The sequence below is a fragment of the Schistocerca nitens genome, chromosome 4, assembly GCF_023898315.1.
Source record: "Schistocerca nitens isolate TAMUIC-IGC-003100 chromosome 4, iqSchNite1.1, whole genome shotgun sequence".
In the NCBI taxonomy this organism is placed as follows: domain Eukaryota; kingdom Metazoa; phylum Arthropoda; class Insecta; order Orthoptera; family Acrididae; genus Schistocerca; species Schistocerca nitens.
The window spans coordinates 552,178,361-552,320,703 of NC_064617.1; the positions used below are offsets into that span (position 1 = coordinate 552,178,361).

Genomic DNA, 142,343 nt, shown 5'->3' on the forward strand with positions numbered 1-142,343 from the left:
TCTGTTACCCAAGGGTTTCTATTAGCCCTCTTCTTTTTACCTACTTGATCCTCTGCTGCCTTCACTACTTCATCCCTCAAATCTACCCATTCTTCTTCTACTGTATTTCTTTCCCCCATTCCTGTCAATTGCTCCCTTATGCTCTACCTGAAACTCTGTACAACCTCTGGTTCTTTCAGTTTATCTAGGTCCCATCTCCTTAAGTTCCCACCTTTTTGCAGTTTCTTCAGTTTTAATCTACAGGTCATAACCAATAGATTGTGGTCAGAGTCCACATCTGCCCCTGGAAATGTCTTACAATTTAAAACCTGGTTCCTAAATCACTGTCTTACCGTTATATAATCTGATACCTTTTAGTATCTCCAGGGTTCTTCCATGTATACAGCCTTCTTTCATGATTCTTAAACCAAGTGTTAGCTATGATTAAGTTATGCTCTGTGGAAAATTCTACAAGGCGGCTTCCTCTTTCATTTCTCTCCCCCAATCCATATTCACCCACTACGTTTCCTTCTCTCCCTTTTCCTACTCTCGAATTCCAGTCACCCATGACTATTAAATTTTCGTCACCCTTCACTATCTGAATAATTTCTTTTATCTCATCATAGATTTCTTCAATTCCTTTGTCATCTGCAGAGCTAGTTGGCACATAAACTTGTACTACTGTAGTAGGTGTGGGCTTCGTATCTATCGTGGCCACAATAATGCGTTCGCTATGCTGTTTGTAGTAGCTTACCCGCATTCGTATTTTCCTATTCATTATTAAACCTACTCCTGCATTACCCCTATTTGATGTTGTGTTTATAACCCTGTAGTCACCTAACCAGAAGTCTAATTCCTCCTGCCACCGAACTTCACTAATTCCCACTATATCTACCTTTAACCCATCCATTTCACTTTTTACATTTTCTAACTTACCTGCCCGATTAAGTGATCTGACATTCCACGCTCCGATCCGTAGAACGCCAGTTTTCTTTCTCCTGATAACGACATCCACTTGAGTAGTCCCCGCCCGGAGATCCGAATGGGGGACTATTTTACCTCCGGAATATTTTGCCCAGGAGGACGCCATCATCATTTAATCATACAGTAAAGCTGCATGCCCTCAGGAAAAATTACGGCTGTAGTTTCCCCTTGCTTTCAGCCGTTCGCAGTACCAGCACAGCAAGGCTGTTTTGGTTATTGTTACAAGGCCAGATCAGTCAATCATCCAGACTGTTGCCCTTGCAACTACAGAAAACGCTGCTGCCCCTCTTCAGGAACCACACGTTTGTCTGGCCTCTCAACAGATACCCCTCCGTTGTGGTTGCACCTACGGTACGGCTATCTGTATCGCTGAGGCACGCAAGCCTCCCCACCAACGGCAAGGTCCATGGTTCATGGGGGGAGGCAAGTATCAATGAACCTATAATATTGATGGGTGTCAGTGCAAGCCGCAACAAACAAATAAAATAATATTTAGGAGGTAGGTCGGCACCAATTATTTGGGATTAGGAAAGAAAAACACACAAAACAGACTCCCTCATCTTTCTAATTGAGTAGTGGTAACTGTGTAAATGCAATTCTGTCAAAATTTTATGTTCAACATATGTATCAAGTAGTAGTAGCAGCAGTGTATAGCATTCAATAGTAGTTAGTCAACGTCATAGTCATCATCTGAAGACCAATGTTTGCCAAGCCAAATCAAATGTACGGTTGCTGAACAACTGTCAGTGTGCCAAGATATGCAAATACATCCTTTCTCCAAAAAAAAAGTATATACTGCTTATTTATTTAACAAAGTGTGTGTGTAGACAATCTTCCTTCCACTTCAGTGTTCTACTCTGCCATCTTCATCCTCCTTGTTCCATATAAACTAACAAAAAAAATATGCTCCTCACTTACTTTACCTCTTATCCACCAAAACTCCAATAATTCAGCATCTTAATAATTCAATAATACCTCTTACATCAATACATGTAAACCTTATCATCAATATCATTTACCTTACCTCTTGTCCACCAAAACTCCAATAATCATCAACTTCACACAATCTCAATACCTCAATAATACCTCTTCAATACGTCGATACATGTAAACCTTATCGCCAATATAATTTCACTTCCATAACAACTCTTTCCTCTAGTCAGTCTCCTCGAACTAGTACAGATAAAATCCTAGTGCAAACTTCAATTCATCATCCCATACAATCCGAAGACACAATGTCCACACACAACCTCTTTGTAATCCATCCGACCCAAATCTTCTACTCATTATGAATTATAAAATACATTTTGGTTACCTTGTCCATCATTAAATAAAAGAAATGCATATATGACCTCTAACAGCCTTTAGTTTGAATAACTTTCAGTAAGTAAGTACGAGTACAGAGTGTGAATGATCGTAATATTTCACAGTGTGTACACCACTTCAAGAATCATGGCAAAACAGAAGCAAACCTGTGGAGTATTTCTTGTGTCAAGTGTCACTTGCTATTTCAATTGCTCACGAAGAATGCAGTGTAATAACTGTCAATGGTCTAAACCTAGTGTTGGTATGTCATGTCGCTAGCTTCCTTCCTATTAGCATAAATTTATACAGCTTCCATAAAACCTCCAGCTCATGTGACTTCAATGGAGTTTCTTGTACCAATGTCGTTCGTAGAATTATAGCAGTTCATTTTCTTATCTTAAAATATAAGGCACTGAGCGTAAGGAAACATGCAATAGCGAATAAATGTACCAGTAGAGAACAGAATGTTAACAAGTGGATGTAGCACAATCCCTATAACGAGGCTCTGCCAAGCGAACAATCTATAATTAATACCATAGTGTGACCTAAACTCCATGTTCGTACACTGTATATCAGCACTTCTATATACCAAATTAAAGAGTAGTTATGACAACAAAAGAGAAATGTGTAAATATCCAATCCATAATCAAAGCAGCAAATATATATCCTACATAATAAAAAGGACATTAGCATCATATCAGCATAAGCAAATAAATGTTCATATGTAATCTTAATAAGTAAACATGAAGGCGTAAGCAGATAAATCACAAAGTATAACTTACATACATAACCACATGAGCACAACTAATCAGGTGACAATTATAATTTAATTAAATAAGCACAGCAGGCACATAATTTAAAAAAAATGTGACATCAGTGAAAAAGCAGTGCAGTCAAGCGATGCATAATATACATAAGTAACAACCCTGTTCATTAATCAATCATTGTCAAAATCAGTTAACACAAAGTATAAATCACGTAATCGCGAGCAGCAATTTACGTCCAAAGTACGTACCTAAGTGGAAATATGTTACCTGAAAAATAAACTCAATTAATAGTTAACTTTCTAGTTTATTACTTTCTTCTTCGAAATTACATTCTTCCTGAAATTTTCTCGATAGAAAGTCCTCTTAACGTCGGACACACACAGAATTTACCTGAAGTTCTTAAATATTTTATACAACTGTCTCCTGAAAAAAAAACTGAACGTTAATAACATAATTTATGAAGTCACTATAGCTTTATACTGAATTTAATCAGAGAAATTAGACTGTGTATTTGTTTACGGCTGTCAGTGCATTTGCACTGAGCACTAGATCAGCAGTAGGTACGCGTGACGTAGGAAATAATTGTTTGCGGTCAACAACTGCTTTGTGCGGCGCGCATACTTGACTGTTGCTTTGAGTATGTGCCGCCGCCACAACACGGCGCGGTATCCTTGTATTCTCTGCGTGTTTACGTATAACTGTTAGTTTCTTGAAAGTATGTCATTCCCCAAAAATTTTAACGTTCGATATATGATGTATTCCCTTAGAGCGCCGAGATTTAAGAGTTTATACTTCGACAGTGTTATCATGAACAATTTTACGAACTCTATATGGACCGTTATAGAGCAGAAAAATTGCGACACAAGCCTTTTGCTTTGTGAGACAAACGGTGAGACTTCATTAACACCTTTTGACCAACTGACAGGGTTTTTAAACGACATGGACGTTTAGCTGATTTCTCTATTCTAGCAGCCGCAGATGCAATATTTTGTAGAGCCAGGTTGACAACTTCAGAATGCCACAGTTTCCGTGAAGGCGGAAAAGGAACAATTTCAGAAATGCCATTTGTCCGTGCTTTATTTTTTAATATCAATATAGGCGGTAAAGAAGTTGAATCATTAGGGAGTTCATTCAGAATGGTTTGGAAAATATGAAGATACTGATCCCACGTTCTGTGATTCTGATGACAATAAAGTTGACACAATTTATTGATTTCCTTCATCCATCTCTCTGAAACGTTAGATTGAGGGTGAAAAAGTGAAATGAAAATTGGTTTAATCTTACGACGCCGTAGAGTATGAAGCCAAATTTTAGAGTGAAACTGTGATCCATTATCTGATATAACCTTATCAACATGACCCACTTCTTTAAGAAAATGTTTGATGAAAGCATTAGATACTGAACGAGCTGTTGCTTTGCGTAAAGGTGTAAAACACACATATTTTGGTGTCAATTCCATTGCTACCAAAATTTACGCAAAGCCGTTCGTAGAACGAACCACTGGACCGAAGAAATCGACTGCAGCCACCTCCTTAAATTCGCTGGAGTGATAGGAAACAACGGTGCTCTGTGAGAAATAGTTGGCGGCTTAGCCTTTTGACATAATTTTTATTTGGCAAGAACAGATCGAATACGTTTTTCCATATTACTCAAGTAGCAATTTTCAATCAATTTATTAACCCACTCATCAGGAATGAAAACTAACCAAACAGAGTTGTCGACCGATTTTCGTTTAAAAAGAATATCATTGCGAACTAAATAATACTGTCTAATCGCTACGCTTTCCTTTCTCCACCACTTCTCCTTAATGTCCTTCCAGATTGGATCCTTGTTTTGCTCCTTAGCGATGTCCTTGAGCGAAGACGAAATAAAATTTTCAAACGCAACACCTTGAATATACATCAAACAATAACTGTTTTCTTTGCAGTCCTCGTCATCACTTTGTTTCAAACCCTTAGGTGCACGTGATAAAGCATCAGCAATAATGTTTGAAGAACCCTGTATGTAAACAATACTAAAATCACTTTCCTGTAGATACAGCGCCCATCGTGACAACCTTCCATGTGTTTATTTTGTTGACATAAGAAATTCCAGAGCTCGGTAATCGGTATAAACCTTAGTAAGTCTGCCATACAAAATTATGCGAAATTTTGTGAAAGCCCAAACAACAGCCAAGGCTTCATGTTCCGTAACCGAATAATTCATTTCTGATTTAGAGAGAACACGACTTCCAAATGCAACAGTTTTCTGTACTACAACGCCGTTTTCTTCTATCTCTAGAAATAAGTGTGCACCTAGGCCTTTGTATGATGAGTCCATCGCCAAACAAAAATCTTTAGATAAATCCGGATGTGAAAGAAGTGGAGCAGCAACTAAAGCATCACGAAGTTGTTCAAATTGTGACTGAGCTTCCTCATCCCAACACCAATTAGAATTCTTTCCAGATAGTTCACATAAACGAGGTGTGTGCAAATTGTCCAATCCAACAAAGCGTCTAAGAAAATTACAGACACCAAGGAAACTACGAACATCACGCTTTGTAGTAGGAACAGCATAATTACGAATAGCGTCTAGTTTCTCTGGATCAGGAAGAATACCTTCTGTAAAAATAATATGACCTAGAAATTTCACCTGAGAACGACCACATTCAGATTTTTCCAAGTTCACTGTAATGCCAACTCTTGCAAAAATACGTAATAATGAATCCAAAATTTTGTTATGCTCAATCCAAGAACGTTTAACAATAAGAATATCGTCAACACATGAAGTAATATTGTCACGAACATAAACAGGTAAAATTTCGTTTAAGCTACGAATAAATGCTGCAGAAGATATAGTAAGTCCAAACGGTAATTTCCGAAATTGATAACAGTTACCAAAGGATAAAAAGGCAGCGTATTTTCTACAATCAGAGTGGAGTTCTATTTGCCAAAAACTTGCGCGCATATCAATCGTGGATAAAACTTTGATTCCATGGAAATGTTGACGAAGTTCATCTAGATTTGTGGACGGTCAGTTTCAGGAATGATGATATTATTTATCTGTCTGGAATCCAGAACCAAACGAATTGACCCATCCTTTTTAAGAACGCCATGTAATGGGCTGGTATAAGGACTGACTGCTGGCTCAATAATGCCTTGATCTAACATGCATTGAAGTTCACTCTTAACCTTGTCTCTATAAGCCAAAGGAATAGCGTACGGTTTTCCTCGAAATGTTGTGTGTTCTTTTACTTTAAATAAATATTGTAAGCCATGTATAGTTCCTGTGTGATGACTAAATACTGAAGCATGTGAAGTCAAAATTTGGTGCAATTCTTCTCTTGCAACGTCACCTGGCAGTTCACCTTTGTTAACCTTTTCATTAATTAATTGTTCACTATTAATTATATCATCCATCGCGTCTCTGTATCTATTGTCGTTGTCATGAATGAACACATTGTCGTCATAATGCTCAGCGAAAACATCAGAAGTAAGAAACCTTAAACATTTTGCGTCTGATTCAGATTCCGTTAAACACTCGAAAAATTTCAAACATCTCGGCATTCCTGCAACAGTCAAGTTCACACTTCCTCCCTTAAAGTTTAAAATTGCCTTATGTGTGTTAATAAACTCCATACCTAATGTAATTTGTGTACTGAGTAATGGAACAATAATAAAATTAGCAGAAAATTCATATCCTTGACAAGTGAAAGTTAAGTTGGTCTGTTGTTTGACTTCCACAATTTTTCCAGAAATAGGTCCTCGAATTGTAGTTTTAGAAACAGGTAACACAGGACAAGCAATAGTTCTTACACATATACGAAAAACTGATTCACTAATAAGTTTCAATGGGCTCCCAGAATCTAAAACAGCAGTGAACTTATTCTTACTGACACATACTTCAATAACAGGATGTAAAAATGCGTCTACATTATTTTCCTTTTCGTTTAGCAAAATGTCTCTCATGTCTTCCAGGCGTACGTTGTGTAAAGTCGTAGTGTCATTACTTTCTGAACCGTCTACATTGCTGCCAGAAGCCGAAGCTACAAGTCATTGTCGATTCTTTGCGTCACGTCTTTGATTATTCGCGTCATTTCGAGGATCAATTTCTACGATTTGCACTTGTCTCTCTGAATTTCTGTCACGTGGAGGATGCCAATTAGGTCCCTCCTGTCTGTTACATGTAAATTCTTGGTTGTGTTTGTTATTAAATTTCTATTTTCCTTGCTATCTGCATGACTACTTCTTGTGTAATTTCGACTGTCACTTCCGAAATTATTGTTATATCTACTACCCTGGTTATTTCTGTAGTAAGAATTCCTATTATTCTATGAATAATTTTTGTCTTGATGATACCGATTACCGTTTCTGTATGATTGATCATTCCGGTAGGAGTTTCCGTTATTGTAATTGTTTACGTAATTTCTGTTAGACCGTCTGTTATTGTCATAAGGCTGGTATCTATTGTCCTGTCTGTTTCGTCTGTCATTCTCAAAATTACCGCTATAACGTCCGTTCCGATCATTATCCCTTTTATCTGAAAATCTATTGTGATGACCGTCTTCAAAATATTCTGCTGGCGTGCGGAACTCAGACTGTTTAAAATTACGCTGCATAATAAGACTATATTTGACTCTGTCTTGCGTGTTTTCGGGCCAATATGCCGATAGAAATGCATGATAAAAATCATTTAAATTATTACAATCTCTAATAAGTGCGCGCATCCGCGTCGCCGGTTCGTTTTCTAAATATCCACACATAAATTCCAGTTTGTGACTTAGTGGCCAATTTGGTGGAAGTGCGTACATAAATTGATGTAACCATGAACATGGATGTATGTCATTCTTAGAATTGCGAAAGACCTTACATTTCCGAACAGTTAAAAAGTGTAAAGTCAAAGTTTTCGCCTCGTGGCGACAAAGACCTACCGCGTCTGTCCCAGTCCGAATGTCGATTATTGTCAAGTTCGCGCGCCTGGCGCTCTCTTGTTGCATCTCGTAAATGAAATAAATTATTTTCTTCAAAACCCGCTGCTATCTGTGATTCTAAATTTCTTCTAATATATTCTCCTGCGATTTCGCTTTCAATTTGTTTGACTTGCTTTCGTAACGCCTCAAATTCTCTTTTAACGCGTTCATTAAATTTTTCCTGATTTTCAACATGTTTGTTTATGTTCTGGTACTTTTCGGTTTCTGCAAATGGAAATGGAGCTGTATCATCTGAATCTCTGTCCCCATTTAAACTAAGACTTGTCAGTTTATGTGAAATCTCCTCAACTCTTTCCGATAAGTCACCAATTTGTTCTTTCTGTTTATTTACGTCTTCCGTAAGTGTCGCGACTCCGGTTTCAGTATTGACACATTTAGTAGTTAACTGTTCATATTGTTGTGTTAGGTTACTTATTCTTTCATTTGGTACGGATTCCTCGATTCTTTCAAATATTTCTTCCTTATCGTGTGCACGTTGTAAATTTAACTCTGAAAATTTTTGTACCATCACGCGATCTCTTTCTTCCTGTTCTCTAACCTGTTCCTTTTGTCTGAGTTCTATTGAAATTAATCTATTATTGTGAACATTCAAAACCGGTTGTACTTCTTCTCTAATTTCTTTCTTTAATTCATCTTTCATGTTTTTAAAACATGCCCCTATTCGTGAGTCTAACCCTGTTTCCATTGTTTCCATCTCAGTTTTAATTGTTCCTATCTGTCAGTCTAACCGTGTTGCCAATGTTCCCATCTCAGTTTCAAATTCAGACCTTAACTGTGATCGCAGTGAGTCTAACCGTGTTTCCATTGTTCCCATATCAGTTTCTAAGCGTGTTGCCGGAGTTCCCATCTGTGATCCCAAATTTAATGTAGCCCCCATCAAGTGCTCCATATTAACTGGTTCAAAATTCCTTTCGCCACTAACATTTCCCGTAAAACTAACTTCCTTCGTCATAGCCGTAAAGCTATCTGTGTTCGATACTATTTCAGAATCTTCTATCGTTAATCTCGTATTCTGAAAATTTTTTGATTCTGAAAACTATTTTCCTGGCTTATGATATTGTTTTCTACTTCATTATTCATCATACTGTTCCCCTATGTTGGCGAGTTCGCGTAATAATTTACAAAACATACAAAACTCGTCACTATACGAAAATTACACACAATATAACACTTTATCACCAACAATACCATTCACACGAAATGCTTCCCGACAAACACGCCTAACGAACAATTAAAACCTTCACAATTGCACAAAATTGTCAAACCCGTATGCGACTCATCAAAAATTAAATTCTGCAAAAACACCATTAGAAGAATAACAAGACAACTACAAATGTTCAGTTACCACATCTACACATGCAATATAGACTACAATTACTAAACTACAAATTACTACAACAATCCTACCGTCTGCTATTTTTACTATCAAAAGAATTCCAAGGGACGATCCGAAGCAGTGGTCGCCACGTGCATGGGGGCTTCATTATATAAATGAAAATATTTTTAGTAACTGTATGTCCGGTTACGAAGTCTCGTAACCGGTTGGCCTTGGGTAGTATTAGTACGCAATCTTACTGCATAGAATAACAATAAAGAATGAAAGGAAATTTCCGTTAACACAATTGATTAATTAAGTCCCCAGCAACTATAAAAGCTACGAAACAACAAAGCACAAGTGTAACTGTTCTGTGTGTGGAAGTGTGATTCAACGTACACATCTGGCACGGTTCTTCCTCAATACGACAAGATATTTTAAACACCATTACAATGACGTAATAAAAAAACCAGAAATACTATAATTGCACATAGAAACCAGAATTACAGACTAATACATGAACACAAACCAGATGCTTTGTTGACTGAACCTGTGAACAAGAGGCATTGTTATTTAGGAAATTAGAAATAGAAAAATTTTTTGTTACCTTCATATATATTGACGACAAATACACTGTGATCATTACAACATCCCCAATCGAACAGCATCTGCTGTCTCGCCCAACAGAACAATTGCACATGACATATCCTCAACTAGTACTGCTATCGACATCTCAACAACCACTACCCACGGCAACCTCTGAACTACTACTGCCCACGGAAACTTCTGAACTACAACTGCCCCAGTGGGGGCGGCGGAATAGTACTCTTTGGCGCAATCTCTGGCGCTGTGAGACAGTGTAGCCACCTTTGAACGTATGCTTCATCCTACCACCCAAAAATATCAAAATTAGCAGCTCTACGACAAATGTTACACAGACTACATAATATCCCACTCAGCAGTGAAAAGAATTACAAACAATACATCTCATAGCCAGAAACGTACAGTGCCCATTTAATACAAAAACTCAACCAAAAAATCAAAACACTACTAAATAAAAATGAAAACAAACATAGAAAACAAGCACCAAAGATCACCACAGACCCTACAGCACACAAAGAGGCACAAAACAATAACACTCCTGACATCACAAACAAGAAAAAAGGTACGGTTTAGCATAGAAACAAAAATCAACACACAGGACAGTAAATATATTAAAGACACAGGGATTACACATTGCTTATGGAACATGAAACATACGCCAGTGATAACTACAAACAACAACAGACAAGCCAGATAAATACCAAGGAGCAGGTATATACTGGTTAGAATAAAAATAATGTGAATCAGTATATCTGGGGTGACAGCCATGAATTTCAAAACAAGGTATGAAGAACATATGAAAGCTGGAAGCATGAGAAGAGCCATTCCACCTTTGCCAAACAACTTCTAAAACACACCATGACTCATCAAAAATGGAACAAGACACGAAAATTATTAGAGTGAACTGTGACAGCAAAAACTCCTGCCACTACGCGAAAACTTTCACATAAAAAGAGTCCTTGCAATGAAAAAGAAAATAATTAATGAGCAAATCAAAGTACGTAATAATTCCCTGATCATGTTAGCCACAGAAACAATAACGAACAGAACTCTGAGAAATAAGCAGAGTATATAGTTAGTGAATGAATCTTCCTCGCCCTGTTCTCCCACTCTCTCTCTCTCTCTCTCTCTCTCTCACACACACACACACACACACACACACACACACACACACATATATATATATATATATATATATATATATATATATATATATATATATATATATATATATATATATACACACAAATGGAAATATCGAACCACACATCCAACACAAACAAAAGACAGAAGGTAAACACAGTCACAGTTAGCAACACTACACTCTGTAAACAGGTCCAAACACTTGGACTAATGTGTAATAACAACAATGGAAATCATATGTAACACCAAACGAAAATTTAACGTCACGATATTGATGCTAAAAAAGTTGTTACCAATCGGAAAAACAAGAGAAAAACATAACAAAATGTAACATAGTAACGTATTGTTTTACTACATAACACATTATTATATGTATATACAGATATATGTATTAACGGCCACTACAGACGCTTCACAAATAAATGAAGCGACACGCATAAGGGAGATAACAAACTGACTTTCTTATAGTTCCATAGACAGAACACACATCCATGAATTTTGAAGCAACTCAGGACAACAGGAAATAAAAAAATTACGAATGTGTCTGCTTCAAGAAAAATTATTTATTGAAAGTCTGTCTTAGGCGGTAACGTTAGAAGGGAACTGAGGCCCATTATGTCTCATTTAATTCACAACTGCTTTTGTAAAAAGTCAAGAATGGTAATAATAGTGTTAACTGCTAATTACTTCAAAATTGAAAAAGAAGATCGGCCCACAGTTAACACGGAGGCATCCTTTTGGTATTTTAGACGATCGTGAAAAGAAATGAAAATTTCTTTCAGAATAATTGCACTCAGAATTGTGATCGGACTTTGTGACAAACACAGGTCAGATTGTTCTATTGAATGTAATAAGCAAATAGCAGTTACATACTAACTGGAGTTTAAAATGATCATGAACGAAACGAAATGTTACCGTATTTAACCATTTCACGTTCACTGGACGAAACTAACTTTTGTTTCGATTTGTAATGAAAAGATTCTTTTGGAAGTATCCTCGTCACTGGAGATCAGTTTCATTAGAATTATCTGACATTTGTTCTGCAAACACTCAAAGATCCCGAGGTTGTTAGCCATGTGGCATCACTCTGTACCAGGCCGCAGCAGTCGTAAAAATGTTATGCAGGCTAAACACTTGCATAATTTTGCAACTGGTCACTACAACAAATCTGGCGTAGTGTTCCGCAGTGCAGTGGTCTACTGTGGCCTGGGTGAGGTTTGCTGCTTGCTGCAGCATAAAGCAAATTTTCGCAGCAGCTGTCTGGGGGGAACTGAGCTCTGTCACATCAAACCCATCCAAGGCAAGTATCTGTACCCCCAGTTCAGCCAGTAGTTTCATTCCGTTGGTGCCGTGCAATCGACCGGCGCTGTCTCCACATCGGCCATCAATCGCGTGTGCTGACCAGCAGCTACAGCATCATCCTGTAATACGTCAACTAGGAGAATCAGGTTGTCTACGAGCCCTTTGCTGGTTTTGATGATTTCGGGCCACGTTGATGTCTCTCATTGGGTGACATCGGCCGACACTCCAGCCAGGCTTCTGAAACCATGGATTAGATGCGGAATGTCTGAATGTCGCTGCCAGCCATAGAAACCGAACACAGTGCTCCAGATGTTTCAGTCTGATGAATGGTTTGAATCATCACCCTTCACCACTCACGTATTCCTTGGGTATGATGTAAGGTCTTTCGGATATGTATATGAACAAAATCTTCTCCGGTTTTCAGCTGCGTCAAGTTGTTATACATCTGTGAGATTTTGGCGGAATGCTCTTCGGATATTTTCGAGTGGGAACTGAGACTGGGTCGGGCACACAGTTTTAATCGTCCAGGAAGTTTCATATCAGCGCACACTCCGCTGCAGAGTGAAAATCTCATTCTGGAAACATCTCCCAGGCTGTGGCTAAGCCATGTCTCCGCAATATCCTTTCTTTCAGAAGTGTTAGTTCTGCAAGTTTCGCAGGAGAGCTTGTGTAAAGTTTGGAAAGTAGGAGACGAGATACTGGCAGAAGTAAAGCTGTGAGGACCGGGCGTGAGTCGTGCTTCGGTAGCACAGATGGTAGAGCACTTGCCCGCGAAAGGCAAAGGTCCCGAATTCGAGTCTCGGTCGGGCACACAGTTTTAATCTGCCAGGAAGTTTCAGACTCCTGTTTCTTCCTCTATCACATCAGATAAATCTTAATGTTAACACCCTTGCTTTCAATTTCACAGGAGGTTATTCTGACTTTCCTATCTACTGAGTCAGTCCATCCAACAATAATTTATTTTTCGATTTCTTCGCATTTTTCATCCAGTCATTTCATCTTAGCTCCCCTGCAGTTTCTATTTATTTCATTCCTTAGGAACTTGTATTTCTGTATTCCTGAATATCCCTGAACGATTTTGTACTTCCTGCTTCCATCGATCAACTGTGTTTCTCCTCCTATCCATGGTTTCTTCGAATTACCTTCTTGTACCTATGTGTTTCTTTCCCATGTCTGTGATTGCCCTTCTTAGAGATGTCCATTACTCTTCAACTGTACGGCCTACTGAGCTATTCCTTTTTGCTATATCTAAAGCGTTGGAGAACTTCAGGCGCATCACGTCTTTCCTTACTACTTCCGTATTCCACTTCATTCCGTATTGATTCTTCCGAACTAATCTCTTGAATTTCGGGCTACTCTTCATAGCTACTATATTGTGATCTAAGTCTATATCTGCTCCTGTGTATGCTTTAATATCCAGTGTCTTATTTCGGAATCTCTGTGTGACCATGATGTAATCTAACTGAAATCTTCCCGTACCTGTCGGCCTTTTTTGAGTATACCTGCTGCTCTTGTGATTCTTGAACAGAGCATTCCCTATTACAGGCTGAAATATATACAGACCTCCTCCATTAGTCTTTCTCCTCTCGCATTCCTTGTGCCAAGCCTATACTCTCCTGTAACCTTTTGCTCCACAGATTCCCCTACAGCTGCATTTCTGTCCCCTGTGACTATTAGGTTTTGATCTCCCTTTTCGTATTGTAATAGCCTTTCAATATCCTCAAAATCTTTATCTCTTCATCTCCATAGCTTATTTAATAACGGATTCCACACTTCGCTGATAACACTGACGTTAGGGAATGAAATTGATATCCACGTTCTGTTACTTGATCAACAGCGGTTTTCTCTGGATATCAATGTAGGAGGCAGCACTCACCTTCAGTGCAGCTTTGTCCTGCCAGTCACACTTTCTATCCGTCATAATTCTGTCCGCAGCCACGTGGTATTTTGTTAATACTGGCACGTTGGGGTCTACATTATCTCTCACAGGCCACATGAGCTGCCCTATTCTTACTGAAGGCCTGAAGATTAACGTGTTGTAATACTCCTTCCGAAGTCGATTAGCTTCGGTCACAGAGAACCATACAGTGGATAGTTCAAAGTTTTTACAATCCGCCACCGAAGCAATGTGCTTGGGGATAACCTATGAATACTCCCACTATGCTCTAAACAAAACTATGCAAATACAGTTAGATAGTTGTATTACCACAAACAGAAGAATATCCTACAGAACGTCGTACACTCGAAAAAAAGTCACGTACTTTGCTTGTTTATTCCGGTATTACACACTGCTTGATAAAATAAATGAAATACCCAGCAGTGGACGAGGAATCGAAATTAAATATCACTGGCTGAGAGAGCGTGTGATTTAATGCAGTGATTACAGAATCGACTGAAACTTACGAGGATTCATGCGCTGATTAAACCTATCCTGAGGAAAGCTGGTCTGCAACTGTTGTATCTGGGCCTTGATATCGTAGAAACTCTTACCGGGATGGAATCGACGTCCAAACTGGCCCCACACATGTTGCGTTGGATACAGATCTGGGGATCTTGCTGGCTACCTCAGCATCACACAGACAGTTCATGGAGAGAGGTAACACGTGAGGATGAGTACTGTGCTACTGAATAATGAGGACGCAGGATGTCCGTAACGTAACGCTGAGCCATCAGATTTAATCACTGGTGCGGAAGATTTTTCTGGAATTGAAAACTTTCCACGTGAACAGAAACCACCTACGAAATGGTTTCAGTAAGAATGGCTGCAACTAACAAAGACATATCCCAAAGTACGTAAGCATACTTCATATAATCAATGAAAGAAATCGAAAAGTGGCAAATGAAGGGAGTTATTACAAAGGGCAAGTAAAACTACTGTGACACTCTCCTAAGTACTCTATAAAGTTCTGACATCATTTCTGTTCATCCGAACAAAAAGTACCGGACTCAAATTACTTTACAAGACAGATACAGTGAATTACTTGAATATGTCTCGTATTATTGTGCCTTTCATTATCACGGTCAGTGAGGCATTCTATCCTTAGCATGTAGTTAAGTACGTCGAAAAAATTCGTCTTTCATTTAATGATACATTGGTTCACGCGGAAAAAGTTCTCCTCGGTGCTGACAGAAGATGAGGCGAACAGTCTGAGCGAAACGACTATGACGTGCAGAAACATCTGTCTCGAGAAAACACAATTGCGTTCCAGCAACAGCTGAACGTCTACGCAGCACAATAGCCATTCAGACGGTGACGCCGGCTGGTATCAAAATATCTCATCAACGTGAATAGAGGGGCACGAACGGCGGAAACACACACACCCACACGCACACAAAATGTGTTCTACTTGAAACATATACGCGGATGTTCATTTCTGGAGAGCAGAGGAGGTGTTGAAGAGTTTGCAACATGAGGCCTGTGCTGTTAATTTTAATAACCAGTCTGTTGCTCTGTGCAGCGACCTTCATCAAGGTTGGTTTTCTCACGTCTATTCCACGCTCGCATTTACGTTTATGAATAGTTGTAAGAGTTATAACATCCCTGTATCCTAAACATTTGGGTCCATCCTAAAGACAATTCTTGTGATTACCAACGTAGGCTAGCAATGCTACACAGTTAATGGCATGTGTGAATCTGTAGCAAGTACACTTACATTTAGCCAAACAATGTCTACTTTACGCAGTCACATTATGTCTTTCTTGCAGTGGGCTTAGTAGTTAGGTATGTGACTGGAGATAAGTTTTATTTTGGAGCCCTTGAATCACATTAGGTCCAAGATAACTTGAAGTATTTACCTTCAGTATCGAAAGATTACATCCTCGTCGAAAGTCGAAAGGGAGAATGTTTATAGCCACACCATCACGTTTGAGATATTTGATGGAGGAGTTTATTTGTAGTGTAAATTGACTTTGTGAAGTTACCGACTCCGACACACAAAAATATCCGCTTGAAGCTGTTGGCAGTGTTTGCTTACTGGCATCATGGTGCAGAATCCAGCTAGTGAAGGAAAGTGAAAGCTCTCTGCTGTGCTTCACGTGCTGTTGGTTTTCTGGTTTTCCCTTATTAGCAATTACTAAAACTGAAACACTTGCCGTTAGCAGTGAATGACAGTAGCGTTCCATGTTCATGACCCAGTAACAGGAACGTGAACAATGCCATACTGCGAGGGTCATATAAACTGATGACGCAAAGTCAGGAGATGAGTTGTCCAGCTTAAATATTTGCCATATGCGACGTCGGAATGCTGCGGCCAGATACGGCTTATAGTGGTAGTGAGACATTATATGTGAGCAGTGTGTTACGGAGAGATGGAAAGAGAATACGACAACAAATCCCAATTAAAAGGTATCGTAACCGGAGTAAAACGCGTAGGTCATAGCATATCGGAGTTACGCACAGAAACGGATTTCAGAGGATAGCATTGTCTAGGGTGAATCTTCAGTATCGTAGCGACAATGTTTTCACACGCCGCTCGCAACTATTTGACGAACCGACGCCAGACCGTCTCTGCAGTGCCATAAGGGGGCGATCGATAGTCTATTGCGAGTCAGATCGAAGCCGATTTGAATGTGAGACGACAGGAACCCGTGTAGTAGCACTACATGGACACAAATGCACTGCACAGGCTTCAACAGCCGATGATCGTAGGTATTGCCCTCCCACGGATTCTGACCACAGATTTTGACAAAACACAGAAAATTTTCCTTTATAGAAGACACACAGTTAATATTACAGCGTAATGGCTCATATAATTAATGGAAGGAACCGTTGGCCTACGAGAGCAATTAGTATCACACTTCAGGTAATAACTTTTAATTTGCCCAGGAGTACCATGGAAACTAGATAGTAATTAGCATGTTAACATGACATGATTTACAAATTCTCGGGATCTGCATATATTAGCTAAATCACAGTAGATCTAGCCTTTTAAATGGCACTAATTTTTCATTTATGGGCCCAATAATTTACATGGTATTACATCGTAAAAAAAAGGAAGATAGTTTTACTGAATGAAATGTTATACCCAAAAAGATCACTCGGTATCGAGATTAGTGTTTGTCCCATCTGGCTCCACTTCTTTCGATCGTGGGCTATACGACGACGGAGATTTACAGCCTTCAGATCGTAGAGCAAAGTGTCGGCCCATCGCTGTTTTGACCGTTCATTGAGTCTGTTTTCTATGGCTTCCGCTGTGTATGCTGCCTTTGCTATTCTAACTGCATCACTCTGCCTGCATCACATGTCCCAAACATCACAGGTGGCTTTTTCGCAGTTTCTTCTGGATAGGTGCCCTCCAAAACGTTTCCTGATAGTGTCGTTTGAAACGTGGTACAATCAAGTGATTCCACCTGTCCACCTACGCATTTTATTCTCCATGACGTCCCCCCCCCCCCCCCCTTCGTATCTATCGTAGCTGGCGCACACTCAGTGCCGTAGAGAGGAAGAAGACGGATGATTGTGGGGTAAATCATTGACTTCCGGTAGTCCTTAATTCGAAGATCGTGTGTGACTTCTGCTGTTGTTCACTACCTCATCCAGACTGTCTGCGTCCTTGACCTCACCTGTAAGTTGGCCACCGCTGGTGATTGTAGAGCCGACGTACTTAAACAGTTACTGATGTTGCTGAGCAACAGTCACACACACTATTTTAAAGGAACACACCACCATTTGACTGTTTCATTGTTTATTGAAATACAACCCAGGTTTCGGTCTTTTATGCCATTATCAAGCATTTGATATTATGCCTTTAACATATGTTGTAGGACACTTTATGATTTTCTTCTGCGTCAGTACTGATGGTAACAACTTGTCGTTGTCATGTACTTGGTTTTCATTGAGCCGCAGACCATATTGTACAAGTCGGTCGTTCCATTCTTGTGCTTTTCACTGTAGGTCAAACTTGTTCCACGCAGGTAACATGACATCCCCAGCATAGAGAAGTGGGCATGGTAGTGGGAATGATGTTGCAGTGTCCACCACAAAAATGAACATCAATGGTGATGAGGCCGACCCTTGGTGGTCTCCTATTATCATGCGAATGCTTCCGCAGCTACTTGGATATAGCTTGATTCAACATACAGAGGCCGTACCCAGTTAACAAGGTACTCTGGAAAGCTCTCTTCTCTAAGCGGTAACCACGTAAGGTCATGCGGTACCCGCTCGAAGCTCTTCCCAAGTTCTAGAAAAGCGAGATACAATAGCTGGTTCTTTTCGCATTATTTTTCCATCAGCAGCCATGCAACACGGACTGCGTCAATTGTGCTAATGTTTTTTTCACTAATCTGGAGTGGTTTCTCGTGACTTGAGCTGTCTCGAGAATGCGTTCAAATATCTTCCTCACGTGGCTCAGTAGTCTGGTCGGGCGGTAACTATAACACAGAGCAGGGCGTTCTTTTATTTTTAAGATTGCTAGAATGATGTTCACTGCCAATCTGTTGGACTCTGCCTTCTCCAATGATCTAGCTGAAAGGATCTGTTAGCCAACATGCGGCATTCATTTCTCCGAATAAGACAAATGTTATCAAATAAAAGTACAACAACCATGATTACAGCGTACGTGGCAATGTAGCGCCAAAGGTGGTCATCAACAGAATGTAGAGAAAAACTGGAATAAAGTCGCTCTCAGACGTACTACACTCACACTAATAATGAAAATACTATGCTCAAGAGGAACACACTATTAATTTGAATTAATCGTGGAGAACTTCAGGGATGTTATAAGATTTCGGCTGGACAGGATCCATGTTCAGAACATTATCACGAAGTGTTCGTGCAATACTGAAGATTGAATGTTAGTTATAAGAAAGACATTGATTATTACTTGCAATTTTGAAACAACGTTTTAATTCACTGATGTGACGAAAGTCGTGCGACACCTCTTAATATCGTGTCGCACCTTCCTTTGCCTAATGTAGTGTATTAACTCGACGTGGCACGGGATCGCCAAGTCGTTGGATCGTGTCAACCCCTTCATCATCAACTACAGCGTGAAGATGCTGCACTGAAGCGCCGAAACTGGTAGCCACAAAATAAGTAAAATCATAAGGTTGGTTGAGGGCGTTTCATTTTCTCACAAGTCGTTGAAAGTCTTCTGCTGCAGAAATAGAGCCATGCTGTCTCCTGAGCCACCCATAATAGAGAAAATGTTGTCCGTACAGGATTTTTCCACGTACTGACCTCTCTATTATGACCTATGCATCTTCGATGGGATTCATGTCGGGGGAGCTGGAATGCCAAATCGTTCTCTCGAATTGTCCAGAACGTTCTTCAAACCAATCGCGAACAATTGTGGCCCAGTGACAAGGCGCATTGCTATACATAAAAATTCCATTGTTGTTTGAGATCATGAAGTCCATGGGTCGGCCGCTTTGACCGAGCGGTTCTACGCGCTTCAGTCCGAAAGCACGAGGCTGCTACGGTCGCAGGTTCGAATCCTGCCTCGGGCCTGGATGTGTGTGATGTCCTTAGGTTAGTTAGGTTTACGTAGTTCTAAGTCTAGGGAACTGATGACCTCACATGTTAAGTCTCATAGTGCTTAGAGCCGTTTGAACCATTGTGAAGTCCATGAATGGCTGAAAATTGTTTACAAGTACCTGAACATAACCTTTTCCAGTCAATGATCAACTGGATCAGGGGATCCAGTGTATTACATGTAAACACAGCGTACACTATTGCGGAGCCATCACCATTGCCTTGTTGATAACTTGGGACCAATGCTTAGTGGGGGTCCGCCAATACCCTCGAACCCTACCATCAGCGCTTACCTACTGAAATCGGGACTCATCTGACCAGGCCACGGATTCCCAGCAATCTCGGGTCCAACCGATATGGTCACGAGCCGAGGAGATTCGCTGCAGGCAATCTCGTGCTGAGAGGCACTCGCATCGGTCGTCAGCTGTCATAGCCCATTAACGTAAAATGTCCCCGCACTGCCCTATCAGTACGTTCATCATACGTTCCATATTCATTTCTGCGATTATTTCAGAGGTATTGCTTGTCTGTTAGCACTGACAACTCTACGCAAACTCCAGTGTTTTCGGTCATTAAGTGAATGTCGTCGGCCACTGCGTTGCCCGTGGTGAGAGATAATGCCTGAAATTTGGTATTGTCGGCGATTTATCAACACTGTGGACTCGGAATATTGTATTACCTAACGATATCTGATATGGAAAGGCCCTTGCAACTTGCTACAACGACCTTCAAAGTCCATTATTTCCCGTCATGTAGCCAGAATTACGTGGAAAACCTTTTCACATGAATCACTTGGGTACAAATAAGAGCTCCGATAATGCAATGCCCTGTTATACCTTGTGTACGCAATACTGCCGGCATCTATGTTCATATCTGTATCCCATGACTTTCATCACCTCAGTGTAAATTCGAAGCATGAATATTCTGTCCAAAAAATTAAATGTGATTGGGACAGTTGCTGTAATCTTTGCACTTTTATGAAATAAAATATTACCGCTTGATAGCATTCAGATCCCAGTTGAAATATTCCGAGTGCTGTAACTCTATTGGATCTTCCTGTCACGCAGTCTACAAAGAGCTCAACCCGTTACTGGTCAGGCTTGTTCCACCGTCACATGAGAGCGCTCCTCACGGTATCCAATGTGTGAGGAAAGTTCGTATGTCGACGCACTGCTGGTGTCCGTTGATCCTCCCACATCGGCTCTGATGCGAGCATGTACTGCTGGCGTTCCACTCGGTTTATTCCTGCCTCCAGTAGGATGGTCTTTACAATTTTGCCAGTTCGGACGCCAAGTGCAAGCCTTATTTCAGTCGACGAGACATTGGACGAAACGTTGATGAGGGCAACACAAAAGTCAATCCACGAGCGGAGAAAATTTCCAACCTGGTCGGGAATCGAACCAAAGTCCGCTGCTCGGGAGGCAAGCACGTTACCACTCAGCCAAGCAGGCGGACACTGAAATAAATATATCATCTGATAGATTAATGAAGATGTAGCACGTTGTTAACTCAACGTAAGTTCTTATATTAAGAGTCATTTACAACTACAGCCCCCGATGCGTACATTAGAATATCTGGAAGCAGGAGAGCAAGTACGAACAGCCAGGCTTCTCCTAGCAGCTCCTTAAAAAAACGTGAAGGGTTCGCAAGTACAGTGCCGGAAATAAATTGTACTCCTGGAAGGACGACGTCAATTTGGATCCTATGATAGCATATGTCACCTGTGGGATAGTAGATGTGCTGATAATAGTTTCAGCTTCGTCCTCCAACAGATAGCGTAGTGGCATAGCTACCAGAGAGTCATCTGTCTACCCTTGAATAGGGAATGCTCACAGCCTGAGGGCTCGGTGTAGCGCAGACGTGTGAAGTAAACAGGCAACATGCAGCAGAGACGTACTCGTGCTTCCTACAGCCGACTGAGTGGGTTTAAAAGAACTGTGGCCTTCTGAGTGGCGGGGTGGTACTTTCAGAGAATTGCTTCACAAGAGGGACGTGCTGCGTTAGTTATGCAACGGTGCTGGTATCAGCGGTCACATTGAATTTCTCACACTCGTAGACGAGGTTCCGGACTTCCAGACAGCACAAACGACTGCAAGGACGATTTTATTGTAAGGGCAGGAGTGGCAGATCGTATAGCTGCCACAGGACAGATAAGAGAGATTGGGAGCCCAGACGTAACAACGTAAATTGTTGGGAACCATTTATTAGTAATGAGACTACGAACACACACATCCCTAGTACCTCTTGCACTCATGCCAGGGCGTCGACGTGCACGGTACGACTGGTGCCATCAGAGGATCACTTGAAAGATGGAATGACGCGCTGTGGTCTTCAACGCTGTGGTCGTATGCACGGATGAACGTAGATCTGTTAAGCGCTGTCTCGTAGAGCGCACTTGTCGAGGCACACTGCCCCCACCTCAGACCTTATGGTCTGGTGCGCGATAAGCTACAACTCTCGTTCACTTTTGATGTTTTTGGAAGGGACACTAATTAGCACTCGGTACGCGGAATGTTGTTAGATACCTTGTTTTGTCATTCTTCCAGCAGGAAGGTGACGTGTTGTTGCAGCAGGATAATGCTCGCCCACACACTGCCCGCGAAACTAAACGTGATCTGCAGGACGAGCAACAGCTACGTTGTCCAGCACAATCTTCTGACTTTTTTCCAGTCGAGCATGGGTTGGATATGCTGGGAAGAGAAGTGACTCGTGCGACTTGTCTATCAATAACTCTTACAGGATTACTTGAACAGATCGAGCAGGTGTCGCATAACGTATCCCATACAGTATTCACCGTCTGTTCGTTCGAGTGAATGCCAGAGTCCCAGGACTGCCACCCTTGGAGTCTACACCACGTACATGTATGGATGTTGCAGCATGGGCCAATGCCTGTCACCTCAGAACCGCTTGTGCTGTTAACCTGTAAACGTAATCATTTTGTGGCAACAATAAATCTTGAACGAACTGGAGACCTCTAAAAGGATGTGCTAATTTTTTTCCGGAAGTGTATGAACATCGATTCTCTGGTTGCAAGTCTTTACACAAAATTTTATACAAAAATATCTCCTTTGGACAGGTGTGTTACATATTGAGGTTTAGGAAAATTTAGTCTTTTGCAGCTGAATGTGTTACTTGTTTCTCGTCAACAGGATTCCCCTATTCATCCAAAGGATCATAAGTGTTCTATAACATAAATAAAATAATTATACACGTCATTGCAGCTATTTTAAATTATCTCGCTACTTCCATCTCTATGGTTCTGATTTATCACTTACTTTTTCTATCCCTTCTATGTATGCGTGTGTTCTTCCGTAGGTACTAGTTGCACACAGTGCAGGTTTCCAATTGCCTACTGCATACTGAACGTGGACTTGCTCAGATATTGTAAGGCTGACTGAAGTATCAAGGGAACACTTATGATCCTGGAGTGACCCACAACTCCTCCGTCCCCCTCCCACAGCTCCGTTCCTTATACCGTGTACGGAAAAACGACGCTATCCAAAACAGTCCCCTAGGCAACTATGGCGCGCTACGGGCCACAGATGACTGGCGTCAACGTCAACTGCGAGGATGTGTACGGACGTATAGCTGTGTAACTGTTGCCCAGCGATCCGCCAAGATCAACGAAGGGCCACCGACAGTGTTCCCTCAAAGACCGTTCAGCGAACGTTCGGCGACGAAGGCTGGAGTTTGCACGCCAGTGCCGAACTGGCGTCCACAGAATGGCGACACGTGGCTTTTTCGGATGACTCACGTTTTGTGCTCTGTCGGACGGATGGCCATAGATGTGAATGGTGTGAACCTCTGAAAGCAAACACGCTGCAAAAATTCTCGCAAGGGTCCAGGGTGGTGGAGGGAGCGTTATGGTCTGGGGAATATTTTCGTGGCATTTCCTGAGTGATCCTGTCATTGTGAAAGGCACAGGTATCAACACAATTATGCATCGATCCTTAAGGGTCCACCCTTATATACAGTTTATTTTTCTTCGGCACAAAGACATCTACCATCAAGACAATGCAAGTCACACAGCTATCATTGTATGTACAAGATTCGAAGGGCACGAGGATGAGTGTACTGTACTGCCCTGGTCAGCAAACTCCTCGGATTTAAAAGCAATCGAGAATCTGTGGAACCACCTAGAACGGGCTGTTCGCGCCATGGCTCCCCATCCGACAAACCTAACGGATCTGACCACGTCATTGGGGCTGGCATGGCTCCCTATGCCTGTCGGTACCTTCCACCACCTCACCGACTCTTACTGCGCATAAATTATTCGCATTAATATTACTGGGCAGGGTATATTAAGTTACGTGTCGTGGTCTTCCACCGAACTTACGTAACAATATGACCAAACGCTTGTGAGAAGTAGCTAGTCCCGAGTCATTTACAGATGCCGTACTTGCACGGCATCTGTTCAAAAATTTCCTGTTTCTGCCATATTTGTTCTCTGATACAAAAGTTAATTAATGAAGGCCATAATATATAATCTAAATTAATTCGAAAGCAATATTCTCTTTCAGAAGACACTACTAGACTTCTGAAAGTAAAAAATAAAAATTACTATCCTCATCCTATTTCATTTCATTAAGTGTGTCCCTGCCACATATATGCTCACATTAATTTCTGCACATGTTTAACCGGTACCATGTAGTTGCTTTTTAGTTTATTCAAATCAGAATTTGGTAGTTTTACGTCTCAGCTTGTAGATTATGTTATTTAATTCTCTAATCGACAAGGTCCCATAATTCTGACGGTCATATAAGCTCAGTGCACCGTTACCAGACCTTTTCTGAAAGATACCTCGTTTCTATTTGTGTAATTATATATCCAAAATACATTATTACATACGTATACTGATATGTCATGAATGATAATGAGCTGCTAGTCGAGCCACAAAGTATTAATTAAATCTACTAATAAAGTGCACGTAAATTTACTCTACATTAATAACTGATAATAACACTGTTGTGTCGATTCCCTAAGGTCTCGACACAATGAGTGGCTAGGTGCACGCGAAACTAACGCAGACGGGCGTAAATTCTGAAACAGGAGACTGGATGAAAAACTATAAAGAAAAGAAGAGAGATTGTCATCTACTTAACTTTTAATGATGTTCTTCTTGTTGAAATACATCTCTTGCATAGTAGTAAGCAATTAGCAATGATACACATGGCGCCTTGCTAGGTAGTAGCGATGGACTAGCTGAAGGCTATTTAATCTGTCTCTCGGCAAATGAGAGGAAGACGTGATACGTCTTGTCGCAAGCTATGTCGTCCGTACAACTGGGGCGAGGTCAAGTCCGTGTCTTGTGACCTGCCCTGTGGTGGCGCTACGTTTGCGAATACACAGTGGCGACACGCGGGTCCGACATGTACTACAGGACCGCGGCCGATTTAAGTTACCACCTAGCAAGTGTGGTGTCTAGCGGTGACACCACAAACACTGTAAGAATAACAGTGAGTTAGATGAGTATACATTATTGTAACTATTTCAACTCAGAATTCCCTCACTTGATTGTTTTATGGAAGGAACATTAGAAATTTTTTAATACTGAAGAGCATATGACATGCTGCGATGAATAATTAGTACCAATCTACACTATATTACCACACATCTCTCATTAGTTACCTCTGAACTGAACTGTACAACATGCCCAGAGCGGCCGAATTTATTATGTAGCACTGTATTATTTAAAGTAGCACTGTATTATTTAAAGTAACACTGATGTCAGTTATTTGGAAGAAACATTCTCAACTATTGTTGTCAGTGTAAACACATACAAATTCGTTGCGTATGAACTCGTCATTCATATTTCTTGCAGGGAGAGGACGTGCTGGTGACCATAGAGCAGGGTACTCTCCAAGGAACTGTTCTTACCAGCGTCTATAACACGTCTTACACAGCCTTCCTGGGCATCCCGTACGCTGAGCCGCCAGTTGGAGATCTCCGCTTCCAGGTAAGGGTCTCCGTTGAGTGAAAATACATAAAACACTGAAGAACCGAAAACGGGACTGAAAATTTGACTGTAGTGTGAAGGTGGGAAAAACAGAACGGAAGCAGAAACGAAGGTTTAATATCGAATTACACAGTCTGTGCATAATTACTATCTGACTACTAAATACACACGGATGCTGTAAACAAGAGATGTGTAACTTTTACTCTAATTTCGTACAGTTCTATGTATGAAATAGGGTCTAAATGTGAGCATCACCAGTGCTAAATATGTGGTAACTGGTTGAATAACTATAGTGGCAGTGTTCGATGAAAGGCTGAAACACGTAGTAGCCACTGACAAATGTAAATAAGTGGGAAAATTAGAATGGGTGTGAAACGGTACAGGTAAATTAAATAAAGAATAAATTAGGGAAAGATGACCATAATAAATGAAATTTTCTAGATAGAGCACACACTGATATTAAAACATGAACATATGAAACAAAACTTAGAAACATTATTAGACACGACACGTGATTTAGAAGCTTCTGCAAAGAACTGAAAACTAAATCGAAAATCGCCACATCCATATCCAGATTTCTGGATACATTCGGCAATGACATCAAGAGAAATGAAAAAAAATTAAGTAATTAACGTTTAAAAATCATTTCTCTGGTTAACTGTATTGTTCAACCATGTGTAACATCCTGCTGTCCTAATTGTTTCATTTACAGTAATTTTGTCTTTGATTACTTTCCAAGGATGTCTCTCATAGCGTAAATGATAGGCAATTGGAGTTCTTTCAAGTCCTTGGATCGCTCTTCTACATGTGGTTCCAAAAGTTCAAGGCCTAATTCAGTGCAATAGAGGCAGTTACAATGATACGGAGGTATGAAAAAGACGCTATAAGAAACGTTACAATGGTGTGTAATGGAATACAAGTCAAATGGAAGAAGAGAGAAAGAGGTGATCACCTACTACTTTCAGTCAGAGGATTCGGTTGTTAACCTTAGGAACAACAAGGTATATTAGGTTACGTGGAACACCAACCATGGTCAAAATTTGCCCGTGTTACAGTAGCCAATATGTCTTGTAATAACTGTTTAAAATTCTTATGTTTGCAACGTCAGGACATTTTAAAAGTGCTGAGTGACATTACACTAAAAAAAAATTTGGGAACTTATAGCGTGCCCAAAATGAATAAATTGATATACTATTTTCCCCCGGTGCAATATATCAAGTGAATAGATAATGAATATTTGTATAAACTAGAAACATAAGGCCAATACTTGAATATACAGGCTGTTCTAAATCTGTATACATTATTTCATTTAATAACTGAATAACATATTTTTATCCTTGAGGGAATATTTAAAATACAGAAATAAAAATGATTACTTAAATATAGGATAGATGTATTGAAAACTTTCAAGAAACACTTTTCATTCGGAGAGAATACTGTTGTGTACAGATAACATTCTCCAGCTGTACACAAAATAGTTAATATTGAATGAGATTGAAACAGATGACGACCACAGCTTCCACACATTAACTTGGCTTCTATTATGTGATTTCCGCTTCTCTGGTGAATTTTATTCCTCAAGCATATGTAACATCCTGCTTTCCTAATTGTTTCATTTAGAGTAATTTTATCTTTGCTTGCTTTGTAAGGATGTCTCTCATAGCGTAAATGAGTTTTGTGAAGTACTTGGACCACTCTTCTACACATCTCTTTAAAAGTTCAAGGACTAATTCATGCAGATACAGTTTTTTGTCATTTGGTTTTCCTTCATTCCACTTAGGCACAGTGTGCAAGCGTTTGTTATAGCTATATCAAGCAGCCTATAGAAAACTGATCGTGGCCATATCCTCGTAGCATTTTTGTAGAGTATGTCCTAGCTATTTGTTTTATGGCTACCACACCTCCTTTAGTGGAAGTGTAACCTACGTTTATGTGCGTTTTGCCCGCATCTCGTGGTCGTGCGGTAGCGTTCTCGCTTCCCACGCCCGGGTTCCCGGGTTCGATTCCCGGCGGGGTCAGGAATTTTCTCTGCCTCGTGATGGCTGGGTGTTGTGTGCTGTCCTTAGGTTAGTTAGGTTTAAGCAGTTCTAAGTTCTAGGGGACTGATGACCATAGATGTTAAGTCCCATAGTGCTCAGGGCCATTTGAACCATTTTTGTGCGTTTTCATTTTTGGCTCATCAGCTTCTACGACTGCAGCACGTTGTGTAAACAACATCAACAGAATTTTCTTCAGTGTTTCCTTTACGGTGTGAGAGGCTACTGTTACTGGAGGCTTCTTAGTCAGTGGATCTGTGAATGCAAACTGGAGGGTCATTGCTCTCTGAATGCTGTCGCCTTACGCTCTCGCGGTGTGTGTCTCCTGTTGGATTCGAGTGCCCCGACCATGGTAAGTTAGTAATCCACAGAAGTGTAGAAACCGTCAGTTGTGATGTAGCCTCTATTCTTTATCGGATGCACCAGTCGCCACACAGTCTGAAATGGACGTCATCCAAAAGCAGGTCTACGGTTTTTTCGAGCATAAATTTACGTTTCTATTGTGTAAGCGTTCAATTGTACTATCAACAATTTAAACAAGTATGCCGTATTTCCCAGGTTTGTGTTTCAGGAACACTTTAAATGGACAACGACTTCTGAAAAAACGCAGAATTTTATCAGCTGCATTGTGAGGTCCGCTTCTGAAGTATTCTGGGAATTTTCAGTTCGGTTCCTCAAACACTTCACGCGGAGGTAGGAGTGTGTCACAAGTCTTTCTGCCTTGGTGTTCTTATCATCAAAACGAAGAATTTTCGAATGTTGGTAAGCTCGCCATACACAGAGTTAGTCAATATACGGCTCTTCTCAATACTTATTCCTTAAATCGGGTAATAAAATATTGGTGTCATCGTAGACTCCTATGAAAATTAAAATTACCGTCAAAGCATATATTTCAGAATCGGTAGTAGGTGATAATTTTTTTTCGTTTAGCTTCTTCATTTATTTGGTCAAAAACTTTCCTAACAATTTGCGATGTGAATAACGTCATCAATGATTCGCAAGTATTGATTACTTTCTCAGGAATAGTTAGTCCCTGACGTTCACGGACTATGTTGGCAGAATCCCTTTTATATTGCCTTGGAGCTTCTGCAAGACAAACTCTACCAGAATTTGCATCTAATTTATTTCGAACATGTCCTACGTGGTTTGGTTCGTCATTGTCCTCTGTTCCTTCTTCATTTGAAACACCTTCAACTTGTCTGAGATCCGATTCCAAGTCATTGAACTCTGATAACTCATCCTTCATTAAAAGGTCAATAAGAATTTCTGCCTCGTTGGAGCCTCTCTAACTCATTACAGAAAATCTACCTTACAAGAAACGCGTTCGCTCTACTGTGACAAACTCCTAATAATAATGCTTTCTTTGTAAACGAAAATTAATCTCAACGATTAGATTCTCAACAATGCATCGTACAACCCATAGTAAAGGCTGCCACATGAAGTTTGGACTCAGTTAGGATATTACGGTCACAGGTAGTAGGAACAATGCCAAAATATGCTTGTAAGCATAAAAATTCTGTTTATTGTTTACAATTTTTAAAATTTCAACCAGATAAATGTATAGTACAGTACTTTATAAGGCGAAAGACCAACAGGAATATGGCCACTAACATGGCAGCATAACTGTTCCAATTTTTCTAATAAAAGGAAAATGTACGAGCTGTTCTCGAGCAATAGAGGGGAACGGAAAAAGTGAATCAGAAACATCAGTAAACATAGATTCTGGTAAAAACAGTAAAATTTGTTCTACCAGGAAGAAATATAAATGGGGCGTTTGTGTGATAGATCCACGTAGCTCTTCCGCTTAAGGAAGCGCTCGGTTCGAAACATTAAGACCCGTTTGGTGACCAAGCAGTGTGAGGGAGGTGGGAGCTGCACCTTCTGCACTGCTCCACTACCAGCGGCTGTCAGGAGCAGCAGGACTTCCTTACTTGTATTCATCAACAACTTTTAAAATAGAGCAAATCGAAGTGCGCGCACAATACCTATGACTGGAGAGTCCACGGCGCTCGGTCTGCCACACCCGGGTATTATGTCGACGACTAGGACACCTGTAGCTGATTGTCTTCAGTACAAAAAAATGAATACTTTACTTGGTAACAAAGACGGTCGATACAAAAACCATTGAAAATTTTCCGTGGCAAGAGAAACGAGAAGCTATCACTCACGTCTTGTGACGTTAGTATCGTTCGTTTACTTTATCATTCAGCTTTAGGCCGTAGCGTGTCCACACATACTACAACACTTTCTAACTTCGTGAACTTTCCATACGAAATAACTTGTTAGGCCGGCTTACACGTGACGTTGACATGTTTTGTTACGATAGTAAATTTCCCTTTCATTAGAATTAATAAGTAATACTCTTTTTATTACCGGAATACGTGCGCTTCAACACATTCCCGGAAATTCTCACAGTCTGATACTTAATTTCCGAGTGATACAGGTAAAAAATACGACGACATGTGAGAACAGCATGGTCTACACCTCACAATCTATTCACTGTAATTCTGAGCCGGCCGGGGTGGCCGAGAAGTTCTATGCGCTTCAGTCTGAAACCGCGCGACCACTACGGTCGCAGGTTCGAATCCTGCCTCGGGCATGGATGTTGTGATGTCCTCAGGTTAGGTTTAAGTAGTTTTAAGTTCTAGGGAACAGATGACATCAGATGTTAAGTCCCATAGTGCTCAGGGCCATTTGAACCATTTTTTATAATTCTGAAAAGAGAATGAAAGGTCGTAGTCTAATTTAGGCATACACTAACGTTAATGGATGTATTACTTTGCTTTACGTATGTAAAGCAAAAATCAAACATTGATCTAATTAATCACAATTTTCACTGAACGTGAGTAGACAGAAGTAACTGTAAGTAACTCCACTAAAACACTACAAATTCTATAAGGCAGTTGTGAACAAACATTTGAAACTCTAACTACGCCTCCATGGAAACTTGCACTTATAGAAAAACATTACTTTTGCCGGAAATACTGTTCCTAACGGCATTTTCTACTTAAATTTGCAACATAATCACAACAACGCTGATATAAAATGTGTGCTAATAGACTTGAGAAACAGCATAAACAAGAATAAATTTATGACACTAATTTAAACACAGCTATGAAAATATTAACTCCTGAAAAAGACAACTTCCGTCATTCACTGAAAATTGTATTAACGAATCTTTTGATTACTAAGCAGTTCATGGTATTAATTTAAACTACTGATTGCCTCTCTGAGTATATGATTTTAATCTTTGTTGCCTTTATGACACTGATGCACTAACAGGATATGATAAAGAAGCTTGTCGCAGGTGAAATGAAAGAATCATACAGTAGAAAAAGCCTATAATATTTTGTGCATTCTGTTCAACCAAAGCATCTACTGATCCAGATCCATACTTGTACAAATTCTGCTAATTCGATCCCTGGAGGTGGTGCGAACCGGTGTCTTAGTTTAGTTCTTCGTCCCCTCAGCAGATTTACGCTCTCCTGTCGATTCACCTTGCAGGAAAATGATATGGAGCTTAGCCTGTCACTTTTCCAGGATACTAACACGTAAATTAAAACCACAGTTTCACACTGTTCTTTCGTAGTCCTTACGGCAGGCTAACAAGTGTCCATTAAACTAACGCTTCATGCTGCCACTCTAGCATTTACCTCACTGGAACTGTTGGTAATTGGTTGGCACAAACCTCGCCCAGTCCACGTTTTGCGTTAGAATTGCAGTAACTGTCCATCTCAGAGTTTTCCCCTTGCTTTTCCAATCTAAGTTTGCGTATGTTTTTTATTATCGATCATCGCTATACATCGACCAACCAATCGAATTCCCAAAAAATCATTTACAGCTTTGCCAAAAGAGGTCTGTTAAAACGGTTGCTGTGAAATGAAAATGCGAGTTACAAAAGTTAGCAACAAAGTCGAAAAATTACACCCTATGTGTGTAACTTATGCTTGACAATGAACAGCAGTACGATACCCATCACGTACTTATATTGCGTGTAGACTGAAAAATATGGGTGCAATGTGCAGATAAACTGCAGTTGAACGCAACGTACTTTTACTTATTGCCAAACACCACTCATTTATCTGTGTTGTGGTGCCTACAGCCGCCGCTTGCAGCAAGTGGGTGGGATGGAGTTCGAGATGCCACCCAGTACGGCAGCGACTGCGTGCAGGCGACTGGCAGCGGCTCGGAGGACTGCCTTTACCTGAACGTGTACGTGCCTGGAGTGCCAGAGGAGGATGCAGGGCTGCCCGTGATCGTGTGGGTGCACGGCGGAGCTTTTGTCAACGGCAGCGGATCCAACGTCACCAGCGGTCCAGATTTCCTCGTCTCTTATGGCGTCATCCTCGTAACCATCAATTATCGGCTGGGCCCACTTGGTAAGGACGCGTCCTCGGTCATTTGATATTACAGGAGGGTCAACTTACGTTGTCTTGCAGAAGTGGTACAAAGAGAAAGCTTAGTGAAAATGAGAGCAAGTCATTTTGCTTCGTTTGTCGAGCTTAAGTGAGTCTGGTGACTAATCCACGGGAATATGGGAATTCATCCCTAATCATCCTTTGCCTGCTGCCAATATTTCGGCTGAAAACCGTCCAGATATCTTCGGAACGAGTCAGACAGACTGATGGTAGAGAGCTTCCTCCCACCTGATACAACGTTAGAGCAGGATAAGATAACGGAGGAAGTACGACAGAGATATGTAACACGTTGAAGCTTTCCTGAAACAGGATAAACTACCTCTCTCTGTTAAATACTGCCAGTATCAAATTCTGCATTCTCTCAAGATTAAAACAATCGTCACGATTAGCTGCATCATTCGTAGCTAGCGTAGGATTTCAATCGGTAATTCGTCTAGAGTTACACGTACGAATACGAATTGCTATTCATAAACCAGTGAACCAATATTATAGAGATATGCATAGTTCGACGAAAGCTTTTACGCTGTTCAAATTCGTACTTTCGAGTTAATTCACATTTTAACAGGTTATTGGCTAGTGATTATGAAAGGTAGTTTCAATCAGTCCGCCTCTAATATTATCAAGTATCTTTCTCTGCCTATATTTGCTCCTACGTTCCACGCCAGGCTGGGAACCTAAATTGTGTGTATTTATTCTCATCTTAATTAGAATGGATAATCAGCCCAAAATGTACCCCAGCAGCAGCCTGGGAAGACAGTTCAATGTAATCTTTGATTCCAGCTCTTGTGGTGACAGTCTGCACGACTGGCGTTTTTAAATCCAAGCGTTGGGTCGCCGACTTTAAAAATTTCAGCCAAAGAGCAGAGCGGAAAATTTTAGGCCTAAATCACAGGATGTTACCTCTCCCCTCTTCTCACTGGGGAAGATACCTGCTCTTACACGCAAACTGATCTTGGTGACTGGTGACTGCGCTCCTAAAATGTCCGTCCGCTCTCTGTACACAGGGCTGAGGCATTTTAGATTTTTGATAGAATTTACCAGGTGGCGGACGAGACGACTCACAACAGTCGGTCGCTTCTCTGTGAACGAAGAAAGTATGACGGGCTGTGCATGTACACATGTGAACAGTGATTTATGATTGGGAGTTTTTTCGATTTTGGGTTAGGATTCACTATAACGATTAAACTCCATCTTTAGGAACTGGGTGGAATTCTCGTGAATGATGATCTCAGTGAATTTTTAAGTAAATTCAGATAGAACTGAACTGGGTCCTTAATCGGGGACGATTCACTTTATGTATCATATGGCCAGTTAACATCGCTGATTGTGTTCACTGTGAGTCACCAGTTGGCTTTGATGATTATTTTATCAATGGAAAGTGATGAACATTGCTTTCCATTACTCGAAGAGTTCGAATCTTTGTGTGTGAGCACCTGTGCGTCCATGTTGCGTTTCCTTAATGCAACCAATTATCGCTGACTAATAAAATTGATATATCATTATAGTTTGATCGTATGAAACCGTAGGATTAGTCTTTCTATATGTGCTCCATGTAAATGCAGTTTCATCAGTACGTTCCAACTCCTAAATAAATGTTCATTATGCAGCTACTTAGTTCGTTAAATTTCTCTAGAACGTGCACATGCGCATGGTTACTCTCATACTGTAATCTGTAACGTCATGTGCGCCAAGGGATGTTAAGTTCTTTTTCCTTAAGAAATTTCTTCCATTTGACTATTGGTCATTTATTTTACATTTTTCACAATCATGATTTCGGCTTTACGGCCTTTCTCAAGTGCATGTTCAACTGGAAATTAATAAAGCATATATATAAGTACCTTACAGTGCAGGGCATAGGGACAAGAAGTTATTGAATACATTACTTACGTGTTGAAATATGTCTCACCTGTCTGTGACATGTCATCGTCTAAAAACCATATTTCTGGTTTTATGGACCAGTCATATTACAGGATAACATAAGACTAAACAGTGGTAGAGACCGTATCAAAGCGGTAATACTATATGACCCACACATTGTAATTCTCCATACTCAACAGTTTAAATATGACCATTTTAGATGCAGAATAAAGTTTTGATCTCAAAAGAATCGCGTGGTTACAGTATAAAATCGTAATTGACTCATTCGTGAAGACTTATATAAAAGATGTCACATCTGTATGACAACTTACATAACCCACGTTAAAAGGCGGGAAAGCCACAAAACCAAAAACTAGAAGATCTGGGGTCAGAGCTGCCCAATAGCATTCTGTCCACATTGCTGAAATACGAAGCCCCCACAATACAATACGACTTTAGGGCGAGTGAGAGGTGTTGAGGTGGCTGAGGGATGGAACAGATTGTGCATTTAAAACGATTCCATTTGTAGTGTGTGTATGGGATATTACAGTATACCCGTGTAAGAGGCTGTTATCAGCGTGTATTACAAGGACATGTAAAGCGTTTAGCTAAATAAATAATCACCTTCCTTTCCCTGGTAATACCTCTGGTAACGCAAAGGTCATGTGGCTCACGTCACTTCGGGTGTGGCGCTCGCGTAACACTCAGACACTGTTTTAACTTACGTTGACGCCAGTTGATGAACAGAAGTGACGAATGCACGTCACAGGAATATATTGGCTCTTAGAAACGCCATAATTCATGTTATTGGCTTTTCACTGTGCACAATGCAAGCCATATTATGTCTCTTCCATATGTACTCAGAACCCAGCGCAGTTGGCGTCAGGACAGAAACATATTGGTTTGAAGATGATGTTTCACTGACAGGTCGGACATATTTCAGCGTATGATTAATATTTTCAAATGTATAATAAATTATTGTTCTTGTGTCCTGTATGATATGTATGCTTTATTAGTTTTCAGTTCAGCACGCGCTTTAGAATGGCTATAAATTTGAAATCATAATTGCGTAAAATAAATGATCAGTTAACAGTCAAATGAGGGAAACGTCTTTCACAAAATCCTACGAAGGAAAGCTTATTAAAGTGTAAACCCTGATCGTTTTTGGCACTTACTAATTAAATTTCCTTTGTGCAGTTTCCCATTTGGGATGGAAACTAAGCTGGTAGTCGATTAACATTCATAGAACTTCAGACGATGGGGCACTCAGGGCTGGTATATATTATTAAGTACGGTATTTCAGCAACACACAGCTGTCAGCTGCCCAGAGTATTTGGTATACGGAGAAAGGCAGTCCCACCACAAATCACAAAACAGTGGCGTATGATGCTCTAGTTAGAACTCCGACTTCTATACTTACAAACAAAATTGGTTCAAAGTGGTTCAAATGGCTCTGAGCACTATGGGACTTAACAGCTGTGATCATCAGTCCCCTAGAACTTAGAACTACTTAAACTTACCTAACCTAAGGACATCACACACATCCATGCCCGAGGCAGGATTCGAACCTGCGACCGTAGCGGTCACGCGGTTCCAGACTGAAGCGCCTAGAACCGCACGGCCACACCGGCCGGCGTACAGGCAAAATTGTTCAGCTCAAACTACTTTTAATTAATCAAAATTTAGTCCTAAAGTGGCGATCTTTAAATCAAATTAAAATTCATTTATTTTTTATAGCTACTACATATGTTGTAAATCAAGTTTGGCTGTTTTCATACCGATTTTTAAGAGAAGTTTTATTTCCGATGGTTTCCGTGGTTTGGTTAACAACTTGCATTTCATTGGTTCATTATCAAAAAAAGTTACTAATTCCTAATTAATTAATGTTATACACCAAAAGCTCTATTTACTTAGTGTTGTTTTATCCTAATCTTAATAACGTATTGCATCGAATTTTGATTTTCAATATACATGGAAGTCATGGATAGCTAATTAGTGAGTAAACTTCAATTTGAGGTGTATTTTCTGGCTACGAGTTGCTCTCGGCTTCTGCAGTCGAATGCCTAATTGCATGAAGAGCTCAACGTCTCTCACATAGTGTGACGACACCCCGCTGTGCTGTTCATTGTTCACAAGCTTTCTAAACTCCAAGTATGATTGAGTTGAGTCATAACTGATTTATCGAGTAGCTCTGGTACAGCAGTGACGTCACGTCTTATAACCCTCGCACAGGAAATCACACTTGCGCTGCCGAAGGCCTGCTTGTGGTAGCTATCGTTCCACGTCCTGGTCCAGTTAGGCAGCGAGTTAGGACTCCTAATGTCAAACCGTACACTGTTTCGGAAATGTGTTCCTACAATTACATCCCTTTGAGTGGTTCGGAATCTTGTCCAGTTATATTTTTCTATGCAGCAGAATTATTTCACTAGCTCTACAAGTGTTCCTTTTACGTTCAGTAGATAAGAATTATTTTTTTCCACTATTGATCGTAGTTTTTTGCCAGCTTTTATTCTTGGTAATCAAGCCAAGTTACGTAGCTCGTCAACGTCCCGCAACGGCTATCCATCATTCTTCTGCACTTTCTGCTATTTACTATGTCATAATCGAATTTTTGTAATGGTCTCTTTGGAATTTATTTTTATGAATTTTTGTTAATTTTTATAATAGCATTTTCGAAATACTAGTAGTAAACACTGTCGAGCAACTACAATATTGTGCAGCTCCATTCTTGGTATAAACAGTTCTCCTTAATCTTCTAGGTTCGTTTATTCACTGTCTTGTTCACAACTGTCTTGTTCACAACTGTAACAGGCGAACGATGTGGTACGAAGGGAAGAACATACGATAGCAATACAGAAGGATTTGACTCAAATTTTCTAGACCAAGACAACTGTTGACATGGATATGAAGTATTATGAGTCAATCTGTCCTACTGAAATATTTTATTATAATGTGTATTTTTACGTCGACAATGCTACTTCATATCGAAACTAGTCCTGAATGAAGGGTCGCGCGGTGTAGTCACGCGGTCTCAGGCGCCTTGTCACGGTCCGGGCGGCTGCCCCCGTCGGAGGTTCGAGTCCTCCCTCTGGCGTGGGTGTCCTTAGCGTAAGTTAGTTTAAGATAAATTAAATAGTGTGTAAGCTTAGGGACCGATGACCCCAGTAGAGTGTTCCCGTAAGTCCTTACCACAGCTCTCCAATTTCCTGAATGACGCACGAGCACTAAAAGCAGGTCATGGTAAAAACATGAATTTATTCGGTTCTTTCTGACAAGGCTTGATCCTTGTTTCCGACCCCTGTCTGTTAGAATCTTTCTACGACTACTACACATGCGTGATGTATATGGTTGTGAATAGAACAACGCTATATATAGATACGTTGGGTACTCCGCGGTGGTATGTCAACTAAACAAGCAACTCCATTCACGGTATGTTCATGGGCATGTCCACACAAAATAGTTCATCCCTGCCATTTTGTCTCTGCGTCAAACCATCTTCCTGCCCGATTCCATACACACCATTCCACTAGTATGATTTACTTCAGCGGTGGAGGGGAACATGAATCTCCTGTTACCAGTTTTACACCAACTACAACGCTACAAAATGAGTGCATGCTCTTTTTCGGGAGTTGGCCAACTTTTTGACCGGTGAGGTTATATACTAACTATTTCTTTAGAAATAAGATCAAAGTTTTCCTCGACTCTCTTGCTGTCCCCTGTTTTCCATATTTAGGACGCTATATGGGAAAACGGTACCACTACTGTTTGTCTAAATAGTATTTTGGGTGGATGCGGGGGTTTATAAATCGGACGCTCCAGGTTAATGAGCTGCATGCAAACAGGCATCGCGAAAAATATGCATTTCAGGTCCATAGGATTGGTTATCTACGACTTCTGCAAACTCCTCCTCCTCTTTACTATAGATTGCATTTCTAGGCTATTTACAGCCCTGTCAGCAGCCCTAAGACGTTCCTTGTCCAAAGCAAGCATCATTCGTACCATGTTGAAACCTTTCTTCATTCCGATATTTCTAAATGTTTTGCGCCTTACAATGCTGTCACCACTGAAAGTAGTAACAGCAGCATAAACACCAACGTGAAGTGTTTCTATTCCAACAAACCCAGTCTTGGGTATTCTCCACCATGTACCACTATTGGGGTTTCGAATCTTTACATGAACACACTTTTTCAACAGTTCAGGTGCTGCTAAGTCTCCGAAAATTGGTTTCATCACCTCCATTACCGCATCAGGCAGACTATGTTTATGAGTGGATACTTCACCAGCTGGCAAACCCTTGTTGTACTTACAACCAACTGTTTTCTCCTTTTGGACACAACTATTGATAGAGACCTTCATCGGTTGAAAAAGTACGAAAAAAAGAGCGTTAACGGGCTTCTACATTCCGTCGACACTGTGTGTGTTTTTCCTAATAGTTGTTCTGTAATAGTTCTGTATTTTATCAGTAACACTGACAGTTAACCTTTCCTTCCCATCCAACCCTTTACCATCACTGAGTGTCTTTATTTATTTTTTTTTTTTGTACAAAGCTTTCTGTGACGAAAGTCTTGATGCCATTCGTTTCTGTACGTGTCCAATGCACTCAAATTTCTGCACTGCAACATCATCACCATAGGGCTTCCGATCTTGAATATGTCTGAAACTTCTAGAATCACCGTCACCAAGGTAATTCACACATCACACTTTATCACACGCAACAGAACGTTGAAGTATACTAGCAACACCAGCCATTTCCGTTCCTCCATTACTGCCATTGCAGTTAGCTATGCAATTATTTTCATGTTTACCTTTATGTTTCTGTGGACACCTACAATATTTAGATATTACTGCTGCATCTAAACTTTCCCTTTATATATACTGGTGGCAGATACTACACCGTGAAGAGATGTGTGTCCCAGTTTATGCCAGGTAGCATCGAATGCTGCCGTCAAGTCTCTATTACAGCCGTTTTCTATTACTGCCTCTTCCACAGCTTCCTTCATAGATTTTATACAGACATCTTCTACATTAGACCCTATCAATCTATTATACACTCCTGGAAATTGAAATAAGAACACCGTGAAATCATTGTCCCAGGAAGGGGAAACTTTATTGACACATTCCTGGGGTCAGATACATCACATGATCACACTGACAGAACCACAGGCACATAGACACAGGCAACAGAGCATGCACAATGTCGGCACTAGTACAGTGTATATCCACCTTTCGCAGCTATGCAGGCTGCTATTCTCCCATGGAGACGATCGTAGAGATGCTGGATGTAGTCCTGTGGAACGGCTTGCCATGCCATTTCCACCTGGCGCCTCAGTTGGACCAGCGTTCGTGCTGGACGTGCAGACCGCGTGAGACGACGCTTCATCCAGTCCCAAACATGCTCAATGGGGGACAGATCCGGAGATCTTGCTGGCCAGGGTAGTTGACTTACACCTTCTAGAGCACGTTGGGTGGCACGGGATACATGCGGACGTGCATTGTCCTGTTGGAACAGCAAGTTCCCTTGCCGGTCTAGGAATGGTAGAATGATGGGTTCGATGACGGTTTGGAAGTACCGTGCACTATTCAGTGTCCCCTCGACGATCACCAGTGGTGTACGGCCAGTGTAGGAGATCGCTCCCCACACCATGATGCCGGGTGTTGGCCCTGTGTGCCTCGGTCGTATGCAGTCCTGTTTGTGGCGCTCACCTGCACAGCACCAAAGACGCATACGACCATCATTGGCACCAAGGCAGAAGCGACTCTCATCGCTGAAGACGACACGTCTCCATTCGTCCCTCCATTCACGCCTGTCGCGACACCACTGGAGGCGGGCTGCACGATGTTGGGGCGTGAGCGGAAGACGGCCTAACGGTGTGCGGGACCGTAGCCCAGCTTCATGGAGACGGTTGCGAATGGTCCTCGCCGATACCCCAGGAGCAACAGTGTCCCTAATTTGCTGGGAAGTGGCGGTGCGGTCCCCTACGGCACTGCGTAGGATCCTACGGTCTTGGCGTGCATCCGTGCGTCGCTGCGGTCCGGTCCCAGGTCGACGGGCACGTGCACCTTCCGCCGACCACTGGCGACAACATCGATGTACTGTGGAGACCTCACGCCCCACGTGTTGAGCAATTCGGCGGTACGTCCACCCGGCCTCCCGCATGCCCACTATACGCCCTCGCTCAAAGTCCGTCAACTGCACATACGGTTCACGTCCACGCTGTAGCGGCATGCTACCAGTGTTAAAGACTGCGATGGAGCTCCGTATGCCACGGCAAACTGGCTGACACTGACGGCGGCGGTGCAAAAATGCTGCGCAGCTAGCGCCATTCGATGGCCAACACCGCGGTTCCTGGTGTGTCCGCTGTGCCGTGCGTGTGATCATTGCTTGTACAGCCCTCTCGCAGTGTCCGGAGCAAGTATGGTGGGTCTGACACACCGGTGTCAATGTGTTCTTTTTTCCATTTCCAGGAGTGTAGTTCCCAAACAATGTTCGGGGATTTGCAAGATTCATCATGGCACAGAAAACCGCATCTACGGTAGCAACCTTACTAATTGTATGCAAGGCATAAAAAATCTAATATTGTGTTCATAGATTTGCTACCATTTTCTTCAGTTGGAGATACTGCAACACTATCCCAAAAGCTGTCATGTATGAACATTTCTCCCACTTCAGTTCCATTTCACTGGCTGGTCCTACGTATTTGTTATAGACTATTCCAGATCGACTTCACTACACTAAATACATCTCACACAATTAGTAAACATTCCTTTAAGAACTGATACATCAGATATTTCATTCACATCCGATTGCCCCATAAGACATTCATACTTTTCACTAACTGAACCAAGCCTCCTCTGCGAAGCACTTTTTTTTTTCACTTTCATTACAATGGGCAGGAGTACCAGCAAATTTAGGTTCACACACTTAGTTATCGTCTTTATTGTTGACGCTAATAATGCCTACCTTTGACTTTCCAACATTTCTCCTTTTCTTAAAAGTCTTCACAAGATTTCTAGTCGCTTTACGTTAACGCATGATTATCCTTCAATAAAACAGAGATTTCAATGAACACAATTCACTACGAATATTTTCAGGATTACACATGAGTAAATAAACATAAAACACACGACAATCGAACGAGCGAGGTGTATCAATCTATCACAGGTTAGCCACAATACTTATTTTGTAACACTTATTTTCTCCCACATAGCTAAAATGTACATAAGGACCATATAGATTCATGACTGCAACGTTTGACAGCAGTTTAACGGTGCGACAGTGGGTCACGTACATGCAGAATATTTTTCGAAAACACTTTTAAAATAGGTGTAGTTTGCTGAACCGAATAAATGATATATAAACTGAAAGGAGAAAGTCTGTAGATTTTTAAAATGCAAAAATGTAAAAATTGGACATTTCATGATTTGGAACCTTTCCGCAGCCCCTTAACATTCAGTCTACTCTTCATCAGTACTAAATTCTGATCTGAGTCTATACCTGCTCCTGGGTACGCCTTACAATTCAGTATCTGATTTCGGAATCTCTGGCCGGCCATGATGCAGTCTGACTGAAAGCTTATAGTAACTCCCGGTCCTTATAGTAACTCCCGGTCTTTTCAAAGTATAACCTTCCGTCTTGTGATTCTTGTACCGAATATTCTCTATTGGTCTTTCTCCTCTCTCGTTACTACTACCAAATCCATTTTGTCCCGTAACCCTTTCTTCTACTCTTTCCCATACAACCGCATTCCAACCCTCCATGGCTATGAGATTTTCCTCTCCTTTTATGTACTGAATTACCCTTTCGATATCCTCCTAGATTTTGTCTATCCCTTAATACTGTGCTGCTTGCGATGTAGCATTTTTACCTGAAGTATTGTTGTAGCTGTTGGTTTCCTATATATTAAGAACAATATCATTACTGAACTTCTAGTAGTAACTCATACTCTGCACTACCTTCTAATTCATAAGGAATCCTATCTTCTCGTTGTACCATTTCCTGCAGCTGTTGATATTACGCTTTACTGTTTGATCACAAATCCTTTTCTTCTTGAGATTTTAGTTGTGCCTATTAAATGAAACAAGCATTACAATGGGTTCAATTTTTTTTCAGTAAAAAAGAATTGTTAAACAAGTGTTGCCTGCAGCAACATTATATCACAGAAACATAGATAAATAAATGGCCACCTGTGGCAACATTAAATCATTGGAATATCTGACATGCTTACAATCAGGCATGAAGAAGTGGATGTTGTAGGGCTAATAGAAACAGATAGTACTAGAGGAGGAAATACGGGCCAAGTATGGACGAAGTTAAAATCAAACTGTTGAATACCATAGAAATGCAAGCCTTCCAAATCAAGCTTGAAGTAATCAGATTACGAAACCTTACACCTCATCTCGCACCTGCGGCGTGATCTCACCATAATATTGCAAGTGGTCGCGGAAGTGGCTGCAGCATCTATCATTGGTGGAACCAACGACCCTTGCCAGTTTCTAAGAACCCAGTGCATCACCTCAGGTGACTCCACGGTGGCTACCAGCATTTATGTCGGTGGTGGAGACTCGGCACCTTGAGCTTCATCTGAATTCCAAACTAATGACAATTAAAAGAAAACCTCGCTTTGTCATATATTTCGTTTCTCACTGAATTGTAATTTGCTTACCTGCGGATCTTCTACGTGTCTATGAATCGAAGTGCTCCTTACAAAACACTTGTTTTCATCACCTGCTGATTAACCAATGACTTGTATCCTACCACACTCTACCGTACAAGCCGCAACACTCTGTTTCTGCGGCAAATGCGGTTTCCTGGTATTTTTTTCTGATCTATAATTTATTTATGTCAGCTAATACTGGCATGTTTCACATCGAACGAACATTGATTTTTGCAAAGTAAATGCGTCCATTGTTCTCTCACGCTTTTGATAGCCCAGAGCTGAGCACCTGCAGCCATCTTTGACTTACTTATCGCTAGTTTTTTGTGATTTTCTGGGGAAACGCCGAGCTTTCTTCATTTTCAGCGCAAAGGTGATTGTCCACTAAAATGGCGAGTCTCCTCATTCTCTTTCCTGGCCGTAAAATGTTACTGCCAAGCGTTTTCTCTATGGGACATAGTATTTGTGGCTTGATTTCACACTGTGGTTATGTTCAGTAAAAATTGTTCATTCCCCCTCATGGGCTTCCGAGAATCTGTCGCTGTCTGTGCTACTCTATTACAGCTTGTAATGGGTTCACGTTCCTTCTGATCACTCAGACTGCTCCCGACACTATCCCACAGCTTCAATGCATACAGATACGCGTATATTAAGAGTCGGAGAATCAAAAGACTACATTAGCCATTTACTGAAAATCGTTGCTACTGTGGCCTATTTTTTGTCGACGTAAATGAAGTGTTTCGCTACTGATTGGCATAAATTGTGAGACTGCTTCCGAAAGAACTGTCCACAGTGTCACTGAAGATACCTCATCGACTTCTCCTGGCGTCGTCTTTGTCTTCCACACTACGCTCCTCGCAGCTCGTCGCTGAAATATTACTTGCTATAATAACTAAATTTCATTGGATTTCCGTTATTACTCTTTGGCATTGTTGAGCGATTGCAGTCTGAGTAGATGTCGAAAAACTTAAAATTTGATATGTCTTACTCGGAGGCATGAAGAATTAAGATCCAATGTTTATTTCGCTTTCCGGAACATCTCACAATAAACTATTCACAGAAAACATCTGTATGTCCCCTCATAATGCCTTTATTTTGTTGAGGTGTTTGAAATGGTTTTCGGATATCGTAGCAGAGACGGTTGTCTACGACCTGCAGGATTCCTGAGCACGGGGGACTCTGCGGCCCTGGGGAACGCCGGCCTGAAGGACCAGCGGCTGGCCCTGGTGTGGGTGCAGAGCAACATCGCCAGCTTCGGGGGAGACCCGCAGCGCGTGACGCTGCAGGGGCAGAGCGCGGGCGCCGGCGCCGCCTCCCTGCACCTCGTCGCGTCGCCGGGTCAGTGGCGCCGCGCTGCAGTCGCTCACATCAGACCTCACGCGCCCTTTACGTCTCCACAGGCGCTGCTTCTAATAATGGGTCTATTACGTATTTTATAGGGACACTGCTTTGTGATAGGAATCACTTTACGAAAATACATCTTTTGGCAGAGTGCTCATGCAATGATTCATTCACTAACTCAAATATTTACTGGCAGCTTATTCAGCAGAAAGACATTGTCTGAAATTTTAGTCGAATGCAAAGGTCTTTCATTTTCTCTTCCATGGCCTTGAAATATCTTGTTCACCACAGATTAGTTGTCTAATATTACCACTCTCGCTGACCAGCTTTTAAATGCTTCTATCAAGTACAGGGTAGTTACAATTAAACTTTCGGTACTTAAGAGGGCTCCCACGATAAAAGAATGATCGTAGGACAACGTAAATACGTGGGAACCATTGTAAGAACGTAGGGAAGACGTATAACTAGTAAATCTTTGAAAGGAAAGGTAATATTTGTCAATTCTGTACCACTTTTACCTTAGAGATTACAAACGTTCCTCATTTTGACGACTATATGCATCCACGACAGCCTGGAACCACGCTAGAAATACCATTTCACAATTGTTCGTAGCGCTCTTAGGTCTTTTGATGATAATCAGGCTTCAACAGCATGTAGTATTACTAAGCAGACTTACAACATCGGAACGGGCAAATTCGTATTCACTGGCATTTGTCATTTTGGTGTAGGTCTGTTTTCGCAAGCGATCATCGAGAGCGGCACCTTCGCCTCCTCCATGACTATAGAACGGAACCCTCGCTACCACGCCTTCAGGCTGGGCGCCTTCCTCGGCTTCGAGACGGAGGACTCCCAGCAGCTGGTGGACTTCCTGCGGTCCGTCAACGCCACCGACCTGCTGGTGGACAAGTCGCTACTTAGCACAGACGAGGTCAGCTACCAGATTGTCAACTTCTTCTGCTCTGGAAACTATTTCCAAATAGTTCAGCACATTTTAATGCTTGCTTTATCAATTAGGAGGACCGATGGAAACGACAATATATACATTATTGATGATATCTGTTTTATATTCGCAGCAACATGGCATAACGCTAATAAAACAGGATTTACAAAGAAACTTTATCACGGCCATGAAAAATTGCAGTGGTAATATTGTACTAAATCATCAGTATGACTACTTATTAGCGTAAAAGTTGTAAAACCATAACCTAGTACATATAAAAACAGGTACGTAGTTTCGGGCAACGCTGTTTAATGCACATATAAACCTTATGCCAAAAACAGGACGTATAAGGCAATTCATATGATTCGTTAACCACGTACGATATAATTATCCTTTATTATAAAATTTTTGGGAAATGGGGTAATACGTACTATTGGCAGATATCATGCATGTAAACTAGATATGGTACACAGTTAAGCGCAATAATTACAGTCTTCCAGAGTAGCGTCAGGTTACATAGAATAGGTAAAATCACCAGTGTGGCTGTGGCCGAGCGGTTCTAGGCGCTTCAGTCCGCAACCGCGCTGGTGCTATGGTCGCAGGTTCCAATCCTGCCTCGGGCATGGATGTGTGTAATGTCCTTAAGTTAGTTAGGTTCAAGTTGTTCTAAGTTTAGGGGACTGATGAACTCAGATGTTAAGTCCTATAGTGCTCAGAGCCATTTGAACCAGCACTAGTGTGTAACAACAGCATTACATGAGAGGTGCTGGTACATAATTTCAGAAATGAGCACAAGATCATCGAAATTAAGTTTTGAACCTCATCCAAACAGTATTTTATTTTTATTTTCATTTATTTATTTAGCCTGTTCTATTAAGCCACTTTAACATTGGACCAGGGTTTCACACATAACAGCACTTTTTTCACATGAAAGTTACTTAAGAAATAACCCTTTTAATATGACAAATAGCATAATAAAGTGAGTAAATAATTTTGACTATGGACTATTAAAGTTAATGCTGACAGTACTTGTGCTACTGCTGCTGATACTCCTAATAGTGATAACAGTAATATTAATAAATGTGCTGAAATGACATTAATGACAATAATGATAGTGGCAGAGAACGTCTTCCTCGAAAGTTTGAGAGCGATCTGTGACAGAGTGTTACGTTCCAGGCTTAAAGTGAATGTCACAGTACAGTGAGCTACAGTTTTTGGCCGAAGGCTCTGGAACCCGTAGGTATGGGTGAAGGGGGAGGGCAAGATAGACTACATTTTTATTTATCTAGTGAGATACTACCACACAGGAGTGGGAGAAGAATACGGAAAATCGAGAGAAATGCATGTTTAAATATAAATGCGGATCCTAGACAAGCCTGCAGGTTGCGCTGTTGTATTTGAACACGAGCGGTACCTGTTGAATGTCTTCAGCATGCTGCTAACGTCAGTCGGGGTCAGAACACTGTTCTGTATAGTTGTGAGTGCGTTATGACGGAGCTAAATGAGGTGGTATATGGGCAAATTGTTCCTGCTCGAATGGTGAGTGCTTCCGTAAGCAAGAGAGGTGAAGTGTTTGGCAGAGACATTGAGAGCTGGTATCTCAGGATGGGGCAGGATAAGGTTACGATTGTGGACGGGGCCGTAATCAGTTACTCTTGGTTGCACAACAAATATGTGAACTTCATTTAAAGAAATTAAAATTTTAAAACAATCTCTTAAAAAAACACAATTGACTCTATGATGGCTGAAGGCCCTATCACAAAAAAATTCCACAATTTAGTGCCGAAGGCCACCAACAATAACCTCAAACAACAAACGGCTCAAGGCCTGAATTAGAAGTCAGAAGAACAATTACAAATAGCACATATGAAGATAAACACTTCGTTTGTAGAACAAACTGTAACACGGTTGAAGGCCTTATTATAAAAGAAGTGGAATTATTACTCGGCTGAAGGCCACAAACAATTTCAAATAACAAATGGCTGAAGGCTGGAATTAGAAGTCAGAAGAAAAATTCCTAATAGCACACATTTCGACAAATACCTTGCTTTTGAAACAAGTTTGCTTATAAAAAACACTTATTGTAACACGGCTGAAGGCCTTATTATGAAAGAAGTGAAATTATTGCTTGGATGAGGACCACACACAACGTCAAATCACAAACGGCTGAAGGCCTGAATTACAAGTCAGAAGAACAATTCCAAATAGCACTTTTAAAATAAATACCTTGCTTTTAGAACAAGTTTGGTTAAAAATAGTTACTGTAACGCGGCTGAAGGCCTTATCACGAAAGAAATGAAATTGTTGCTCGGATGAAGGCCACACCAACAATAATTATAACATTACAAATATCCTTAAAACAAACATTACAACCTAAGGAATCAGGTCAGGTGGTTCACAGCAAGTGTTCCAAGGGTCGGCCTGGGAAGGTAACTCAAACCGAACATAAGGTGAGACTCGCAGCCAAGAGTTGTATTCACGTAACAGGATGGCAACTCAAACTAGGGGCAGCTTAAGCGCCTACCTACCGACTAACCAATCTGCCTAACGTCCGATCACCGGTATAACGATGGAATATTTTTAGGCAAGGGCGAAGAGATAGACAGCACTACGTCTTCAGAAAACACGCAAGGCCGAAGGAAACACTAGAACCAAGGTAGGCCTCCCCCCCTCCCATCCCCCACCCCCACCACCCCGAAAAAAAATGTGCACAGTAAAATACAAGAGGCTGTCGAACTACATGCCGTGTCGGACAGCATCAACACGACGAGGGAAGGTACACTGCCCGAAAGTAGACTAACCTACAGGACAGGTACCTGGGGTGTTAGCGGCCACAACGCACAAAATACCGCTGGTTGCACTTCACTAATAAGAACAATACTAAATTCAAAGATGAATAACAAATAGAGAAAGACGGCTGCAATACTTCACCGCCTCGAAACACTTCACTCGTTGCCGCCAGGCTAGCGGCCCTGGGATCAATAACTCGCCGACCAAAAGGCGACATCTCAGAATAGTCGAGGTTGCATTAGCAGTTAACTCTTCACTTCACTTAAACAACCTGGGTATGGAGTGCAACGAAGTCGTCGCCCTCTCAGCTACTCCTCCTGCTCGCTGCAGCGCCCCCAACCGACCTGATGTCCGTTCGCCACTCCCCATCTACAAATCCAGTGCGCAGACAGCATTAAAATAACTGCTCATTCAAAAGCACAAGATACACACGGATCCGGGAAAACAATTCCGTCAACAACTCACAATACTAAAACCAGTCACTGTGAAGCAACACGGATGAATTATAAGTCGGCACAAACACAGATAAGGCAGAAGCGGTCGGAAGACCAAATGCACGTCGTCCGCTGCGACGGCCGACCGAACGACCAACCATCAGTCGCCCCCACTTAAGTGAAAGATCCCAGTATAAATCGTCGACTGACAATTACTGCCATGAGGTCACTTCGACTGGTAGACACACAAAACTGAAAGTTGCACTACTCGAATGTCACGGTCCATTCAACTAAAACTCGCTGAATCCGATCCTTGGCGTGATCGTGCACTCTCGCAACCACATCGTTCCGTCGGACAGTGCATGTGTGTCGCCAGCGGTCGGGAGAGTACTGGCTGTCCAGACCTCGCTGCTGCTCCGTCCCAATTCCCCTAGCTCGACGCATGACGACCCGGAAATACTAGAGGCCGCTCCCAACATGGTATCACAGTACGCGCTATTGATAAGCTGCTGCTGCTGCCACTAACGGAGAGACCTGGCGAGCAAACATAGTGGCGCTAGTTAACACACTAAGAAAACGAGACGCCTCTATAGCTATTACAAGATGCCAATCTATGAACGACATCAACGCGAGCCGCACACGGCTCACACAATGTAACAATAATTTTAAGACGCACCGCATCGAATATTTATGCAGCATACAGCAAGAGCGGAAGAATATCGTCCGCTAAGTCACAACGCGAACGAAAGTGTGTGTTGAGTGATTGTGACAGACTGTCATTGAAGTCTATTGTGACGAAAAATAACAGCTGAAAAAGTCAGTGCAGAACTGACTGTCGCACTCGCGAACCCTGTGAGCACCAAAGCAAGACGAAGAGATCTTCAAAAGCAGGGAATTGCAGGGTGAGCTGGAATTTAAAAACGACTCATCATTCATACAAATGCCGGTAACAGGGGTGCGTGGTGTTGAAGCCATAAAATATGGACAATAGAGCAACTGAAAAAAGGCATTTGATAGAATGGGTCTTGTTTCACACCTCTAGCCGAGTTTAAGTCCTAAGAGTGAAACACGGATGGAGTTCTAGGATGATTTGTGTAGCCATATCGTGGTATTCCATGGGACATGCAATATCACATTATTACTGCGAAGGATTATGTGACCATTTTGGCTGATCGGGTCAGTCCCAAGGTGAAACGTTTGTTTTACAATGGTGGCATTGTTTTCAAAGATACTAGGGCAACAGTTCACACAGCCTGCATTGTGCGGGACTAGTTTTGTGAGCACGAGAATGATCTCCTCCAGTCTCCAGATCTGTGTGTTATTGGGCCACTGTGGTTTACTTTGGAGAGAAGCGTAAGTGACCGCTATCCACCTCCATCATTGTTATCTAAACGTGCCACTATCTTGTAGGAAGAATGGTATAAGATTGCCCTGAACGATACAAGACGTGTATTGAAATTCAACGTGTTTCCTACATCCACAGCGATCATTCTGGCACTATTTTGCGGGAAGAATAATATAAGATTCCATTTAAACGCATGCAAGATCTATATTTATCCATTCTGCAACGACAGGAAGCTACTTTGGATACCACCAGTCACGGCATTTCATGCTTAAGTTCTGGAAGAGTGTTCATCCAAGCACTTTCATTCTGTTGCCATACCTTCCCACTCTTGAAAATCACAGGTGAAAAGCGCCTTTGCTTCAATGATTGCCATCCAAACTCGTGTATCATATCCATGACACTCTCTCCGTTATGTCGCCATAATACAAAATGAGTTGCCTTTCTTTGAATTTTTTAGATCTCCACTGTCAATCCTACGTGGTAAGAATGACGTACCTCACAGCAGTACACTAGGAGAGAAAGGACAAGCTTAGAGAAAGTGGTGTCTTTTTCTACACCGTATTAGGCATGGCATTGTGTTGTGTTTTGGTGTTCCCGTATTTTTGTCCACCCCTTGTATTTCGGCGTCACGCGCACAAGACAAGAGTGACACTCACACCGCCAATTTTATATGAGATTTTCGCAAAAGGTCGACAGGTATGGCTTAAATGCGGTGCTGCTTCGAACGGAGGGAGGGGGGGGGGGAGGGGGTTGCCCTGTTTAAAGTCTGATAGACAGCAAGAGAGAAGCTGCCGAGTTTAAAAAATGTTTGTTCGATGCTTTATTGACAAATCAGAAATGCAGACAAATACTAGAAGAAAATCCAGGGATAGTGCAACTGACTAGGGAACCAACAACCAGCGCTGGGAAGTGTCACAACGTGGAGAACAATGAGATGGATCAATCAGGCAGTGTGAAGTCAGATATGCAGTGAGAGAGGAAACGGGCAGGAGAAGAGAGACAGTGAGCTTTCTTCTCAGTCCTCAGAACCCTGCATAAAGTATGACGTCTATCATCACACTGTGACATTCTCATCGTTGTTCCCTGTCGAACTCTGTGTTTCCATGCTGAATCTTTAAGCATCCGGCTGCAGTTCCCTCTCGACTCTCTTACTTCAGCCTGCAAATTTTATGAAGACACCGCGCTGCGGAGATAACACCGTAGAGGATTGGGCTGTTTTGGGGGAGGAGACCAAACATAGAGGTCATCGGCCTCATCAGATTATGGAAGGATGGGGAAGAAAGTCGGCCGTGCCCGTTTCAAAGGAACGATCCCGGCATTTTCCTGAAGAGATTTAGGGAAATCTCGGGAAACCTAAATCTGGATGGCCGGACGCGGGATTGAACCGTCGTCCTCGCGAATGCGAGTCCACTGCGCCACCTCGCTCGGTTATAACCACCGAAGACAAAGACACTGAACGGAAGTAGGGTAATACCACGTCTGCTTCTTGGGATATGCTGTATCCTAGGGATAGGTCAGCCAGTGCGGAAAAAGGAACGATTTAAGCAGTCTAGAACGTTGCCGCCGAGTCACAGAGCTCAAAAAGAAGTCAACCGCAGCCACACACATGACGAAGGGTTATCGACATTTCACTTCGATGTCGCATTTTCCGCATACACCTTCATGTAAAACTGAGTGTCCAGTGATAGGATGAAATGATCCATCCCACCTGCCCCCCCCCCCCAAGCCCCTCCTGCTTATATATATATATATATATATATATATATATATATATATATATATATATATATATATATATATACTTGTATTTTTCATCCAGTGACATACGTCATGTGTAGATTTGTTTTCAGTGTCATCTGATTTTCATGTATTAACTTTTCCAAACTAGTTGACTTCATTACATTTTTGGCGCCCAGTGCGGGGTGACCTCATCTGGAGATCAGTTTCTATCAATCAAATTCAGTTTCACTACGTATTCGGTCCTAAAGTGGAGCTACCACATGGTGCAGTGACATTAATGTGAACATCGTTTATGTTGACGTCAACGTGCATTAACAACTCACAGAGGTCAGATGGTAGCATTTTCTGCGTAGGGTATATAAAGCGTGCCACTGGGGGCCGCAGATAACAGTAATGCAGTAAATGAGCTATTTATCTGGCGTCAAAAACGGGTCATGAGCGAAAGCATTTCCCAAACGGCTAAGTCGTAAACAGTTTGGGTACCAGCTAGTTAAAGTATACCGTAAGTGACAAAACGGCACTATCCAGACCGGCGGCGAGGTAAACGTGGCACACGATGGGCCACAAGTGACAGGGCTGGACGACCCGGCTACGGAGACGGGTACAGCCGAATAGAAGTGAAACCGTTGAGCAACTGGTCGCCCATATGAACCAAGCGGCTATAAACGGTATCTCCTCAACACTGTTCAGCACATGTTGCTGCGCATGGGGCCCTGCAGCTTGCATCTGATACGTGCACCCATGCTGAGAACAGTCCATCGGCTATGAGGGCTGGAATTCGCACATAGTGCCGCAGCTGGAAGTCCAGTGAGTGGCGACTGGTGTCCTTTAAAGTATCTACGTACCGCGGATGGATCTAAGAGACATTGAAACACTACAGTTTATTAACAAAACAAAACTGAACGATAAAGTCCTTGCTTGAATATCCACATAACTTCATACAAGAGAAATGTCTCTCCTGTGACGTTGTTTATGGTGCGCCTAGACCACGAACGAAAAGTGGTGGGAGGAAGATCTGGGAAGTTACGGGGCTGGTAAAGCCGGCGGATGACGGCTGACGTACTGCTGGGGAAGACCACGACGAATTGGCCGATAATATCGGTTTATGGATGTTGATGTACCGCTAGTGAAGACCACGATGAACTGGGCTCGGTCTACCAGCTTAATGCGCTGATCTGAGACTGCTAGTACTTCAAACTCGAAGCGCTGGAACGGAATTCTTGATGCGTCCAGAAGGGAACTGCTAGTATTGCAGACTTGGAGTGTATGGCCCATGTGACTTAGAACAGTTCGGCGGTGGCACGTGACCTGGCGTAGCAAAATAGAGCACTGCCGAAAATGCTCTCTGCGAGTTTGGAACCCACGGACGCTGTGGAGACGATGTGTAACTCCGTGGGAGACAGGCCAGGCCATACAAGGAAAATATCTCGGGTTGCTGAGAGCCGTTTACACAAGTCTTCCTCGCTGGGTGGCTGCCCGAACGGACTGTCTGGTGCGCTGAGGAATCGACTATGAGACAGATTCAACAGCCCTTTGACGCGAATCATGTTTTGTGCTCCATCGGACAAATGGTAGTTGATGTGTTCGACGTAATAGTCTTAAAGCAAACACCGTGCACGCATTATGGTATGTGGGATGCTTTCAAGGCATTCTCTTTATGATCTGATCTGGAAGGCACAATGGGTGAACACTAGTTTGAGCTATCCTTGGGGGCCATGTCCAGTTTATTTTTCCTCGGCACAGGGACATGTACCAGCAGGAGAATGGGAACGTGTCACACAGATCGCAGTGAAAGTGCGTGGTTCAAGGAACATTGAATCAGCTTGCTGTACTGTGGCCAGCATACTTCCCAGAGTTAAACCAAGTGGAGTATCTGTGGGACAACCACTTTCGGGCTGTTCGCGTAATGAATCCTGAATCGAGGGAACGAGCACAGCTGGCGGCGGCACTGGAGTCAGCACGGCTGCACAGCGCTGTCGGCGCCTCCCAAAGCAGCACCGGCTCTATTTCTGGACGTCGGACGTCTCGCAGCGGTCTGCCAGTCAAAAGGAAGTTACGAGGCTTGTGAAAGGTGGTTACATTACTGTGAGTGGACTAAATTTTCTGCGGCACACTACTGAGATTGTGAAGTTTGAACAGACGGCAGACTTGATGCTAATGCAGAGCATATGTGTGTAGATAGAGAAATAAATTTTTATCAAAAGCTAGTTTTCCCATGATGCCTGTTTGACTGAATTTACCCAGAACACATTGTTTCCATTTCTCCGGGAGAATGTCCCTCTCGGTCCTAAGAGTTTCCGTATAGCAGTATATAATAAAGCACATAGCATGCAATTAATCTAACGTGAAAGAATGAAGTAAATTTAAAAACTAAAAACAAAAAAAAAGATAATCTAATTAAACGGGAGTCACTCATTAGCCGACAATACGTTTTATCATAATAAACCAAAGTAAAACATGTTTTACTCATGTTTGGCTTTTACTTTGCGCCTAAGCACGCAGGATCTGCCCTTTTCTGGAAAAAGGAATGGAGTGGACAAGAGAGCTAGCGTTCTGCATCTGAATTAACGCCCTTCACCATGCCACCCACGTGGTTAGTGTGACCTCTTTCTTAAGAATGTGCCTTCAGCACTTCACGGTACGCAGTACAAACGTCACTGTCGTGATCACTCAGGAATCACAGATCCATGAGGTTCCACGAGAGGTTCTCGCTGCAGCCAATCAGAAGACCGACATTCCAGAAAATTATAAGGGACCACCCTCTTTTTGACATCACGTTCTAAAGCAGCTCCTGCGGTTTCCACTTTACAGTAATGGCTACACTATCAACTTCTAAAATGTGATTTCTTCATCACAATGTTGACATTAACAAGTTTTTGCAGTGAAACGAGCCGCTTCCACTGGTGGCTCAAATGGCTCTGAGCACTATGGGACTTAACATCTGAGGTCATCAGTCCCCTAGAACTTAGAACTACTTAAAGCTAACTAACCTAAGGACATCACACACATCCATGTGCTAGGCAGGATTCGAACCTGCGACCGTAGCAGTGCCGCAGTTCCGGCCTGAAGCGCCTAGAACCGCTCAGCCACATCGGCCGGCCGCTTCCACTGGTGAAATGCAAGTTAAGAATAACTTTAGAATTCTGCCTTCTCCATTAAAAAATAAATAACTTCAATATTTTCTTCAAAACTTGTTTCCAAAATATTTTCATTTCTAGTGATTTCCCTTAAAAATAAGAAATCCTGCGGTGATGTGTCTATAAAATTGTAAAATGTACATGTCCCAAATTTATTCTATTTTAAATACACATTCCAATGAAACATAGTACTTTTATTATACGAAGAGGAATCAGGTACGGAATTACTGTATGTCGGGACATCAACACATTATCAAGTACCCATCAGAGAACTGAGAGTTTTTCAGTTTCAAACAATAACAGTTTCTTTCTGGTCCCGCGAACTGGTGACTCAAGCCGATCCACGAAGTACAATGGGAGATCTCTTTCTGGATGGTTTTCGGATCCCTCGGTACTTTTATAGGAGTATCCTTATCGAAAGTGTTTTCTTGCGTTTCTAATTATATTTTAGAAGAATAAATGTCTTTAAACAGTACTCCATATTGTTTCTGTAGCTGTGAATTGAGAAATGCATCGGCCACACAGAAAGTATAAAACAGTAAACAGAAAAAGGCTGACAAAAGCTTTTTAAAGAACATCGAACAGTTTCGTTAACACAGTGATCCTAACACTCTCAGCCAGAAAAGTAGCACGACTGATTTGTTGTCGTTATGAGACAGAACAGCAACACTTTCACTAAAACTGCTTCATTAAAACTAAAACAGAAATTAGATTTAATGTAACAATATAAACTAATTTCTTTCATTATGCCAAATAAAAGTGTTGTGCAAGTAGTATTTGTTGCAGGAGAAACTGTACATTTCATTCCTAATTTGGGCACCGACGATAGAACCGCAAGTTAATGGCAGCCTTCTGTCTGAGTCACCGATAACTGCCTTGAAGGAGGGTCGTTTCAGCCATGTGCCCATTATGATAGGTGGAACATCAGCTGAAAACGGTGAGTGGTGACTAATGGGGAAGCGTATTATTGGGAGACATTTCTGTATTTCACCGATACAAGACTATTTATTAGTTCCTTTTTTGTCGTATTACTGTTTAGAGATGTAACGTTTCTCTTTGCAGCTCATACTAATTTTGCAAATGGAAGCCCATTACATTAGTGTCGATTTCTTTGTAGGTTTAACGTATAATATACCACTGTTATGTAGCAGAAGTGGCATCAGTCCAAAATTATCACTTTTTCACATTAGCGGTTAACATAGGTTCCAACGTTTAATGTTGCAGGTCATATTGATTCTTAGATTGCTCCCGTGACAGGATGAAATTTTCGCAAAATAGAGTTTATTAATGATTTCAGGAAAGTGAATAAACTTCTTTTTGCCTTACTTATTTACAATAGGAACAAATCTGTAAAGATGTCGTGTGTCTATCCGTCTTTTTTAACACGCTTCTCCGAAACTGCTACGGGAATTTTGATGGTGTTTTCGCAGCTAACTTCAGCATAGCTTTTGCACGGCATAGGCTTTATTAAATCAAAATCGGATCTCGAAAAAACGTGTCTTACTTAAATGTAAGTTTTGTCCATATTAATGTTATAAAAGAGGAAGTAGTTCTATCCGTTACGTTTTCATGGCTAAGGCACTGAACCGATTTCGATGAAATTTCGTATGGAGATAGCTTGAAACGTGAGGAGTAAAATAGGCGGTTTTATACATGTATTACAAGTTACTTACTAATTTGAGGAATATTTTGTGAGAATGCTTTTATCGATTGATAAGTGCTATATGCTTAGATTAAAAGCAACGAACACAATGATTACACCTGTATCGATGTGTTTAATCTATGCTTCTACGCTAATTGTTGCTCAATGTACACGTGGTACAAAGCAATGCTATCTCATTAGCACACTGCATTGATGCGCGCTCCTGCCCATGCTCCTATGTACACACCGCTTGGCCTCGACTCTGCGCGTGCGGCGCGCAACCAAACTATGCTTACCTGAACAGGTAGGCACGTGAGGGCAACTGATATTACGCGTACCGTACCTTACTTACTCACCATCACTCGTCACAAAAAAAACTATTGATATGCTAGAGGCCAGCCAGTGTGGCCGAGCAGTTCTAGGCGCTTCAGTCTGGAACCGCACGACCGCTACGGTCGCAGGTTCAAATCCTGCCTCGGGCATGGATGTGTGTGATGTCCTTAGGTTAGTCAGGTTTGAGTAGTTCTAAGTTCTAGGGGACTGGTGACCTCAGAAGTTAAGTTCAAATGGTTCAAATAGCTCTGAGCACTATGGGACTCAACTGCTGTGGTCATTAGTCCCCTAGAACTTAGAACTACTTAAACCTAACTAACCTAACTAAGGACATCACACACATCCATGCCCGAGGCAGGATTCGAACCTGCGACCGTAGCAGTCGCACGGTTCCGGACTGCGCGCCTAGAACCGCGAGACCACCGCGGCCGGCGAAGTTAAGTCCCATAGTGCTCAGAGCCATTTGATATGCTAGAGCAGCCACAGGAAGCAGACAATTCTCCAGTAGTCTTTCTATGTAGCTGTGAAATTTAAGTTCATAGTTGTTTTTCTGTTTCCTCTATTTAGAAACTTGATCCAGCCAACAAAATTTATGTCTGGTTAACTCAGTAGACAGGCAACGGTCTATAGAACTTCATGCTTCTTCTCAGTTGTAGCAATGGCAACTTAATATTGGTGATTGTACACCACCCTCTAGTATAACAGTTGTTCCATTCACTGATTTGATAAAATGCATTCTGTATCTAGGATGAGCAGGTAAATTGCTTTGGCCCAACTACGAAACTATAACAAACTCTACTTTCAACGAGCTCCACCACCTAATGAAAATTTTGAAAATACAGGGAAATTTTTGGAAAATTGTGTTAAGGTGTTATGGTACCAAACTGATGAGGTCATCGGTCCGTAAGCTTATCCACTACTTAATCTAACTTAAACTAAATTACGCTAAGTACAACACACACACCCATGCTTTCTGTGAATTCAAAATCTTCCCCTAGATAGTATTCAGTATATTGAATCACAGTGTAGATTGAACGAGTAACATGTTTGGAACTTCATAGAGAAGCAGCCTACAAGATGGATGATATGTTGCCGCAAAAGCCTGCTCTCTTCACGACGGCGGCTCTTCTGAGGCCATTGAGAGTGTGGGGAAGGTTGCAGAGACAACATACTTCTACATTCATGCGATTACAAACACGCTAAATCGGACTCATATCAGTGGCTGCTCACGAGTTTGACAGTGTGTGTCCCTTCTTGAAAGGCTGAATGGCTGGGTACGAGACTGAAAGATCTGACCAGTTATCGGACAGCCCTCATATTAAGGTACGTTTACACTGGGATACATGTATCGCGACATGTATGAGCGACATGTCAATTTGACATGTCGCGATACATCACCTCACACAAAAATTCACGGAACTTGTATGCGGACCCTCGAGCTCATACATGTCGCGTATACATTTTGTATATCGCTTTTTGGCCATATACGCGACATGTATGAGCGACATTTGAAGAACTCGCGCATGCGCAGTACTATCATTTCCTGTTGTCTTGTCGACTGCCGCTTATTTCGACGATTAGCGCATGCGTAGTACCAGGCTCTTTGGCGGCTGTTTGAGTTTTGAAGGTACCGACTGTCGTTGCGACGTTAATGTATCTGCATAGAATATCAAAAAGTGCCATATGCAACATTATTCTCCGTGTTTGCGAGTCCATTGTGCAAGTTTTATCCCAAGAAGTGAAGCTAAAAGTTTTATATGTATCAGAGTATGTAATACATTATATAATTTTTTCATGCATCTGGCACGTATATCAATGTTTTGCTATTATTCCGCCGGCCTCGCGTGATAATGTTGAAAACGGATGCCGACAATCGTGTGTGAGACGTTGGCATTAGCAATCGCGCGTCAATGCAAATGTTTTGTCATGAAATCTTCGTTTTACGAGGAATCCCCAGTGGCTAAAAAACGGAGTGTTACTGCCAACTGATCCTTTGGTGGAATCGCTTCCCGAAAGTTTGTGTTGGTTTTGGACACAAGAGGAGCGACAAGTGATAACAAACCGCGGAAATCCTCCATACTCATGCTAACATAATTTATAAAATATGCGCCATCCTCTAGCGTTAATTCGCGAGAAACTCTCTGTGCCACCATCTACGCTTCCTCCGCCTTTTCTTCCTATCATCTTCCAAAAGAGCAAGTGTATCAGCACATAAAAATGTGAAATGTTCCAAATCGTCGTCGGAAGCTATCGCACAGTGATACATATCATCCAGTGTAAACGCACGCTCATACATGTATGAGGTTGATACTTGTCAACTGATACAAGTCGCGATACATTTCGAAAAGTCGCATATACATGTATCTCATACATGTGCCGATACAAATCGCAGTGTAAACGCACCTTTAGATCGATAACGAGGCAATCATTGAACTGCATACCTGAGACGTACCTAGTGTCCGCTATCTGACCGCCTCCACACTCTGGTACTAAGATTACGGCGACGTTTGAATACCTCATTCGTCAGTGAAATGTACCCAACGCCTCCGAAATGAGTCCGTTCCCTCATGTTCCCTTGAAAATCTTCAATTTTGCCTCATGACTCAGGGCTAGAGTGGAGGACGTGGAGTTGCAATTTGACTCCTATAGTATGCCTAAAGACCACGTAGATTACAAGGAGGCGGAAATGTACTGTCTGGGCGGAAATACGCAAAACGGTAGTGCTCAGATACGATCCATTTTTCTCGGGATAAACGTAATCCATTGCTTTATAGCATCTGGTATAGCTGGTCGCAGGCTACAGCAACTAGACCGATCTTCTACGTATGGATGAGCAAGTGACGTCATTACCGTATACGCCAATGACATGTGAATTGTATTCTAGTTTACCTTTACCACACAGGTTGCTGCACGTATCGATATCCTACGGTCAAAGCAGTAAAGATCTAAGATTAAGAAACGCCATTATGCTAGTCTTCGAGATGGAGGAAAATATTTTCTGAGCAATTTATGTTGGTTGCAGAGCAGATGAATGCTTATCCCGACTCGACTCTGTGACACGACGTGTTATATCCGTCTGGATGCAGCATTTAGTCTGGACGCAGTGAAGATCGGTGATCATGAGGGCACACCTCTGACGGGTGGCCGAGGGCATGTTTGTCAGAGCCGTGTGGTCGGGCCTGCACGTGCTCCTATCCGATTTACATGCTCCAGACGTAATTTCAGATCTGTCCGGAAGTGAACACAAATTGTAGATTCATACTGTTCACATTTTCACACGTGCAGTGCAAACTGTTTGGATGCAGAAAAGCACCATATGTCATGCTATAGAGACAGTAGAGTCAATTCCGTTGATATGCAGATAAGCTGAAGAGATAATGTATGTGGGAAGACATAGGGCTGAGCTGATTCGTTTCGACGAAATCCACTAAAGATTAGTAATTTTTAAGGTTTTTATCACGCAAAGGAAATAAAGCTATCAATTCGTTGCGCTCTTGATGTTTCATAATGTAACTGATTAATCTATGAAATACTTTCTAACTGAAATTTTTACTGGAATCATCATATTATTTTATCCAGGAGAGCTACATTAACTGCAAAGCAGAATGTGTTGCAAATGTAATAACACACCACCTATAACATTTAGTCTGTAACATTTATATAGTCAGTTGTCGCTCTTAATTAATAGTTTCTGAATGTCAATAATTTTGTCCGTAATTCTACATTGGCTAGAGCTACATTAATTATTATTGTGGCAGTTTAAAGAGTAGAAAAGTCCCTGTAGGTTACGTAGTGATGCCACACATGTCTTTACTGCAACTAGTGGAGGCACGGACATCATTTCCTGTTTTGAATACTGCAACTAAAATTTGCAGTTTTTCTCAAATTAAGTTGTGGGCTAACTACTGCACATGGAATTAAGTATAAGACGTGTTTTGTTTAGATTTTAGTTCCCATCTGAAGGATCATTCACATTTTTAATTCCATTTGTAAATAAAAGTTCCAAACGAGGCTGGTGATGCCGTGCTGCTATTAAGTAACGTAGAGGCTTCAATTTCCTGGGAAGGAGTGTGTCGAGGGCTTAAAGAAGCAGCAGCTATCTTTCTCTGTCGTATTATTCAGCACCGCTTGGTTAAGTCTGACTGGTGATCCGCTCGTATGCTTTTCGGTGGTAGAAGTTTTTGTGTCTTCAGTTGCGAGGCACTAAAATATTTTGTATCAGTTCAGTATGACTTAGAGACATTCTGCAGTGGCTAGAACACTATTTTATTTCTGCCAGTTGTTCACCAGAACCTGTATTTTTGCGAGTAAAGCGAATTTGCAATGAGTCCTAGTTTTAACTCACATGGCCAGTGAGGATTTCGATTATTTTTCGCCACTGATGAGCGCTTCAGGTTATAGCATAGTGTGTCGATAGGATTACCATTTATTTGTGTTCGTGTCACAGGGTTTACTTTAATTAAGTCTGGCTGTCGCCACCGCCTGTGTTGTCCAGCCATTTTATTTATGTAGTGAGTTTGCCAGTTACTGTATTGCGGGTTCAAGCTGAATTTCAATTTATTCAATCTATTGTTAACGTAGAGTTTATCATCATCCCACGAAAACTTATGTGATGTTCACAGCGATAAACTTTATTTTTTGTTAATCGTTTGTAGCTGGGGTACATTATTTATGTCTGCAGCACCAACCATCAAACTAACGTTATTTTATATCTGATTAGTACATCAGTGACAATTTTATTATTTTATCATTGTTTAAAGTGACAGTAACAGGAGTAAGGACAATCGTCCCCCAAAGCGATTTAATATCAAGTAATACACCGCCACTACAACTGTAATTCTCATAAAGCCAGTGGTTATTATCTAATACTGTGGCTGATTAGTTACGTTCAAGGAGAGTGTTTGAATTCGTAACTCACCTGGTGACGTCGAATTGGAGACGACAAGTGTAGTTGTGTAATGTGTCACAGGGTTTCCAACGGATGTAACCATAGCTGGTGCTATCTCAACTGGAGCATCTCAAGACATAATTACGGTTTCTGTTCTGTCCCAAGCGAATTTTATCGTAGTGTATCCTTTTACTTCTGTTCTGCGTCTCATAAATACTGCTAATTCTGTACTGAAAATATTAAATATCCACTTTTTCACAATTAAGGGAACAAAACAAAACTCTAAGCACAGTGGATGATAATGATTATTTTCCCACCTCATAGGTATCAACATACTCAGCCGGCCGGATGTCATCAGCAACCTAAACGAAGTGTTTGAGGAAGTTGTCGGCCCATGTCTTCACCTGCCAACATCCATGCAACAATCGGAAGCAGCTCTCAAGCTCAGAGAATTCTACTTCGGAAATAACACTATTTCACTGGACGATCCGGAGCCTCTAGTCCATGTGAGTAGGATCCAACCGTCATCTCCTTTTTCTTTTTTTTTATTCATCGTTTTTAATGATTTGATGACCCCGCCGCCCACCCGCTCTCTCCTGGACCGCCACGGATTCCTTCTCTTCCTTGTGCCAACCTTTTATCTGAGAGAAGCATTCGCAACTTACGTCTTCAATTTGTTGTTTGCTGTATTCTGATTTCTGTCAGCCTGCTCTAATACCTTACAAGTTTCGAAATACTTTTTGCTGATTGTGTTCCACAGCTTTCATAAATCGTGGAACTCACATTTTGTAACATGTGATGCTACTGTATAATTAATTTTCAACTGTATGACCGGTGTTAAAGACCATTTTCCAATACAACATTTTGTTAATAGCATTGACATTTGTTTTAAGATACATATATATTGCATATACCTGACGTTATTCCACTCTGGGGGCACCCTGAATTAATTTCAAAATAGAAGTGACAAGTTTCAAAGTTTCATGATCGCTTACACACACACACAATTTCACCGGAAGTTGTTTCGACTTTTCTATACGCTGAATGAGTCCTTCCGACAATTATTTGTGTTTTGATTTCTTCACAGTTTCCTTGCAGCGACTTCTTCAACTTAGCTTCCATGAACTTCCTATTTCTTTATTCCTATGTGACTTATATTTTTGTACTCCTAAATTTACTTGAACGTATTTCCTTCTCTCGTCGAACAATTCAAGTATTTCTTCTTTTACCCAAGGTTTCTCGCAGTTACCTTCCTGGTATCTGTGTGTGTATGCCCAGCTTCTGTCACTGATCTCTTTAGAGGTCACCATTTTTCTTCAAGTAAATCACATATTGTGTTACTCATTATCGCAGTGTCTATAACCTCAGAGAACTTCCAACGCGTCTCATTATTCCTCAGTATTTCAGTATCACATTTCTTTGGGCACTGATTCCTCCAGGTTAAGCCCTTAATCTTCATCCCACTCGTCATCATTACTTATTTGTGATCCGGCTACATCTGTGTACGCCTTAAAATCCAAATTTCTGATTTCTAAATCTGTGTCTTATCGTGACATAACTCTTACCACGTCTTCCTGACTTTTCCATGTATGCGTCTTACTCGTGTCATTTTGAATAGTATATTCGTATTCGCTATTAGTAAATAACATTTGTTAAGAACTCAATTAGTCTCTCTCGTCTCTAAGCCCTACTACTGTATTTTGTAGGTCTTTCTTCTACTCCTACCTCAACAACATTCCAGTGCAACGATGTTATTAAATTTTCGTCTCCGTTCACATTCTAAATTGTCTGATCAACGTCCTTATATTTTTTCTCTATCTCTTCATCTTCTGCACGAGCAGTCGGCATGTATACTTCGACTACTGATTTTGGGTGAATGGAACTACCGCCGTTTGACTGTATTGATTGTTTATTCTATTGTCAACCATGTTTTCGACCTTTGGCCATTTTCAGATACCTCAAAGTTAAGCGTGATCAGACTTCTATAAGTGAAATCATCGTTACGTAATGCCGGTATCACAGTATGTGAAATGGCAGAACTTTCATTTAAACTGTAATACATGACTGTGCTCCTAGGCAACGGAAAACCTGTTGGCTTTGGGTTTTGTTTGCTTTCGATACTGATGAGAAGTGAACCTGGCACTGAACAGTTTCCAGTAATTCTACTTTCCTATTCATATCGAATCCCACTCCGGTTACGCTACGCTGATGCCAAAAAGGTAAAAATTGGTGTTAGTATTGCGTACACAAGTTATAGAAAGGTAGTGCATTGGCGGAGTGGTTATTTGTATGAAGGTGATTTATGTGAAAATGTTGCTGACTTGATTATGCCAGCACGACGGAAATTAACAGACTTTGTTAGTTGCAGCTGGATGCATGGGATGTTACATTTCGGAAATCAACATTCCGACATCCACACTGTTAAGAGCGTGTCGAGAATATCAAATTTCAGGCATTATCTCTCACCAGGGACAACGCAGTGGCCGACGGCATTCACTTAACGACCGAGAGTGGCAGCGTTTACGTATAGTTGTCAGTGCTAACACACAACCAAGACTGCGAGAAGTACCCGCAGAATTAATCGTGGGGCGTACAATGACCGTTTACCTTAGGACAGTGCTGCGAAATTTGGCGTTAATGGCCTATGGCTGAAGATGATCGACGCGAGTGTCTTTGCCAACAGCATGACATCGCCTGCAGCGCCTTCATTGGCCTCGTGAACATATCTGTTGGACCCTAGACGACTGTAGTACAGTTTCCCGGTCAGATGAATCCCGATTTCAGTTGGTAAGAGCTTATCTTGGTTTCGTTATGGCGCAGACCCCACTTAGCTATGGACCCAATTTGTCAACAAGGGATTCTGCGAGCTTGTGGTGGCTCGATAATGGTGTGGGGCTGTGTTTACATGGAATGGACTGGGTCCTCTGGTCCAACTGAAACGCTCACTGAACGGAAGTGTGTTCGGCTTCTTGGAGACCATTTGAAGCCATTCATTAACTTCATGTTCTCAAACAACTTTGGAGTTTATATGGATAACAATGCACCATTAACCAAACCACATTTGTTTGCGATTGGTTTCAAAAACACTGTGGACAACTGATGTTAATTATTTGACCGTCAAGTTCGCCCAACGTGAAGCTTGTCGATCGTTTATGAGAAATAATCGAGAGGTCAATTCATGTACGAAATCCTACACTGGGAAGACTTTCGGAATCATTGCTGTAGAAGCAACACACCTTGGTATTTCTGCAGGGCATTTCCGTCCACTCGTTGAGCCCATGTGACGTCGGATTATCACAATATGCCGGGGAAAAGGAGGGCCAACATTACATTAGGAGGTATCTCATGACTTTTGTCACCTCAGTGTATTTTCTGCTGCTATTGGTATTTCCACCTCCCACACGCCCCTTCCCCGTCACTCGTTTTATGGTCGTCTGACCGGAAAACCTGATCATTCTTCCATTTATCTTCACTGACCCCCACTATCTATTTTGAGTCTTTGCATTTCCCTTTTTAGGTTTTCTAGTTTCCCTATCACGCTCAAATTTGTAACTTTTCACAGCCCGCATCTCGTGGTCGTGCGGTAGCGTTCTCGCTTCCCACGCCCGGGTTCCCGGGTTCGATTCCCGGCGGGGTCAGGGATTTTCTCTGCCTCGTGATGGCTGGGTGTTGTGTGCTGTCCTTAGGTTAGTTAGGTTTAAGTAGTTCTAAGTTCTAGGGGACTGATGACCATAGATGTTAAGTCCCATAGTGCTCAGAGCCATTTGTAACTTTTCACATTCCAACAACTTTATATTTTACCCTTTCATTGGTTGTTCAGTTTTTTTCTCGTGTTTATCTTGGCACTACGCTAACAGAGAGCTGTCTTGTCGTCTAATCCGGAATCTCTTACAATTGAGAGATTATACTAACACTTTTATAATGATGAGCAACATGTCCTGTGGATACACGTTATCTCTTTACAGTCATGGTTTCCATTGCCTTCTATAGCTTCGTGTCGTTGATGCTATTGTTTATTTCGCGTTTAAGTGCCTGTTTATCACTCCAAGAACAATAGGCTCCTTGAAAGAAAGAAATTTACAGCTTAATAATAAATTCCGTCTAGAGTATTCACAGCATTTTTACCTTGTCAATGCACGTTCTAAGGCGTCAGCTTCATAATCATGCTTTTCTGATGTTATGTAAGAACATTCACTGCGATATTGTCACTTCAGTAACACTTATCCCTGAAATTGATGGCTTTTTTTGGTACGGCATACCAACAAAGCAAATACTCATCTTGGACAAACAGTTTTCGGTTTTAATCTCACGTTTCTAGCTGGTTACCACCGCAGTGAAGATCGTTAAAGAACAGTAAAAGGTCTTAGTGTTGTAGCTATGATTTCGAAAAGTATATTCGTGTAATAAAAATGATGTACGTACAGTAGGCAGTATTCAAAATGTTGTGTGTATCGAAATTGTGGATGATAAGTTCGTCATGGTTTTTTGTGTTTTTTTTTTCTGGAAAAATTCTCAGTTCATTCACTGTCATAAGAAATTCGCTAACGTATGCAGTGACATTGCTTTGTATCTCAAAGTATATGTTTGCCATCTTACGCTTCCACATAGAAGCAAATCACTTTCTTCTGTTAATTAATGCAAGTTATCATATGTCATCTGATTCTTCAAGTACATGCGTCACTCACAAACCACCATACAGTGCTTGGTGGAGAGTACCGCGTACCAGGCTAGTCGTAACTTTTTCTGGTCCACTCGAAACTGGAGCGAGAGGAAAAAACTGTGTATATGCCTTTGTTAACTGTCTTCTCGTTCCTACCCTGACGTGTATGTTCGTGGCAGTACGATCGTTCTCCCGTCTGTCGGAAATACTGGTCCTATAAATTTTATCAATAGCGTTTCGCTGAAAGGGCGTCTTCTCCTCTCCAAGAATTCTCATTTGAGTTCATGTAGCCTTCCTGTAATACCCCATTACTGATCGAAACTATCGGTAACAAATCTAAAAGTACGCCTCTGAATTTCTTCGATGTCAACCTTTAATCCAATCTGGTGTGGATCGGAAACACTCCAACAGAACTCAAGAAAGTGTCACACAAGTGTTTTGTTAGCTGTCACCTATGCAGACGAACTACCATTTCCTAGAATTCTCGCAATAAACCGGAGTCTGCCATTCACATTCCCTATTATTGTCCTTTGCGCTGGTTGTGTTTCCCTTTGAATTGTTACGGCTAGACATTTAATCGATGTGTCTGTGTCAAGCAGGACACCATTAATATTGTGTTCTAACATTATACGATTATTTTTCCTAGATCACACTTAGAGGAAGCTGCCAAAGGCGACATAGTCACGTAAGCTAGAGCGTTATCAGCTAACAGTTGCAGATAGAAGATCACCTTATACGTCGGATAGTTTATTTGAACAGAGAACTAGTGTGATCCTATCACAGTTCCATGTGGCACGCCTGACAAAGCCTTTGTATGCTATTGTCACTTAAAACGAATTCGAGCTACTCCACATATCCGAGAACTTCATCTGTGTGCACGGATCTTCTTTAACAGTCTACAGCGGGGAACAGTTATACCATTTTCCGGAAATCTAGCAATATGAAATCTGTCTTCGCCGGGCGTTTGAAAGTATTACCTCTAGGTAAACTCATCTTCGCATCAGAATTCCCGATCAGTTGTAAAGTCAGAATATGAGCGTTTGCGACTGATGCAACCATCACACTGTGCCGTTCTGGACGAGCTACTAGTACAAGTAACTTGCCGCTGGCCTGTTTTGAATTCTTCTGAACGTTCAAGTGTGTATCTGTACCATGTGACTGACTGTTATGAGTGATTGTACAGTGTGGTGCCGGCCGAAGTGGCCGTGCGGTTAAAGGCGCTGCAGTCTGGAACCGCAAGACCGCTACGGTCGCAGGTTCGAATCCTGCCTCGGGCATGGATGTTTGTGATGTCCTTAGGTTAGTTAGGTTTAACTAGTTCTAAGTTCTAGGGGACTAATGACCTCAGCAGTTGAGTCCCATAGTGCTCAGAGCCACAGTGTGGTTTTGTATTTGTAGAATTACGGATGAAAGGAAGTGAGAGGGTGAGACTCGATGCCTCGTCCTCAGGGATAGCCCTAAAGGGCCGCCGAACTAAGTGTCCCCATCCAACGGACGGATCTTCATGGAAAGTACCACATGCCCCCATGACTTTCCACTGTATAGATGAATGGAATTTAATACCGAATATTGGTGTAAAGTCACGAATTTGACGTGACTGCATTTTCCCCACATTCCTTCTAATGCAAGACGTGATTTTTTTTTTTCAGTGACCATAATACGAACTGACTCCTTGCGAGTTGAGCATCACGGAAACAGAGTGCGTTAGGGACAATGGCTACTACAAAAATTCATCCTTGCGTATCTAGACAAAGTGCTAATCATGAGAATGTGATGTTGTTGACTGTTCCACATACATCTAGTCATCCTAAAACATTTATTTCTCCGGCGGAATGTGTGGATCTGCACAAGAAAATAAAAGTGTATGCTAAGGTAAATCCTATCATGTGTAATTTTTTTCTTTACGTTTTGCTGTCTTACAGCTGACACAGGACGTCAGCTTCTTCGATGCAACTGATGCGGTAGTAAGAACTATCGTCGAAACAGCAGACATTCCTGTGTACTACTACGAGTTCGACTACCGCGGAGACAGTATCCCGACGAATGAGTGGGGTGAGTACGGTACCTTCATCTCACGCGGTGATATTGGTAACTAATACGACAAAACAGCAAGTAAATAAATCAAGAGTTTTATAAGTGACATCAAGGCGTCCGCTTTTACTGTGCTATTTTATTTATTCAGATTTGCAGTTTAGGTTTTTGTGTCATAGTCAAGTGATGCTGCAACATACACAACCAACCTGCACAGATGATCTCACTGCATAATCACAACAAGAGTTTCATACAATAAACAGAGAAACATAAGAATTTTCAAAATATCCACGGGTGTTCCGCCGGTCTACAGTGTCCAACGGGCACAATTTTTCTGCGATCATACATGTCGACATCATCAGGTGAACTGACGGATTGAGCTCCTGTGAACGTGCCGGTAAGGAGATCCGTACGCTATGGCTGCTCAGGGGGAACTGGCTTCGGTCGCGGTGGCGGCCGATTTAAATACCCTCCGCCCGCGGCGCACTCCCTCCACCGTCCGCACTCCGCGCCACAGTCGCGCGGTGGAACAGATTGCGACGGCGTCTGAGATGACGTCGGCGCCACGGCCCTGTCCACCGTGGCCGTTACAACTATACGTTTGCTCGATTTACTCTTGATCCAATCGCTGGTTCCCAAGCCTTGCTAAGATTATAGCCACAGTCATGGTTTATGAGATCGTCATTGGTGCGAATTTCGATGGCCTCTCTAACAACGCTGTCCCAGTATCTCGACGTCTGTACTAGAATCCTCGTGCGTTCATACTCCATAGCGTGATTTTCTAACAAACAATGTTCAGCGACCGCCGACTTGCTCGGATACATCAGTCGAGTGTGCCTCTGGTGTTCACGGCATCGCTCGGATACATCAGTCGAGTGTGCCTCTGGTGTTCACGGCATCGATCCTCGGCGGTACGCATATTGGTCAGACGATGCGTACCGCCCCCGCGACCGAAGCCAGTTCCCCCTGAGCAGCCATAGCGTACGGATCTCCGTACCGGCACGTTTACAGGAGCTCAGTCCGTCAGTTCACCTGATGATGGCGACATGTATGATCGCCGAAATATTGTGCCCGTTGGACACTGTAGACCGGCAGTACACCCGTGGATATTTTGATTATCAAATACGCCGGGAGAAACTCAAGAATCATAAGAATTTTCGTTGCATGGAGATTCATATTTATAGTTAAACTGTAGTCTCCTTTATTCCAGAAATATTTAGCCTTCCTAAAATATCTCTTTCTCCGTTGGAATGTGTTCATTTTGACAAGCAATAAAAATAATAGCATCTTGTCACACTGCACGGGCGTAGTTAATCAGGCGCCCAGAGAACATATTTTAGCCACTGAGACGTGTATTCACAATCTCCCAAAGTATGTACGACGAACAATGTACTCACCTAGCACGGAAGTAAATGAATCTGCTCTGTGTACTCATACAGTTCTTTATTTCTGACCATTCCAGTTGAACTTTTACTGTTATACTTTTCTACATTACAAGAATCTAAGAAAATTAATTTAGTTACAAATGTTGCAAGACTTAAATAATAAAATATCACGAGTTGGTATTTTTTGTGATCTTTACAACATTCTTCTAAAGCACCATTTCTCAAAAGCTTCGATTACAATTTTCCTTGGTTTTGCTACAATCAATGATTCATTGGCATAAAGTGTTGTATTCCAAACGTACGTTCTCAGATATTTCTTCCTCACATTAAGGCCTGTGTTTAATACTAGTAGATTTCTTTTGGCTGGGAATTTCCTCTTCGTGTGTACTGTTCTAGGGGTATTATGTCCTTTTCACTTCATCCATCACGTGTTAGTTGTCTTCCAAGGTAGCAGAATTTCTTAACTTCGTTTACGTCTTGGTCATAATTGTGATGTTAAACCTCTTGCTTATCTCCTTTCTGCCACTCCTAATTACTTTCCTCTTTCTTCAGTTTACCTCAGTCTATATATAGCACTCATTAGAATGTTCATTCCATTTAATGATCTTGTAAATCATCACTTTCACTGAGGATAGTTATGTCATCAGTGGCAGGCCCATATGTTAGCAAGGGTATTTCGAATACGGTGCAGAATTTTCGCTGGGAAGCACTTACACATCTTCCATACAATTCAGACCTCTTCCCATGCGAATCCCATACTTTTGGAGCTCTCACGGAAGACATAACGGCCGTCGATCAGCTCCTGAAAAAGAGACGGGACTGGGGAAAACCATGGTTCCGTGGACAACCTAAACATTTGTCAATGAAGGAACTGAGAGTCTTGTGTTACCGTAGGATAAATGCAGTAACTGTAATGATGATTACGTTTGAACTAATAAAGAGAATTCTTGCAATTTTCCCATCCGAATCATTTTCATTTAACTGTGCGTTATAAATTATCTGAGTGCACATCGGCTCCTCGGTACGCCTTACAAACCAATATCGAATTTAGGAATCTCTTAAACGAAATGAAATGATCGTATGGTAATATTGAGCCGGATACCCCGCTAGCGGCTGTCCGACCACCTTCTCCAAAACTTTTTATTTGACGCCAGTTTGGTGACTTGCGTGTCGATGATGATGAAATGATAATGAGAACGACACAACACCCAGTCCCCGACTGGGTAAAATCTGACCTGTGCTGGAATCAAATCCAAGCCTTCTGCATGACAGCTGAGTGCGCTGAGCACTCAGCTACGGAGCAGGCGGACAGAACTGTCTGACCACAACGTAATCCAACTAGGATATTCTCGTGTCTCCAGATATTTTTCCATGTACACCTCCTTCTCTTGTGATTTTGAACAATGTGTTTTCCGAGTACTAGCTGAAATTTACTGCCGTATCACTGGTAGGTATTTTAACGATTGCAGCACCCATCTTGCAACAAAGTTATCGCACGCAGTTTACCGTACTCTTCCAACTAATAATTAATCTGCTCCGGCCGGCCGAAGTGGCCGTGCGGTTAAGGGCGCTGCAGTCTGGAACCGCAAGACCGCTACGGTCGCAGGTTCGAATCCTGCCTCGGGCATGGATGTTAATGATGTCCTTAGGTTAGTTAGGTTTAACTAGTTCTAAGTTCTAGGGGACTAATGACCTCAGCAGTTGAGTCCCATAGTGCTCAGAGCCATTTGAACCATTAATCTGCTCCATACAATGTTGACGTATTATCGTCCAATACCATACCGCGCAGTTTCTGACTGTTCATGCCCTTCACGTCGAACATATTCGAAGAAAATATCGCTGCTTGTCAATACATTTACACAGTTCAAACCCATTTGAAGTGAAGTGCCAAATTAGAAACTCTAATCGGCTTTCGTCGAATTTATATCGGCAGTAAACAGTCCAAACGTCTCTACTTCTTAGTGTCTAACCACGCTCTCTCTGTCTACATACTCTGCTCTTTCTCTATCCATCACACCGTTAACAACTTCATCGCCATCCTTATGAGGTTAGTGCTTTTTACCTCGCATTCTTCCCAGGCAGTAAGTAATAATCGATCCAGGAGCTTAGAGAAGAGTTGCGTATGTAATATGTACACATAAAAAAAAATTTGCATCACGTCGTTTCCCAGAACTCCTGAAGATAGATGTTGACTGTGGATATTGTATCACATACACTGTCCCTGTGACTGTTCATAGATGTCACTAAACCCGCCCGAGGATCTACATAACCATGCATGAGCAGCGCCTATTAGACGGAGGGGATCCGTCAGCAGATCAGTTCCAGTCATTCCACCACGAAGGAGGTACACGACTCGTGTTGTCTGTGGTTCTACCATCCGTAGAAGGTTACTACCGCGGTTCGATCGCGTCCGCATTGTTACTTTGTACCAGGAAGGACTCTCTAAAAGAGAAGTGTCCAAGCGTCTCGCAGTGAACCAAAACGATGTTGTTCGGACATGGAGGAAATACAGAGAGACATGACTCGTTCAGGCCGCCCAAGGGCTACTACTGCGGTGAATGACCGCTTCCTATGGATTATGGCTCGGAGGATCCCTGACAGCAACGTCACCATGTTGTATAATGCTTTTCGTGCAGCCACAGGACGACGTGTGACGACTCAGACTGTGCGCAGTAGGCTGCATGATGTGGAACTTCACTCCTGACGTCCATGGCAAGGTCCATCTTTGCAACACGATACCATGCAGCGCGGTGCAGAAGGGCCCAGCAACATGCCGAATGGACCTTTCAGGATTGGCATCACGTTCTCTTCGCCGATGAGTTTCGCAGACCAGACAATCGTTGGAGACGTGTTTGGAGGCAATCCGGTCAGGCTGAACGCCTTAGACACACTGTACAGCGAGTGCAGCAAGGTGGAGGTTCCCTTACGTTTTGGGGTGGCATTATGTGGGGCCAACGTACGCCGCTGGTGGTCATCGAACGCACCGCAAAGGCTGTAGGACACGTGAATGCCATCCTCCGACCGATTGTGCAAGCATATCGGCAGCATACTGGCCAGGCTTCGTCTTTCTTGACGACAATTCGTGCACCCATCGTACACATCTTGTGAATGTCTTCCTTCAGGATAACGACATCGCTAGTCTAGAGTGGCCAGCATGTTCTCCAGACATGAACTCTATCGAACATGCCTGGGATAGTTTGAGAAAGGCTGTTTATGGACGATGTGACCCACCAACCACTCTGAGGGATCTACGCCGAATTGCCGTTGAGGAGTGGGACAATCTGGACCAACAGTGCCTTGATGAACTTGTGGATAATATGCCACGACGAATACAGGCATGCATCAATGTAAGAGAACGTGCTACTTGGTATTAGAGGTACCGGTGCGTAGAGCAGTCTGGATCAACACCTATGAAGGTCTCGTTGTATGGTGGTACGACATGCAATGTGTGGTTTTCATGAGCAGTTCCAATTTTTTGTACAGGTTCCGGAACTCTCGGAACCGAGGTGATGCCAAATTTTTTTATGTGTGTATGTGTCTGTCTGCTGATTTACACTATACGACTCTAGAGATGAAGTAGAACTGTCGGTGGTATTCAGAAATGTGGCTCGATCTTAGGTTCAGAAACACGTTGACAAAATTACTGGATCCACGCAAGGTTAGTTCTCGTGACCTGGTTGACTCACCGGACAGCGCAAATAGACACAAACTGCTCTTGCTATTTTTAAAGGTATTTCTAGTCACCAAAGTACGGAAAATAAATGCCAAAAAGTCACTTTAGAAAATTTTTACGACATGGCTTCTTATCCACAGTACCACCCCTAATGGTATTGGGAAACCTTACTCACACTACAGTTTTATACAGTAATAAGTCATCTATTGAACACATTTGATTGAAGTTGCTTCAAGTGTTTCTGAACTATATGTTAATATCACCCCCTTTCCACTCCCACCCTGTAAGATGTAGGTGGTTGTTAACCCCGCACTGCTTCTGTCCAGGTAGTAATTAACTTGTAAACCTCGATTCTAGAAATTCTCGGACTTTCCTATAGGGAATAGCTTGAAAATTTACAAATGAGTTACTGTTTTAAATGTTTGACGTCAAGCAAGTTAGCGAGAAAAATTTAGGGAAGGTCTGGAATTAAGCCTAAAATTTGTAAGGAGTCGCTAAGCGCTCTCATTATCAAACACTGGATGAGTATAGTCTTTGTTATTTCCGTTTTAAGAAAACCAATTTTTTTACGCATCTCAATATTTATGGCATCCTATCTCCTGAACTATCTGACATATAGTGATATAATTTTCGAGATGCGTTTTATGTTGTGTGTGGATACTGCTTACGAAATACGAGCATGCTGCGAATACAATTAGCAATAAAAAACTAATAAACTAAAATTTCATGTATTGTGCGGCAGTTTATCATGCTTTTCAGTTTTTATGACAGTATATTTCCTGAGATATGGGGCTAATAATGGTATAATTTTGCACGTACATTCAGCGGTGTGTGTGCATACTCTATGCAACATGTGTTACAAATAGAGTTAGTAAAGAAATAGGAAATTAAACTGTTATACCTGATGCGGGAATTTTACTACATGTGCAGTGAAAATGAAGGCAAAATTTTCATTCTCTTTCATCACTTTGCCCGCAAGGAAATGATTCGTAAGCGTTTGAAATTATGTTCAACTGGTACAACTGGCTCTGAGCACTATGGGACTTAACTTCTGAGGTCATCAGTCCCCTAGAACTTAGAACTACTTAAACCTAACTAACCTAAGGACATCACACACATCCATGCCCGAGGCAGGATTCGAACCTGCGACCGTAGCGGTCGCGCGGTTCCAGACTGTAGCGCCTATAACCGCTCGGCCACTCCGGCCGGCCGAAATTATGTGTAACATTTGTTGCGGTCGCTTACTACTCTCATTCTCAAATACTGTTTTAATATAGTCTGGGTATATGCATTCTGTTAGTTAATTTTCGTTATCACCCCCATACCACGCTTTTGATAAGTAGGTGATTATCACCCCCACAGTGGACCCATCCACATAGCAAGAGATATGTGTAGCAGCAAATGGTTCAAATGGCTCTGAGCAGTATGGGACTTAACTTCTGAGGTCATCAGTCCCCTAGAACTTAGAACTACTTAAACCTAACTAACCTAAGGACATCACAAACATCCATGCCCGAGGCAGGATTCGAACCTGCGACCGTAGCGGTCGCGCGGTTCCAGACTGTAGCGCCTAGAACCGCTAGGCCACACCGGCCGGCCGAAATTATGTGTAACATTTGTTGCGGTCGCTTACTACTCTCACTCTCAAATACTGTTTTAATATAGTCTGGGTATATGCATTCTGTTAGTTAATCTTCGTTATCACCCCCATACCACGCTTTTGATACGTAGGTGATTATCACCCGCACAGTGCACCCATCCAGATAGCAAGAGATATGTGTAGCAGCAAATGGTTCAAATGGCTCTGAGCAGTATGGGACTTAACTTCTGAGGTCATCAGTCCCCTAGAACTTAGAACTACTTAAACCTAACTAACCTAAGGGCATCACGCACATCCATGCCCGAGGCAGGATTCGAACCTGCGACCGTAGCGGTCGCGCGGTTCCAGACTGTAGCGCCTATAACCGCTCGGCCACTCCGGCCGGCCGAAATTATGTGTAACATTTGTTGCGGTCGCTTACTACTCTCATTCTCAAATACTGTTTTAATATAGTCTGGGTATATGCATTCTGTTAGTTAATTTTCGTTATCACCCCCATACCACGCTTTTGATAAGTAGGTGATTATCACCCCCACAGTGGACCCATCCAGATAGCAAGAGATATGTGTAGCAGCAAATGGTTCAAATGGCTCTGAGGAGTATGGGACTTAACTTCTGAGGTCATCAGTCCCCTAGAACTTAGAACTACTTAAACCTAACTAACCTAAGGACATCACGCACATCCATGCCCGAGGCAGGATTCGAACCTGCGACCGTAGCGGTCGCGCGGTTCCAGACTGTAGCGCCTAGAACCGCTAGGCCACACCGGCCGGCCGAAATTATGTGTAACATTTGTTGCGGTCGCTTACTACTCTCACTCTCAAATACTGTTTTAATATAGTCTGGGTATATGCATTCTGTTAGTTAATTTTCGTTATCACCCCCATACCACGCTTTTGATAAGTAGGTGATTATCACCCGCACAGTGCACCCATCCAGATAGCAAGAGATATGTGTAGCAGCGAATGGGGTTCAAATGGCTCTCAGCAGTATGGGACTTAACTTCTGAAGTCATCAGTCCCCTAGAACTTAGAACTACTTAAACCTAACTAACCTAAGGACATCACACACATCCATGCCCGAGGTAGGATTCGAACCTGCGACCGTAGCGGTCGCGCGGATCCAGACTGTAGCGCCTAGAACCGCTCGGCCACTCCGGCCGGCCGAAATTATGTGTAACATTTGTTGCAGTCGCTTACTACTCTCACTCTCAAATACTGTTTTAATATAGTCTGGGTATATGCATTCTGTTAGTTAATCTTCGCTATCACCCCCATACCACGCTTTTGATAAGTAGGTGATTATCACCCGCACAGTGCACCTATCCAGATAGCAAGAGATATGTGTAGCAGCAAATGGTTCAAATGGCTCTGAGCAGTATGGGACTTAACTTCTGAGGTCATCAGTCGCCTAGGACTTAGAACTACTTAAACCTAACTAACCTAAGGACATCACACACATCCATGCCCGAGGCAGGATTCGAACCTGCGACCGTAGCGGTCGCGCGGTTCCAGACTGTAGCGCCTATAACCGCTCGGCCACTCCGGCCGGCCGAAATTATGTGTAACATTTGTTGCGGTCGCTTACTACTCTCACTCTCAAATACTGTTTTAATATAGTCTGGGTATATGCATTCTGTTAGTTAATTTTCGTTATCACCCCCATACCACGCTTTTGATAAGTAGGTGATTATCACCCCCACAGTGGACCCATCCAGATAGCAAGAGATATGTGTAGCAGAAAATGGTTCAAATTGCTCTGAGGAGTATGGGACTTAACTTCTGAGGTCATCAGTCCCCTAGAACTTAGAACTACTTAAACCTAACTAACCTAAGGACATCACGCACATCCATGCCCGAGGCAGGATTCGAACCTGCGACCGTAGCGGTCGCGCGGTTCCAGACTGTAGCGCCTAGAACCGCTAGGCCACACCGGCCGGCCGAAATTATGTGTAACATTTGTTGCGGTCGCTTACTACTCTCACTCTCAAATACTGTTTTAATATAGTCTGGGTATATGCATTCTGTTAGTTAATCTTCGCTCTCACCCCCATACCACGCTTTTGATAGGTAGGTGATTATCACCCGCACAGTGCACCCATCCAGATAGCAAGAGATATGTGTAGCAGCGAATGGGGTTCAAATGGCTCTGAGCAGTATGGGACTTAACTTCTGAAGTCATCAGTCCCCTAGAACTTAGAACTACTTAAACCTAACTAACCTAAGGACATCACACACATCCATGCCCGAGGTAGGATTCGAACCTGCGACCGTAGCGGTCGCGCGGATCCAGACTGTAGCGCCTAGAACCGCTCGGCCACTCCGGCCGGCCGAAATTATGTGTAACATTTGTTGCAGTCGCTTACTACTCTCACTCTCAAATACTGTTTTAATATAGTCTGGGTATATGCATTCTGTTAGTTAATCTTCGCTATCACCCCCATACCACGCTTTTGATAAGTAGGTGATTATCACCCGCACAGTGCACCTATCCAGATAGCAAGAGATATGTGTAGCAGCAAATGGTTCAAATGGCTCTGAGCAGTATGGGACTTAACTTCTGAGGTCATCAGTCGCCTAGGACTTAGAACTACTTAAACCTAACTAACCTAAGGACATCACACACATCCATGCCCGAGGCAGGATTCGAACCTGCGACCGTAGCTGTCGAGCGGTTCCAGACTGTAGCGCCTAGAACCGCTCGGCCCCTCCGGCCGGCCGAAATTATGTGTAACATTTGTTGCAGTCGCTTACTACTCTCACTCTCAAATACTGTTTTAATATAGTCTGGGTATATGCATTCTGTTAGTTAATCTTCGTTATCACCCCCATACCACGCTTTTGATAAGTAGGTGATTATCACCCGCACAGTGCACCTATCCAGATAGCAAGAGATATGTGTAGCAGCAAATGGTTCAAATGGCTCTGAGCAGTATGGGACTTAACTTCTGAGGTCATCAGTCCCCTAGAACTTAGAACTACTTAAACCTAACTAACCTAAGGACATCACACACATCCATGCCCGAGGCAGGATTCGAACCTGCGACCGTAGCGGTCGCGCGGTTCCAGACTGTAGCGCCTAGAACCGCTCGGCCACACCGGCCGGTCGAAATTATGTGTAACATTTGTTGCGGTCGCTTACTACTCTCACTCTCAAATACTGTTTTAATATAGTCTGGGTATATGCATTCTGTTAGTTAATCTTCGCTCTCACCCCCATACCACGCTTTTGATAGGTAGGTGATTATCACCCGCACAGTGCACCCATCCAGATAGCAAGAGATATGTGTAGCAGCGAATGGGGTTCAAATGGCTCTGAGCAGTATGGGACTTAACTTCTGAAGTCATCAGTCCCCTAGAACTTAGAACTACTTAAACCTAACTAACCTAAGGACATCACACACATCCATGCCCGAGGTAGGATTCGAACCTGCGACCGTAGCGGTCGCGCGGATCCAGACTGTAGCGCCTAGAACCGCTCGGCCACTCCGGCCGGCCGAAATTATGTGTAACATTTGTTGCAGTCGCTTACTACTCTCACTCTCAAATACTGTTTTAATATAGTCTGGGTATATGCATTCTGTTAGTTAATCTTCGCTATCACCCCCATACCACGCTTTTGATAAGTAGGTGATTATCACCCGCACAGTGCACCTATCCAGATAGCAAGAGATATGTGTAGCAGCAAATGGTTCAAATGGCTCTGAGCAGTATGGGACTTAACTTCTGAGGTCATCAGTCGCCTAGGACTTAGAACTACTTAAACCTAACTAACCTAAGGACATCACACACATCCATGCCCGAGGCAGGATTCGAACCTGCGACCGTAGCTGTCGAGCGGTTCCAGACTGTAGCGCCTAGAACCGCTCGGCCCCTCCGGCCGGCCGAAATTATGTGTAACATTTGTTGCAGTCGCTTACTACTCTCACTCTCAAATACTGTTTTAATATAGTCTGGGTATATGCATTCTGTTAGTTAATCTTCGTTATCACCCCCATACCACGCTTTTGATAAGTAGGTGATTATCACCCGCACAGTGCACCTATCCAGATAGCAAGAGATATGTGTAGCAGCAAATGGTTCAAATGGCTCTGAGCAGTATGGGACTTAACTTCTGAGGTCATCAGTCCCCTAGAACTTAGAACTACTTAAACCTAACTAACCTAAGGACATCACACACATCCATGCCCGAGGCAGGATTCGAACCTGCGACCGTAGCGGTCGCGCGGTTCCAGACTGTAGCGCCTAGAACCGCTCGGCCACACCGGCCGGTCGAAATTATGTGTAACATTTGTTGCGGTCGCTTACTACTCTCACTCTCAAATACTGTTTTAATATAGTCTGGGTATATGCATTCTGTTAGTTAATTATCGTTATCACACCCATACCACGCTTTTGATAAGTAGGTGATTATCACCTCCACAGTGGACCCATCCAGATAGCAAGAGATATGTGTAGCAGCAAATGGTTCAAATGGCTCTGAGCAGTATGGGACTTACTTTCTGAGGTCACCAGTCCCCTAGAACTTAGAACTACTTAAACCTAACTAACCTAAGGACATCACACACATCCATGCCCGAGGCAGGATTCGAACCTGCGACCGTAGCGGTCGAGCGGTTCCAGACTGTAGCGCCTAGAACCGCTCGGCCACTCCGGCCGGCCGAAATTATGTGTAACATTTGTTGCAGTCGCTTACTACTCTCACTCTCAAATACTGTTTTAATATAGTCTGGGTATATGCATTCTGTTAGTTAATCTTCGTTATCACCCCCATACCACGCTTTTGATAAGTAGGTGATTATCACCCGCACAGTGCACCTATCCAGACAGCAAGAGATATGTGTAGCAGCAAATGGTTCAAATGGCTCTGAGCAGTATGGGACTTAACTTCTGAGGTCATCAGTCGCCTAGGACTTAGAACTACTTAAACCTAACTAACCTAAGGACATCACACACATCCATGCCCGAGGCAGGATTCGAACCTGCGACCGTAGCGGTCGCACGGTTCCAGACTGTAGCGCCTAAAATCGCTCGGCTATTCTGGCCGGCCGTAATTATGTGTAACATTTGTTGCAGTAGCTTACTACTCTCACTCTCAAATACTGTTTTAATATAGTCTGGGTATATGCATTCTGTTAGTTAATCTTCGCTATCACCCCCATACCACGCTTTTGATAAGTAGGTGATTATCAGCCCCACAGTGGACCCATCCAGATAGCAAGAGATATGTGTAGCAGCAAATGGTTCAAATGGCACTGAGCAGTATGGGACTTAACTTCTGAGGTCATCAGTCCCCTAGAACTTAGAACTACTTAAACCTAACTAACCTAAGGACATCACGCACATCCATTCCCGAGGCAGGATTCGAACCTGCGACCGTAGCGGTCGCGCGGTTCCAGACTGTACCGCCTAGAACCGCTCGACCACTCCGGCCGGCCGAAATTATGTGTAACATTTGTTGCGGTCGCTTACTACTATCACTCTCAAATACTGTTTTAATATAGTCTGGGTATATGCATTCTGTTAGTTAATTTTCGTTATCACCCCCATACCACGCTTTTGATATGTAGGTGATTATCACCCCCACAGTGGACCCATCCAGATAGCAAGAGATATGTGTAGCAGCAAATCGTTCAAATGGCTCTGAGCAGTATGGGACTTAACTTCTGAGGTCATCAGTCCCCTAGAACTTAGAACTACTTAAACCTAACTAACCTAAGGACATCACACACATCCATGCCCGAGGCAGGATTCGAACCTGCGACCGTAGCGGTCGAGCGGTTCCAGACTGTAGCGCCTAGAACCGCTCGGCCACTCCGGCCGGCCGAAATTATGTGTAACATTTGTTGCAGTCGCTTACTACTCTCACTCTCAAATACTGTTTTAATATAGTCTGGGTATATGCATTCTGTTAGTTAATCTTCGTTATCACCCCCATACCACGCTTTTGATAAGTAGGTGATTATCACCCCCACAGTGGACCCATCCAGATAGCAAGAGATATGTGTAGCAGCAAATGGTTCAAATGGCTCTGAGCAGTATGGAACTTAACTTCTGATGTCATCAGTCCCCTAGAACTTAGAACTACTTAAACCTAACTAACCTAAGGACATCACACACATCCATGCCCGAGGCAGGATTCGAACCTGCGACCGTAGCGGTCGCGCGGTTCCAGACTGTAGCGCCTAGAACCGCTCGGCCACTCCGGCCGGCCGAAATTATGTGTAACATTTGTTGCAGTAGCTTACTACTCTCACTCTCAAATACTGTTTTAATATAGTCTAGGTATATGCATTCTGTTAGTTAATCTTCGTTATCACCCCCATACCACACTTTTGATAAGTAGGTGATTATCACCCGCACAGTGCACCTATCCAGATAGCAAGAGATATGTGTAGCAGCAAATGGTTCAAATGGCTCTGAGCAGTATGGGACTTAACTTCTGAGGTCATCAGTCGCCTAGGACTTAGAACTACTAAAACCTAACTAACCTAAGGACATCACACACATCCATGCCCGAGGCAGGATTCGAACCTGCGACCGTAGCGGTCGCGCGGTTCCAGACTGTAGCGCCTAGAACCGATCAGCCACACGGGCGGGCCGAAATTATGTGTAACATTTGTTGCGGTCGCTTACTACTCTCACTCTCAAATACTGTTTTAATATAGTCTGGGTATATGCATTCTGTTAGTTAATTTTCGTTATCACCCCCATACCACGCTTTTGATAAGTAGGTGATTATCACCCCCACAGTGGACCCATCCAGATAGCAAGAGATATGTGTAGCAGCAAATGGTTCAAATGTCTCTGAGCAGTATGGGACTTAACTTCTGAGGTCACCAGTCCCCTAGAACTTAGAACTACTTAAACCTAACTAACCTAAGGACATCACGCACATCCATGCCCGAGGCAGGATTCGAACCTGCGACCGTAGCGGTCGCGCGTTTCCAGACTGTAGCGCCTAGAACCGCTCGGCCACTCCGGGCGGCCGAAATTATGTGTAACATTTGTTGCAGTAGCTTACTACTCTCACTCTCAAATACTGTTTTAATATAGTCTGGGTATATGCATTCTGTTAGTTAATCTTCGCTATCACCCCCATACCACGCTTTTGATAAGTAGGTGATTATCACCCCCACAGTGGACCCATCCAGATAGCAAGAGATATGTGTAGCAGCAAATGGTTCAAATGGCTCTGAGCAGTATGGAACTTAACTTCTGATGTCATCAGTCCCCTAGAACTTAGAACTACTTAAACCTAACTAACCTAAGGACATCACACACATCCATGCCCGAGGCAGGATTCGAACCTGCGACCGTAGCGGTCGCGCGGTTCCAGACTGTAGCGCCTAGAACCGCTCGGCCACTCCGGCCGGCCGAAATTATGTGTAACATTTGTTGCAGTAGCTTACTACTCTCACTCTCAAATACTGTTTTAATATAGTCTAGGTATATGCATTCTGTTAGTTAATCTTCGTTATCACCCCCATACCACACTTTTGATAAGTAGGTGATTATCACCCGCACAGTGCACCTATCCAGATAGCAAGAGATATGTGTAGCAGCAAATGGTTCAAATGGCTCTGAGCAGTATGGGACTTAACTTCTGAGGTCATCAGTCGCCTAGGACTTAGAACTACTTAAACCTAACTAACCTAAGGACATCACACACATCCATGCCCGAGGCAGGATTCGAACCTGCGACCGTAGCGGTCGCGCGGTTCCAGACTGTAGCGCCTAGAACCGCTCAGCCACACGGGCGGGCCGAAATTATGTGTAACATTTGTTGCGGTCGCTTACTACTCTCACTCTCAAATACTGTTTTAATATAGTCTGGGTATATGCATTCTGTTAGTTAATTTTCGTTATCACCCCCATACCACGCTTTTGATAAGTAGGTGATTATCACCCCCACAGTGGACCCATCCAGATAGCAAGAGATATGTGTAGCAGCAAATGGTTCAAATGTCTCTGAGCAGTATGGGACTTAACTTCTGAGGTCACCAGTCCCCTAGAACTTAGAACTACTTAAACCTAACTAACCTAAGGACATCACGCACATCCATGCCCGAGGCAGGATTCGAACCTGCGACCGTAGCGGTCGCGCGTTTCCAGACTGTAGCGCCTAGAACCGCTCGGCCACTCCGGCCGGCCGAAATTATGTGTAACATTTGTTGCAGTAGCTTACTACTCTCACTCTCAAATACTGTTTTAATATAGTCTGGGTATATGCATTCTGTTAGTTAATCTTCGCTATCACCCCCATACCACGCTTTTGATAAGTAGGTGATTATCACCCCCACAGTGGACCCATCCAGATAGCAAGAGATATGTGTAGCAGCAAATGGTTCAAATGGCTCTGAGCAGTATGGAACTTAACTTCTGAGGTCATCAGTCCCCTAGAACTTAGAACTACTTAAACCTAACTAACCTAAGGACATCACACACATCCATGCCCGAGGCAGGATTCGGACCTGCGACCGTAGCGGTCGCGCGGTTCCAGACTGTAGCTCCTAGAACCGCTCGGCCACTCCGGCAGGTCGAAATTATGTGTAACATTTGTTGCGGTCGCTTACTACTCTCACTCTCAAATACTGTTTTAATATAGTCTGGGTATATGCATTCTGTTAGTTAATTTTCGTTATCACCCCCATACCACGCTTTTGATAAGTAGGTGATTATCACCCCCACAGTGCACCCATCCAGATAGCAAGAGATATGTGTAGCAGCAAATGGTTCAAATGGCTCTGAGCAGTATGGAACTTAACTTCTGAGGTCATCAGTCCCCTAGAACTTAGAACTACTTAAACCTAACTAACCTAAGGACATCACACACATCCATGCCCGAGGTAGGATTCGAACCTGCGACCGTAGAGGTCGCGCGGTTCCAGACTGTAGCGCCTAGAACCGCTCGGCCACTCCGGCCGGTCGAAATTATGTGTAACATTTGTTGCGGTCGCTTACTACTCTCACTCTCAAATACTGTTTTAAAATAGTCTGGGTATATGCATTCTGTTAGTTAATTTTCGTTATCACCCCCATACCACGCTTTTGATAAGTAGGTGATTATCACCCCCACAGTGGACCTATCCAGATAGCAAGAGATATGTGTAGCAGCAAATGGTTCAAATGGCTCTGAGCAGTATGGGACTTAACTTCTGAGGTCATCAGTCCCCTAGAACTTAGAACTACTTAAACCTAACTAACCTAAGGACATCACACACATCCATGCCCGAGGCAGGATTCGAACCTGCGACCGTAGCGGTCGAGCGGTTCCAGACTGTAGCGCCTAGAACCGCTCGGCCACTCCGGCCGGCCGAAATTATGTGCAACATTTGTTGCAGTCGCTTACTACTCTCTCTCTCAAATACTGTTTTAATATAGTCTGGGTATATGCATTCTGTTAGTTAATTTTCGTTATCACCCCCATACCACGCTTTTGATAAGTAGGTGATTATCACCCCCACAGTGGACCCATCCAGATAGCAAGAGATATGTGTAGCAGCAAATGGTTCAAATGTCTCTGAGCAGTATGGGACTTAACTTCTGAGGTCACCAGTCCCCTAGAACTTAGAACTACTTAAACCTAACTAACCTAAGGACATCACACACATCCATGCCCGAGGCAGGATTCGAACCTGCGACCGTAGCGGTCGCGCGGTTCCAGACTGTAGCGCCTAAAATCGCTCGGCCATTCCGGCCGGCCGTAATTATGTGTAACATTTGTTGCAGTAGCTTACTACTCTCACTCTCAAATACTGTTTTAATATAGTCTGGGTATATGCATTCTGTTAGTTAATCTTCGTAATCACCCCCATACCACGCTTTTGATAAGTAGGTGATTATCACCCCCACAGTGGACCCATCCAGATAGCAAGAGGTATGTGTAGCAGCAAATGGTTCAAATGGCACTGAGCAGTATGGGACTTAACTTCTGAGGTCATCAGTCCCCTAGAACTTAGAACTACTTAAACCTAACTAACCTAAGGACATCACGCACATCCATGCCCGAGGCAGGATTCGAACCTGCGACCGTAGCGGTCGCGCGGTTCCAGACTGTAGCGCCTAGAACCTCTCGGCCACTCCGGGCGACCGAAATTATGTGTAACATTTGTTGCGGTCGCTTACTACTCTCACTCTCAAATACTGTTTTAATATAGTCTGGGTATATGCATTCTGTTAGTTAATCTTCGCTATCACCCCCATACCACGCTTTTGATAAGTAGGTGATTATCACCCCCACAGTGCACCCATCCAGATAGCAAGAGATATGTGTAGCAGAAAATGGTTCAAATGGCTCTGAGCAGTATGGGACTTAACTTCTGAGGTCATCAGTCCCCTAGAACTTAGAACTACTTAAACCTAACTAACCTAAGGACATCACACACATCCATGCCCGAGGCAGGATTCGAACCTGCGACCGTAGCGGTCGCGCGGTTCCAGACTGTAGCGTCTAGAACCGCTCGGCCACACCAGCCGGCCGAAATTATGTGTAACATTTGTTGCGGTCGCTTACTACTCTCACTCTCAAATACTGTTTCAATATAGTCTGGGTATATGCATTCTGTTAGTTAATTTTCGTTATCACCCCCATACCACGCTTTTGATAAGTAGGTGATTATCACCCTCACAGTGCACCCATCCAGATAGCAAGAGATATGTGTAGCAGCAAATGGTTCAAATGGCTCTGAGCAGTATGGGACTTAACTTCTGAGGTCATCAGTCCCCTAGAACTTAGAACTACTTAAACCTAACTAACCTAAGGACATCACGCACATCCATGCCCGAGGCAGGATTCGAACCTGCGACCGTAGCGGTCGCGCGGTTCCAGACTGTAGCGCCTAGAACCTCTCGGCCACTCCGGGCGACCGAAATTATGTGTAACATTTGTTGCGGTCGCTTACTACTCTCACTCTCAAATACTGTTTTAATATAGTCTGGGTATATGCATTCTGTTAGTTAATCTTCGCTATCACCCCCATACCACGCTTTTGATAAGTAGGTGATTATCACCCCCACAGTGCACCCATCCAGATAGCAAGAGATATGTGTAGCAGAAAATGGTTCAAATGGCTCTGAGCAGTATGGGACTTAACTTCTGAGGTCATCAGTCCCCTAGAACTTAGAACTACTTAAACCTAACTAACCTAAGGACATCACACACATCCATGCCCGAGGCAGGATTCGAACCTGCGACCGTAGCGGTCGCGCGGTTCCAGACTGTAGCGTCTAGAACCGCTCGGCCACACCAGCCGGCCGAAATTATGTGTAACATTTGTTGCGGTCGCTTACTACTCTCACTCTCAAATACTGTTTCAATATAGTCTGGGTATATGCATTCTGTTAGTTAATTTTCGTTATCACCCCCATACCACGCTTTTGATAAGTAGGTGATTATCACCCTCACAGTGCACCCATCCAGATAGCAAGAGATATGTGTAGCAGCAAATGGTTCAAATGGCTCTGAGCAGTATGGGACTTAACTTCTGAGGTCATCAGTCCCCTAGAACTTAGAACTACTTAAACCTAACTAACCTAAGGACATCACACACATCCATGCCCGAGGCAGGATTCGAACCTGCGACCGTAGCGGTCGCGCGGTTTCAGACTGTAGCGCCTAGAACCGCTCGGCCACTCCGGCCGGCCGAAATTATGTGTAACATTTGTTGCAGTAGCTTACTACTCTCACTCTCAAATACTGTTTTAATATAGTCTGGGTATATGCATTCTGTTAGTTAATCTTCGCTATCACCCCCATACCACGCTTTTGATAAGTAGGTGATTCTCACCCCCACACTGCACCCATCCAGATAGCAAGAGATATGTGTAGCAGAAAATGGTTCAAATGGCTCTGAGCAGTATGGGACTTAACTTCTGAGGTCATCAGTCCCCTAGAACTTAGAACTACTTAAACCTAACTAACCTAAGGACATCACACACATCCATGCCCGAGGCAGGATTCGATCCTGCGACCATAGCAGTCGCGCTGTTCCACACTGTATCGCCTAGAACCGCTCGGCCACCCCGGCCGGCTATGTGTAGCAGTTTTGGTTGAAACTGACCCAATGTAGATGCATACGTACATTCGTACAGACATTCACTTTGATAATACATGTATTGTTCCAGGTGTCAATCACGGTGGAGAACTGAGACTTCTCTTTTTGCGTAATGATACCAAGTATAACTTGGATCCCACCTCTGAAGAAGACGAGGTGCGAAGGACCCTGCTGCGGCTCTGGACCAACTTCGCCAAATATGGGTATGTTGATTGAGATATACACAATGAACGGTAGCGCATCTTGAGTAACTGAGGGTAAAAGGGCGCTTTTGATGCAAGCAAAACAGTTCACAACAAGAATGTGTGGTGACTCGTTGGTTAAGATGGCAAAATGACTTACGTACTTGCACTTCTGAGTATGCAGTGCTCTTCAGAATGTAGTCTTCTCTCCCACAAGACACATCAGCTTATGGTAAGAGCACTTTGTAGCTTTCAGTTCATCCAATTTCAGTAAACGTATTTTATATTGTTGCAAGAGAGCAGCATATGGCTTGTTCATCACAGATAGATTTTTCTGTGGTGAGACAAAATTGGTAGGGAAAGCGTACTGTTCTGTCTGTCTAGCTGAGAACCATGTTTCTCGGGTGTGCCTGCAAGATACGTGAGACAAGAACCATAGTATTTCTGTCGAGTATCGAATGGGTTTAAAGTCGCTTCGCTACATGGAATATTACCTTGGTATGCTCCTCCAGCCCCCCTTCCTTCCCTGCCGTTTTATAAATTAGGACCAACGATTAAATGGGGACCTATGTAGTAATCATCAAAATGTCGCATAATGTAAACGCGTTGGTGGCTGATGACTGCTTGGAAGACATTCGCAGATTGCTTTAGTACCACAAATTATCTTTATTTCTAAAGATACCGTGAATTACTCAACAAAACATGAACAATAGCGGTATAAGTTCAGGAACAATGAATGATTAGGACAAGGTTACATGGCAACCTGTGGCCTCCCTTACATCATAATTCTGTAGGCACCCTCATGTGATGAGGGAACTAAGGAGATCGTTATGTATCAGAAGGGAAAATGGCTGATGTCTCGCTTATCTCGCAGACACACTCGAGAAGTCTGCTTCTTTGCTGGATACCAACTACTATGTCAAAAACTGATCACAAAGAGAAGAATTATTACGGTGTGGCGGGAAAGACTATCCAGTGGTACATTTATTGAACAAACTGTCTTATACGACATAACAATAACCCCCAAACGCCTCCCTGAATTGACTGAGTCAAGTGAGTAAAAACGAAAATGCGACCTAGTACGAATTCAATACCGACGCCCGGTGAAACAGCCGCACTTCGTGTACTCGTGAATGAACACTTACCGCAGCAACCAGCAGCCGCACCGTAACCGCGTCGGCACTGTCCGTCAACGCTCTCTGCTCGCTGCAGCCTCGAGGTACTCTGCCACTCCCTCCTCAGAGAATGACACGGACGAGTCAGGACATCCCACGGTTCTTAGGAATGGGAGAAAATCAGCTGTATCAAGTTTGAAAGTCACCAATATTAATGTTTCCCACTTTACTCTCCTCGGCAAAGTTAATCCGTTGCTCTCTAGTCTGCAATCCCAATTCTGTTGCAATTATTACTATGGTAAAAATCGTCAGATATTAAGACGTCCAGTCACACCAAATATTACAGCTCTCCGTCCTTCTGTCTCTCATCACTTATCTGTCCCCGTCTCTCCCCGTAGGTAGAATGGTGGAAGACGGAACATGGATTTGAAACACTCCAATGATGGGCCGTGTGAGTTTTTCTGTTTCTTTTCCGCCCTGCACTTCTCTCTCATGTCCAGAACTAGCTCTCTCTAGCGAATGGAGGCGGCAAATTTTCTTTACAACGTTGAACATACCAATGACCTTCTCCTCGATGGTTCCGGACTGTGTAATCTCACTCATCAAAAGGCCTCTTTCTCTCACTTCCAAAGTAACCTCTTTCAGACGGTAGGGAGAGATTTCTGTTAAAGGTTGCTGTATTCCTGTTTCAAAGCGCGTCTTTGTCACGCTCGAAGTAATACAAAGTTGCGGGGTGGGAGAAGTTTTTTGCAGCGCGGGATTAGCCGAGAGGTCTAGCCGCTACAGTCATGGACTGCGGTGCGTCCTGGCGGAGGTTCGAGTCCTCCCTTGGGCATGTGTGTGTGTGTTTGTCCTTAAGATAATTTAGGTTAAGTGGTGTGTAAGCTTAGGAACTGATGACCTTAGCAGTTAAGTCCCATAAGATTATACACACATTTCAACATTTGAGAAGTTTTTTGTTTCAGTTTGAACACCCAAACCGACGTTTCCACATTCGCTGTATTGTTCTTCCTCTGTCAATATGAAGCGTTATATCTTAACTACCAATACCATAATGTAGTCAGTGTCAGAAATAAGGGAAAAATAGCAGAGATAAAATGTTTACATGTCTCATCTTCCTTCCATAAGGCTTTAATGCTGCCTTCCTAACTTACTCGTAAACTATCATATCTCTATATGATGGCACGAGCTTGAAGCACAAGATTTCGTCAGTCTGGGTCAGTGGTTCCCAACCTGCAGGTAATTGCATCCTGAGTGGTATAATGCAATTCTTGGAGGTATTATCGCTGTCTCGTAAGACTACAATGCTGATTACGTAAGTTACCAATAACTACTCTTTTCCAAGTACTAGACGTGACACAATGTGGTAGAGGTTACAGACTGTGAAACTAATATATGAATATCTTCCCCACATAGTCCACCAACTACATACATTCTCACTATGTATCACGTATATTTTACAGTAAAATTGAGACATATATATCAGATATGCTTAAATATGCCTTCTCCGAGTTGTAGGTGCTTTCCGCAGTAGACCGGAAATTGCGGCGTTATTCACTTTGTTTCAGCACACGAACTAATTGACGGTAGCTATGAAATGACTTCGACAGTGATGTAGGGCCTACACATGTTCATTATTGTTTTTTGTTATTGTAACTAGTTGCAGTTCTCAGACATAACATTGGCAGCCTTAAGTGCTCCAAATTCTGCTAATCCCATAATCAAGTTATTTACAAAATATATGTACAGACATTTAGCTGAATTTCAATGAGGATCCAGAGGGTGGGTGAAGCAAATGTTATTAGGGATAGGAGTGGAGCAGAGGAAGCGTGTTTTGAAACAAGGTGGATAGAAGGCTTTCTTCTTTCTCGGTATGAGTTATAAGCTGCACTCGCGATACACTGAAAATTGCTTCACCATTCTATGAAAAATGTAATTGGAAACAGTCTGTACAATAAGTCAATGTGTCGTAGTTTACTGATATCACTATAAAACGAAATGTAATGTACCTTCGTCAGTATAAAAATTCTCAATATGTAGATAGTGGACAGGGGGAGAAGAGGGAGGGGAGTACCAGCTAATATCTGATTGCATTCAGGGTACTGGTCTGAGGAACGTTGGGTACATTTGATCTATATGAAAGGGACTACGGACATCTTTCAATATGCTTGTGAGAGTAGAAGAGGAGTGCGATTTCTAACAAAAACTGAACATATTAATACTCATATTTTATTCAATTAAACTATTCATCTCAAAGTAGTTCATGGTCCAAGCACGTGCACTGTTGAATTTGTGCAGCTGTAATGATTGTGTGGAAAAAGAATCAAAAGGCCACAAACGAGAAATTTTGGGAAATTTGTTTTAAGTTCCTTTGGGACCATACTACTGAGGTCATCGGTCCCTAGGCTTACACACTACTTAATCTAACTTAAAGTAACTTACACTAAGGACAACACACACACCCATGTCCGAGGGAGGACTTGAATCTCCGACGGAGGTAGCCGCGCGAACTGTGGCAAGGCGCCTCGGACAGCGTGGTTACTCCACGTGGCTAACAAAACAAAACAAGATCGGATATACGCTTAACATCCTTTGCATAAAATTGTGGTTAAATAATATCTTCATCTGTGTTTCCTCAGCAATCCCACACCGGAAGGGGATCCAGTGACGTGGGAGCCTTATAACCCGAGGAACCGCAGCTATCTTCTGATGCGAGCCAACTTCAGTCTTGAGGAAAACTTCCTGGGCGAACGCATGGACTTCTGGAACACGAACATACCTCTGATGCCATACCCGGGCACCTACTAGAAGCGGGCTTCAATCAGGGCATATCTCACTTTTTTTTAGAACTTCTGCACGATGTCAAAAATCTGCACATACGACGAAGTTGCTGTAATTTGTTGCTTATATCTATAGACTACTCTATAAGCGCAAAAAATATTCACTGTTTCATTATTTGGGCACAGTTTATAATTTCATGTTAACACTGTGTTGACATAATTAAATTAACAGGTTGCTTTTTTATTGGTGATTACTACAATCGCATATTTCTGCGAACTTTGGTGATTAATAATCATAAAAGTTGTGCGTACGTAAAAACGTTATCGTCTTCTGCGGAACCGTAGGAATTCTCACTGTAAGCTAAGACCTTAGGATTCAGAACAGGTCACCGAAGTTGTGGCTTTACGCCAACCTCGGTTTTCCGCTAGTCCTCTAGATGTTTTGATCTGTGGTTCGGCCCTGAAACTTACTATTCGTGGATCATCTCCAGGACACGTACAGCCATGTTTGAATACAGCCATACATTTCACAGTTGCATCAAGTTCGAATGTAAACACCAGCGCAGTAACAGTTTTAATGAAATAAAGGTAGCCCATACAGTGGTCAATCTTTCCTATGTTGTGCTCAGTATTTCATTATTAATATGCTTGTCCGTGAGTGAGTATGTGCGTAAGAGATGTGTGTGTGTGTGTGTGTGTGTGTGTGTGTGTGTGTGTGTGTATGTTTAGAGAGAGAGAGAAAGATTTGACTACTGTATACTTGTTTATAAAACCCCGATAACTTAATCATATTTGTAACGACGTATCTTGTTTCACAAAACGACCTCCTCGCTCAGGCCGTGCAGTTCCAAGGGCTCTGTGCCGGCTGCCGTGTCATCCTCTGAATTGTGGCGTCACGTGGATGCCATGTGGAGAGGCATGTGGTCAGCACACCGCTCTCCCGGCCGTTCTGCTGACTTTCCAGACCGTTGACCTTCTACTGTTCTGTCAAGCAGCTCCTCAGTTCGCACCACGAGGCTGAGTGCACCCTGTACCAGTTCGCCCACCAAGGAAAAATCTTTAGCAGTATCGGAAATCGAACCTGGGTCCTCAACATTTTGTCATCTACGCTGACGATTCAGTTATGGAGGCTGATAGATGTTTCACAAGCCCCTTACGTAATTGATATTCATTGTGGAAATGTATTGGCTACTGAATATTTCCGTCCTATTGTTTTTGAGATAAAATATCTAGATAACGGAATTACTAAAGAGTTCAGGAAAACGGATCGTACTTGACTGTTTTTTAAATAAGTTAGTAGTGTCGTGAGCATTTTCCGCCCTACTTCCCTCGCAAATGTTGAAAGATAGGAAACACTGAACACCGAAGACATGTCCAAAACAACTATCCCTCTCGAGCTTCAGGAAATCGGTGATATGAGTAGTAAAACGATACAAATCCCATGAAATACACTCCTGGAAATGGAAAAAGGAACACATTGACACCGGTGTGTCAGACCCACCATACTTGCTCCGGACACTGCGAGAGGGCTGTACAAGCAATGATCACACGCACGGCACAGCGGACACACCAGGAACCGCGGTGTTGGCCGTCGAATGGCGCTAGCTGCGCAGCATTTGTGCACCGCGGCCGTCAGTGTCACCCAGTTTGCCGTGGCATACGGAGCTCCACCGCAGTCTTTAACACTGGTAGCATGCCGCGACAGCGTGGACGTGAACCGTATGTGCAGTTGACGGACTTTGAGCGAGGGCGTATAGTGGGCATGCGGGAGGCCGGGTGGACGTACCGCCGAATTGCTCAACACGTGGGGCGTGAGGTCTCCACAGTACATCGATGTTGTCGCCAGTGGTCGGCGGAAGGTGCACGTGCCCGTCGACCTGGGACCGGACCGCAGCGACGCACGGATGCACGCCAAGACCGTAGGATCCTACGCAGTGCCGTAGGGGACCGCACCGCCACTTCCCAGCAAATTAGGGACACTGTTGCTCCTGGGGTATCGGCGAGGACCATTCGCAACCGTCTCCATGAAGCTGGGCTACGGTCCCGCACACCGTTAGGCCGTCTTCCGCTCACGCCCCAACATCGTGCAGCCCGCCTCCAGTGGCGTCGCGACAGGCGTGAATGGAGGGACGAATGGAGACGTGTCGTCTTCAGCGATGAGAGTCGCTTCTGCCTTGGAGCCAATGATGGTCGTATGCGTGTTTGGCGCCGTGCAGGTGAGCGCCACAATCAGGACTGCATACGACCGAGGCACACAGGGCCAACACCCGGCATCATGGTGTGGGGAGCGATCTCCTACACTGGCCGTACACCACTGGTGATCGTCGAGGGGACACTGAATAGTGCACGGTACATCCAAACCGTCATCGAACCCATCGTTCTACCATTCCTAGACCGGCAAGGGAACTTGCTGTTCCAACAGGACAATGCACGTCCGCATGTAGCCCGTGCCACCCAACGTGCTCTAGAAGGTGTAAGTCAACTACCCTGGCCAGCAAGATCTCCGGATCTGTCCCCCATTGAGCATGTTTGGGACTGGATGAAGCGTCGTCTCACGCGGTCTGCACGTCCAGCACGAACGCTGGTCCAACTGAGGTGCCAGGTGGAAATGGCATGGCAAGCCGTTCCACAGGACTACATCCAGCATCTCTACGATCGTCTCCATGGGAGAATAGCAGCCAGCATTGCTGCGAAAGGTGGATATACACTGTACTAGTGCCGACATTGTGCATGCTCTGTTGCCTGTGTCTATGTGCCTGTGGTTCTGTCAGTGTGATCATGTGATGTATCTGACCCCAGGAAAGTGTCAATAAAGTTTCCCCTTCCTGGGACAATGAATTCACGGTGTTCTTATTTCAATTTCCAGGAGTGTATATGATGGATACAGAGGAGTATCAGACGTTTCTGATTTATTGCGAAAACTATCCACGTGAAATGTTTCGAGCTTAGTTGTGTTGCCGTATTACTTTCGGTACAAGAGCACAATGTCTTTGTATGGATCTTTGAGATTTTGAGGATAATTTAGTGTAATGCACCCTCCATTGTACATAAGCGCGTCCCTTTGACGGCTCAATGAAATCACTTCTGGTACGAACATTGGTAATGTGAAAAACTGTCTTCTTTCCATGCTGATAAAAGTCGATAAAATTAGGTGGAAATATAAACAAAGAAACTTCTGGTTACACTGTTCTTATAGTATGACACATGTACGCTTCTCTTGTCGGTATAGTGATCCAGTTTGTCCAAAAATTGTCTTAATGACATGTGTTTAAATTGAAAACACATCAGACTTACAAAAATTTGCAGTTTTAAGATAATGATCTACTGCAAAGGAAAGCTAACTGTAGTATTCCTTGACTGATATACGTAGTCCATGTATCAGAGTAGTGTTTTTATGCAATGAAACTAATATGAGCATTACATAACAGAAATAATATAATTTCTCATCCCTTCCGTTAAAAGTACGCCATCGGCTATAATCACCCACACACATGGAAATTGTCCATGAACACTGTATGTTTATTTATTTCCTTGAGCTTTGTGCACGTAGCGTGCAGCCATCGCATTGTGACATACTTTCCAGGTCATTCAGAGTAGTGTAACAACAAAAAGAATACACAATAGATTCTAGAAGTAACAATAAAAAAGCAAATAACGGTAAAAATACGCTAATTTGTTCTGCAGTGACATTGTGGTTACCTTCTGGCTACGAAACGGCCAGAAAAATGTAAATACGAAGCAATAGACAGATACGGTAGTGTAGCCTATCGGAAAGCCCATATAATACAGAATATATCTGTGGAATAGACAAAAGATATTATTTGTGGAGAATATTATCTATTAACAAGCTAATAACAGTGTTTTTATGCAACTGAATTTTTTGGCGCGGGTGGGATGTTGAGAACTCGGTGTTTGGAGTGGATGTGCCAAACCAAGAAAATATTTTTGCCAAAGAAACAAAATATACATTTTTTGTAAACCTCTGCGCCCTTAAAACAATAAAAGTGCACAGGTGTATAGACGTTAGGCATAGCAATAAATACAAGCAATTAACCACATGCCAAAGCGAATTTATAGCACAGTGTGTTATGCAGGCATTCGCCCATTAGGAGCTGACCTCTGCCATCAACATTGGATGCGTGCTACACCTGGCGAACTTGACAGTGTCATTCAGTAAGCTGACAGCACACGGCCATTACAAAATTTGAAGGCAGATCCTATTAAACATGGTAGTGAAAAAAAGGTTTACTTCAACAACAAAATGAAAACGTATTTATAAAAGTCTGGTAATAACAACATTTAAGAATCATTTCACAAGCAATAACAATCATTGCTGCCAATACGAATATAATAATTGGAATGACAAAAAATTAGCATGGATGTACATTATCAGACCCAGCGGCAAAGAGTTGCAACCTTGAAGCTGTAGTGGAAACACAAATAGATCTAGGCTCTGCTGACACTGAAGAAGACAATGAAACTTGACAACTTAAATAAATTTAGTTATAATTAGTGTCATGAACACAAGCCATTCACTGAGTGTCGAACATCGAACAGCCGAAAATGAATGTTTTAAGAGGCTTCTCACCAAATTAAGTTTCTTCGGTAGTCTGCAGGGGGTTTAGAGGACGAAGTCGCCAACATCTACAATGGTGAACAAACCTAACGGACGAAAGTAAATTTCGCGTGATGTGATTCTGGCAAGTAACCCAGCAAGACGAAATTTCGAATTTACCTGGAAATACTTCCTACAGTATAGCGTAGAAGGTAACTGACAAAAATAAGACTAACAAAAATGCCCTATTGATTCAAAACAATAACTATAATAAGCTCTTTGAAAACGCACGCCTGTCCACTCTCCGAATATCCTCCAGTTCCAAGAACTCCTCCAGTTGCTCTGTTCAATACGGTCACGCCTTGTCGTCCATGACAATAAGGTCAAGGTCGAAAAGTCGCAAATGGGAAGGAGTCCAGTGTCACAATAATATTGACTGGAGAGCACACAGTGTTCGGACATTCGGAATGATGGAAAAACGTAATGAACCAGAGAACAATGTCGAGCATGATCGTTTTGGTGGTCCAGGTGCTATCACGTTACACAGTACAGCCACTGGTCAATGTTATTCTGACACTTTACTACTTATAAATGAGAGCCTGTCTTCTCAGAGTGCATTCGCCCTGACTACACTTTTATCGATGACCACGTGCGTTTGCACAGCGGAGGAGATCTTGGAACGAGAGGATATTCGGCGAAGTGACTGGCCTGCCCATTTCCCCTACTTAAATCCTATAGACAACGTGTAGCATGTATTAGGGAGATGTACTGAAGCATGTCCTCACTTACCAATGGCCGTAAAGCAGTTGCTAACTGCACTGTTGTAAAAATGGAACACTCTGCGAGGAAAAATTCAATCCAGCCCTGTGCCGAACAAAGAAACGAGCTGTACAGCATGCATTGCTAGTAGGAGAACACTGACTGCTCTGGGACGAAAATCGCTGATTTCAGCATCATAAATCCCAGAATCTTCTCTTTGCCCCCTACTTCCCGGAATTCCCTTCCTCCTCCCCTTTTTTACCCCATGATTACGCGGCGTCATTGTGTTTCCAGCCAATTGTGGTGTGGAGCACTAATGTTCCAGCCAATGTCAGCAACAGTCAACAGAGATAAAGAAGAGTATATTATCCACACATTTCTATTATTATTATTATTATTATTATTATTATTATTATTATTATTGTTACGGATGACTAAATTCAGAAGTTCCTCGACAGGCTAATCCCTCATCAGCAGGATGTCATCCTGACCTCACCGACCTACTGCGCACATCCACATGTGGGACTGAAGTATCAGCTAAGTGCTAGCACAATACCGCTATTCACCATTATGTACTGTCTGACTGCAAGTGGACTTAAATGTGCTCAAGTAGGTCTGCAATCCTACATTGTCTTTGATATGTTGATCAGAATAGAGAATGTTAAGCATCTTGGCACTAGAGTGCATAATGCATGTTGTGAATGTGACTGTCAGTGCTGTATGATAAGAGTTCACAGAAAGATGATGACTGAATGCAACGAATCACATGCTCTTATTAAAATCAGCACTTTAATGGATGATGAGACAAATTTTGTTACGTATGGCGAGGCAGTGCTTGAGCTAATATCTGAGCTTGGAGTTACATAGATTAAATATTCAAGTATGTTGTACTAAAAGAACGTGTACCATGCTTAGCTGATTGTGGCAGACAGATCAGGTCACTGGCATCCATATACACTTACAGCAAATAAAATCACAGGACAAAGAAGGTGTTGCCTGACATAAAGTTGATTGGCTTGTTTCTAGATCTGAAAATTGAAGGTCATCCAAATTTCACATCAGTCAGATAGGAGTGGCGCTAATAGCACCACTATGAGGATGCAGATCAGCCTTGTTTGAACTGCATGCTGTAATCGTCGTGTGTATTAGTTCTGTGAGACTGGACGTGGTAAAATGAAATGACTCAAGATTGCCTATAAGGCGACAAAGGCACTTATCAACACTTCACTGAGTTTCAACGAGCTCGTGTAATAGGGTTATGTGAAACTGGATGTTCCTTCTGTGGTATTTCAGAAAGACTAAGCAGGACTGCAGCCACTATACATGATTGCTGGCAGCGGTGGTCAAGAGAATGTTCAGTCGCAAGACGACTGAGATCTAGGTGGCCACTTGGCACTATCGAGAAGGACAATGATCGCCCTTGGCATATGACTCTGTCGCTCTGTACTGTTTTGCACCAACAATTTGAGCAGCAGTTGTAACCAAAGTGACCCAACGAACTGTTAAAAACTGATTACTTCAAGGAGAGCTCCGAGCCAGACAGTCTGTAACTTGCATTCCACTGGCCCCAAACAACAGCCATTTTCGTCTTCAGTGGTGCAAAGCGAGAGTTCATTACAGGGCAGGGTGGAGGTCTGTTGTGTTTTCTTATGAAATCAGGCTCTGCCTTGGTGCTAGTGATGAACGACTGTTGGTTCGAAGGAAGCCAGTTGAGGGCCTGCAACCAACGTGTCTGCAGCATAGAAACAGTGCTCCTAACCTTGGCGTTATGGTCAGGGGTGCCGTTTCATATGACAGCAGGACCACCCTCGTGGTTATTACACGCAGTCTGACTGCGTGTTTGTACGTCAATCTGGTAATTTGATCTACTGTAATGCCATTCATGAACAGCATTTCAAGGGGTGTTTTTCAACAGGATAACTCTCATCCACATACCACTGTTATACCTCAATATGCTGTACAGAGTGTCGACATGAGTAGCTATAAAATGTAGGTTCTAGCTCACTTGGCTTTGTCTTGGCTCACGACAGGACCGACAAAAGTTACCTAGAACCTACACTTCTTACCTCCTATGGCTCACAATTTGAAGTCTAACTCACATAATTTTATTTAAAAAACTTCTATTTTACATTAAATTACTTAGAAAATTAATGAAAACTATTTTTTCCTTGTCTCATTCACTTATTTTAAATAATTATTTTTGTCATACAAAAGGTGAATGTAAGAAGAAAAATTAATTTTTTAATAAAAGATGCACATAAGAAAACAATTTAATTTTCTCACAAGGAATAATTGATATTAAAATTTACTGGCTCTCCAATTCAGTGTATTTTATTATTTAACCAGGCAGTCAGGTTCAGCTGAAATAAAAAATCTCATTGCCAAAGTCCAAAAACCTTCAATGCGACTTGAAGGAAACCCAGAGGGCTTTTTCTTGATGTTACCTCTCTGTTTCATTTTACCCTCCAGTTTTTTTCGAAGTCCCGGTAGCTTTCCTTGCATCTGGTCCCATCGTTTTAATTGAAGAGAGGAGACTGAACAGAAGCAACTTGATGATTAATGATCTCCATTGCTTGCGTGACCAGCTCACTCCTGGCCTGGGGCACTCCAGGAGCAAATGTATACGACCACAGTTTGTATATATACTTTGAATCTGAATGACAAAGTTCATTGTAAAAATGCTACTTCATGATTTAATTTTTAGTGTAAATAATTTGTTTTCTTCATATTTTCGTATTTTATTTTATTATCAATAATCCTAATGGAATATCATATGCAAACAGACTTCTGAATAATCTTTCTCACACATTTTGAAAAGTGGTAAGTGATTGTTAAATACACTAATGAACTAACTTCCATTTGAAATGCGTATTGCTCATTATACTCACTGTGGTCCTGGGACCAAATTAGATGAAATATTAGCGCAGAGGTGATCCAGAAGTAAATAAATTAGATGAAGCAAGCAAACAACGAGGTATCGCCTACTGCCATCATTAAAATTTAGAATCTAGACGTGAAGCTGATACAGAACTTCAGTTAGTTGCAAAAAAAGAATGCATTCAAGTGGATATTTACTTATTACATTAGGTATTGCATTTCTGAAAAAGCTTATCGACTATCTAACAAACAAAAAAGAAGGGTTTGCATGAACAAAACATGAAGGTGGATTTTTAACATTACTATTAGCTGCATTTCCATATCTAGCAAACAACTGGTTCACTCGCTGGTGGTTTAGCAGCAATCGTAAATGAAGTACAATACAAGAAAATAGCTAATAAAGAAGTAGAAGAACAAAAAATCAATAATTTTGCGATAGAAAAGAAAAGAAGTGGAGTAAAAAATGGCAACAAATAATCCATATGTATCCTAATCCATTAAGTAATTTTGATGTAGAAAAACTTGCTAATCAATTAAAAATTAAACACTTTTGTTGAGTATATCGACAAATTACTTAATGCACCAAAAAGAATAGGATCTGGAGTAATATATTTAGATATATCTGAACATCATGGTACTCACTGGATTCGTTATTATAAGAATAAAGATAGAAAATTTGATTCATTTGGTGGCACTACACCTAAACAACTACTGAACTATTTGAGAAAAAGTGATGTATACTACCATATCGAGAAAATACAAAACATTGATGAAGTAATTTGTGGCCATTTGTGTCTGTTTCGTTTAAAACTGTGTCTAGACAATAATAATTTAATGGTATTTTGAATATAATAAAGGAACATGTTTGGAGATAAGCTGGAGCCTAAAGATCACACAATTAATTGCGAAATAACTTTAGAAAACATAAAAAATGAATTATAAGCAAAAATTGTTTCAAAAATAGAAATTTTAATTAAACAATTTCATAAAGGATTAGATAAAATTTTAAAGCATCTGAAGGGTATATTTATTTTGGAGCTAGAAGAAAATACATATAAATGATTCAGTGAATGCCTATAATGCAGTTAAAGAATAGTAATTAGAAAATGCTATAAACAATCTTGTTACAAAACCTGAATACACAACTATTCTAACACAACTCAGTAATTATATCAGTACTAAACAACTCACTTGAAAAAATAATCAACTTAATAAAAATGTTGTAATTACTATAAAAAAGAGAAAAAATAGAAAAAGGTTTAACAGGTTATTTCTCCAAGGCAGATTTAACATCATACCGTAGTTGGCCAAGTAATCTTCACAGAAGAATGTGTGATGAACAGAAAGTAAAATTTTATCCTGTTAGAGATGATGAAATATTAAAATATACATTTGAATATGATGTAAAAATTAAGAGAATCATTTTATATAGAGGGAATATAGATGATGATTTATCAACTACTGATTTTAAAATAGAAATAAAAAGACATAATAACGATGAATTGCAAATTTTATATCCATCTCAGTTCAGTAATCCATTACTTGAAATGAAACTGAAAGTAAAAGTATTTATAACTATAAAACAATCAGTAAAAACTGAACGTGTTTCAGGTGAATTACTCATTTTCGTATCAAATGATGGAGATAGACTCCGACAATAATTTATATCGTATTAAATTTTTCTCTTATGTAGCTGGTGAATCACATTTACTGTTTGAAGTGAAAAAAGTAGTGACACACATTCCTCGCAAAATAACAACAAGAAACGGAAGATAAAGAACCAAAGGTCGTTGTACATTATGTAGAATTGAAAAGAGTAAATTCTTTAAAATATTTAAGAAGTTTTAATTAATTATGTAAACCAATGACAAAAAATTTAAAAGACGAGATATAATTTCTCTTGGTAATTATGCTTTATGGGAATCAAATACAATAGAAATGGTTTTAGGTAATTTGAAAGAAATATCAAAAATAAATAAATGACATAAGTATTTATTAACTGTTATAAACTTTCCTACAAATTTTCTTGGGCCACTCCAGCTAAGGACTAAACTGGTAAGGATGTAGTTGATTCTTTTGAAAAAATATTTAGAGACAGAAATCTAAAAGAATTACAAATAGATAATGGCAAAAAATTGAATAACAAAGATTTTCAAGAATTGGTGAAAGTATAACATTTATCATTATTCAACATTTACAGAATTAAAAACATCTGTTGTTGAAAGATTTAATAGAACACTTAAAGGAAAGATGTTGAAAAAATTTGACTTACAAAAAATTATAAATGGACTGAGCTAATTTCGAAATTGTCAGATGAATGTAACAACACAAAATATTCATCTACAAATATGAAACCAATGGAACTTAATGAGAAAAATTATAAACCATCAACTATTGTATCTGACGAGAAAGGAAAATTTAGAACATGAGATAAAGTTAGAATCATTAAACTTGGTGAAGAACAAAAACTTTTATGAGTATCAGGTATAGAAAACAAAGTGTCCTGATTCATATCTTGTTGATTAAGTTTTGAAAAAGAAAGGAAAAGTAGTGTATGTAAAATGGTTAGTATTGATATTTCACTTAGTAGTTGGAGAAATGAAGATAAAACTGTGTAAATATAAAACTGTTATATACATATCAAATAAAAATTTCATACATAAATATATCAATTGGCTCAATAATATTTTCTATGTCCTGATTACAATAAAAAAATTCGTGAATCAATTAACTGAAGAAAATGTGAATCATTTATACAAACTTAATGGGCAAGAAATATGTATTGATTAGAAATGCTTTATAAAATAACTGTAAGTTACTTACAGTCATGCTTAAAATTTATTCCCTGAATTTGGATTAATTCCTTTATAATATTCTTTCACTCTTTCCATATACTTCTTTTTCGATTAATTTTGTATCCATTTGACTCAAAAAGATTTTGTAGTGTTTTTCTGACTGTATTACTTCAGGAAGTTAGTTTCGCTCTATTCATGTCATCTAAAACAATTTTATGAATCACCTTGTTGTTTACATTAGTAGTGAGTTCTTGAGAAACATTTAATGGTTGCATTTCTTGAGGAGGTAGTAATAGGTTGTTACTTGTTTTATGTGTAACTTCAAAATCATGTAATTTTGGTTCATTCAACAAAAGTCACTTTTTCTGTAAATAAAAATATGTAAGTTATATTCTAAGTCACTGAAGTTCTGGTTGTACAATTCGTTCCCTTCTTTTTCTTCTACATGAATTGAAAACTGATTTAAAGAATTCTTCAATTGTAAGGTAATTAACACACTCTCGGATGTAGTAGTATTCGATTTGGTTATCTGAATGTTCACCGGTATTGTACATAGATAATCTAGGTTTGATTAACTTGACAGTTGTCCACCAACTTAATAGAAAGGATTTTTATGGTTTTGCTTTGTAGTCACTACGCATACAATATTGTTCTTTTTTATTTTAAAATTTTTCTATTTATTTGTTTTAACTTCCTATTTTTACATTTATTATCCTCTAATTTTACAGCAAATACTTGTTTTTATTCTTCTTCTATTTTTGTCTGTTTCCAATTCTACTGCTGGTTGTTAAGATTATTTTTGCAACAGATGCTGTATATTTTAAAAATCTAATAGAATCTTTTCTAAATTAATGTAATGATTTTTAATTTAATTGTTAACCTTGTTTATTTGACTCATTATTAGTTTTTTAAATTTTTAATAGATATAAAATACAGCTATTTTGTGTGAGTTATTTGTTGTTATGTTGTTAATTTCATTCTACAGCAAGAAGATCACTATGTTAAATTTCAGTATGTTTGATATGACAATTATTTAAAGATTGTTAACTTATTTTTAATAATGCAATAATTCCAAAAGTGATCAGGTTTAAAATATCATTTGCAATTAATTCATTTTTCTTTTCAAATAAAGGAAACCAAATATCTTCAAACCAACTTCATAAATTTAATTGATAATTTTCCTTCTGGGTAAATTCAAATATATTCATTATAGATAATTATTAATTAGAAAAACTTTCAAGAGCTGCCATTTATTAAAAATTATTTTTCTCAGATTTTTAATTTTTAATATATAAAATTATGTGATTTTCTATTAAGAATTCATAGGTAAAAGATAAGATATCGCTTTCTTTAAGGAACTGAAAATGATTCTTCATACTTTGTTTCATATTTGTTGAGGGTAAACCTTTATCCTCAAGAATTCTATACAGAAAATACAAAATATATTTAGTAATCAGTATAGAATGTGGTTGCATGTTCAGAGGGTGTAACTGTTGGTTAAACCAATGTTCGACATATTTTTATGTACTTTTCCTTGTTTGATTTCATTCTGTAGGTATTTGTATTCTAAAGCTATGGATCATCATACACTCCTGGAAATGGAAAAAAGAACACATTGACACCGGTGTGTCAGACCCACCATACTTGCTCCGGACACTGCGAGAGGGCTGTACAAGCAATGATCACACGCACGGCACAGCGGACACACCAGGACCCGCGGTGTTGGCCGTCGAATGGCGCTAGCTGCGCAGCATTTGTGCACCGCCGCCGTCAGTGTCAGCCAGTTTGCCGTGGCATACGGAGCTCCATCGCAGTCTTTAACACTGGTAGCATGCCGCGACAGCGTGGACGTGAACCGTATGTGCAGTTGACGGACTCTGAGCGAGGGCGTATAGTGGGCATGCGGGAGGCCGGGTGGACGTACCGCCGAATTGCTCAACACGTGGGGCGTGAGGTCTCCACAGTACATCGATGTTGTCGCCAGTGGTCGGCGGAAGGTGCACGTGCCCGTCGACCTGGGACCGGACCGCAACGACGCACGGATGCACGCCAAGACCGTAGGATCCTACGCAGTGCCGTAGGGAACCGCACCGCTACTTCCCAGCAAATTAGGGAGACTGTTGCTCCTGGGGTATCGGCGAGGACCATTCGCAACCGTCTCCATGAGGCTGGGCTACGGTCCCGCACACCGTTAGGCCGTCTTCCGCTCACGCCCCAACATCGTGCAGCCCGCCTCCAGTGGTGTCGCGACAGGCGTGAATGGAGGGACGAATGGAGACGTGTCGTCTTCAGCGATGAGAGTCGCTTCTGCCTTGGTGCCAATGATGGTCGTATGCGTGTTTGGCGCCGTGCAGGTGAGCGCCACAATCAGGACTGCATACGACCGAGGCACACAGGGCCAACACCCGGCATCATGGTGTGGGGAGCGATCTCCTACACTGGCCGTACACCACTGGTGATCGTCTAGGGGACACTGAATAGTGCACGGTACATCCAAACCGTCATCGAACCCATCGTTCTACCATTCCTAGACCGGCAAGGGAACGTGCTGTTCCAAAAGGACAATGCACGTCCGCATGTATCCTGTGCCACCCAACGTGCTCTAGAAGGTGTAAGTCAACTACCCTGGCCAGCAAGATCTCCGGATCTGTCCCCCATTGAGCATGTTTGGGACTGGATGAAGCGTCGTCTCACGCGGTCTGCACGTTCAGCACGAACGCTGGTCCAACTGAGGCGCCAGGTGGAAATCGCATGGCAAGCCATTCCACAGCACTACATCCAGCATCTCTACGATCGTCTCCATGGGAGAATAGCAGCCAGCATTGCTGCGAAAGGTGGATATACACTGTACTAGTGCCGACATTGTGCATGATCTGTTGCCTGTGTCTATGTGCCTGTGGTTCTGTCAGTGTGATCATGTGATGTATCTGACCCCAGGAATGTGTCAATAAAGTTTCCCCTTCCTGGGACAATGAATTCACGGTGTTCTTATTTCAATTTCCAGGAGTGTATTTTATTTCAGTGTATTCAACATTTCAGTTTTTAGAGATTCTTTTAAAAGTACTTTTATTCACCAAATTTCTAGTTTCCATCTTCCCTGATACTGAAGTGTCATTGTAAATAAGTTTGTTATAGACGAAAATATTAACAACGAAATGAATGACAACAACAATAAAGCGAGAAATTATACTGTAATAGGAATTGAAAATTAAAGCAAAGGAATTGGATATTGAAGGATATTATAATGTAGAAGAGGAAAAACTTATCACAATGGTTAGTTACGATTTTGTTTCGAGGAGTTATATACTCTATATTGTAATTTGTCTGCCAAGTTGCTGCGAGATGCCGTGGAGGAGGAGGGGCGAGACTGCCTGGAGCGAGCCCTCGAGAAGAGGCTCGCTGCAGTCATTCGGCAAGCACACAGCGGGAGGCTGGGCCAACGTCCTAAGCTCGTTCAAGGAGGGACACGATACGAAGGGCCCATCTGACAGCGAGAAGTGCGCCGAGAGCTGATGGACACCTGCAGAACGCCAAGAATATAGAGCAAAAGCATCTGAGTTCTTCTGGTCGAGCGGCAGTCATTTTTTCTGCCATGGAAAGCAGGCAGTTGCCGAAAACTCCAGGACTCCACAGTACAGGGAGGAGCGTGCAAAAAGTTCATGGAATTGGCGCAGAGAGGCGTGTGGACGAAGCCAGCATTCTTAAGAAGATTTTTTCCTCAACAGTGAGGATATTCTTTATAAATCACGGACGTCGACAGTGTTTTAGAAGGAGCTCAAACATGAGTTTGTCCAGGGCTCACGCAGAGAGAGCACTTATAAAGAAGTGTTGTGTAGCTGCTCTCCCAACAGCCTCGGAATGCAAGAAAACACCTTAAGAATGTAAAATCGTGAGAAAGATGTCAATTCACGAGGCACGCACTAGCCCACGGCAGATAGAAAATTTTCAAACTGTACGGAGAGGTGTGGCGATGGAACGACGATCTGGCATTGAGCTGAATTGAAAATATTATCGTCCGTCAATTACAAGGCCGAAAGGAAGAATATTTCGCAAACGAGTTGAGCTCATCGGGAGAAGCAAATAAAAAAAAAAAAAGAGCGAGAAGATATGGGCGCTTTGCCACTCATCACCAACATCTACCTTCCGACACCGTCGCAGCACAGCTTCGTCCACGTAGCTGCCAGTGGGCAGACAACGCGGAGATCGAATCTTGGCCCTGCCACAGAGCCGCCGCTGCTGATGAGGGCAGCCAACCCGTGCAGCATAGCTCCGACACGACATGCTGCACTAAAGCAGGGCCTACTGCCGACAGCAGCACACAACAAACAATAATGAAGAATGGTGAGACGATGTGTTCCCTCTCCTTCACCTTAATAATTGAGTCGTGTCCATGGCCAGTCAAATCGGACCTTATATTTGTAATTTGGTTTTGTCTTGTGTAAACAGCACGAAGTAAATACATCTCTTCCATGGTTTGATCGTATAAGCAGTCTTTTATATTCATACATGAACAACTTAATGCCGTACCATTTGTGTTTCATTTTATTTAATTATTGATACTGTCGCAGAAGAAAGCTGAGTAGCACAGTTACCGTGGTGAAGTCGTTATGCTACTAAACTGTTGCATGGAGGGTCTTCAGTTCAAAGCTAATCTCAACCGTAAAATATTAATTTATATACTCCGTTGGAGTACATTCTAGAAGTATCCACAAATGTCAAGAATCATTGTACTGGGATGTTCTGTAGCTGTATATATGCCGTATGTGTTCTGGCCAGAGGAAGTTCTCTCTACGCTCTTGTATGTGCAAGTGCTGAATAAACCTTCGTTAAGTGAAGTTAGTGTTCGTCATTCATCGAATTACACCTTCTTCTACATGACATTATTCTAGTGGAGACGCTGGGTACTGGAACTTGTGATGGCGCACATTATCGACGACTAAGTGGCTCCCATAGATAGAGCTGCCGTTTACGTGGCGAGAAACCCGAGTTGGGGCCATATTCAACAGATGGCAGTCTATCGGAGACAGACGAAGAAAAGGACGTTACGATGACAGCAACTGTGTGCCACCACATGAGACATCCCTCCAGGTTCTCTGGTGACGACAGCCAAGATCCGAACAAGTGGCTGAAGCTATATGAGCGTATAGCCAAATTTAAGAAATAGGATGACAACGTTTGGCTAAAGTATTTATCTACTTGGAGGGCACAGCCAAGCAATGGTATGAGAACAACGAGGAGAAGTTCACAAGCTGGGAAGTATTCCAGGCGGAACTGCGCAAGTATTTCGGCGATACACAACGAGAGAAGTGCAAGGTTGAAGATAAATTAAAGTGAAGGGCACAGCGTCGAGGAAAAACGACAGCATCCTACATTCAAGACGTCTTGGAGCTATGTAAAATAGTGGATCGTGGAATGAAGGAGCAAGATAAGGTTGCACATATGAAGGGTGTTGCTGAGGACATGTATCAAGCCCTACTCCTGAAGGAGGTTTCGACAGCAAACGACTTCATAAAATGCTGTCAGTATATCGAGACAGTGCATAAAAAAATTACACGCAGGAAGTTTGAACGGCTTCCAAACGTCGTATCGATGTCTGTGATGGAGGAAGAAACTGATTTCACAAGCGTTCTTCATCAGGTAGTGATAGAGGAAGTTCAGAAGGCACTTGGATTGCAAGGCGAGCAAAAAACCGAGACGCTTCGTCATAAGGGAGGAAGTGGAACAGACATTGAACCCAATCTCTTGCCCTTCATTTCCCTTTAAAACGGTAAAAAAATCGAAACCCAAGCGAAATTACGTTCCTAAAATGCCGCGTGAGGAACCTGTTTAGGCACGAAGGATGACTGATGTCTGGAGGACCCAGGATAACCAACCAGTATGTTTCAACTGCGGACGACCGGGACGTATGGTGTGCTATTGTCGAGAAAAGTGGCGGATTTTTTATGACACCCGCTCCAGAAGACAGCAGACGGATCTTAACCGACGCCAACTTCGGGACGACGAAGATTTACAAGAAGATGTGGGTGCAGGACGACGTAGGTCACCATCGCTGCAAGCTAGCCGCTGAAGAGGCCGCTCCCCAACACGCCGTTCAAGGTCTCCATCGCCGCTTATAAGCTCCAGCCTATCACCTAGCCGCCGCAACCTGGAAAACTAAAGGGTGCGACCTTCCTTGGAGGTGAGGCCGCCGATGAGAACTACACACAGATGCCAGTGGGTATAGGATTAGTGCTGTTCTGCTGCAAACTTGGGATGGAAAAGAGCCTATGCTTCTAGGATGCTTACAAAAGCCGAGAGAAACTACTCAACTACAGAAAGAGATTCTCTTGCTGTGCTCTGGGCCATGTACAAATTTCGACAGTATCTCTATGGAAGGCCATTCACAGTTGTTACGGACCATCATTCACTTTGTTGGTTGACAAGTCTTAAGGATCCAACAGGACGACTCTTCAGGTGGACACCACGTCTTCAAGAGTATGACATTACCATAGTGTAGAAAAGTGGAAGAAAACACCAAGATGCCCACTGTCTCTCAAGAAACCCTGTTCAAGACCATCAAGACTTTGATGAAGGTATCGACTGTCTCGTTGCACTCCAGGATCTCTCTGCTGAGCAGAAAGACGTCAAGATATCTCAAATTATGCTTGCCTTAAATCTGTCAGAGGATGTGAAAGGACAATTTAAGGTAGTTAATGGATTACTTTGCAAGAAAAACTTCCATTTGGAATGAGGTGGCTACCAGGGATTCCTAAACACATGGGCTTAGATGTTCCACAGAAACCATGACACACCTGCGGCCGGACATTAGTGATTTATTGAGATATACGATAGGATCGGCAAGAGATTTTTCTGGCCAGGGTTATTTAGGAGTGTCCGTCGGTACGTGTCGCACTGTCGAGAGTGCCGGATGAGAAAGGCAGTTCCTCAGAAACCACTTGGCTGACTCACACCAATTCCACCATCTGAAAGACCTTTCCACGTGTTGGGATTCACCTCCTCGGGCGAATTCCAACGTTTGCTAGTGGCAATAGATGGGTTATTGTTTGCACTGATTATCTGACACTCTGTGCCATTACAAAGGCCGTGAAAACAGCCAAAGTATTCGAGGTAGCCAAATTCATCGTGAAAGACATTTTATTAAAACATGGTGCCCCAAGGTCGTTAATTACGGATTGAGGGAAACTTCTTCAATCCAATCTTGTGACAGTGATAAACCATCAGTGCAACATTACTCATCACATGACTACTGCCTACCATCTGCAAACTAACGTGTTTACTGAACGTCTTAATAAGACCTTGGCCGACATGCTTTCAATGTTCGTCAGTACTGAGCAGAGCAACTGAGATGAGGTGCTACCTTTCACGACGCTTGTCTACAACACGGCCAAACAAGACACCACGGGGTTTAGGCTATTTTTCCTGGTGCATGGGCGTGAGGCGACTACAACGATGGACATTGTGTTTCCGTTACATCCTGATGACGTGGATAACCACTACATCGGCCAGGTGTTAACAAGAGCTGAGGAAGCTCGGCAGTTAGCTCGACTCGGCAGGCTGGCTCAAGAAAACGATCGCCGAAGGTATGACGCGAGCCACCGCCCTGTTGTTTACCAGCCTGGTAACCTCTTCTGGATCTTCACATCTGTTCGGAAGGTTGGTCTCTCTGAGAAGCTCCTCAGGTGCTACTTTGAACCTTATAAGTTTGTAAAACAGTTGTCTGATCTTACTTATGAAGCTGAAGATTTCGACCCCGACACAAGACGACGAAAGGTCAGAGATACGGTCCACGTCCTTCAAATGAAGCCCTTTGAGGATCCTGCAACACAGGGTAAATTCGAAGCGGAAAGGTGACGAAGATTGTAGTGGTGAAGGAAGTTGTAAGAAGATCACTACCAGGGTGAACATCAGTCGTTGGCAGTCCGACAAGAAATAACCACCAAGAAATAAATAGATTTGTCATCGTGATCATTTAACTGGAAAATTTATAAATACATTATGAACAACTCTAAATTACAGTTAAAATATCTTAGTTTTGGACCAGTTTATTTATATAATTTATCTGGATATGGTTCACATCTTTTTGCGAAAGAACTTGGTTATGATAAAAAAAAGTACATTTGATACCAAATAATGAAAACATATATATTAGATTTGCTTATAGGAGAGGGAGAAAGTTTGAAAATGAGGTTTAAGGATGCATTTAAATTTATGGTTTCTTCACTTCGCAAACATCCATCAAATTTGAAAAAAGAATCAAATGAAAATCATCAGAAAGTTTTTCTGAAAATAATTATTCGATTTTTTGGTCAGGAAATGTGTATATCCATATGATGACATAGATTCTTGGAAAAATTTGAAGGCACAATATTACCAGCAGAAGGAGAATTTTAGACTGTGAAATAAGAGTTGAAGATTACAAACAGGCAAAACTATTTGAAAAAATTCAATTAAAAAAATCTTGGTGAAATTGTGATCTGTACTTTAAAACTAACGTATTTGAAAATTTTAGAAAAAGCTACATAAATTATATGATCTTGATCCATTTTGGTTTTTTACATGTTTATAATATGATTTTAATAGTTGAAAAGAGAATAAGAGGGGGAATAACACAGCATTGTAAAGGATTTGTTAAAGCAAATCTTTAATGTTTAAAAGATTTCGATGTTAAAAAGACATTAAATTATTTGTAATATTTAGAGGCAAAGAATGTCTATGGTTAGTATATGAATCACTATTTACCATAGAGTGGATTTGAATGGGATGAACCAAATAATCTTGATTGTACAAAAGTAAGTGAGATAAGAGATATTGCTAAAATTCGATACATTTTTAAATATATTTAGAATACCCTTAAGAATTAAATGATTTACATAAATATTTACCATTAGCTCCTAAAAATCAATCTCTGGCAGCAACTACAGAAAGAAAATTGTTGACTATTCTGAATAAGGAGCATAATTATGTAGTTCATTATAGAAAACTTAAAGATTATTTGTCTCTTTGAATGAAATTAACAAAAATACATAGATTAGTTGCAGAAGTACATAGATTTAGAGAGAGGAATGGAAACTAGAGCCAAAAACGATTTTGAAAAAATTTCTATAAATTGTTGAATATTTCAGTGGCGGGAAAGATGATAGAAAAGGTATGAAACAGACTGGATTAAAAATTAGTGTCAGATGGAGATAAATGTGATAAACTTATAGCTAAACAAAACTTGTAAAGGAAAAACTATATTTAATGAAAATTTTGTTGCTACTCATATGAATAAAACAAAAATTGTGTTTAATAAATACAGCTATCTTAGCAGGAGTGTATTGATCTATATAAAGAATTTATGTATAATTTTCGCCATAGAATAATGAAACCAAAAAATTGAGTAAATATTGATTTGTGCTGTAAATATATGGACGGTTACATTTACTAGTTAGTTTACATTTTCTAGTTTTAGTTTACATTTACTAGTTACTAGTGGAAAGTACTGAAGTGTGGTGGCAGGAGGAACAAGACTTCTGGTCAGGTAAATACAGGGTTATAAATACAAAATCAAATAGGGGTATTGTAGGAGTAGGTTTAATAACGAATAGGAAAATAGGAATGCAGATAAGCTACTACAAACAGCATAGTGAACGCATTATTGTGGCCAAGATAGATACGAAGCCCATGCCTACTACAGTCGTACAAGTTTATATATCTGCTAGCGCCGCAAATGACGAAGAGATTGATGAAATGCATGATGAGATAAAAGAAATTATTCAGATAGTGAATGGAGAAGAAAATTTAATAGTTATGGGTGACTGGGACTCGATATTAGGAAAAGAAAGAGAAGGAAATGTCGTAGGTGAATATGGAATGGGAGTAAGAAATGAAAGAGGAAGCCACCTGGTAGAATTTTTGCAAGAGAGCATAACTTAATCATGGCTAACGCTTGGTTCAGGAATCATGAAAGAAGGTAGTATACATGGAATAAGCTTGGAGATACTAGAAGGTCTCAGATAGATTATGTAATTGTATGACAGAGATTAAGGAACCAGGATTTAAATTGTAAGACATTTCCAGAGGTAGATGTGTACTCTGACCACAATCTATTGGTTATAAAGTGTAGACTAAAACTAAAGAAACTGAGAAAAGGTGGGAATTTGAGGAGATGGGATCTGGATAAATTGAAAGAACTAGAGGTTGTAGAAAGCTTCAGGGAGAGCATTAGGGAACGATAGACAAGAATGAGGAAAGAAATACAGCAGAAGAAGAATGGGTAGGTTTGAGAGATGAAATAGTGAAGGTAGCAGAGGATCAATTAGGTAAAAAGACGAGGGCTAGTAGAAATTCTTGGGTAACAGAAGAGATACTGAATGTAATTGATGATAGGACAGAATACAAACATTCAGTAAATGAAGCAGCCAAAAATGAATACAAACGTCTCCTAAATGAGATCGGCAGGGAGTGCAAAATGGATAAGCAAGGAGCGCTAGAGGCCATATGTAAGGATGTAGATGTGCATATCACTAGGGGTAGGATAGATACTGCCTACAGGAAAATTAAAGAGACCTTTGGAGAAAAGAGAAATGGAAGATAATGTAGATCAAGACGAAATAGGAGATATGATACTACGTGAAGATTTTCACAGAACACTCAAAGACCCAGGATTAGACAACATTCCATTAAAACTACTGACAGCCTTGGGGGAGCCAGGCCTAACAAAACACTAGCATGTAGTGAGCAAGATATATGAGACAGGAGAAATACCCTCAGACTTCAAGAAGAATATTATAATTCCAATCCTAAAGAAGGCAGGTGTTGACAGATGTGAAAATTACCAAACTATCAGTTTAATAAGCCACAGCTGCAAAATACTAACACGAATTCTTTACAGACGAATGGAAAAACTGGCAGATGCCGATCTCAGGAAAGATCAGTTTGGATTCTATAGAAATTTTGGAACATGTGAGGAAATACTGACCCTACGACATCTTAGAAAATAGATTAAGAAAAGGCAAACCTACGTTTCTAGTATTTGTAGACTTAGAGAAAGCTTTTGACAATGTTGAGTGGAATACTCTCTTTCATATTCTGAAGCTGGCAGTAGGAGTTAAATCCATGGAGAATACATAAAAACTTTGATGTTTGCCGATGACATTGTAATTCTTTCAGAGAGAGCAAAGGACCTGGAAGAGCAGCTGAACGGAATGGTCAGTGTCTTGAAAGGAGGATGTAAGATGAACATCAATGGAAGCAAAACGAGGATGCAGCGGAAATTAGATTAGAAAATGAGACAGTTAAAGTTGTAAATGAATTTTGCTATTTGGGGAGACCTATGGTTAATGATGGTCGAGGTACAGATGATATAAAATGTAGACTAGCAACGGCAAGGCAAGTGTTTCTGAAGAAGAGGAATTTGTTAACATCAAGTCCAGATCTGAGTGTCAGGAACTCGTTTCTGAATGTATTTGTATGGAGTGTAGCCATGTATGGAAGTGAAACAAGGACGATAAATAGTTTGGACAAGAAAAGAATAGAAACTTTCGAAATGTGGTGCTACAGAAGAATGCTGAAGATATGGTTGGTAGATCACATAACTAATGAGGAGGTATTGAATAGGATTAGGGAGAAGAGAAGTTTGTGGCACAACTTGACTAGAAGAAGGGATTGGTTCGTAGGACATGTTCTGAGGCATCAAGGGATCAACAATTTATTATTGGAGGGCAGCGTGGAGGGTAAAAATCGTAGAGGGAGACCAAGAGATGAATACACTAAACAGATTCAGAAGGATGTAGGTTGCAGTAGGTACTGGGAGATGAAGAAGCTTGCATAGGATAGAGTAACATGGAGAGCTGTATCAAACCAGTCTCTGCACTGAAGACCACAACAACAACAACATTTACTAGTTATTGTCCTGAAAACAACATTTATCATGTTCCACAAGTAAACAATAAACTTTTAGGTCAAATGAAAGATGAAAGCGAAAAAATAAGGGAAGAATTTTGTAGTTTAAGAAAAAAAGCTTATGCTTATAAAGTTGGTGTCAAAACAGAAAAAATCTAAAGGAATTAAGAAATGTATTGCTAAAAATGGAATAGGCTTAGAAGATATAAAGACTGCTTGTTTAACATTAGACAACAGTACTTAAAAATTAATATGGTTTGAAGTGAAAATATATGCAGTTGAAATAAACAAGCAGTTTAGGAAATTAAATCAGATGAATTACGGTTCAGGCATTACTGATTATAAAAAGGTGTTAGTAAATTTCTTTTTTATAAACAGAGTCTCTAATTAAGAACGTCAACAACACAAGTGCCTCAAAACAGATTAAAAAATTAAGGAAGTTAGATATAAATATTTTATAGAATGTTATTGGATGTGAATATTTAAATACTAGATATGAGGAAAAATCTGTACTGATCTTATTAATGAGACTGAGATAATTTTACCAGATAGATTTTCTGAATTAGTTACTGCGTGGGATTTTCAGTTAATTGAAATGAACAGATGAAACTGAAATATAAGAAAAGAACAAATTAAAAATCAGAAATAATGAATTTCATGATCTGAAATAAATTGTGTGAAAATTTTTTTACAAATTTTAATTTTTCCTACTAATTTTATAATCCTTAAATGGAGAATACCAAACAGCTAAAGGCATGTGGTGACTGTCTAGAGATAAAGAATATTAATGAATTTCACAAAGATAGATACTGCCAGATTTGTAAAGAATGAATCTAGTTTACTCAAGCAATTATTAAAAAATTTGAAAAATCAATAGTCCATAAAAATCTTATGGCTGCTCAAGAAGAAACGATTAGAAACATGTTGGATAAGGAATAGAACGGTTGCTGTTTACTTACTTCCATTCACCTTTATAATAAAAATATGCTGAACTAGTGAACCTGTGAAATTTTAATATGAATTATTCTTTGTAAGAATAAATTATTTTTTTCTACTGTGCACCTTCTATAAGAAAAATATTAAATTCATTTTCTTACTTTCGACTTTGTATGAAAAAAAATTGTTTTATAATAAGTAATTGTGATAAGAAAAAGATTTATATTTATTAATTTTCTAAGTAATTTAATATAAAATGGACGTTTTTTAAATGAAATTATTTGAATTAGACCCAAAAATGTGAACAATAGTAATTATAAAGTTTATTTTCTAGGTAGTTTGGGTCGTTCCTGGCGTGTTCCAGGTCTGAGGCAAGTGAACTAGAACCTACACTTTATAGCTACTGACATGTTGCCTTGGCCTGCTCGATCCCCATATCTGATTCCAATCGGGCACATCTGAGACATCATTGGATGATAAGTCAAGCGTCCTTCACAAACTGTATTAACTGTCCTTATATTGGGTGACTACGGCATCCACCAACCTAACTGACATCAGGCACCTGTAAAACGCAATGCGTGCACATTACATCCTTGTACTTAACATTCTGGCTGTTTCAGCTGTTATTAATGTACGAGCGGTTCATATTAGCAATAGTTTATTTCACACTTGCATTATCCTCCGATCAAGCAATGTTATTCAGTTAAAATACCTAGACAATTGCATTCCCCATATTTCGTTTTCCTAGATTTATAATTTTTTTTGGTGTTGCGACTTCGTTTCCATCAGTATATTAGATCTGTATGCATGGGCATCACCTGTTCCTCATAGGTGAGTGCTACATGCCTCAGCTGGTATTTCTTTACGTCGTAAATTATTGTAAAATATTATTTATGAACTCTTACTGATGGTAGTAATTTATATGCTGTAAGTTAAGAAAAACATTTTTTTTAACTGACAGTATGCCTGATGTACCCTAGCAACAGTCGGTGGTCTCTTCCAATTTTTATTTTCAGAATATGTGTTATGCATTCTTTTGGATAAAAATAGCTATTTCTAAAACACTGCAAAGTGATTTCCACGAATCGTTTCCTGATGAAATTGTTCTATACGCTGCAATGATGAAAATGTTGTAGCGAGCAAACAAATGCAGCTGGTACCACGTATCCAGCGACACCTAACGGTTTAGTCCAGATGGTTTCCAATTTGTGCCTTGGTAGCAGTTTTCAATTGTCTTGTGATTGAGAACGTTGACGAACTACAGTATATCTACTGAACGATTTTACACAGTTGTCATAACACTGCTAAGCTAGAAAACCAAAGTCTACTGATTATACAATGTCTCTAATGGATGGTAAAATGTAACATATTTTCATTACTTTTGAAGCCGGTTAAGTGTTGTATTTTATTCTCTTTGAGAATGACGGAATGTTGAACTCGTAAAGTGAGTTTGGAAACAAGAAAAATTGTAGTCAAGACACCAGAAAGCTTAGAGGAAATGTGCCCATTATGAGATAGTTCCCTAATATGAGACACCCCAACTGTGCTCATGTTAGGGGTTGCACTCTGGTGGAGAGTTTCTCAAACACGTCTATTGCGTGCCAGACGACGAAACAGCGAGTAGGACGCCACAGTTGAGCCGGACGCAGGATGTAGAGGTTGATACAAAATTTCTTGTGTTTGGAGTTTTTGCGACATCGGTATTAAGACAATATTTCAGCTTAAAGGGGAGGGGATATTACTGCACTGTTTCATTGTTGTTATTTGTAACTGTATTACCTATAATTATTGACAATTAGGTTTATTTTCCAACGAACGTTGTTAGCAAGTGCGCAATTCTTTGTGTAAGATAGCGAAATTTCTAAAATGCGATATTATGGGGATCCAAACATGCGACCGCGTCGCGTATTACGATACCTATTGCATATTGGGAGAACTCGTTCTTTCACGATTTGTTATATGTAATTTACGCAATTCTATCAAGAGGCAAGAATATTTTTTCATTTATTGTAGTAAAATTTTGGCAACTGCGTTTATTTTAATTCGATTAAATCACCATAAACAGGAATTACTTTGACTAGTCTTATGATCAGAAATATGAATGTTTTCTGGAACTTTCATTCAAGGCAGAATACTCCGTTCACAGTACTTATAAAAAATAATCAACAAATAAAATCATAGAAGTTGAAGTCCTTCAAGAAGTATGTCTGATTATTGTATTTATTCTTTGTAGATGCCATTGCCACCTAAAAGGAAAACGTGGGATAAAGACGCCATGGTCCGTGCCATTACATGTGTGAAAAAGGGCGAGACGGGGTACTTACAAGACTCAAAAGTTTTTGCTGTACCAAAACGTAGTTTGGAAAGGTATTTGAAGGATAAAACTCGTACACCCGAGAAGCTGGTTGGTGTTAATCTTGGCAGAAGGCCTGTTCTCTCACCTCAACTGGAAGATGAACTAGTGAAATACTGCCTTGCAATGAAAGAGCGATTTTATGCTCTTAAATGTAAGGACATACGAAGCATGGCATTCCAGTTAGCTGTCAGGAAGAGGCTGAAGAATCCCTTTAATTCAGAAAAGGCTTTAGCAGAAAATAAATGGCTCCGAGCTTTCCTTAAGAGACAGCCCATTTTATCAATGAGAACTCCTCAGGGTCTTGCAGCAGCAAGAGTGAAAGCTTTCACTCCAGAAAATGTGGGGTGATTTTTTGATATTTACGAATCTGTGCTATCTAAAGTCAACATAACCCGTATCGAGTCTTCAATGTTGACGAAACTGGGGTGACGTGTGTGCAGCACAAACAGAGCAAGGTTATTGCTATGAAATGGAAGAGACAAGTTGCTGCCTTGACTTCAGCAGAAATGGGAAATCTCGTCACAGTTGTAACGTGTATGAACGCAGCTGTCACTTATGTTCCACCACTAATCGTCTTCCCCAGGAAGAAAATGAAGCAGGAATTGATGGATGGTGCACCTGCAGGATCATTATCAGCTTGTCATCCAAGTGGCTGGGTACAAACTCACATTTTTACTCAGTGGTTTGATCATTTTGTGAGTCATGTAACGCCATCTTCAAATGACTCCGTCATTTTGATGTTAGATAAAGCACGTGAAAACAATGTTCATAATGCATGTTTGCCACCTCACTCATCACCGAGCGAGGTGGTGCAGTGCCTTGCACACTGGACTCGCATTCGGGAGAACGACGGTTCAATCCCTCGTCTGACCATCCTGATTTAGGTTTTCCCTGATTTTCCTAAATCGCTCCAGGCAAATGCCGGGATGGTTCCTTTGAAAGGGCACGGCTGACTTTCTTTCCCATCCTTCCGTACATCAATGACGCCGATGACCTCGCTGTCTGGTCTCCTCCCCCAAAACAACGCAACCCAACCCACCTCACTCAACGCATAAAATGCAGCCACTTGACGTCGGATTTATGGGGCCTTTGAAAACCTACTACCCACAAGAGATAGAAACGAGGTTGGCAAGTAACCCAGGTCGTGTTATCACCCCATTATTAATAGCCAGGTTATTTGAGGCAGCTTACAACCGAGCAGCAACAATGGAAGCATCTGTGAATGCCTTCAGAAAAACAGGTCTCATCCCATGCAACAGAAACATCTTAAGGTAACATGAATTTTCAATTCATCGCCATGCTGACGCTCTTCAAGAAAGAGATGCCAAAAACGAAAATGAAACTACTGATGGTGATGGTCAGGCTGTCAGTCCGGCAGACATCAGACCTCTCCCACACATCGCAAAACCATCGCATTATTGCTCTGCTCCGTTACAAACTTCAACTCGTTATATGAAGCAATTGCAAGAATCTAAACAGAAATAATCAGAGGCTGAAGCTAAGAAAGCAGCCAGAAAGTAATTTGGGGAGAAGAGTGGAAAACCTTCAAATCGTAGACCTAAAGCAGAACAATCGTCTAATGATTCGGCATCCGATGTCAATCTTGATGACAGTGAGGATTCAGACAGCAGTGACGACGATGACGCAGAGTGTCTGTTCTGTAGTGGGCGCTTTTCTGAAGACGAACGCGGAGAGAAATGGGCACAGTGAACGAAATGTTATCGCTGGGCTCATGAAGATTGCGGTGTCACAGAAGACAATTTTGTCTTAAGTATAAACCTGAATACTGTGAAATGAGTGAAGGATAACAGAAATGAATGAACATGTAAAAATTGTTTATTCATATGTCATTATTCTGTAGTAAAATAATTAAATCAGAATATTATTACTGTCTCATATTAGGAAACCTTGGTCTCATTTCTACGAAATGCGTTGTTTGTGAAGATTTAATAACTACTCTGAAAGATTGTTTATTATTGCAAATACGATAATTGTATGACAAAATTAAATAATACAAGATATTATTACCATCACAAAAAATGCAATTTCACTTACTTTTAGGTCTTTCAAATGCGTTTACAAAAGTGTGTCTCTTATTAGGCACCTTTCTTCTATAGAATTAAGAAAAATTCCCCACTTGGATGTTGGCATGCGATTCCTCATTGGGATTCAAAACAAAATTATATCCAGCGAAATCATATCACTTGCATTTTCAAACCCCATGTATGAATACCTGGAGCTGGCAACACTGTCATACCACGCAGCGGAGCACAGCTACCGTACCAGCCGTCCTAGTTCGCTGACTAGACTGCTGAGACGTTAAACATACAACATAGACTTCTGGTTCAAATCCTCCTCAGGTTCTTTTTTGTTTTTTAGACGTGTGTTCCCTAGTTCACATCGTTCATAAGCAACACATCATTTTGTCACACGACAATAGCTTGTCACGTGACGGTGGGATCCATTAAACAGAATGTGTGTACTAACTGCGGTGTTCACAACCTTAACTTATCGTGTCAAGTTCACGTAGGACGGCTTTGCGATGGAGTACACAAACGATAAATATGTCGATACGCTTTTGGTGCTAGGTACATCCGATAATTAAGCTGTTGCTGTTCCTCGTGCGTATCCTGCACTGTATACTCCAAAACGCCACACAGTTAAGAATGTTTTACATCGTCTGGAGCAAGGCCTTCGGGAAACAGGTAACCTTGGTTAACAAGATCGTCCAAGCACTACATGCACTCCACATGAAATCGTTCACCTGTCACCTCGGCGAAGTAGCTTTGATATTGCATGGCAGTTCCAGGTACCACACAGTCTGGTTGTTGAGGTCTTGTATTATGAAGAACTGCATCCACATCATTACACGTTAACTCGAAACCAGAAGCCAGAAGACCTCATTCGGAAAATACAGTTTTGTGTATGGCTTTTGAACCAAGAGGAAGATAACGTACATTTTATATGGACTGACAAATCTAGCCTCACTTGTGTGGGTGTTTTCAACCTGTACAACAGCCATTATTGATCGGAACACAACCTACATGTCACCTGTGAACGTAGCTTTCAGGCATCCATTGGCGTTAACCTGTTGGTTAGAATAGTTGGAGAGCTTTTGGACACTTCCAGGCAAGTTGAATGCGTGCTTGTAGTGTACACGTCTTTCCAGTACTTTGCCTGACGCATTAGAAAATTTGATGTTCAGCGACAGCTATGTTTTCAATATTTGGTGCATTGCCACACCCGTGTATGAATGGTCATATAGGTCATATAGGTCATATAGGTCATATAGGTCATATAGGTCCAATGTTCTGGCTACCACATTCCCCAGGCTTTAATCCAGTACATTTTTATTTGTGGGGACTCTTAAAAGAACATGATGCAGGTGTATTACGTAGGGTCCTGAAAAGTATGCTCCATCGAGTGGCGAGGTGTTTTCAATTGTAAGATGACCGTTTCGCGTATCCTCTCTAAAGTGAATGTTGCTCTTACGTTTAAGTAATGGCTCTGTGAAAAAAGCCTGGACTTGAAATGTGCAGAATGAAATTATTGTGAGTAGAGTAATAAGCAAACTAGTGTAGCCTACTTATTGTATTTTTGTGCCTCACTGGATACAGATGAATGACGTTTCTGTACAAATGTTATGACCTAATGTTGAAACAAAGCTAACAGCAACAGGAAGAAATACATGTGATACCACTTTGTGGAGATATAAACTGGATACGATTTGATACTTTAACTGAAAACAGGTGTTGGGGGCAAATGCGACTAGAACATTGGCAGGTATGCATGTCGTTAAACAAGGCAGTGCATAGTCTCACTGAGCTGATGGGACAGCTCCAGCAAGGCGCGGAATTCATGCTACCTGTTCTTGGCCTCATTGCACGCCGTTATAGCGTTGTCAGAGCCTCGTTTTTTAAATTGCATTTCTGTTAAACCTACTGGTGGGTGTAGATGTTAGTAGATAATTTTATTTTTAATTGGGATGAAGAATCACACGCCGACAGCCAAGTATGGCACTTTTCCTTCGCCCTGTGTATCGTCAGCTTACTACTAAGAATTACTTTAATAACCACACAGTGTCATGCTATACTGTTCAGTAGTCCAGGTAATCATGATGTAGAACGCTGCTGCTGTGAACACCTCCACATCACCCACTACGCTGTGTTCTGACTGTTGTGATGATTCACGCATTAGTAGTTCAGACAACACTGCAAGTCCTACGTATAGCAATAAACACATAATAATAATAATAATAATAAGTTATGGACCAATTCAAACAAACAGGTGTTTCCAACACCACTCACAATTGCTTTTTATGTGTTGATAGACTGGACAGAAATTTTAAAAAGAGGTTTGGGAGACTAAATATAGCAATTCATCTTATTGCCATTCTGTTGCATTGTCATGATTTGTGAACAATATCTCTCTTTGTATTCACATGCTCCTCCATTATCATACCTTTCCGATCTTCATGCGGGAAGCTGTACATGCATTTCTCTGATGAGTTTTTACAACAATTAGACTTGTTAAAGTCTTCTTTGCTCAATACAAGCATTATGTCAACTGAGCCTATGAAGCCTGGACGTACATACAGACGATGGAGAAATGAGAGGGCTCGTATAAACGAATCATAAAAATTGATAAACTGCTTGAGGTTGTGAGGGGCCGAGCTTGCACGCCAGTGGTCGAAACATCAGTGCCCCTTGGCCCCACAGTGACTGGTTGACAGCGTGATGGCGTCGACCCACGCATATAATGCCAATGGCCACAGCGGGAGGGAAAAGGTGGAAGGGGATAGAATTCCACGGAATAGGAGAGGGCAAAGGAATTTTGGGAATATTAATACTGACATTAGCGACTCCAAGAATTCTGATTATAACATCAGCGATTTTCTCACTGGAACGTACACTGCTACAGTACTACTGCCGTTCATGGTCATCAGACACAGTATTAAGAACGAAGTCGTACGTTTTTAAAGTTCAGGAGACCATCATGAATCTTTCTGACTTCAGTGTAATTATTGTCTTTGAATAAGTCTTATTTCAACATGTCTCACTACCTATTTCTTTCAGTTACCTTCTGTACTACACTGTTGCAGTTCTTTCTATTAATGGTCAAAGTTTCATCGAGCTATCTTACTTGGAAGTGTCACATCATGCGGAATTTACTATCGTCCATCTAATTGAATGTTGTAATACTTATTACCTTAGTAACAACGCGAAGAAACTTTGGAGGGAAGACTGCTATCATTCGCAACTGATACACATCTCGGCCAGTACAGTAGCAAATTCAGTAGCGAATTGGTTTTCCAGTTTGCTTAGTCTCCTACTCAAAGTTACTTACTCATCGTAATACCATTCACATATACACTCCTCCTGAAGATGGGTTTCCTGAACAACTTACGGAATATCTGGCACCTACCCTCTGGAGAAGTTTCTATGACAGATCCTTGCCGGCCGGAGTGGCTGAGCGGCTCTAGGCGCTGCAGTCTGGAACCGCAGACCGCTACGGTCGCAGGTTCGAATCCTGCCTAGGGCATGGATGTGTGCGATGTCCTTAGGTTAGTTAGGTTTAAGTAGTTCTAAGTTCTATGGGACTAATGACCTCAGAAGTTAAGTCCCATACTGCTCAGAGCCATTTGAACCATTTGTGCCATTTTGACAGATCCTTATCATGGACATTAGATACCCCTTAAAACATCTGCGTTTGGGAAGACCCATTTGACCAAAGTGTTTCTCTTGCGGAAGGATGCATGACTGTTCTGCTCGACGATAAGGACAACAGAAGACACTACCCACGTGTAGTTCGTCAACAATTATATTACATTTAATATCATGTTATCACCTTATTTGCATAGTTGTCATGAATAAATTGCTGATGTCTGATCGTTCTGTTTTCAGGAACAAATGGATGTTGCACGAAGTGGGTAGGTGAGAAAAACAGATTCCGAAATGTGGGATCGTTCATTGACTTGGACACTGCTTGCTTTCTTTTTAAGAATGTTGTTGTTGTTGTTGTGGTCTTCAGTCCTGAGACTGGTTCGATGCAGCTCTCCATGCTCCTCTATCCCGTGCAAGCTTCTTCATCACCCAATACCTACCGCAACCTACATCCTTCTGAATCTGCTTAGTGTATTCATCTCTTGGTCTCCCTCTACGATGTTTACCCTCCACGCTGCCCTCCAATACTAAATTGTTGATCCCTTGATGCCTCAGAACATGTCCTACCAACCAATCCCTTCTTCTAGTCAAGTTGTGCCACAAACTTCTCCCCAATCCTATTCAACACCTCCTCATTAGTTATGTGATCTACCCATCTAATCTTCGGCATTCTTCTGTAGCACCACATTTCAAAATCTTCTATTCTCTTCTTGTCCAAACTATTTATCGTCCATGTTTCACTGCCATATATGGCTACACTCCACACAAATACTTTCAGAAACGACTTCCTGACAATTAAATCTATACTCCATGTTAACAAATTTCTCTTCTTCAGAAATGCTTTTCTTGCCATTGCCAGTCTACATTTTATATCCTCTCTACTTCGACCATCATCAGTTATTTTGCTCCCCAAATAGCAAAACTCCTTTACTACTGTAACTGTCTCATTTCCTAATCTAATTCCCTCACGATCACACGACTTAATTCGACTACATTCCATTATCCTCGTTTTGCTTTTGTTGATGTTCATCTTGTATCCTCCTTTCAACACACTGTCCATTCTGTTCATCTGCTCTTCCAAGTCCTTTGCTGTCTCTGACAGAATTACAATGTCAACCTCAAAGTTTTTATTTCTTCTCCATGGACTTTCATACCTACTCCGAATTTTTCTTTTGTTTCCTTCACTGCTTGCTCCATATACAGATTGAATAACATCGGGGAGAGACTACAACCCTGTCTCATTGCCTTCCCAACCACTGCTTCCCTTTCGTATCCCTCGACTCTTATAACTGCCGTCTGGTTTCTGTACAAACTGTAAATAGCCTTTCGCCCCCTGTATTTTACCCCTGCCACCTTCAGAATTTGAAAGAGAGTATTCCAGTCAACATTGTCAAAAGCTTTCTCTATGTATACAAATGCTAGAAACGTAGGTTTGCCCTTCCTTAATCTAGCTTCTAAGATAAGTCGGAGGGTCAGTATTGCCTCACGTGTTCCATTATTTCTACGGAATCCAAACTGATCTTCCCCGAGGTCGGCTTCTACTAGTTTTTCCGTTCGTCTGTAAAGAATTCGCGTTAGTATTTTGCAGCTGTGACTTATTAAACTGACTGTTCGTTAGTTTTCACATCTGTCAACACCTGCTTTCTTTGGGATTTGGAATTATTATATTCTTCTTGAAGTCTGAGGGTATTTCGTATGTTTCATACTTCTTGCTCACCAGATGGCAGAGTTTTGTCAGGACTGGTTCTCCCAAGGCCGTCAGTAGTTCTAATGGAATGTTGTCTACTCCGAGGGCCTTGTTTCGACTCAGGTCTTTCAGTGCTCTGTCAAACTCTTCACGTGGTATCGCATCTCCCATTTCATCTTTATCTACATCCTCTTCCATTTCCATAATATTGTCCTCAGGTACATCGCCCTTGTATAGATCCTCTATATACTCCTTCCACCTTTCTGCTTTCCATTCTTTGCTTGGAACTGGGTTTCCATCTGAGCTCTTGACATTCATGCAAGTGGTTCTCTTATCTCCAAAGGTCTCTTTAATTTTCCTGTAGGCAGTATCTATCTTATCCCTAGTGATACTCGCTTCTACATCCTTAGATTTGTCCTCTAGCCATCCCTGCTTAGCCATTTTGCACTTCCTGTGGATCTCATTTTTGAGACGTTTGTATTCCTTTTTGCCTGCTTCATTTACTGCATTTTTATATTTCTCCTTTCATCAATTAAATTCAGTATATGTTCTGTTACCCAAGGATTCCTACTAGCCCTTGTCTTTTTACCTACTTGATCCTCTGCTGCCTTCACTACTTCATCCCTCAGAGCTACCCATTCTTCTTCTACTGTATTTCTTTCCCACATTCCCGTCAATTGTTCCCTTATACTCTCCCTGAAACTCTGTAGAACCTCTGGTTTAGTCAGATTATCCAGGTCCCATCTCCTCAAATTCCCACCTTTTTGCAATTTCTTCAGTTTTAATCTACAGATCATAACCAATAGATTGTGGTCAGAGTCCACATCTGCTCCTGGAAATGTCTTACAATTTAAAACCTGGTTCCTAAATACCTGTCTTACCATTATATAATCTATCTGATACCTTTTAGTATCTCCAGGCTTCTTCCATGTATACAACCTTCTTTTATGATTCTTGAACCAAGTGTTAGCTATGATTAACTTACGCTCTGTGCAAAATTCTACCAGGCGGCTTCCTCTTTCATTTCTTAGCCCCAATCCATATTCAGCTACTACATTTCCTTCTCTCCCTTTTCCTACTACCGAATTCCAGTCACCCATGACTATTAAATTTTCGTCTCCCTTCACAATCTGAATAATTTCTTTTATCTGATCATAAATTTCTTCAATTTCTTCGTCATCTGCAGAGCTAGTAGGCATATATACTTGTACTACTGTAGTAGGCGTGGGCTTCGTATCTATCTTTCCCACAATAATGCGTTCATTATGTTGCTTGTAGTAGCTTACCCGCATTCCTATTTTCCTATTCATTATTAAACCTACTCCTGCATTACCCCTATTTGATTTTGTGTTTATAACCCTGTAGTCACCTGATCAGAAGTCTTGTACCTCCTTCCACCGAACTTCACTAATTCCCACTATATATAACTTTAACCTATCCATTTCCCTTTTTAAATTTTCTAACCTACCTGCCCGATTAAGGGATCTGACATTCCATACTCCGATCCGTAGAACGCCAGTTTTCTTTCTCCTGATAACGACATCCTCTTGAGTAGCCCCCGCGCGGAGATCCGAATGGGGGACTATTTTACCTCCGGAATATTTTACCCAATAGAACACCATCATCATTTAACCATACAGTAAAGCTGCATGCCCTCGGGAAAAATCACGGCCGTAGTTTCCCCGTGCTTTCAGCCGTTCGCAGTACCAGCACAGCAAGACCGTTTTGGTTAATGTTACAAGGCTAGATCAGTCAATCATCCAGACTGTTGCCCTTGCAACTACTGAAAAGGCTGCTGCCCCTCTTCAGGAACCATACGTTTGTCTGGCCTCTCAACAGATACCCCTCCGTTGTGGTTGCACCTACGGTACAGCTATCTGTATCGCTGAGGCACGCAAGCCTCCCCACCAACGGTAAGGTCCATGGTTCATAGGTAACTAATTAACAGGACACCTCTCGTTTCAAAAAAGAAACAATAGATCTCCGAAGGTTCTACTGTAGTTCCGTTGATTTCTGAGAAATTAGGCGTTCCACAGTTTGAACTCTCCTTAACATACACATAGTGCCCAGAAACTGGCGTCGGTTAATAAGAACCTTTGCTGCTGCTTGCAAGAGCAGTACGTTGAAGTCGTCGCTTTGATTCAAATTTCAGTGCAGCGATACTGTAATTTGTCCAATTAGTTAGTGGTAAATTGACCTCTACGATACACCCTCGTATAGTAATCTAAATTAAGCATCATCAGAGATCAATATAGATTGAGTATTGTGGTGAAATGTGTGCACAACTAAATGGTTCAAATGGCTCTGAGCACTATGGAACTCAACTGCTGTGGTTATCAGTCCCCTAGAACTTAGAACTACTTAAACCTAACTAACCTAAGGACATCACACACATCCATGCCCGAGGCAGGATTCGAACCTGCAACCGTAGCAGTCGCACGGTTCCGGACTGCGCGCCTAGAACCGCGAGACCACCGCGGCCGGCCACAACTAAATATGGGCCGATGCATGGTAAACGTTTATCACTTGTTGCAGCCTCAGAAGTCTGCTGTGGGTATATCACATCACTCGTGAATTGTACATTAGTCCAGGAACCGTGACGGAGACGCACTAGAACTTATGTAGTCTGCTAGTTCGTTTGTAGAACAATAAACGAATGTATGTTGACAAGTAAACACCACTCTCCATCATATTCTAGGTGTTATTCCTCGTACATGGTCACTATCAAGCAGCATAGCATCATGCTGTAGTCTGCGACTAATGACCTGGAGCACCGGCAGAAGTGGCCGAGCGGTTCTAGGCGCTACAGTCCGGAACCGCGCGACCACTACGGTCGCAGGTTCGAATCCTGCCTCGGGCATGGATGTGTGTGATTTCCTTAGGTTAGTTAGGTTTAACTAGTTTTAAGTTCTAGGGGACTGATGACCTCAGAAATTAAGTCCCATAGTGCTCAGAGCCATTTGAGCCAATAACCAGGAAACATGACCACTGTGTGTGTACATGTATTTTCTACTCGTTATAGTAGTTTAAAAGTTGCTTGTAAGTAAGTTTCAGTAGCCTCACTATGCGTACTATGTAATACGATGTAGAGAACCGCTCCTTGAGGGAAATCATGGTACTGCATGTGAGTCGATTATCTCATTGCTAAGTCAAGGTATTTCCAACAGACCTGAAGCTGCTCGTAGACTGTGAAGTATTTTACTGTTTGCCTCAGTGCAGTGCTCTGTGTAGATTCTCAGGCAGCAGCTAGCATATTTACACTTTTTTCTTTTGTTAAAGTGTTCACTCCCACCCAAGTAGCACTCACATCACCAGGGCTCGTCCCTATCTCCTTTTACTTCAAGTTTGTATGGTTTTATTTTTGAAATTTACTTGGTGCCACTTACAGCACTAAATTCATGTACTTTACCCTCTTGTGTGTGGATTCTCAGTTATTCTCTGTTTGTTCTGGATGCATTCTTTCATGTTATTATACACTTCAGCATAAAAAGAAATGCGTGAAGAACGTGCTTAGTGTATGTGTGCACAAGGATATTGGGGTTTTTAACGAAATCGTCGAAGTATTTTGACGTTGATTTTAAATTTCGTTAAAGAATGAATAATAAATTTTATCTTTTTGCTTTTAAGTTAATTTTCTTTCGTGCGAACTTTGTTGTAGAACCACTCTCTTAATTTCGTGTGGTAATAAGTAATTTTACTTTCTTAAGGATTACGTACATTTAAAGAAAAAATTATTTACGTGAACTCATATGAACTGGTTAAGAATATTAGATTGAGAATTGAGTCCTTCAAATCATTCGGCCTTGACATACACTTTCCAGATGCAGTGGGTTTTTTTTGTTAAATATTTTTACTGAATTTTATCCCGGCAATAGCCATAGAACACGAGATTATCTCTATCAGCAGAAAATGTTTTAATTATTGCCAAGCCGACATTTAGCACTGATCAAACCTACTTCACTACGCATTTGAGTTATTTTAAAGAACCAAACTGTTTAAATTTCAATGTTGACTAACATTAACTATCCGCCTACGAATGCACAAACGTATAATTAATTCAAATTTTATCAGCCACAGGATCACTGAAAAGGAAGAACAATTTCTTAATTCACTAAGGATTTTTATGCATCTGTTCCCGATTTACGGGTTTGATAATTTTTTAAATGTGCCGCCTCTTCAGATCTGCGATTGTTGGTCGCGGCACAGCCCAGCAACACCGCTAAAAAATGCTGAAAAATTCTTAAAGAAATTTTATAGATGACGTGGGCAAGCTAATTTACATAAATAATTCACACATTTGATAAATACTGATATATTTAGCTCAAACAACAATTCAACTCACATTAATTCGTAACACATCGTCTAATGGCGGCTAAGTCCAGACGGAGACAAAAGACTTCTACACATTCGTTAAAAGCTTCTTCACAGCGACCTACCTCGATAACGTCTGATCAGAGACGACCAGAGAATACATAATGTTTAGTCCTTATATAGCATTTCCCGACAATTAACATTTCTTTGTAAATTATTCTCTTCTGGCAAATTTTTATATCTCCGATACCGCAAATACTGACACATTTTACATTCACATATTAAATACAGAAAAATTCCTATCCTAAATACAGAGAAATATTACAATAAAACATAATAAAAATGACAAACGTATTTTATACCACATTCAGTAATATTTTTGTTGAATAATTACGATGTATATACAACTTGCCCAGAGCGGCGTATATGGTACAAATAAACTGTGAAAATGCCAGGGAACGTTACATTGCCCCCTGGCAGCATTTGGCAAAGAGTTTTTTACACTTTGACACAATGGTGCCAGTAACGTTCTTTATACTTCTGTATGTTTTACGGAATGGCTCTTTTATTTAGTCCCAGGGTTATATAAGTTCATGGCTCCCCCATTTGGGCGTAGGCAAACAGGAAACCTGGGCAAAACTGTGCCGGAGCCCAGCCATCCCAGTTGGTTTATAGTCAATATTGTCTTTTTAACAGTTATTCATTTGAATTAAATTAGCAGTTTGTCACAAACGGGGTTACACAATTACACAATATCACAGTCACATACAGTTCAATGGAAGGTTTTTTGTGAGTGATACTATTATTCTTGTGATGCATTACAAGGTCACTTGTCCTAGGATATATAACTCACGGACGTACATAGTAAATGTTCAATGTTTATCGAAATGAAGTCATTAACATGTTATTCAGTTTATGTGAACATTTCAAAAGGTCAATAATGTTGTATTTGGTGAGCGGTGCGGAGTGATTGTTGGGCGGCGCTCGGCGCGGCGCGCTGACTCCGTGTAGGTCACCGCCCCCGGCGTTGACAGCTACGGCGCGGAGGGGCGTGGCTGTCTGGTCTGCTACGGGCTGCTGTGGCCGCTGCATAGCTGATGTAGCCGGATGCGCGTTGGATATCAGCTCGCCCGTGCGACGTCTTCTCGCGGTGCTCCAGGAAACATGCAACAAGTTCACAAACAGTGTACTATCCTTATAGGCATTTTTCCTGCTGTGGGAAAGAACGCACACAGTTAGTGGTAGTTATTACTCAGTAGGCCTTCACTAGTCTGGTTTGCACAATGTTTCGTTGTCACAGTAACACTTTTATGGGCACACAATATTCTTCACCATGTCATGACTTGTCATTAGTCACACGCAAGTTTTCACCTTAGGACAAAATCAAAATTTATTTCTGTAGTCAATGCGCTTTCCTAGCGTCCCTTGACACACAAAGAGTTAAAGTTTGACACTAAGTTGATCCACCGTCCGTTATCGGTTCATTGTTCGTGTCGTGCTAGTTGCTTGTCCACTTGCACACACGGTGATGATACAGTTTTTTATTACTTATACACAACTACTCCGTGACGTATTGCTGTAGGTTTAACAGTCACTGTCTGTCTCTGCCGCACAATACTGCACTTTTGTTAAAGTTCCTTTATTTCTATTTACAATTTCCGCTGCTCAATTTTGTTTGTAACAGCACATTCGTAACTCTTTACCAAGGTGTGAGATTTGCGTACATGGTAACAATTACTCAAAATTCGTATTAGTTTGCCCATAGTCATCTATATTCGTGTTCGATTAGATTTTATTTGTGCATTCCAGCCGGATTCAGGCATATTGTTCAATAACTCCTTTGTACTCATGTCACACTTTACTATTAACGTCCTACGTAACTACAGTGTAGTCTCTGTAGGCAAAAATTTACTTGGACTGTATCTGGCTAGCTCCTTTTAACTGATTGAATATGCACATGCTTCAATTGAAGCTTCTTTGTGCGTAACTTTGCGTTACATAAATTTGCAACAAGTTTGCCTCCCGTGGTGCCCTCGGGTCACTACTGGGTGCATTATTTTCTCTGATAACATTGGTGAGATAATAAAGTTCTCAGGGCATCATATTACTGATATTATTCTGGGTTCGAGTCTGTCAATCTGACAGCTACACATATATACATACATACACATAATAGAAAAGATTGTGCCACGAAATATTTCAAATTTGACACACATATTAGAAATTATGTAGTACACTAACTAATCCTTACTAAAATGTTCTTCTTGACTGAACTTTGTCACAGCTTAACACTACAAATAATTGCACTAATAAGATTATCTGTGCAAACATTTAGAGCATGGTTTAGATAACACAAATTAAAAGAGTACATAACATAAATATCCATACACATGAGAAAGTCAATCATATTCTTATAACTAAACACTTCTACACTAGTACACACATTATTAATGTTCATTATTTACAAAAGAACGGTATCCACATAGGACTATTAGTCTTTTATTGTAGGAATGCTTTTACATCCTTACGCGAATACAGTCCCCGTACTCTCCCTGAGTGGGGATCTGCTAAGAGATAGCTACACTCATGTGGCACACTTACTACTCTAAAAGGTCCATTGTACACCAATTGCCACTTGCTATTCTGTTTCAAGGATGCCCAGGACTTAGGATGATTGCGTAAGAGTACCAAGTCCCCAACACTAAATTTTTGGTTATTCGTCACATGTCGGTTATATTTTTCTTTCCTTTTCTGAGCGCACCTGGTAAGGTTGCACCCTGCTTTTCTTATCTTCCATCTCGTGTGTTTATATGCAATGTATAACCTGAAAAATTTATTTAACTCTCCGAATGTTCTCTCTACTATTTCCTATTCGGACCAAGGAATGGAGTATGAGGCTCGACAGTAAGTTTTGTGAGGCTTTACCTCGATATTGTACTGATATCCCTTAACAAATCTGTATAATTAAATAATAACTGGTACCAAATCCTGCTGTTGCATAGAGTTTAAATTTTCGGACTGTGATACTTTGTTCACAAGTGCGTCCACATTTGCTTTTAACTGTTCACCTTGTACGTCAGGATAATAGAGATTCTGTCCTAGACAATGATTGTCTAAATGTAGTATCGACTGATTCCTACATTTTATATTAATAGCATTACATTTAGGTACAGGTACCTCTCCGGATCTGAGCATGGACAATTCTATTCTCCTACCAGCATTCATCAAACTTAATTTTCCCCGAGACAGGTCGATCATTGCGTCCCTTTCTCTTAAAAAATCTACCCCCAAAATGCAGGCTACCTTTAAACCCTTTACTACCAGGAATGAGCTCGCTATGGCTTCTTCCCCTATATACATCTCTACCCGCACTTGGAGTTTAATTATTTGTCGCTGTGCACTTATGGCTCCAGTGACTTTACAATTATTCACGGGAAAAGTCAGCATACGCCTTTCCTTCCCCAGTACTTTGAATAAGTCCATACTCATAACACTGACAGTAGCACCTGTATCTATGACTGCTTGCACATCAATATTGTTAATTTTGATCTCTATTATCGCTTGTACTTTGTCTTTGTGTTCCTTTATGCACGTGGATGGTTCAGTTATTAGTTCGTCTCTCATCTGTACCCCGTCATTATACCTAAGGATACAGATGTTGTTGGGTGTTTTGTTCTGTGTCGGGCTGCTCTCACTCCAAACCTCAGCCGACGATGGAGAGCGTATCTCGGCTGCATCTAGTTTGTTGAATTATTGCTAGTGGATGGGCGTGGCTGCTCTGTGTCACTGACCTCCACTATGTGCACGTTGTGTTGCGTCGGCCGCCACGGTTGCGCAATTGGCGCATTTTGTGGTGGCGGTCGGTTATTGTCATATCTATCACTGTTTTGCCGGTCCGGACTGGGCCTCTGGTTCTGTGGCCAAGTTCGGTTTGCATCATTATAAGTATTAGTGTTGTACGGCCCCCTGGCATTTTTCCATCTATGATTGCTTGGTGGGCCTGTTTCATACCGGTCATCGAACCTCCTCTTTCGGTCATTATTCACCGGCGGACTATTGCCATTCCGGTCTCTACCTCTATTTCCGTTTTGTGCATACTCTTGTCTCCTATTATTACCTCCGCCGTTTCCATTACTTGGTGGAGGCGTGTTATTTCTACCATTTCTATAACCGTTTCCGTTATTTCTAGCCTGTTCAGAGGCTGCCTTAACGTCCTCCTGAATCAGGTCAATTGAGTCCAGAACAGACAAGAAATGTTCCATATCATTTTCAGGCACGTGTATAAGCTTTTCCTTTACATGTATCGGCAAGTGTGATTTCAAAAGTCTGATCAAATCCCGGGATGAAATCTGTTCGTCCCAGTAACGGGTCTTGTTAATGTACTTCTCAAAATATTTTCTCAAATTGCCTAGTCGTGGAGAATACGGCTCTGGATTATATACCTCCTTCCGTAATCTCTCTTGAATACATGTTGACCAATATTTGGCCAAGAATGCCTTTTCGAATTGCTCATATGTATCACAACTGTCAGCTGCTTCGGTTGCCCATAATGCAGCATCTCCTTGTATGTATGACATAACAAACTGTATTTTCTGGGTATGACTCCAAACGCTAGGCAAAATGTTTCTAAATCCCTTGATAAACACTACAGGGTGAACAGATTTCTTCTCCGTTGTAAAGATCTGAAACTGTCGGTTCCTAATCAGACTTTCTTCAATCACTACTTTGGAATGACATTTATTTGTTCCGCTTACATTGGTTGCCTGTTCTGTCTCGCAGTCGCAATTTTTTACTGCAGTATTTATAGGCCTATCATTGTTGGACCTGGCTGGCGTGACATACGCCTGCGCATCGTCATGCCGCAAGCTCAGCTCCATTTCGGCAAGACGGCGGTCCACACTCCGCTGCCACAGCGGAATGTCCTTTTGCACTATCTTTTTAAGATTTTGCACATCCGCAGTTGAGTCCACCTCCCTGGCCTCAATTGCGGCGTGCACTTTCTCATCTATTTCCTTTGTGAATTTACATTCTACTTTGTGCACTTGTTCGATCACTTTGTCCTTAATTACTTGAGTTGTGTCAAGTTCTAGTTGTTCGACCCTATTAGTCAGGACACTAATTTCCTCTACGATATTGGCATTAGCCACTTGAATACTGTCTACTCTTTCGCTTAATTCTTGCACCGTTTTGGGTATGGTTTCATATTTTTGTTTCAAACTAACAAGCTCACTTTGCATAACTTATAAAGTTTGCATCAACTGTAAGTCCCTCTCATGCAGGCGTCGGTCACGCTCTGCTTGTTTAGCTTCACGTTCTTTATCACGTTCTGCTTGCATACATGCAAATTCAGCTACCAATCTCTGGTCACGCTTTGCTTGTTCAGCATCACGTTCTTTATCACGCTCTGCTTGCACACGTACGAATTCAGCTTGGAAATTGTGCATGCGCTCGAACATAACTCTTAATGATTGCACTTCTGACATCACACCACTCTCTGGTCCGTGTCCAGTGCTTGCAGATTGCACAGAATTTCCGCTATCAACTGAATCACTGGGTGGCAGTGGCAACATTTCTTGCCCTTCTGCCCCCAGATTCTCACATTGTACTTCCTGAACTACGTCACTAACATTACTTTGTGTCCCACTTTCCAACTCGGTATCACTACTTACTGACTGTTGCTCATTATCCATGTTGATATCTTTCTGACTACGCAATCTAACCATAGTAAACAAAAGAAATAAAATCTGAACTAAATATCCTAACACTCAGGTTTCACTGACATAATCACACAAGAAATGGACATTAACTAATACACACTTACTATATACTACAATGACTAACTACCTAAATGTCCTGTTATTTTAAAACAAAGTACTAACAACAAGCACACCACTAATGATCCGAGAACACTGCACTGAGGCTACTTTACTACCCACAGGACAACTACACTGTAGCTTTACCTTTTGGTGATCTATCTTGGGTGCAGCTGCCCCCTGATATTGTGGTAGGTAATTAATTTTTCGAAATAATGAGCTCTCTTCTTCAGCTTGCCTCTGGATACATAGTGTTCTCATGCAAAAAATCATACACAGGTATTACCACACAATATTGGTTATGAAATACATACAATACATAGAAAAATTATTAAATGTTCTGCAACAAAGTTCGACTATATTAATTCCCTAGTTATCTCACGGGTATTTAGTGGCCACTGCATATTCGTGCCCCACGTTGGGCGCCAATTTAACGAAATCGTCGAAATATTTTGACGTTGATTTTAAATTTCGTTAAAGAATGAATAATAAATTTTATCTTTTTGCTTTTAAGTTAATTTTCTTTCGTGCGAACTTTGTTGTAGAACCACTCTCTTAATTTCGTGTGGTAATAAGTAATTTTACTTTCTTAAGGATTACGTACATTTAAAGAAAAAATTATTTACGTGAACTCATATGAACTGGTTAAGAATATTAGATTGAGAATTGAGTCCTTTAAATCATTCGGCCTTGACATACACTTTCCAGATGCAGTGGGTTTTTTTTTGTTAAATATTTTTACTGAATTTTATCCCGGCAATAGCCATAGAACACAAGATTATCTCTATCAGCAGAAAATGTTTTAATTATTGCCAAGCCGACATTTAGCACTGATCAAACCTACTTCACTACGCATTTGAGTTATTTTAAAGAACCAAACTGTTTAAATTTCAATGTTGACTAACATTAACTATCCGCCTACGAATGCACAAACGTATAATTAATTCAAATTTTATCAGCCACAGGATCACTGAAAAGGAAGAACAATTTCTTAATTCACTAAGGATTTTTATGCATCTGTTCCCGATTTACGGGTTTGATAATTTTTTAAATGTGCCGCCTCTTCAGATCTGCGATTGTTGGTCGCGGCACAGCCCAGCAACACCGCTAAAAAATGCTGAAAAATTCTTACAGAAATTTTATAGATGACGTGGGCAAGCTAATTTACATAAATAATTCACACTTTTGATAAATACTGATATATTTAGCTCAAACAACAATTCAACTCACATTAATTCGTAACACATCGTCTAATGGCGGCTAAGTCCAGACGGAGACAAAAGACTTCTACACATTGGTTAAAAGCTTCTTCACAGCGACCTACCTCGATAACGTCTGATCAGAGACGACCAGAGAATACATAATGTTTAGTCCTTATATAGCATTTCCCGACAATTAACATTTCTTTGTAAATTATTCTCTTCTGGCAAATTTTTATATCTCTGATACCGCAAATACTGACACATTTTACATTCACATATTAAATACAGAAAAATTCCTATCCTAAATACAGAGAAATATTACAATAAAACATAATAAAAATGACAAACGTATATTATACCACATTCAGTAATATTTTTGTTGAATAATTACGATGTATATACAACTTGCCCAGAGCGGCGTATATGGTACAAATAAACTGTGAAAATGCCAGGGAACGTTACAGGTTGCTGCTAGAAACTCTGATGGCCACAGTCAACAGACATCATACTAGTGGCCTGTAACGACGTTGGGACACTGGGGGCAGAAGCTGTGTCACTAACGGTGGTTCTGAAATCCTCAAGGAACCCCTGATACACATGCTCCTTTCTGTGTCAACGATCTGACTGATTCGTCCGCGTCCACTGAGCGGAACGGGTTGGTTCGCTTGTCTCTGAGAAGAATCTGGATTTGGATATTGATTGTTCTGCTGTCCTCTAGTGTCTGAACAGCAGATACGCGTTGCTGCCCAGTGATATCAAATATCAGCCAGGAATGGATGTTGTTGGACCTATGTCCATTCTCCAGCAAAGTCCTCACAGTCATTGGGAATAGGAGTGTTTTTAATTCTCATTTAATGTCAGGCATGCAATGATTCTTCTCAGGGAAATTCCACGCATGTTGGGAAGGAAGGGTACGCAATGATAAATCATGTTGCGAATAACGCCTACCATGGGGCTATAAGCTGATCGCCTGTTTCTTTACGTGGTTGAATGAACTGGTGAAGACATCTATCATCACACGCCAGTTGAAACAACGTTAAACTATTTCCTCTATCGTGCTTAGAACGTAGGGCTGCCGAGTGGAACGTTTAAAGCAGGTGCTCAACCAGTTCTGCGACGATCTCGGAGACGCATTTGTTGACCTTCGAAATGGGGTGGAGTACTATAGAGGCCGCCTTAAAAGATCTGATATGCATTAGCCACAGGAAGTGGCAACTCTTTCAGTAGTGTCCATGTGGCGCTTACATAGCCTTACTAAGCCAGACAGTGAACTACGTTCTATAACTGTAGAAATTTTAATCACAAAGAAAACATTCACTCTCGCAACTCATAAAGATATAATGTTGAAGTTATCTTTATTAATTACCGGTAGGGGTGTGGAACGTTAGGTGTCAAAATTTATTTAACTATAGCTAATGATGTCCATATAATACAACGAAAAGAAAGCTGGCTGAAATAAAAGATGGAAATGAATTTTAAAAAATCTCAAGCACAGCTAGACGCCAATGGTGGCCGCTAATTGACTGCTATAAAATTTCGTTGATCTTTAGTGACAATCATTATCAAATTAGCTCTCCTCCTGATTGGTCCGTGCCGACAGGAAAGTAATATGGGATTTGTGGCATCTTGATGTAAAGACTTTGTTTGGTTTTCGAAAACAGTTTCTTGGAAGACTCGCATCATTTGCGATTTCCTTTTTTTCTGTAGCAAATGAAATATATAATTGTTAGATTTTTAAATGTTATTATAAATCGGTTTTTTGGTTGTGTTAAATAACAAACCTACCACGTTTTGTATTTCCACACGTCGTTATTTAAGGGGCTCCGGAAAGCCTCAAAATCATGAAAAGTTCAGTTTTTACTTTTTTGCGTTTTCTGAATCTGCAGACTATTACCTTTTAATAGATATATAATTTATTCAATTCCGAAGACTACAACTATTTTTAAATTCTTTTTAAATGTGTTCTACATGGGCGTGACCCACTGTGGCGCTGTTAAACTGCTGTCAAATGGTGTTATTATTAACGTCCGTGTTCATCAGGTACATTTTAGTGATGTGAGATAAAGTATGTGTTGTGGCTAACCTGTGATGGTTCAATATATATCGCTGGTGTGATTGTCGATTGTTTCATGTTTATTTACTCTGTCGTTATCTCGAAAATATTCGTAATTAATTCTGTTTCTTGAGTCTCTGTTTTGTTGAAGTATAATAATGAGTAAAAGTAAAGTTATTAGAAATCCTCTGAAGGCTTTTAAGAAAAGGAGAAATGTTGGAAAGCCAAAGGTATGTGTTATTACTGTAAACAATAAAGACGATAACCAAGTGAGTGAACCTAACCTCTCAAGTACACCTGCCCATAACAGTCAAAGTGGGAAAGAAAATACTTCACAGAAGAAGCTTGGTTCAATGAGTGAAAACTATGAATGTTTTATGGGCGAATCGGATGTGAATGAAATATTTGATATGTCGGTTCTCAAAGGAATTTTTTCAAACTGTGTAAGATGTATTCATTGTAGTGAAGTTGGTCTGGAACTCTCCATAATAAAGCACGTAGGACTTGCTAGTGAAATACAACTGAAATGTGATAAGTGTTCATACATGACCACCTTTTGGAACAGTGTTGCAGTAACTGCAACTGAAGAAAATGGTAGCAAAATCTACGAACATAACAACGAGCGATGCTTGCTTTAGACAAGGAACGCCTTCGGGCTGCAGACAGGGCTGCAAAGAGTCTACAAATACAAGCAAGAGTAAACAGGAGGAGGAACAAGAGGAAGCTGGAGGAGGAGTTTGCAGAGGATGAAGATAATCCATCCTATGGACCTGGAATGCACTAAAAAGTTAATCCAATCTTTGTCGCTCGATTCCCAAAACTTTTATTTTCTCATACTAATTACATGTTTTCCAAGGATCTTCCAAACATATTTGTTTCAAAGTTTCAGTAAATGTTACACAGTACCTTCTGCATAATTTAACACAGCCTTTTTACAAAAAACTGTATATTTTTGAATATATAAATAAAAAATTGCAAAAAAATGTTGTGAATTTTCATTACAATTGAAAAAAAATCATCTTTAATAACTGAAGTAAAATTTTGAAAAATACCTGTGTTAAGTTGTAGCCCATATTCCAATAAATAATCTGTAAAAAGTTCAACTTCCTACCTCAAATACTTTGTGAGGAAAGATGTAATTTATAAGCGTTATTTTAACATTGCAAGTATAGGGCGTTCCGGAGCCCCTTAAGTTACCTATTTTGCGCTTCTCATTTGCAACAAGAGTGCCTATCATCAGTGAATTAAAATTAAGACTTTATATTAAGTTTACGCTCAGAAACTGTATAAATATGGCAGTAATGCGAAGGTTTGGAAAATAATGACAGTATATTCTTTGCCAAATAAAGATGGTCTCGTATTTACTATCCGGCTCTATTAACGTATCTGTTAGCCTGATGCTCATCTACTTGCCATATGAAACGTGTGGACCATAGCCGGAGCGCTACATGCTCATGTGGGGAATATGGGTCCGCTGAGCAAGTAGCATTCCATTACAACACCCTCATAAGTGTAAGACCCGTAACAGAATACAGTGACATCAAGGAAACGTTGCGAGAACCGGACAAATGGTGTGCGCTGAGCAGAGTCGCTGATAAGGTTACAAGAACATTGCATGACATCTATAGAGCAGAAAATCAATACGGAAAACATCGTACAGGCATATAACAAACACGACAACAGGATCCATGGGGGGACACAAACTCAGACACAGCCACTGATGTAGATGCAGACACAGAAAATTACAAAAACAAAGCAACAACATCAGACATAGGCTCATAACATAAACATATTACACCTAAAATACATAAATAACGTAATTATAAGTAAAGCAGATATAGCAAGTGACTAGGCCATGTATGTAGACTTCACTTCAAATATGGTAACTAAATAATGTAGAGGAGAACGACTAAGGTAAATAATGAGACAACCACTACATCTAAGTAATATGCCAAACGAATAGGAGGGGCACGAAGTTTAAAGTTCCTAGACTCCCCTCCCGCTTATGGCAATGGTTAAGAGAACAGCGTCATGCACACCAACGTACAGTATAACAGAACACACACGACGGGTACAGTTAAGTCTAGATTAGCAACACAAGTAGCACAACTGGTACGTGCTAGAAGTAATAACTACTAATACTTCTTAGACGGTAGAAACAATACACGCAGTCACTCATGATGTATATTATTCAGAAATACAAGAAAATATAATTTAGTATACTACTTCAGAAGGAACAGGTTCCATGTTTCAGCTGATGCCCCTTTACCTGGAATAGCAACAACACGAACCATAAATTTGACGTTACATTTCGTTTTGACAGTAAAACAAAATCTGCAGATGGTCTATTTCCTACCTTTCTATTATTTTCTACGATGTTAGTAACGTTTATTATTTTAACAACTTGTATCCTGCAATTTCATTGCTCAAAACAAATTTTGTTAGCATTGTGGGACAGTGTAGCTACTATTACAGGTAAAATTGTAAAATGTTCGACCTGCTTTTCAACATATTACACAGTAGATTTTTAAATATGTAATGAATGGAATGAAAGGAAACGTACCACTAACTAATTTTTGGAACAATTGCACACTCATCGTCAGATGGAGATGTTAGAGGAACGTTACTTTCAGGACCACTGCAGCTGCACGCAAGGGTCATGTTGCAGCTGGAAACGACGGAAATTTTTGCGTACGTTATGGAAATATATACGAAAGGAAACGATAGTTTTGGGTTACTTACATTACACTTAATCGAGGCATGTTCATAGCTTTCTATTACTATATAGTGTTTGATTATTGTGAGACCAAGCGTCCCTAATTATCGTATTTAATTTGATTTTGGTATCTCGAGAGAGCGCAATTTAAATATTCGAAGACATTTCGTTAAGTTGTCTCTAAATGTCCCTTATTTCAGGCGGCACCACGACCCTAGGGTGTAGTTGCACACAGTGCGGAAAAAACATTTACATGATGTTGAGCCTACTGGGGTTCCAAAACTAGCTACTGGCTGCATATCATACCTCCATAAAACACCAAATAAATCAGAGTTTCAGTTCCCCATCCACTTATGATGTGGCGCCTGAAAATGAGCATCTCGGGAACGGCGAAGTTTCTCTGCTGTTCGCGTGAAGCTTGTCGATTGTTAGTGTGCGAGTGAGTAACTGTGGAAAAAAGTTAAAGGACGCGGAAGCAGTAGGTGGAAATGTGTGGGCCGTCCACACCACGGCACAGAAAGTGGAGTTTGGAGGCTTACCCACTCTGTATTGCACAACACGCGGGTATCTGTGACAAATATGACTACAGAATACGTCGATGATGATGGCACATTTGTACTGGGCACAGCATTTCGTACCTCTTTCTGAATATGGGGCTCCGTTACAGATGTCTGTTATGGGATAAATTCTAGTGTCCGATACCACCCGTCAGCTTTGACCAATGATGTCATACGTGAGGCAAAGATTCTGCAATGGACAATCTATGAATGGGACGGATCATATTCTTAAACTTACGAAAGTAACCTGCCATAAAATAATACATTTAATGCGACTATTATTTACGCGCGAATTTCATTTAAACAAGTTGAGGACGACTGAAATAAATAAGAACACGAGAGCAATTACGAGTGCATATATTATATTTTCCACACGTAATGCTAAAACGATCTAAATAATGAACCGGCGAATAGCTAGAATCGGTAACTAGAAGCAACCTATGTAGGAGGTCATTTCTAGTTACCGATTCCAATATTACTGTTTGTTGCATAAAAATCTTATAACATATCGGAAATGTGCTTAAAAATGATCTTGTTAGTGAACTACAGAATACGACTAGACTTTCAAAAAACGAAAATGTTTACACACATTACTGCACACGCAAAGAAATAAAACGCAAAAACGACCAAACCTTGCAACCGATAACTATACTCCACGAAAGTCACACCAGCTACAGTAGCTCCAAGTAACACTCGGTAAAATCGATACACCAGGAGTGACAGTAAAAATAAGAGAAGTCTAGCAGAAACATGAAAAAGGAAAACATAAAAATGGCTACATAAAAAGAAACTTACCGCATGTGAACTTCCAAAGGAGTCACATATAGAGCCTGACAAGAACGAAATAAGGACATAACAAGAAATAATAATGTTATAAGGTCAAATTGTAACGGAAGAAGGAAAATCCGGAATAACTAATGAAAAAAAATAATAAGAAACACTGGCACGAATGAGGTACCACCCAAATCAGTTCTTCCCTACCACCTGCCGTCAATCTGACGCAAAATTTTAAAATAATAAAAAAATGAAACCAGGAGTCAATCACATAAACCCTCCGGCAAAGTCACAGCAATACACCTCGGCCCACCATTGTAACCAGAAAATATTAAAACGACACAAAAACGTCCCTCTAGAGAAACCAAAAAAGTATCACTCGCACAATACAGTAACATAAAAAAAACGCAACGTAAAACAAGAAGAAAGTATCAGACCCACCAACACCTAACTAACGAAATGAGACTTGTACATTTTGCTGGCTGCTTTCATAGATGCAGGAAATAAAGAATAACCTTTAGTAATACTCTTCCTCCAACGTTCGGTATTCATCTAAATGGCCGTAGATAGTATTAG

General features: G+C 41.4%; 1 protein-coding gene across 1 annotated transcript; it reads left to right on the top strand.

Annotated features, from left to right (window-relative positions):
• Nucleotides 1-15,705: 15,705 nt before the first annotated feature.
• LOC126253112 (juvenile hormone esterase-like) lies at nt 15,706-91,447 on the top strand. The gene is made up of 10 exons (XM_049954224.1): nt 15,706-15,839; nt 25,660-25,794; nt 31,933-32,209; nt 43,918-44,097; nt 44,829-45,028; nt 55,273-55,423; nt 61,674-61,855; nt 67,932-68,061; nt 86,824-86,956; nt 90,690-91,447. Exons 1-10 carry the CDS (start codon nt 15,777-15,779, stop codon nt 90,856-90,858), a joined length of 1,620 nt encoding a protein of 539 aa, XP_049810181.1. The 5' UTR covers nt 15,706-15,776; the 3' UTR covers nt 90,859-91,447.
• Nucleotides 91,448-142,343: the final 50,896 nt, after the last annotated feature.

What these genes read in the sequence shown, in the direction of transcription:
- LOC126253112 (XM_049954224.1), top strand. Translation starts at nt 15,777, where the DNA reads ATGAGGCCTGTGCTGTTAATTTTAATAACCAGTCTGTTGCTCTGTGCA. An exon ending in CGCTACTTAGCACAGACGAG is followed by an intron (nt 45,029 to 55,272) that starts GTCAGCTACCAG and finishes TATTTGTTGCAG; the next exon opens with GAGAAACTGTACATTTCATT. An exon ending in ACCAACTTCGCCAAATATGG is followed by an intron (nt 86,957 to 90,689) that starts GTATGTTGATTG and finishes GTGTTTCCTCAG; the next exon opens with CAATCCCACACCGGAAGGGG.